The sequence below is a fragment of the Apodemus sylvaticus genome, chromosome 19, assembly GCF_947179515.1.
Source record: "Apodemus sylvaticus chromosome 19, mApoSyl1.1, whole genome shotgun sequence".
Lineage (NCBI taxonomy): Eukaryota > Metazoa > Chordata > Mammalia > Rodentia > Muridae > Apodemus > Apodemus sylvaticus.
Genome location: NC_067490.1, coordinates 63899209 through 64043387, shown reverse-complemented (window position 1 = coordinate 64043387; position 144179 = coordinate 63899209).

Sequence of the window (144179 nt, the reverse complement as noted above, 5' to 3'; positions counted from 1 at the left end):
AATAGAATGAACTTAGGTTCCCCAATGGAGCAGCTGGAGAAAGGATGAAAGGAGCTTAAGAGATTTGCAGCTCTGCAGGAGGAACAGTAATATGTGCCAACAAGTAATCCCAGAGTTCCCAGAGAATAAATCACCACCCAAAGAGTGCATGGAGGGACCCTTGGCTCCGGCTACCTATGTAGAAGAAGCCCATTTAAGACATCAGTGAGAGGAAAGGCTTCTGGTCCTGTGAAGGCTCAATTCCCCACAATAGGGGAATGCAAATCAGTTAATTGGTGGAGAGGTTTTATCAGGGGGAGGATGGTATAATAGGGGGTTTTCATAGGGGTAACTTATTCAGAAAAGGGATACTATTTGACATGCAAAGATTTAAAAAAAAAGAAAAAGTTGAGAGCAAATCCCATGGTGATTACCCAGCAGTCTTTTCTAGCACAGTGCTGGCTTATGCTAGAATCTCAGCAGACATATTTTGAATAGATGAAAATTTCACGAAAGTACTACTGGACTCAGAAACACACCACTCAGTTTCTCTCTGTCTGCAAGGTGACTTTAACATAACGTAATCGCAACAGGGCAATTCTTCTTAGGTAGTCACATATACTAGGTCAACTTAATTGCTCTTAAGGTGAGACTTGTATAAAAGTCTGTGTCTGCAGGAACAATGCAATCATACGACCCCATTCGAATCTTAGTTTGTGTTTTCATCAGCTCTATTGATCCACAGACTAATCAATTTGTATTCTATGTTATATATACATGACTTTAGGTTTTTGGTTTTTCCTAATATTTCAATGAAATAGAAAGGCACAGATTTTAAAAATATGTCATAAATTAATAGTTCAAAACTGCCTTTTAAACAGAGATGGTGGATTACTTCAAATAACTCTGACTGGTTTTAGTATTGACAACAGCCCTTTCCTCCCTATTTGTTGTGCAACAGGTATGTGGTTTGCTGAAGAAGGCTTTGCAAAAACGCCAAGCCTTATTATTCTGTGTATGAGTTACTCACATCCCTCACTCTAGAACAATTGGATCTTAAATAATGGAAGACATTGCTGGAGGCTTTGAGATGAATAGGATTAAGTTCTAGCTTCCATGTGACTGCATCTGTAGAAGGGGTTTGAGAGGTAGGAAGGCTAAAATAAAGGAAAAGAGGAAAAAGTCATGCCTATAGACCTATAGACCAATAGAAGAACACGACCAATAGACCAGTCAATGGACATCACTGAATAACATAAACAACACAGAGGTTGCCAAAAGAATGCAGTGTCTATTTTGGTTCATTTTCTCTGATGGTTGATTTGCTCTTTTAGAGAAACGCCTTGCTATTGAATATTTTATGTATTTACATTTCAAATGTTATGCCTCTTTCTAATTTCTCCTCAGAAACTCTGTATCCCACCCTTGCTCCTCTTTCAATGAGGGTGCATGCCCCTACACACCCACTTCTGCCACCTTGCCCTGGCATTCTCCTACACTGGGACATTGAGCTTTCATGGGACCAAGGTCCTCTTCTCCCATTGATGTCCAAGGACTTCCTCTGCTACATATAATGTCAGAGCCACCCTTAATGTGGTAAAGGTCTTGTGGGGGACATTTCCATTAGTGATTTTACTCAATGAAACACTTTCATTTCATAATGAAATTGTGTCTTTTTACATAAATTTACAGAGCACAACTGAACCCCTTTGGACCTTTCTTAAAATACTCCTTTCCTTTTAGGTTAATTGATATTCTTAAGAAATTTCTAGTACATTTTATTGCTACTCCAAAGTCCAGTGCTTCTATGCTGTCATATAAAACACTGTCCATGTGCTTCACACTCTGCTAAAATTTTCTCTTGTTTCTCTTTTCAAATAAGTGCATTTCAATGCTTCAGAAATCTATGATATCCCAAATTCTAACAGAGGCATTTTAACATTTAGGTGATATCTTTGATTCTGTTGCTCTAAGAAAAAAACAAAACAAAACAAAACAAAACAAAACAAAGCCAAAAAAACCACACAATGATTAAGAGAAACATTTGAGAAAACTGTTTAATTCTTATGTACCCTTGGTCACAGAATACTGAATGTAGCCAAGGCATGAAATTGGATGCAAGCACTCCATGAAATCATGTGGAATAATGTGACTTACTGACTTCATGTCTATGTTTTCTGCAGTCCTCTTTCATATAACTCCAAGAAAATCTCACCTAGTGTGGATACCATCCACTGTCACTATCATTACCTTATATTAATCATTTATTAAGTACATGGCTTACACACAAAACCAAAGGTCAACATGATGGTAGCCATTCTTCAATTGAGATTCCTTATCCTCAATTTCTTCAGAATTGTGTATTTATTTATGAACCCATTTTCCACCAAACTTTGTTCATTTGTATCACAATGAATAGTACTGTCCTATATGTAAGTTCTAATTTGTTTATCCCTTAATATTTTTCGATGATTAAGTACTACATTTGTTAAGACAAAGAAAAAATATGTTGAGTATCATCTAACATTTTCCTAATATGAAAGTTTCAGTGAAGCAATTTTTCTTTGCATGTTTGTACAAAATTTGAATCTGATCTAACTAAAATAACATAACACTTTGGGACAAAGATACACCCAAGCAACCCTGCACTAGAAGCCAAGATGGAGAAGACCTCCACAACCACCATGATCTTCCCCCTGGTGCTATGGTAGACAGGGAGGAAGGTGATCCAGACACTGCAGAACACCAGCATGCTGAAAGTTATAAACTTGGCTTCATTGAATTTGTGAGGAAGGTTCCTAGCCATAAAAGCCACAACGAAGCTCCCTAGAGCCAAGGAACCCAAGTATCCCAGGACAACATGGAAGGCAATGACTGAGCCTTTGTTGCAAATGATGACAGTCTTCCCATGTTCAGATTGTATATCTCTGTCAATAAAGGGAGGGGATGTTACCAACCAAATGCCTCAGAGAACAACTTGGATTAGGGTACAAATGGAAATGACCAAGTTAGGTGCCTCTGATGTCAGGATTCCTCTCATTCTTCTTTCTGGAGTAGTGAGCTTGAAAGCCATGACCACAGTTATTGTTTTGGCCAACACTGTAGAAACAGCCACTGTGAAAAATATTCCAAATGTGGTCTGCTGCAGGATCAGGATGCAGGTAGCCTGGTTGGGATGTCCAATGAAAAGGAAAGTGCAGAGAAAGCAGAAAACTAGAGAGATAAGCAGGGTGTAGCTGAGAATGAGATTATTGGCCTTTACAACAGGAGTATCCTTGTACTTCACAAAAGTGGCGAGTACTAGAATTGTGATAACTGAGAAGGACCCAGACATGAAGCCTAGAACTATCCCCAATGGATCTTCATAACCCAGAAATGACAAAGCTCTTTGGAGGCAGTGGGTTTGCTCCAAGTTGGCATACTTACTATCTGAACACCTCACACAGTGTTCCATATCTGCTGGCAAAAACAATAAACCCTTATAAGATCTCATAATTATGTAGTTAATAATTAGGTATTTGTGTTATTCACAGAATATATCAATAAATATTTTGGTATTGAATATCTAATCCATCCCTTGTTGTTGTAGGGACCACTGACTTAAGATTGATTTCTATTTACCTGTGTTTTGAGGTGAAACACAGCACCATGATAAGGAATGGAATGGAAAAACAAATGTATTATATAAAAAAAGAAAGAAAATATCATAAATAATAATATGCATGATCTCAGATTTTTTTAATTCGTCAAACCATAAAATCCCTATTCATAGACAAGAGTAGTGTGCATGTGTAGTTACTGATGTCAGTTGATGAAATGCATTATGTACTTTGTTTACTTTTTGGGTGGTGCAATTGATAGTATCTCCTATAGAATTCACAACATACAATTCCTCATGCAAATACTGTTTGCCTAAAGGAATATTTTCATTCTTGAAACTCTCTTTCTCATAGACATTTGCATGTTCCTCTCATTTGGTACAATTTCTTTATTACCCACTATTCATTCCAAGGTATATGGCATGAAGTTAATGAATAGTCATAATCATCTCTCTTGACTTAGGTGGGTAGTGACTGATGATAAGTACTATGCCATCTCTTCTTTCTTGAAATCTTCACTCTTGAAATCTTCACTCTTGTTCTTACTGTTTGACAGGAAATTCTCAATCCCTTAAGCCATCTACCTTTTATTGTTTTGAATTGTTTTGGTTTTTTGAGACAGGGTTTCTCTTTACAGTCCTGGCTTTCCTGGAACTCACTCTGTAGACCAGGCTGGCCTTGTAATCCAGAAAATCCACCTGCCTCTGCTCTCAATGACCTGGGATTAAAGGCATGTGCCACCACTTCCTGAAATTCATCTTACATCTTAAAATATATTTCATAAAAAAACAACTGTTACCCTGAGCATCTAGTCTTTGTCAGGAACTAAGATGGGTAATGGAGGGAAAGATTATGGACTGATCATCTAGTCGAGTTTATTTGGACAAAAAAAATCAAAGAAAAATATTTATGTTCGTAGATTATGCCTAAAATTCGTCCTTAACAATTGGTACAAATGTTTGTCCTTCTAAATGTTTTCTGCATAATATAAAATCAGAAACCAGCATACTGTGAGAGAAATATAATGTTTGTAAAGAGTCTGCAGGTTATTTTCTGGGTTCAAAAGAAACTGATATTATTTAAATGATTAAGTTCTGAAATGAGGAGATTTTAGGATTTCAGTTTCCATTTAGGTCACATAACATTTATCATTTGGAAGGAGAAGGTATTCAAATTCAGCAATATTTTTCTCCATGCAAGCATGTGCCTGTTTCATTGGAAACCTCATTTTCTGGACACTGAACACAATCAAAGCAGCAGTCTGCTGTTTCTTTCTGATGAATTTTCCTAAATCCAGGAGTACATGGCACACTACACAAGGAGGATGGAACCTGAGACAATACATAAATATTATATAATATGTGTGTGAGTGTGTGTGTGTGTATGTGTAGTTCATGTATATCATATGTATAATAACCGATACATTTATATATGGGACATTAACAGATAAGGCTGTAAATATTACTCTGTGAACCAGTATTTCTTAACAATTTGAGACACATTATTATTTTGTATTTCCCTGCAGTACACCGAATATCATATAATATTTTTTTACATCATGCAATATTATATATGTAACTTTTAGGTTGTAGCAATTTTGAAACCATTTATTTACTTCTTAAACTGATATATCCAAAAACAATGCTTATGTGGCATGTGTTTTTTTCCTCAGGATTTATAAATAAAAAAATCATAATACTGAGGTTTGTGGAGAAACAATGTTGGGTAAATCAAGAAAAAGTTATTTGATTGATATGAACATTTGATTTATATGAACAAAATATGTTATATAAGACTACCCTAAAATTAATGAAGTTTAAAACAATAACTTGAATTTCTTATCTCTTCCCTCCTTCCCCTGCTTTTATGAGATTCCTGCCTCATCACTCTAGCATACACCTATCCTGGGGCATTAAGCTTGCACAGGAGCAAGGGGTTCCCTTCCCACTGATGTCAGATAAGGCAATCCCCTACAGAAGAGGGTAGACTGGGAAGTAGGAAAACATGTGAAATTTAAGTAAATAAAATTACCAATAGCATATAAATAAATAAAAAAGTAAACCTTGAATCTGGAAAAAGAATTCTCTTAAAGAATATATGCTATATTTAATTAGGACAACACACACACACACACACACACATATATGTGTGTGTGTGTGTGTGTGTGTGTGTGTGTGTGTGTGTTGTTACAGAATTATAAAATCCCATGGTATACATATAATTTCAAATTTTTCATTATATATATATATATTAGTTTAATAAATATATTCCTGTAGTGTGTGGAGAATAGTCATATGGGAGTAACTGAACATGGAATACAGAGGCTTTTAATCTCTATGATGAGGTTTACATGGAGTTGAGAGGTACCAGATATTGGTGATGGTAACTGAACATGGTCTTTTGCAAGAGTAGCAATTGGAATTAACCATAGAGATATTATTTCAGTGCCTCGTATTTTAAAATGTAGATATCTTGAAAACAACTAAAATTTGTGGTGTACATACCGAAGTTCCTTCTGTGGCCCAAGGCACATCTTCAGATATGTGAAGTTGTTGTATCTGTGGGAAGCAAGGAAAATAGCTTCCTATTTTCACTTTTAATCCAAATCCTTTTGGAAAATTCCAAGTGATGAAAATGTCATAATCTGTACACTGATTTTCCCTATGATTCATGTTCACCCGTTCTCCAACAGAGTTCATAAATACCCTAGTCTTCAGCAAGGAAGACACCTAAATGAGATCCATCATTAGATACTTACATATATGTATCACTAAAGGGAAATCAAAATTGAGAATTTACTCTAATTTCCTAATGATTTTCACAAAAGACAGCAGCATTGAAATAATCCCGTGTAATAAAAAACAATATACCTCATTGATAAGTGAAAATTTATATACCTCATATTAATGTTCAATGGTAAAATGTGCAAAATGATTAGCATATAACAAGTAGCATGGTGTATGTGAATGTGTGTGAGTGTGTGTACTATGGTTTCAAAAATACATTTTTAATAACGTAACCATGTATGTGCAAATGAAGGGGAATTCTGAATGTGTGTGAAAATAAAGAATGGCTGCTGGTCTCTCATGTAAAGATAGTGAACATATATGAGGTAAACAGAAACTTAATAAAATGTACAACATTAATCATTTGTGGTTTTGTAAATCATTGTTAATTTAAATGAGTAACTATTAGTTACAGCATATGAACTGATTCTTGAGAAATTACTCTTTAGAAAAATATTCTAGTCTAGTCATCACTTAAGGCTTTTATTATAAAATCCTTGGCTCCTTTAACTTTTGAACTCATTTTATGAAATGTTGAGACATGTTTTCACAAAACTCGCTGATACCATAAAAATTATTGCTTTCTATTAAATGTTTTCCTTGTGCATGATATTCATCCTTGTGAAAAATAAATTAGCAAGTTTTTCAGTGTATAAATCTTTGCACTGACAGAATAATCTCTAACAAATATGCATGTTTTTCTCTGGGTCCATTTGAAAGATCATATTGATATATTAAAGCATAATGAAAAGTAAGAAACTTACCTGCTGACAGTCATTAAATATTCCTTTGTACTCTGCTGGAATCTGAGACTCTACTTGTCTAAGAATGAGTTCATGGTAGGTGTGGGCCACAGCGTAAACAGCATTATACAGATTTTAACATTCGTCATTCAGGTCCATGTAATATTTCTGCATTGCTGTCCATTCCAATGTGTTGTTGAACTTAAAATGTTCCATTTTACTTCTGTTTGTAGAGATTGAACAATTAAAATAATTCCACCCCAGTATAGAATCAGAAATGTTTACTGGGTATTTGTCAGTATCCATAATTTGCATAAAATTCCTAAATTGAGGCAAATCACCTCTGTGGTGTGCAAAAATGATAGTCCCATGGAACAAATCAAGACTGAAATCCTTTGTATTTGTGATAACATCCCATTGCTAAGTTGTGATCCAGATTCTCTGAGCTCCTAAATATCCCCATCTTCTAAAGTTAACTTCTAAAGTGGAGTTCATTTCACCATAAATGATAACAATCTTTGCTGAAGATGTCATAATTTGTTTATCATATATTGTATCCTTTGTCATGTGTATCTGCATGGTTTCTGGGATCACATTCACAAAAGCTAAACAGGTCCCACGCCTTTGCATTTCTTCTCTTAAATCTGAGAGAAACTGAATTCCCTGATCATTATCTGAGATGACCACTCCTATCCAAGTCCATCTAAAATGAAGCATCAAGGAGACCATGCCATGGGACAAATGTGTGTCCTTGGTGGCTATCTGATGGAGATAGGGAAACTGGTCATGGTCACATAGGTTAGGATTAAATGGTCCAAAGAAAACCTAAAGTGTTTAGAAGAGAGGATGAAACATCCACATGAGGACTATTTTTAATAGACTGTTTGGAATTATATCCAAATAATGTTGCTCATCTTTCAGAACTCCTAAAAAGGATAGTACGAATATACTCTAAATATCATGTATTATGGCTTTTAGATTCTTAACTATTTCTGACAAGTCTGAATTTCCTAGAACAGTCTTTCCTGTTTATACAGTACATATATGATCTGATTATTTAACTGCTTAACATATATATATATATATATATATATATAAACACATACGTATATACACACATATACATACATATATATTGATATGTCCATACAGTGATACAGTGATATAAAAGTACAGTGATATATATAGTCATACATATATAGTGATATATATATATATATATATATATATATATAGCTAAAGCAATATATACAGTGTATATGAGAGAGAGAGAGAGAGAGAGAGAGAGAGAGAGAGAGAGAGAGAGAGTAGTAGTAGTAGTAGTAGCACACTCCTAAATGTATGCTATCAATGTTTTCTTGGTGACACATGTAAATGGAATTTAATGTGGTTGATTCATTCAGAGTCACACATTCTTACCTGTGGTGACCCAGAATGAAATGCCAGTTTGGCAGATGTTTTCCATGATGGCCCAGTAAGGTCTACATCACAAAATTTATATTTTATACAGTTTTAATTAATAAAATACTTGCCATTGTTTTGTGGTGAATATAGTCTATCCAGAAGTCCCAATGTATCTTGAATTAGATCAACAGTGATGGTGAACATCAAAGACATATTGGGTAAAAGATAGGGATTCTCATTGATCTCATCAGTAGCAAAAAATATTACCAGAAAAAAACTTGTAAAAACTTGCTGGTATTCTAAAATAAGGCATAGTGATGATTAAGGGAGATATTTGAAACTTACGATTTCATTTGCAGTAAAGTTTGTACTGAGACATGCTAAGTTTCTAAATAAATCTCTTGAAATAAGCCTCATGAATCTTTAGAGCTGAATACAATTTAAGAATTCATAGAGTTAGCACACTATGACATGATATAAAATTGTGTATTTGTGTAACTTGATAAGTAGTTTTTCTATCTTTCAATGCCATCCTTTAACTACATTACTGTCCTATTAAATAAGACACTATAAAATAATCTTGGATATATAATTCAATGGATACATTTTAAAAAATATTTTTCTAAACCACATATAAAATATGAAACATATTCTCCTTATTTTTTATTAAAGATCATTTTATACATCAAACATCTTAATTACATTTTGTATTTTGAGAAGCAAATAATACTTCAAAAAAGAGTTCAACTTCTATATTTCTATAATTTCATACCATGAAAATAGCATTAATGTGTACTTAATAATAACTATCCCTAAGGATCCTTTATCTAATGTTGAGAATGAAATTATTCCAAAACGTTCATGATATTATTTGGAAATTAAGCACAGGAAAAGAGCATAAAATGTTAAAAATTGAACTAATAAGATCATTTGTCACCTTCTCAAAAATTGACCACATAGTTGCATAGTAGATACAAGGAAAATGAATTAATCCCACGTATCTAGGGAACTACTACCTCAGAGTAAGGTTGATATTAAATAACAACAAAAAGAACAGAAAGCTCACATGGACGTGGAAGATGAACAAACTATCTTCTCAATAATAAATTGATCAGAGAAAAGATAAAGAAATGAAAGATTTTTTTTAGAATTAAATGAAAATAAAGGCATAGCCTATCTAAATTATGGAACAAAATAAAAACAATGCTAAGATAAAATCTCATAGCTCTGAGTACCTCCATAAAGAAAGTAGAGAGATCATACACTATCAACTTTACATCGCATTTGAAATCTGTAGAGCAAAAAGAGGCAAATATAACTGAAAGGAGAAGACAGCAGGAAATAATCAAGTGCAGGGATGTAATCAACCAAGTAGAATAAAAAATAACTATACAAAGAATAAACAAAACTGTGATCTGGTTCTCTGAGAAAATCAACAAGATAAATAAATATTTAGTCATACTAACCACAGGGCACCAGGACTGTATCTCAATTTAAAAAATAAGGAATTAAAAGGTAGACATAAGAACAGAAAATAAGAAAATAAAAAAATCAGATTCTGCTACAAATGTCTATATTCAACAAAAATGGAAAAAGTGGATTAAATTAATTAATTTTATAGACAGATACCATGTACCAAGGTAAAACCAGCACCAGGTAAAACACCTAAAGTGTTCCACATACCCCAAGGAAATAGAAGCAGTCATTAGAATCCTCCCAATCACAAAAAGCCAAGGGCCAGATGGTTTTATTGCAGAACTCTATCAGACCTTCAAAGATGATCTATTACCAAAACTTTTCATACTATTCCATAAAATAGAAACAGAAGGAGCTAACCAGCACTTTTTATGAAACCACAATTACACTGATACCTAAACCACAAAATTATGTAACAAGGTAAGAGATCTAATGACAATTTTCCCTAATGAATACCTATGCAAAATTATGCAATTTTTTTTATTTCCCACAAACTGAATCTAATAATACTTCAAAACTATTATCCAAAAGGAACAAGTAGCCTTAATAACAGGGATACAGTGATGGATCAATATTTGCATCCATCAAAGTAATTCACAATATAAAAAACTCAAAAAAAAAAACCCAAAACAACTTGATCATCTTATTAGATGCTGAGAAATCATTTGACAAAATTTAATACCTCTTCATGGTAAAAGGCTTGGAAAAATGAAAAATTCAAGGCACTTGCCCAAACACAGTAAAAGCAATATACAGTAAATGAGTATCCAACCTCAAATGGAACTTGAAGCAACCCCACTAAAGTCAACGACTAAACAAGGCTGCCCACTCTCTACCTCTCTATTCAATATAGTACCTGAATTTCTCTCTAGAGCAACTAGACAACCAAAAGAGGTGAAAGGGATACATATTAGGAAAGTAGAAGTCAACCTATCACGATTTGTAGATTATATGATATATACTTAAGTGACCTCAAAAAGTCCACCAAAGAACACTTAAAGCTGATAAACAACTTCAGTGAAGTGTCTGGATATAAAATTTATTCAAACAAATCAGTAGCCTTCCTCTACACAGAGTATAAACAGTCTGAGAAAGAAATTAGGGAAATAACACCCTTCACAATAGTCACAAATAATATATAACAAAATCTTGGTGTGACTCTGACCAAGCAAGTGAATGATATGTATGACAAGAATTTCAAGTATCAAAAAAGAAATCAAAGAACACCTTAAAATGTAGAAAGTCTCCCATACTCATGGATTGACAGGATTAATATAATAAAATTGCCCATCATGGTGAAAGCAATGTAAAAATTTGATGTAATTGCCATCATAAATGCAACTCAATTCATCATAGTGTTAGAAAGAGTAATTTGTAGATTCCTCTGGAATAACAAAAAAATCAAGGTTTGAGAAAATTTTTCTTAACAATAAAAGAACATCTGGGGGGAATCACCATCTGTGACCTCACGTTGTTGTATTACTGAGCAATACTTATAAAATCGGTATGATATTAGTAAAGAGACAGGTATATAGATTAATGGAACAGTACTGAAGTCACAGAAATGAACACATACAACTATGGTCACTTGATCTTTGATAAAGGAGCTAAAATCATCCAGTGAAAAAATTCAGCATTTTCAAGATATGGTGCTTGTTCAATTGGCTGTCAGTATGTAAAATAATGCAAATCGATTTATTCTTATCTCCCTGTACAAAACCCAAGTCAAAGTGGATCAAAGACCTACACATAAAACCAGATGCATGGAATCTAATGGAAGAGATAATGAGGAAGAGCCTTGAACATGTAGGCACAGGGTCATTTTTTTTTTTTTTCTGGACAGAACATCAATAGCTTATGCTCTAAGATCACCAATAGACAAATGGGTCCTCATGAAACTGTAAATCTTCTGTAAGATAGAGGACACTGATAATAGAACAAAACAGCAGCCTACAGATTTGGAAAAGGTCTTTACCAATCCTACATGAGATAGAGGACTAATATCCAATACATACAAAGAACTCAGGAAGATAAACTCCAGAGAACCAAATAACCCTATTAAATTTGGATACAGGGCTAAATTAATAATTCTAAATGAAGGAATATCGAACAGCCAAGAAGCATCTAAAAAATTACAACACCTTAGTTATCAGTGAAATGCAAATCAAATCATCCATCAGATTTAACCTCACACCAGTTTGAATGTCTAACATCATAAATTCAGGTGACAGCAGATAGAGCGGAGGATGTGCAGAAAGAGGAACACCCCTCCATTGCTGGTGGGATTGCAACCTGGTACAACCATTCTAGAAATCACTCTGGTGGTTCCTCTGAAAATTGGACATAGTACTATCCGAGGACACAGCTATACCACTCCAAGGCATACACCTAAAAGAAGCTTCAACATATACCAAGGACACATGATCCACTAAGTTAATAGCAGCCTTATTTATAAAAGACAAAGCTATAGATAAATCAGATGACTCTCAACAGAGGAAAGGATACAGAAAATGATTGACATTGACACAATGGGGTACTACTCATGTATAAAAAACAATGACTTCATGAAATTCACAGGGAAATTGTTTGCACTAGAAAATTTCATCCTGAGTGAGGTGACCCAATCACAAAACTACACACATGATATTCTCTCCCTGATAAGTGAGCTCAATAACTCAGAATACCCAAGATACAATTTACAGACCCAGTGAAGCTCCAGGAAAAGGAAGACAAAAGTGTGGATGCTTCTTTAGTTCTTTCAAAAAGAGGAAATGAAATACTCATGAGAGATAAAGTGTAGAGCAGATACTGAAGGCCATTCAGAGTCTGCCCAAACTCGGGATCCATTCCACATAGGGTCATCAAACCGAGACACTATTTTGGATACCAAGAAGTGCTTGCTGACCAGAGCCCAATACAACTGTCTCCTGAGAGGCTCTGCCAGAGCCTGACAAACACAGAGATGAACGCTTAAATACAACTATTGGACTGAGCATTTGTTCCCAAACGGAAGAGTTAGAGAAAGGACTGAAGGAGTTGAAGGGTTACAACCCCACAGGAAGAACAACAACATCAATCAACTAACCCACCCAGAGCTCCCAGGGATGAAACAACCAAGGAGTACTCTTGGAAGGAACCACGGCTCTGATTGCATTGAAGGAGAGGATGGCCTTTTAGGGCATCAGTGGGAGAAGAGGGCCTTGGTCCTGTGAAATCTTAATACCCCAGTGTAGTGTCAATTTATTGACGTGGCTGTGGATGTTTGTCAGCAGGAATACTTTCATAAAACGGGGGTGGAGGAATGAGATAGGGAGTTTCTGGAAAGGAAATAGGAAAAGGGATAACATTTGAAATGCAAATAAAGAAAATATCCAATAAAAGAACAGAAAAAAATATATATATATTCAAATGCTTTTATGTCATAACACCTGAGATTGTGTATTTTTAAAATGCATATTATGCCTGTGTATGTTGCCTAACAATCATTATACCTAAAAATGGTTATCTGTGTAACAAGGAAAGAAATTATTTTATCAATAAGATTATGTTACAAATTTTTATACAATAAACTTGAGAAGGTAAATGTTATAAAACTTCTAAGTTCACGTACAATGAGAAAAACTATCAATAAGATTTCCATGATGTTTGTAGAACACTATTTTAATATTTTCAAAGATTAATATTCATCATATTGAATTATTATTTTAAAATATATTTCATTTAAATGTTTTATCCATTTCAAACTACACAAGATGATATAATAAATCAGATATCTAGGTTTTTAATTCTTTGGGCTCTTTTATGCACTAATTTAATGTTAATTTTTAGTGGTTTTACTATGTCAATTTCTTAAAAACCTATCAGATATCTCTTAAACCCTCAGCGTTCCTCATTCTTTGAGATCTTTTAAGTGATGTCTGAGCAAAGAGATCTTCTCTCCATAATAAATTTGCTCATCTGTCCCAACACATTAACAGTTCTTCTGTTATTATTAGTCACTACCTTTCTTCAGGAGTAAACACAGCAAACAAGCTCTTTTAATGAAATTTGCATTTTAATTGAGTGGAGCTAAGTTTCCATTTCCAAACCTGATATGTGTTTAGGCACAGTTCATATATTTGTTACTTTAAACCATATTATGGATTATAAAACTGTCACTAATGAAAATTTCCACTAGTTTTCCAATGAGATGTGGAAAAATTGAGAATATTTCAGAAATGAAATTCATACTAACCTAACACAGAAGAATAATAATGTGAAGCACACTCACTAACAAAGTGTACATTATACTGTGACTACAAATTGGAAAACATATCCTTTAAATCCCAAAGTCAAGAAATGTAAGAGTAAGAGATGTGATGAGCCTCAGAGACAGAAAATCACAGGAAATCTTGATTCATGACATAAAGAAGTACCAAGCACATTGATTAGGTAAAAGGTGAGTTATTTCAACACACATTCCCATATTATCTGCAGGCACAAATGGCAACATCTCATGCATTGAGAACAGCTTTTCTAAAGAAGAAGTACATTTATTTTCCTAGATTTTCTCTAATGCTATATTTATTCAATAGTTAACAGAAAAATTGACCATCTGATCCTCACAGTAAGCCTAATCTGTGTCTGGATATTTGTGTAATTGGACCCAAAGATTATTCCAGTAAGAGAATATGATACCTGTCAGTGGTTTCCCACATAGAGCTTCAAATCCAGAATTTCAGGAGGTGCTCATTTAAGGACGATTTTATAAATCAAATGATATGTATATTCACAAGTATTTATTTAATGTTATACTTGTACTCATTTATAGTAAACCAGCACATACACAAATACTTCAGTGGATGAATGTATGCCCAACTGTTGGAAACCCAAGTTAGATATCCATTTTATGAAGGCATTTAGATGCCTTGTCATATAGGAATCACTGTCAGGCAATTGAATATAGGCAGGGATGCAGTCTCTTCATATTGAACTCTTGATAAAGGTAGGAATTGTGAACTCATGGTAGATGAAGAGACATCATTCAATATATGATATTGACAAAAAGTCAAAAGAGAGAATCAATAATCATTTTCCAGCATTGTGAAATGGAGCCCAATATATTAAAGCTAAACAAAACAGAGACTCAATTGAAACTATTAAAATAGTGATTGGTGTAATAATTAATTTTCAGCAATTTTTAAAGTTACATGGGTTGGAACAGGACAGAACCCCACAGTTTGTGTACACAGCTAAATATTTCCAATTTATGACATTGATGAAGGAAATAAAGTTAATGACTTACCTAAAATAAATAATATCATTGTACAAATTGTCTTCAATATGTCCCTCATGTGTCCAAAGGTAGAAACCACAATAATTTCTCAAATCTACATCATCATCTTCACTATTCTTTATCCTCCAAAAGCAAGTAGGTTCTGTTAAACAGCACATGATGAGAGAAAATTTCAGGAGCAAAATTGAAATAGAGGAAGCACACAGCTTCTTCATGTCTCCTTGACTTTTAAATGGAGCAGTTGTGAAATCTGTTTCTTATGCAGACAAGCATCACACAGACATTTACAACTAAGTGTCTCTTTTAAGGCTACTGCTGTCTGGAGAGCCACTTACTTATATTCACTGTTTGTTTCCATTCATCCTATGTCATGCTCCCTGGATACACTGAGTAAAATCTGGCCTCAAGCTCTACATCTGAGGTCTGAAAATTTTGATCAAACATTTCTAAAAACATGTTTTGGAGATCACGTTCTCCATCCTCAGGTGCCATGATATCATTCATATTTCTGAAGCCATGTTTTGGAAATCATGTTCTCTATCCTCAGTTGCCATGATTTCATTCATATGCATAGCATAATTCCCAAGGACAATCTTCTCCTGGGCAGCTTGGGCCAGAATATGTGTCAACAGTCATATGTACGAACACAATGGATTTCAACAGAACTTCCATAGACAAAAGTTTAGGTCATAAAAGTTCCATATCATTCACATTTGAAAAGAATCACGGGACATTGTGTCTTCCATTGTTTAGTGTAGGAAAGCACAGTCTCACATGAAACATTGTTCCAGGAGTTGAACCTTCTGTTTTTCATATACTATTGTATGCTAGTCATGCTTAAAAAATGTCCTCAAATTTCCTGTGATTACTGTCATATGGACAATATGTCATTATACAAAATCCAAAAATCCTTGGATTTATAAAGATTCAATAAGCATTCTTTCCAATATTAGTACTTGTTCAGACGTTCACTGAGTTATAATGTTTATCAAATGCCTGATAATCAATCCCAGGCAGTCAGCGACATTTGAAGAAACCCTTCTTTGTTGATGTTTTTCCACACCTCATTAAGAAGTTTGAGAACAATTTCATACATTTTTCTCAAAGAAATGAAATAATTTACGTGCCATTTCTGAGAGAGAATTGTATTGTTAATGTTAGTGTATATCTTATATTTTTCATCCTTGGCTAGTTGGTGTTTGTTTTGAAACAGTCCTATCTTGGATTACATTGCAAAAACAAAAAATGTATGTCTGTTATACTAATTGATGTAACTTGGTTAGATTACTAAGAATGATACAGATGTACCATTGAATATGATTTATATTTTTTCAACTATATTATTTTTGGCCCATAATATCTATATCTATACTTATATCTATATTTATATCTATCTCTATCTCTATCTCTGTCTCTAGCTCTAGCTCTAGCTCTAGCTCTAGCTCTAGCTCTAGCTCTAGCTCTATCTCTATCTCTATCTCTATCTCTATCTCTATCTCTATCTCTATCTCTATCTCTATCTCTATCTCTATCTCTATCTCTATCTCTACCTGTACCTATACCTATACCTATACCTATACCTATACCTATATCTATATCTATATCTACATCTACATCTATATCTATATCTATAACTGTATCTGTATCTGTATCTATATATCTCTATCTCTATCTCTATCTCTATCTCTATCTCTATCTCTATCTCTATCTCTATCTCTATCTCTATCTCTATACCTATACCTATACCTATACCTATACCTATATCTATATCTATATCTATATTTATATTTCTATATATATATACTGAATTAAATGGAATCTTTAACAGCATTTTTGAAATGGTTGGTATGTCACTGGCTTATAATAAAATCTTGCTATGGGGTTTATTGTACCATCTCAGTTAATATGAATACATATTTGCTTCATACATTTTAAATGAATGTTTTTACACCATTTTTGAAATGGTTGTTATGTCACTGGCTTATAATAAAATCATGCTATGGAATTTATTGTACCATCTCAGTTAATATGAATAAAAATTTGCTTCTTGCGAATTAAATGGAATATTTAACACCAATTTTAAATGGTTTGTATGTCACTGGGTTATAATAAAATCTGGCTATCGAGTTTATTGTGCCATCTCAGTTAATATGAATAAAATTTTGCTTCATACTTTGGTTGAATTATGACTTTGCAAATTTGAATATTTTTCAGTATTTTACCAGACCTGTATATTGGGAAATGTGAGTGCCTTTATACTTTGATATTCTATACTTATTTTATCCTGGGTGGTAATGCCATGTCAAATGGATTGGGAACATGTGTGGAGGCTGATTCTTCACTCCATTGTGACTACTATGGAAATAACATCCTGGGCTGTGACATTCTTTTAGAAGTCATTTGCTGCACATGAGCTTTGGACATGGATCCATACTATCCTCATTATATCCAGACTACAGGTCAAGCATAAAGGTACTTCAATAAATTTGAATTTGGTTTCGCCAAGATTGAGAGATGAGAATCCATGTTGTTTTCTACAGAGACATCCTCTGTGTCCTTGGATCACAAATAGTTTTTCTTGAAATTTCTTTTCTTTCTACCTTAATCTCATGTTATTGACTTGACATTGAGGAAAGAAGTTACACCACACACCATTGTATTCTTCCTGATTATGAAGAGAATCTTTTTCTTTTTCCTTTAAGTTATAAGTTTGGATCGCAGTCTTAAGTCATTCCCTATAGTAATTTATGAGAATATAAAAGAAAATGTTCTTCCATGTCTCACAAATAATATTCCATAGCTACAGTTCAATCTGTGGTTCCTTCATTTTGTGTTTGAGTCAGATATCTGATTTCATGTTGTACTGTGTGGAATATGGGATAGAATCTGTCCCATTTGCATTTCATAGAATAATCTCCAAAGTATTGGTATTGTATTTTCCTTAAATGTTGGATATCATTTATTAGTAAAACCTTTCTGTCCTGTTTGCTTCCCATTATTCAGATACTGATTTTTGTTTCTTAAATCACTTATAACAAGGTTTTATATGGTGCAGAAATATGATTTATTTAAAGTATTGAAGCAGTTTTGAGTATTTGCACTCATCACTCTACATGGATGAAAAGACTTCCTCTTTCATGAACGAGATATGCAATAGCAAAGATCTTATTCATTAATCATAGATATTTGAAAGGCAATGTGATATCTATTGTACATCCATGCATGAATAAGCATAATTTCAGTTTCTTCATTACAGAGAACATCTCAGTCAATTATAATTTCCTTGACTTATGTGGAAACTTCAACTTATTCTAATGAAAATATATTTAGCTTAATTAGAACTATGATTTTTAACACATGAAATATTACTTCAGTAACACTTAAAATACATAGCTGGGCATGTTTACTGATGATGATTCTTCCAAGTTGTGCCCTTATAACCTTTAAATCATGAAACTCTGATTATAATTCAGTGTCTTATATTTCATTCCAAGCTTCATTGCCCCATAAAGCGAACCATGATAACATGGAATACCAAAACAAAAAAGAATTTCAATATTCTATATAAATTTTACACCTGAAGGACTTCTAGAGTCTAAACTTAGGAACGCAGGGTATACCTCCCATATCTAACGGGCTGCCTGTCTAACAGCTGGTCTTCCATATCTACAAATATAGATCTGACTTTGGCTGAATACACAAACCATTTTGGACCCCCCCCCAGACCAGCACCTGTGGTATCTATGAAGCTCTTCATGAGCCATGTTGACCTAACTGTCTGCACCTTCAAATGAAACTATGGCAGATCAAAATGTCTACCCCAGACCCCAAATCCATCCTGGCTTTTGAGAGGTCTATGCTTATCAGAGCCATCGGGATCCATGATGGTTGCACTAAGCATGGTTAAGGAAGGCCCGAACTAACAAGAGATAGCACCACCTGTCTCCAAAATGTCCTGGTTCAGTCTGTGGGCCCAGACAAGTTAATAATAGAAATGACCAGGAGATGAAAGAAAAAATGCAAGAACATAAACAACAGAAGACAAGGTAATTTGGCATTATCAGAACACAGTTCTCCTACCCTGAATATGCAAGCACACATGAAGAACAAGATTCCGACCTAAAATGTCACCTCATGAGGATGACAAATGTCTTTAATTAGGATAAAAATGATCCTTTTAATGAAATACAGAAAGCTACTGGCAAACAGGTGGAAGTACTTAGAGATGAAAAAACAAATCACTTGAAGAAATGGAAGAAAATACAATTTAAAAGGTGATGGAATGGAATAGAACAGAGTAAGACTTAAACTCAGAAGCCATAAATAAATCATAAATCTCTTCTGCACATTTGTCAGAATCAAGATGCATACAGGTAAGCTTCACTTGACCCACCCATCTTCCCTGATCTCTGAGTCCCCTGCATCAAGCCAAATTTCACTCAGAAGCCTGAGAGCCCAGGAAGATCTCCATTCTCCTGCCACCTCTCCAAACACTTTCATCTGAAACATAAAGAACTGCAGGTCTAAAAACAGATACAATAAGGATAAACATCACAATGCCTGACTGTCCAATTACAATGCCCCACTGTTCCATCACAGTGCCCCACTGTCCCATCACAGTGCCCCACTGTCCCATCACAGTGCCCCAGTGTCCCACCACAGTGCCCCACTATCCATCACAGTGCCCCACTGTCCCATCAGAGTGCCCCACTGTCCCATCACAGTGCCCCACTGTCCCATCACAGTGTCCCACTGTCCCATCACAGAGCCCCACTGTCCATCACAGTGCCCCACTGTCCCATCACAATGCCCCAATGTCCCATCACAGTGACCGAATGTCCCATCACAGTGACCCACTGTCACATCACAGTGCCCCACTGTCCCATCACAATACCCCACTGTCCCATCACAGTGCCCCATTGCCCCATCATATTGCCCCACTGTCCCATCACAGAGCCCCACTGTCCCATCACAGTGCCCCACTGTCCCATCATAATACCCCACTGTCCCATCACAGTGACCCACTTTCCCATCACAATGCCCCACTTTCCCATCACAATGCCCCACTGTCCCATCACAGTTCCCCACTGTCCCATCACAGTGCCCCACTGTCTGTTCATAGTGCCCCACTGTCCCATCACAGTGCCCCACTGTCCCATCACTATCGCTTATATTATTAAGGGATTTCCTGAGTCAGGATTTTCTCTTGGAAATTTATTTATGTATTATTAATTATTTATTTATTATAATTATTTAGTATTTATATTTATCACACATTGTTTATTATTATCATTATTTGTTATGTATTTACTATTTATTATCATTTATTGTTTATTGCTTACTGTTTATTATTAGTGTTGTTTATAATTTATTATTCATTATTCATCAGTTATTATTCATCATTCATTATTTATCATTTATTATTCATTATTTATTCTTATTCTTATTATTTCATTTGGACAGTCTCTATGTACTCAAGGAATTTCTTGATTATTGACAATTTGTTGTCCAACTCCCCAACCGTGGTCAGCAGCAGCTGTGGAAATATTACAGTTAAATGGTTGACATGAAAAACATTTTTTAAATAATTAAAAGGAATTATAAATATAATAGTTACTGATAAAATTGAAGAAATATATAGAAAAGTGTTAAAATAGAAGAATTCAAAGACAAATGATGTAATACAAATGCTAGTAGTAGTAAATGCATCAATACTAACTGACAAAATATGTAGAAAACATTTCTGATAGAATTCCAGATTTTTCTGAAAATCATTTCAGAGAGAATGGAAGAAATATAAAGAAAGACACGTCAAATTGAAGAATAGGATAGAAAATAATATAGATAAAATGGTAGCAATAGAAAATGTATCAATATTAACTGATAAGTCATGTAGAAAACTTTTCTGATAAAATCAAAGATTTCATGGAAAATATCTGATAAAATTTAGGAAGTACATAGGAAAAATTTTACAGTGAAGAATTCGATAAAATAATGTAAATTAAGGTGTATATATAGTTAGTATATCAAAACTATTGACACTACATGTAGTAAAATATTCAGATGAAATTGAAGATTTTCATGGAAAATTTTTTATAAAATTGTACAAATATATAGAAAAATAATTTAATATTGAAGCTTGGAATCCAAATTAAAACAAATGGAAGTAAAAAACATTCCTAAACTAAATGACTTCTCACACTGCAAATTTTGAAGAAATTGAAAATTTACACCGAAAAACATTTTTGAAAAAAATGGAAGAAATATATAGAAAAAAAGGGTTGAAATTAAAATATTGGATGGAAAATAATTTCCACATAAAATGGTCATAATAGCGTATGTTAATGAAAACTGACAAAGCTTGTAGAACAATTTTGAGATAAAATAGTAGATATCATGGAAAATATTTGATAAAATTGAAGAAATATATAGAAAAAAATTGTTAAAATTGAATATGTTGATGGAAATTGACACTTGTAAAATAGTAAGCAATGAAAATCTTTACAAATTGAATGCATAAGTAGAAAAATTTCTGAAAAAAATATCAAAGATTTTCATAGAAACATTTTTGATGAAATTGGAGAAATATATAAATACATGTGTTAAAATTGAAGAATTTGATGGAAAATAATATACATGAAATTGTACACACAGAAAACACATCAAAACTAACTGACATGACATATTAAAATAATTCTAATTGTATTGATTGCTTTCATGGAAAATATTTCTTATAAAATTGAGGAATATATAGAAAAATTATTTCAAATTGAGGTTAGGCATTGAAAAGGAAACACATTAAAAGGATGACAAAGAAAACTTATCTAAAATGAGTGAATAGGCAAATTCAAAATTTTAGGAATAAATTGAAGAATAATGTCTTAAAATTGAAGAATTGGTTGGAAAATCATAGTGGTCAAAAGATAAGCAGAAAATGTGTTTTACTAAATGATCAAGCACATAAAAAAGCTTTCAGATAAAATTGGTGATAGTCATGGAAAATATTTCTGATAAATTTTGATGAGATACAGAGAAGAAGGGTTAAGTTGAAAATTTTCATGGGAAATAATTCAGATAAAATTGTGTACATAAACATATAAAAGTGCATTCTGGGAGGCAGGGGCAGCGGATTTCTGAGTTCGAGGCCAGCCCGGTCTACAGAGTGAGTTCCAGGAAAGCCAGGGCTATATAGAGAAACCTGTCTCCAAAATAATCATATATATATATATATATATATATATATATATATATATATATATATATATATATATACACACATACATACATACATATACACATATACACATACATACTAACACACACACACACGTGTGTGTGTGTGTGTTAAAATTGAAGGATTCGTTTTAAAATCATAATGGTAAAAGAGTAAACATAGAAAATATACCTATACTATTTGACTAAGGACATAGAAAAATGTAGCTGCCAGCAGCCACATGTAAACCGGGTTACCTGTTGAGAGAATTTTGAGGTTACAGGGACAGAGGAGACGACAAGAGATTTGAGTCAAGGCGGGAATTCCGGTCAAGACTGGTTTTAATAATTTTAAGACAGGTTAAATAGTCTTTTGGGGGATCGACCAACCCCCCACAAGTCGGTGGCTTCAAAGGCGGTCCTGTGAATTCTCTGGCTCCAGGTCTCAGCGGGTCGTCTGCCTTCCGGCTGGCGACTCAGGTAAACACCGGCTTGGGGACGGTGTCAATAGCTGAGGTGCGGAGCCTATTGTTCACAGAATAAAGGCCGGAGGTAGCCATCGGAAGAGTTGGGCGGCTTGCCAGCCAGCTTAGTTGCGGGGGGGGGGGGGAGGAGACAATTCCCCCTTAATTATTAATTTTAAACAACTCAGTGGAAATAAATAAGTTCATCCAATGGATGACGGGCATTTATCAGTGAGTGAAAGCAGAGACCCTAGCCCCCTTAAGCGTTACGGACATCTTTTTCAGGGGGAGGGGGGGGCTAGACCGCCTTTTTTTTTCAGGACAGTCTTTCGATGTCAAACACCCATGCAGCTGGGCGTGCTTTTCATGGAAACTCAGAGCCAGGATTTTTTCCCTTTCCCTTGCAGTGCCTCGCCTCGCACCTCAACTGATGCCCATGTTTGTTGTAATAACAAACACGCATGATTCCGAGTACCATGCAGCCTCATCTCCGAGGAATTCCACTGGCAGAGTAAATTCTCTGCGGCTAAGCGCTGGCTGGCTGTAAAGGCTACCCATCCTCAACCTAGGGCCATCGTTGAAGGAATTTCGTCTTCTGAGTGTTATCTGCTTGAAATATAAAAGGAGATTAAGAGAATAACCTGTCTGGTTAGTCTTGGGAGCTCAAACCGGTTTTTGTTTAATTGAAATTCAGTGGCCTCAGGCAAGAGGCCTGGCTTGCAACTTAATTTGCAAGAACACAAATGAACTATACCTCCCCAAGTAACTGGGAGGTGGCTTGAAAACAGCCTTTTGAATTAATTATACTTACCAACAGTTTTGGGGGTGGAATCCACTTGTCTTACCAATCTCTCTGGCAACCAACACGCTCTGTCTTCCTCCTGGGAGAAAATGCAAACCGCACCTCTTCCCCATATTAAAACGGGGTCTGGGCCTTTCCATGAATTATTTAAAGGATCCCGCCACTTAACCATGGCGTAGGAATTGGAAGTAGCTGGATGCCAGTGTCTGTCTACAGCGGACTGACCTTTAGCATCCGTTTGGAGAAAATTTAAAACGAATAAAACAAAGGCAAGATGTGACTTTGGAGACCGAGGAGGATATAAATTTCCCTTCTTAGTTTTAATAAGCCAATTTTTAAGTGTGCGATGGGCACGCTCCACGATTCCTTGTCCCATTGGATTATAAGGAATTCCAGTTTTAAGTTTTATATTAAATTCCTTACAGAATGAGATAAAGTTCTTACCAGTGTAGGCTGGTCCATTGTCTGTCTTAATGACCTTGGGTAGCCCCATGGTATTAAAGGCTTGTAAACAATGATCAATTACATTTCTAGAGGCTTCTCCCATATGCAGGGAAGCAAAAATAAGTCCTGAGCACGTATCAATGCAAACATGTATAAATTTTAATTTCCCAAATTCTGCATAGTGAGTTACATCCATTTGCCAAATTTGATTGGGCACAAGGCCACGTGGGTTAACCCCTAAATGGGGCACTGGTGCTAAAGTGAGACAATTAGGGCATTGCTTTACGATCATTCTAGCTTGCTCCTTTGTGATCTTATGACGGAGTCTCAACTGAGACCGTCAATTCCTACGCCATGGTTAAGTGGCGGGATCCTAGTATGACTAGAAAGATGAAATTTATCATGATCACGTTTTGCCAATTCTATGGGTGTGAGTGCCAAGGCTTGACCAATTAGCGCCTTGTCAATGCACTCATTACCCTGAGCCAGAGGTCCAGGGAGACCCGAGTGGGATCTGATGTGACCTATATAAAAAGGATTTTTTCTAGCAAGAATGATACCTTGCAATTGTGAAAACAAGGATCCAGCTGGCGTATTAAAATTAAACGTGCCACAGGTTTCTAATTGCGGTATAGAAAATGCAACATAAGCACTGTCAGTAAAGAGATTAAACGTACTATTTACAGTTTGAAAAACACACAGCACTGCTGTAAGCTCTGATAACTGAGCGGATAACCCAGGCGTTTCTACGACCACCTGCTGATTGTTAACACGATATCCGGCTTTTCCTTTTGACGAACCATCTGTGAAAACTAGGAGTGCATTCTGCAACGGCCGTAGAGATGTCATTTTAGGAAATACAACCTCATGCATATTTAAAAACTTTATTAACTTGTCTTGAGGATAATGATTGTCTATACACCCTTTAAAACCAATCTGAGCTAGCAGCCAATCTGTGCTATGCTGTTTTAGCCATTCATCCTGATTTACACTGTAAGGTTGTATAATAAATTCCGGCTCCTTACCAAAATAAGTCAGCGCCTGCTTTCTACCAAGCATAATTACTTGGGCCACTGCCTCAAAATATGGCAAAATATTACGCCTAGAAGGCACCCTCAAATGAATCCACATCAGAGGAGCCTTTTGCCATAATAAACCTGTAGGCGAGTGAGTAGTATTAAAAATTAGCAGATGCAGAGGTAAAGAATAATCTATATAGGTAACAAATTGATTTTCAATAGCTTTCTCCACTGTCTGTAAAGCCAAAAGTCCTTCTGAAGTTAATACCCTAGGAGATGTCGGATCAGCATCCCCTTTAAGAATATCAAATAAAGGTTGCAATTCTCCTGTTGTAAGATTTAAATACGGCCGAAGCCAATTAATGTCACCCAATAACTTCTGAAAATCATTTAAAGTTTTCAAATTGTCCCTGCGGATAATTATCTTCTGGGGAAAAATTGACTGGTCTGTAAGTTTAAAACCCAGATAATTATATGGCTCCTGGATCTGAACCTTTTCTGGAGCTATCTGCAGCCCTTTAGCGACCAAGGCTTGCTGCAAATCTCTAAAACATAAAAGCAAGGTCTGAGGATTATTTCCTGCAATTAGAAAATCATCTGTGAAATGGATAAAGTAAATATCTGGCCATTTCTGTCTCACAGGTTGAATGGCCTGAGCTACGAATTTCTGGCATAAGGACGGGCTGTTAGCCATACCCTGGGGAAGCACTGTCCACTCATACCTGTGCATAGGCTCTGTAAAGTTAATAGAAGGAACACTGAAAGCGAACCTTTTGCAATCTTCAGGGTGCAAAGGAATGGTAAAGAAACAATCTTTTAAATCTATGACTATTTTATGAAACCCTTTTGGGATAGCCGCAGGGGATGGAAGACCCGCTTGTAAGGTTCCCATGGGCAACATTGTTTCATTTACCTTTCTTAAATCCTGTAACAATCTCCTTTTGCCGGACTTCTTTTTAATTACGAATATTGGCGTGTTCCATGGAGATAATGACTCTATTAAATGTCCCGCCTCTAACTGTTCCTGCACCAGCAGAGAGGCGGCCTCCAATTTCTCCTTAGATAAAGACCACTGATCAACCCACACAGGATTGTCACTAAGCCATTGAATTTTATCGGCGTGGGGTGCAGGCAAGATAGTGGCCATTACCGAAAATGCCCCAGACTTCTAGAGTTAGGGTTTGCCTGGGGGTTTTTAAACTTTCTATTGCCTTGTCCTTCATTTCCAAGCCCCTGAGCAGGTACGGATTCCTCCGACACTGTCTTTTGCTTAGAGGCGATTTCATTAGGATTACACAAAATTAAATTCATCTGAGATAGAAGGTCTCTACCCCAGAGGGTAGTCGGTAAGTTCTGCATCACAAAAGGCCGAATCTGTCCTGAATTTCCTTCTGCATCTTTCCAAGTTAAAAGTCTCGCGCTCTGTTTGGGGTTGTTTGCGTAACCGATACCCTGCAGATGCGTTAGGGTCTCTGTCAATGGCCAATTACACGGCCAATCCTGTCCCTTAATAATTGTAACATCAGCTCCCGTATCTATTAATCCTTCAAAACTCTTTCCTTCAATAGTCAATTTAAGGTTAGGTCTTTTATTTGTAATAGACTGAACCCAAAACACTCCGGAGGAGCCAAAGCCCCCCTCCCCTCTTTTATCTTTAATGAATTTGGAAGGCAGTGGATGTAAAGGAACCAAAACTAGCTGAGCAATTCTTTGATTAGCCGGTATAGTTATGACACCATGAGGGGAAGCAGCCATAATTTTAATTTCTCCCTCATAGTCACTGTCTATGACTCCTGGATAAATCTGCAGTCCCTTTACAGTAGAACTGCTTCGTCCTAACAGCAATCCCCAAGTGCCTTCGGGTAATGGTCCGAAGACTCCCGTGGGTAAAACCTGAACACCCATCTCTGGTGCTAGTACGGCCTGGCACACACAACAGAGGTCCAGTCCTGCACTTCCTGGTGTAGCTCTGGCGAGGTCAAAGATGGATTTCCTTGGCTCGGCAGCAGCTGTGCCCCACAGACAGTCTGTCTTAGATGCAACGGGGCCTGGGGCTGGCCCCTCCCCCCGTTTCCCGACACGGGTCTACCTTGGAAATTATTTTTTGACTTGCATCCCTTTACCCAATGATTTCCTTTTCTACACTTATGGCATGTTCCTGGTGGACCACCTGATTGCCCGTTTATACTAGGCTTATTATCAGGACAATCACTTTTAAAATGACCCACACTACCACATTTAAAACACCTTCTATTCCCTCGTCTCTGTGAAAGAATCCCCTGGGTCGTGGTTCCCTGCAGCGCTGCCGTCATAGCTAAACCCTGATTATAGGAGGGACCGATTTCAGAACAAAGACGGATGTAACCAGCTACGTCCGTCTTTCCGCTCTGGGGTCTAATGGCCTCCCGGCAGGCCGCATTAGCATTCTCATAGGCTAGTTGAGTAACCAGCGGATTCTCTGCCTGAGAATTTCCAAAAATTCTATTAGCCGTTTTTAGCAATCGGTCTACGAAATCTTGAAAGAGTTCGTCGGGAGCCTGTTTCACAGCTGTTAGATTTCCACTAAGATCTCCCTTACATCTCCTGGTAACAGATTCCATGCACGGCGGGCGGCCACCGCAATCTGCGCATACACTGCGATGGGAAACCCAATCTGGTTATTATTTCCTTCATATAGGCCTTCCCCCAGTAACATCTCCGCATTCCATTCTGGATGGCCTGCTTGAGTGTTAGTGGCGGCGGTTCTTTTGCTAGCCTCACGCCATTCAGAACTCCAAAGCAAGAAATCTCCCCCCGACAACGTGGCTTTACACAGCGTTTTCCAATCCTGTGGAGTTAGATTCGACTCTATCACAGTATCCAATAACGCCTGTGTAAAGGGAGCTGTCGGGCCGTACTGGGCTATGGCTAGCTTTAATTCTTTTATCACCTTAAATTCCAAGGTCTGATATTGTCTAATCACATTGTCCTGGTCTTCTATCTCAAGGACTGGAAAAACTAAGATTTCTGACGTATCCTGCCCCTCCCCGCGGGCCTGGTTTATAACTCTTTCTAATGGCGACTGGCGGGTCTCCGAGTTATTGTTCTCTCTAGTATTAGAGACCCTTTTTAGCTCCTGTAATTCATTAGTCAATTTCTGCAATTTAATTTCAAACTCTAACTTTTGTAATTGCATGTCCTTCTGGATCTCGGCCTCTGCCATCAAAGTCACAGGCAGAGCAGATGGCACTACAGGGGGCCAATTTTCTCCATGAACTTCAGTCGCTCCCTTCTCGGGATGAGCTATTTTTTTTTCTTACAATAGGCTCATCAGAACTGTCTCTGTGTTTACGAGACTTGGATTGTGGAGAATCTTCTATTACAGGGATCCTCTCTACAAGGCCTTTTACTTGAGAATCCTCACTTTCTTGAATAACACCTAATTCTTCCAAACCTCCTTCATCTATGATGTCTTTAATCAGAGTCCAGAGGCAGAGAGTGATATTGTCTGCCTTGGCTGCCTTTAGCGAATTACCAATTTTCAGCCAAGTTCTCTCATTTAACGTTCGTTTTTCTTGGAACCAAGAACCCCCCAGAGCTCCCAGGGACAAAACCATCAACCAAAGAGTACACAGGGAGTTAGTTACCCATGGCCCCAGAGACATCGACAACAGAGGATGAACTTGTTAGACACCAAATAGGGGGAGATGCCCCTGGTCCTGGAAAGACTTGATGCCTTAGTGTAGAGGAATGAAAGGTCAGGGAAGCAGGGGAGGGTTGACTGGGGAAGGAGAGATGGCTCATGGGATTTTTGGGGAGGTGTGAACCAGGAGTGTGGACAACATTTGAAATGTAATTTAAAATATATACCTAATTAAAAAACCCCAGCTCATTTCTGAGGCAGCCTTATCTAACAATTTAAACCTCAACACATGGGGTGTCGAGAAACATTCAACCCCTGAAGGTGATTCTAGAACACGCATACGAGGGAGAATGGTGGGACAAACATTGCCATCACTGTGTTCCCTACGTCACTCGCCTGCTCGGCAACCACAGCTTCAACTTTTATTCCAATCCCCTCATGGCTCTGACACAGTCTTATTTAAAAACCACAAATCATCTGCAGTGTCTGAAACAATGGCCGGACCTGTATACTAGCGGAGAAAAACACACGTGAGCTTTGTAATGGGTGATCATTGTGGGAGTCACTGACAGGGGAGGTGGGTGGGGCTCAGTGCAACTGGGAATCTTTGTGGGCATCACTGACACAGGAGGTGAGTTCAGGGGGCCTGGCAGTTATTGTGGGATTAATTATGTGGAAAAAAAGGCCTCTCATTCTTGTGTTCTCGGGTTCCTTTCCTTCTATGGGGTCGCACTGCCTAACTTGCATGGGATGGTTTCTATCTTAATGTATTTTATTTTAAGAATAAAATGTAAATATGTGAGGTGGTGGAGATGCATGCCTTCGACCCACACATTTAGGGAGCAGAAGCAAGTGTGTCTCCTAAGTGTGATGTCAGCCTGGACTACTGAATAAGTTCCAAGGCTCCAAGGCTACACTATGTACTGAAAAATGAAAACAAATCTTATATATATACACATTTCATATATATGATGTATGTATACATATATATAATTTCATATAATATATTATTATATATTATACTATATATTATTTCTAATTATATTACATATGTAATGTTGTATATATATGATATATATATATGCATATATATTATATATAAATTATATATAGTATTTATATACGCACACATATATATACAATTATATATATTTATTCATATCACTATATGAATAGTAATTTCATGTATATAAAAATGCATATATATATATATATGTGTGTGTGTGTGTGTGTGTGTGTATGTATGATATTACTAGTTACTTCTGACACTTCTAACACCCTCACATATACATGAAGGCAAAATACTAATGCACATAAAATAAAATTAAATTTAAAAGAAAAGTTGATTCACAATCTGAGTGTCCATCGTGCCCATTTTTTTTTATTAAAAGCATTTTTGTTCTTAATAAAAATATTTTCTCAAAAGAAAAGGAATGCTATTTTTTAGTTGGGGTTTTACTGCTGTGCACAGACATTGTGAACTAGGCAACCCTTATAAGGACAACATTTAATCAGGGCAGCTCACAGGTTAGTCCATTATCATCAAGGTGGGAGCATGGCAGCCTCCAGGCAGGCATGGAGTAGGAGGACCTGAGAGTTCTCCATCTTCACCTGAAGGCTAGTAATGGAGGAATGACTTCCAGGCAGCTAGGGGGAGGCATCACTTCCTCCTAAGTTTACCAGACACAAGACAGTATAGTACAGAATAGAGTTAAATCAGGGCATGGAGAGGGGAGTTAATAGGGTGGAAGAGGCAGAAAAAGGCAGAGAGAGGGAGAGAGTAGAGAAGCAGAGGCGGCCATAACCATGTGTAGAGGAAGGGGGAGGGGAGAGGAAGGGAGGGGAGAGGAAGGGAGGGGAGCCCAAAAGGGGGCAAGAGAGAAGCTGAGAGTGAGAGGGAGGAGGGGGCAGCAGCCCCTTTTATAGTGCACCAGACCTACCTGGCTGTTGCCAGGTAATGATGGGGAGGGGCATACTTGGCTGTTGCCAGGTAACTGTGGGGTGGAGCTTAGACAGAATCCTAACAAAGGGGAGGAGCCTCAGGGTGTGGCTGTTAGGGATGGCCTTGGGTATCTTAACTGGTGTGGGAAGCCCCACCCACTGTGGGCGGCACCATTCCCTGGCTAGGATCCCGGGCAGTGTGTGGAAAGGGGCTGAACAGCAGGAGGAGTTCATTGCTCTTGGCGTCCTGATTGTTTACCCACCTGATGTGTGTGAGCAGCTGCTTCACACTTCAGAGTGGCATTGCTCACCATGAGGGACTTTACTGTGAACCGTGAGCTGGAATAAACCTGTTCTCCTGACAGAGTATTTTATCAAAGCAACAGCAGTGATTAAGATACTTGTGAATTGACCTTTATCCATTCAACGCCACTATGAGAGGTAATGTTGTGATTTTTAAAGAAATTAATATTTTATTAGATATCTTTTTTATTTACATTTCAAGTGTTTTAATGTAATCCTCTTTCCTGGTTTCCCCCCTGAAAACCCTCTATCCCATCCCCCCTTCCCATGCTCACTCACGTACCCACTCCTGCTTCCCTGAGCCTGGGGCAATGAGCCTTCAGTGGTCTAAAGGCCTCTCCTCTCATGGATGTCCGACAAGGCCATCCTCTGCTACCCATGTGACTGGAGCCATGGGTCCCTCCATGTGTACTCTTTGGTTGATGGTTTAGTCCCTGGGAGCTCTGTGGGTACTGATTGGTTCATATTGTTGTTTCTTCTATGGGGCTACAAACCCTTTCAGTTCGTTGGGTCCTTTCTCTAGCTCCTCCATTGGGGACCCTGTGCTCAGTTCAATGGTTGGTTGCGAGTCAAACATCTCTGTTTGTCAGGCACTGGCAGAGACTCTCAGGAGACAGCTATGTCAGGCTCCTGTCAGCAAGCACTTGTTGGCATCCACAATGTTGTCTGGGTTTGGTGTATGAGCTGATTACTGGCCCCAATATGCTTGCTTTACCCTAACTCACCCACACTGGGATTGTAACAACACTGAAGGGAAGAGGAGGCCTTTTGTCCACCGTCCATCTCTGCTGGCAGGTCTCAAGGTGGCCACAAGATGGCTCATGATTTTGGCCAGAGTGTATAAGGCAGAGACAAAATAAAAACCCTACAGATTTCAAGCCTCATTTTCTTGTCTGTTTATGGCAGAATTTTGGTGGATATAGTAGTTGATAATGCAGTGGACTCGGTCAGTCCTGAGCCTTGAGCCCTGCTGCCCACATATGTCTGACTGTTAGAGGCATTGAGAAACCTGACGTAGTTCTGAATCTTTACGCTCCTTTGTGAGTGAGGCGGCATCTCTTAGGGAATAATAAAATAATAATAAAGATACAAAATCTACGGAACAAAGAAATAATAGCATAAAATAAAACACACGGTGTGATGGATCCGACGGGCAGCGTTAGACTGTTATTTCCAATGCATCTGGTGACAGGATTTCTGTTTGCTTTGTAAACAATAGTGTAGACCAACTTCTTTGTTTCCTTAAAATTGGAATATCTCCTTAACTGGTCACATTAAATTACTTTAGTTTTTCCTATGGTTTTTAATGTAAGTTGTTTCTATTGCAGTCTTACTTTTTTTTTTTTTTTTTACATTTTTCCTTTCATTATTATTATGATGGTGATTATTGTTATTATTATTATCATTATTATTATTTTCATTCATATACATGTCAAATGATATCCTACTTCCCAGTCGCCCCCACCAACAAACCCCCATCCCATGACATCTGACTTCCCAGTTACCCTTCTGCCCAGCACCCAACCTCCGTTGCTTCGCTTCTTATGGTAGTTCATGTAAGCTGTATTGATTGCACTTTTACATTGTTAAATTTTTCCTTTCAAAATCATCATTATTATTATTATTAATCATTCCATTCATTACATCTCAAAAATGATACCCGACTTCCCAGTTACCCTTCTACCAGCCCCCTGACCTACATCTACCCCCCTCCCTTTTGCCTGTATGTGGGGGCCACCTACCCACCCTCTCCCACCCCATGCTCCAGAGTCCCCCAACCCTTGGGCATCAAACCTCCCAGGGACCAAGTCCCTCCCCTCCTTTTGCTGTCAGGTGAGGCCCTGCTCTACTCAGTGTGCATCTGGAGCCACAGATCCCTCAGTTTCACCCTGTGGTTGATGGTCTAGCCTCGAGAAGAACTGTGTGGGCTGAACAACCTGTGTCCTTCTTCCCATTGGGCTGCAGTCGCCCTCTTTGTCCTGCAGTTGTGTTGCCAGGTTCCCACCAGGTTCTCTGAGTTCAGCCTGATGGTTGGCGCCAAGCACCCGCCTTGTGTTGTTGTCCCAGCCTCCCGAGGGAGTGCTGTGCTTGGTTCCCCTCCACAAGCGTTGTGTGACCACAGGGACAGATTTGCTGTCTGCAGATGTGGTGTGTACACAGGTCGGGCAGTCCTGGGTTTGCCCTCCCTTCAGTCTCTGTTCCATTTTTTGTCCCCTTTCTTCCATTGGACTGGAAAATTTCTGGGTAAAACAATAAGAAAAACAACAAAAAAAACCCACACACACATACACACACATATAGAAACACATATACACACACATATACATAGACATACACACACATGCACACCCATACACAGACAAACAAACACACACGCACACACATGCACACACACACACACATACACCCACACACGCGCATATACACACACACATACACAGACATATACACACACACACACACACACACACACACACACACACACGCGCGCACAGGCACACACACATACACTCACACACATAAACACACAAACACACACACACATACACCCACACACGCGCACATACACACACACATACACAGACACACACACAGACACATGCACGCACAGACACACACACATGCACACACACATACACTCACACACGCACACACAGACACACATACACACACATGCATATACACACACGGAATACACACACACACAGGCACACACACACATAGACACACACACACACACACACACACGCGCACAGGCACACACACATACACTCACACACATAAACACACAAACACACACACACATACACCCACACACGCGCACATACACACACACATACACAGACACACACACAGACACATGCACGCACAGACACACACACATGCACACACACATACACTCACACACGCACACGCAGACACACATACACACACATGCATATACACACACGGAATACACACACACACAGGCACACACACACATAGACACACACACACACACACACACACGCACAGACACACACACATGCCCACACATACACCCATGCACACACAGACACACATACACACACATGCATATACACACACGGAATACACACACAGAAGCACACACACACACATAGACACACACACACGCACAGACACACACACATGCACACACACATACACCCACACAGGCACACAGAGACATACATACACACACACACACATACACACACACACACGCATATACACAAATGGACACACACACACACATAGGCACACACACGCAAACAGACATACACACGCACACAGACACACACACAGACACACACACACACAGACATACACACACACGTGCGCGTGCATACACACACACACACACACAAACAACAATGAGATGGGTGGGTGGCTCCAACCCTCAAACACAGGCAGTGCCTATCTAATAGACTTGGTCCCCACAGGTTCTATCTCCCCCTCTCTGTCCATCACGGCTACAGCCAATCCCATTGGTTCCTGGGGCCTCAAGTGTCTCTGGTGTCTGGGACCCTGCAGTGCCTTTCCCCAGTTCCTCATACCCCCTGATTCCTATTTTATTCAATTTCCTGTCCCTCTGCACATCTCTCAGGTCTCTCGGGTCTCTTCCAGATTTTGATGCTGTCACCATTATTTCCTCCTCCTCCTCCTTTCTCACGGCCTTGTCCCAGTCCCCTTCCATTCCCCACAATTGTCCTGTACCCCCCCCCCAATACAGGACTGAAGCATCCATGGCCTGATCTTCCTTCCTTCCTCACTTCATATGCTCTCTAGGTTGTATCATATGTACCGGGAGATTTTAGGGTTAGTGTGCACTTATTAGTGAGTGCATACATTGTGTGTTCTTTTGTGACTGGGTTACCTCATTCAGGATGTTATGTTCTAGTTCCATCCAATTGCTTGCAATTCTCATGAATTCATGGTTTTTAATAACTGAGTAGTACTCCATTGTGTAAATGGACCACATTTTCTGTCTCCATTCCTCCTTTGAGGGACACCTGGGTCCTTTCCAACTCCTCGCTATTATAGATAAGGCTGCTATGAACATAGTGGAGCATGTGTCCTAGTTATTTGTTGGGGCATCTTTTTGGTATAACCTCCTGAGTGGTATAGCTTGCTCTTCAGGTAGTACTATATACAATTTTCTGAGGAAACACCAAACTAATTTCAAGAGTGGTTTCATGAACTTCCAATTCCACCAGCAGTAGAAGAGTGTTCCTCTTTCTCCACATCCTTGTCAACATCTGCTGTCACATGCATTTTTTATCTTAGCCATTCTGACTCGTGTGAGGTATGATCACATGGCCATTTTGATATGAATTTCCCACATGACTAAGGATGTTGAACATTTCATGTTTCTCAGCAATTCAAGATTTTTCACTTGAGAATTCTCTATTTAGCTTGGTCCCACACTTTTTTTATTTGCTTTTTTTTGTTGTTGTTTTTTCGAGACAGGGTTTCTCTGGGTAGACCTGGCTGTCCTGGAACTCACTCTGTAGAACAGGCTGGCCTCAAAATCAGAAATCCACCCACCTCTGGCTCTCAGAGTGCTGGGATTACAGGCATATGCCACCACCACACAGCTCTGTTCCCCAATTTTAATAGGGTTATTTGTTTCTCTGAAGTCTGCCTTCATGAGTTCTTTGTATATTTTGGATATTAACCTTCTATTGGATGAAAGATTGATAAAAAATCTTTTCCCACCTATTGACTGCCATTTCGTACTACTTACAGTACCCTTGCTTTACAGAAGCTTTTCAGTTTTGTGAGGTCCCATTTGTCGATTATTGCTCTTAAAGCATAAGCCTCTGGCATTCTTTTCAGGAAGATTTCCCCTGTTCCCAAGTATTCAAGGGTATTCCCCACTTTCTCTTCTTTTAGATTCAGTGTATCTGGTTTTATGTGGAGGTATTTGATTCACTTGGTCTTGAGCATTGTAGTGGGAGATAAGAATAGATCAATTTGCATTTTTCTACATGTGGCCTGCCAGTTGAACTAGCACCATCTGTTAAAAATGTCATTTCCCCGACACTAGATTGTTTTACCTCCTTTCTCGAAGATTAAGTGACCATAAGTGTGTGGTTTCATTTCTGGATCTTCAGTTTTATCCCATTGATATTCCATCCAGTCTCTGTACATATACAATGCAGTTTAATCACTATTACTCTGTAGTACAGATGGGAATGACCACTGAATATCAGAATAAATAATCTATCACCTTATATTACTTTGCTTTTTATGCTTGACGTATCTGGGGATATTAATAAGGTTTACTTGTGTCAATCACACAAATCAGAAGTAAAAAGAAATATTCAATTACTCATGGTATTTTACAATAATCCCTTTCAAATAAAGAACCCTGTAAATAAAAAAAAAAAAACAGCATCAGTGGCAAAGTGAAGAAAAATAACATTTGTATTAGTAGATTCTCAAGATAAACATATCTCAAATCATAGAGAGAATGTATCTCTCTATGGATATAGAACGGGTATGTTATAGAATATCTCACAGGCCATGGTCAACTGAGCCCAATAAAGGATGTTGACAAAGGGAAATTAAAAAAAAACAAGGACTGGTAGATTTCATGTTGCAGCATATTACAGATGATCTTCAGTATATACCAAATTTTGAAGAAATAAGTACATACCTATGACAGTTTAAAAACAAACAAACATACAAACAAACAAACAGATCACCTTTGTTTTAAAAAAAAGTATGGCAAGTACAAAAATACAAAAGATCTACCCAATTAAATGTTCTTTATATATGTAGGATGCTAAAAGGTCTACAGCCTAGATTAAAGGCGGATCTGAACAACTCAAAGGATCAATATTAAGAACGGGTTTCTTACTCCAAAAGGTATAATTAAAAAATATCCCAACAGTAAGAAGGATTAGAATTATGGTTGGGCAATTAAAGGTGTAATGATTAGGATAAGGGTTATAAGAGCTACCATAGTTTTAGAACTTTAGAGTATGCCCCAGAGTTAGGCTCGAGGTTCATCTTAAGGTGGCCACCATATTTTTGATGGTCTCATTGAATAGAAAATACCCCTATTACACCAAGAAGAAATATCAGGGTTGGGTTAGGCTCCAGATTAAGCAAATGATTTGTTGTGCAGTGTAAAAACAGCTTCTATCTTTTCACTCCTCTGACTTCCTTGTCTTCCTTTTCATAATACCATGATGCCAGTGGAAAGTAGGTTATCAAAGAATCTGGAATTTCCTAAAGTGAAACATGATTACAAAAACGGGGCCCAGGTCACATAGAACCGAAAACTAGTACTGCTTTTCTTGTGCTAAGTTTCACTTGCGGATCCACAAAAGATGGAAGCAATCGTGGGATACCACTGACCACTTCTTTGTCAATGATATCATAAATATAGTTTAGGGCATGTGTTTTCATCACAGATTTATTTTACATAACCACATGGTACAAAAAAATGCTAGCCAACATGATTCTTGATAGTACAACTGAGAAAATAGTATACCTATTACACAAAGATGAAATATCAGACCAACAAACTATTCACTTTTATAACTTAATATTTTGTTTTGTTTTTATTCTTATCAATTCTGCTTTACATATTTAATGGTTTCTCAAAAAAAAAACCTAAATGTTTTTCAAGGCATATGCCTCCAAAATGAGCATATTAACAAAGGAAGTTTAAACTTTGATATTCACAGAACCCAACTGATAATCAAAGAATAAGTTGCTTAGAGCCAGTCAGACTGCTGCCAGCAATGAACATTTGTGCTAAGATATGCTGAGTTTCACTGTCAGCTCTTCCCACAGCTAATTTTCTCTGAGATAAAATGCCCTTCAGTACTCTTCTTCTCTAGACATGTCTGGTTTAATTTTGGCCCTGACTAACTATATGTTAACTAAAGGACTTTATGTGAAATTTTCATTTGACAATAAATATGATAGAAATTGAATTCTAGCAAGCAATAAACACAAATTCATGATTTACTAAAATATGCCCTTGAATTACTTATGGATAGACTATAAACATGAGATCATGGTTTGTATTTAATATGATGTACATACTAGCAAATGGATTACAAGTAAATTAAACTTGCAAATCTTCCTTTCCATTGCATGTCAATCATTGAACATAAATAATAATTAAAGCCACCTTGTTGTGGAAAATAATATTTTTTACCATAATTGAATCATACAGGTACCAAATAAAAGACATAAAAGACTTCATATTTATACCAGATTTGGACAGACTATTTTGTATAATTACTGTTAATAACTGTGAGATATAACTCGTCATGTTCAACCTAGGCTGCTCATACACCCAAGCCAGTCCTCAGGCTTTTGGCCCATCCACTTACCCCATGGCACATTCTTCTTTCTTCCTCTTCTCTCTCCTTCATGGTCTCAACCCTAGACACCAAGCCTGGGAACTGAAGCACCATCTACCTTTATTCTGCCAGCATTAGGCTTTAGGCATCTTTATTTAGTAATCATGCAAGGCAGAAAAAAATGATGTAATCATAATGCCAATACTATCATAAAACGTACTGGGTTTTATGGCCCTGTGTCCAGAATCTAGGATCTTGTATTAGAGTACATAAATGTTGCTTATTTTTTTCCTCAGGCTAAACATTTTAAATCTAGAAAATAATTGTCCTTTTAGATAGGGCCAGATTTTCTCTTTTGGTTGAACTAGTGTAACTACAGTAATTTATTATAAAATAAGTTCAGTTTTTCATTCAGATTCTTGATTGCCTAGTGTGCACATCCAAGAAATGGCTAATGAGGACATACATTTATTGATCACCTAAAATTGATTAACTCTCTACTCCTTGCTAATACCAATCACAGACAAAGTAGGAAAGCTTTTACCCTTTTTTCCTAATCCTTTTGTACTGTGACTAACCATGCTTTATAGATGGTCTTAGAAACTGATTCTTGCATAGGCACCTCTGCATTTTTTTAATATTTTTATAGTCTATATTCTTTTTTATCATTCCAAATGATTTCCCATTTCCCGGATCCCCCCCCCCCCCCATATGTCCCATAAACCTTCTTCTCTCCATCCATTCTCCAATCACCTCCCTCCTTTTTCTCTGTCCTTATATTACCCTCCAATGCTAGATCAACCCTTTCCAGGATCAGGACCCTCTCCATACTTCTTCATGGGAGTCATTTGTTATGCGATTTGTGCCTTGGGTATTCAGAGCTCCTGGGTTAGTTAATATCCACTTATCAGAGATTGCATTCCATGTGTATTCTTTTGTGATTGGGTTACCTCATGTAGGATGATATTTTCCAGATCAAACCATTTGCCTAAAAATTTGTGAATTCATTGTTTCTAATTGCTGAGTAGTATTCCATTGTGTAAATATACCACATTTTCTGTATCCATTCCTCCTTTGAGGGACATCTGGCTGTGCTTTCCAGCTTCTGGCTATTATAAATAAGGCTGCTATGAACATAATGGAGCATGTGTCTTTATTGCTTGCCAGGGAAACCTTTGGGTATATGCCCAGGAGAGGTCATATGCCGGAAGTGTCATGTCCAGTTTTCTGAGGAACTACCAGACTGATTTCCAAAGTGGTTGTACCATCTTACAGCCACACCAGCAGTGGAGGAGTGTTCCTCTTTCTCCACATCCTCACCAACACCTGCTGTCTCCTGAGTTTTTGACCTTAGCCATTCTGACTGGTGTAAGGTGAAATCTCAGGGATGTTTTGATTTGCATTTCCCTAATGACTAATAATGTTGAGTACTTCTTAAGGTGCCTCTCAGCCATTTGAATTTCTTCAGGTGAAAATTCTTTGTTTAGCTCGGTACCCCACTTTTTAATGGGATTATTTGGTTCTCTGGGTTCTACCTTCTTGAGTTCTTTGTATATATTAGATATTAGCCCTCTGTCAGATTTAGGTTTGGTGAAGATCCTTTCCCAATCTGTTGGTTGACGTTTTGTCCTTTTGACAGTGTCCTTTGCCGTACAGAAACTTTGTAGTTTTATGAGGTCCCATTTGTCAATTCTTGATCTTAGAGCATAAACTATTGGTGTTCTATTAAGGAACTTTTCCCCTGTGCAGGGTAGTGAGTCTTAAACCTAGACTCACAAAGATTCTGGTGTGACCTATCTTTGTAAAGGTAAGCTCAAAAAGACAAGGTGAGTTAAGGCAGATCATTACAATATCTTCTGTCCAGATTCTCTGGATGTTGATCTTTGAAAAGCACCGGGTTTCCAGGAACTGTCTGGGGTCCATTATATCATTTCTTCCACATTTTTCTCTTCTGGCTTACATGCAGTCTCAGTAAGTCAGTGACACTCCATGTATCATAAATCAGTTGTCAAGGAATACTCTTAGCTTGGAGAGAGATTCTAAGGAAGAGGTGTCTGATAGTAGAAAAACAAATGACTAGAATTGTGGGTGCAAGCTTGTGGCCTATGTTCTGCTCAAGAAAGCTTTACCACCTGCTTTCTCTTTCTTCTTTTGTTTTTCCCTATGATCAGTTTTCTCTGGAGATCTCCAGGCTGCTCTTTCGCTCTATGTGCTGCCTGTGACAATTCTCCAAGCAGTTCTCTCTTCCTATTTTGAAAACTTTACCTTGATTGGTTTTTTTTTTTTTCTTGCAGGTCATAGGCCCAGTCACCTATTTTACATATAAATTCAGTTAATTACTTCTGATCTCTTTTTGATTATCCTATAAACCAGCATCCTGTGAACCGAGCCCCTTGCTTCTTAGGACAAAACAATCATATATTTCCCTTTAACTTAGCAAAATAATTTAGAGATCTGATTGCCTCTGTTAAGCACAAAAGATAAGCAAGCTGTGGGTTCCTTTTCTAGAAATTGCAAATTCTACAACCCCTGGGCTAGGGAGGAACTCTAGGGACTCTGCAAAGGCCAGCCATAGGGTCTTTCCTGGTGCATGGGTGCAGCTTGGGTTCTTATGCAGGACATGTTCACTGTGTTTTTTTCTTTTAAGAGAAAGATGGAGTAGATTAGGCTTCTCAGAATCATATATGTTCAATCTATCTAAGACCCCTGCCAATACCCCCACAAAGCCCCGCCCTCAGGTAACTAGTCCCCGCCTACCTCAGCAGAGCTGCACTCTCAGGGTAAGTATGTACCTATGTTGGCAGGGCCAGCGGCTGGGGCACCTGCCTGTGGGCGTGGACCTGTGGGGGTGTGGTCACGGGAAAGGGAGAGGACCAGAGTGTCACAGATGGAGTGGGCACAAGGAGTCACTGGGTCACAGGCCTACTCAGGCCCCTCCTGAACCTTCCAGTCACTCTCAACACCTCTGCGCCATTTAGCAGTTGTGGGTCCATGCCTCTCCCCTGTCACTATCACCCCTCAGCCCCACACCTTCCTGTCACTATCAATTCTTGGACCTGCCCCCTCCTGTCACTCTCACCCCAGTCCCACCCTGCAGCAGCTGTGGCTTAGTATCCAGCCCCGCCCCCAGGGAAGAGGTCCAGGCTTGAGCTTTTAGACCCTATCTGCAGCACCTGCTCTGGAGAGGGAGCACTTAGTGTGACCCTGCATGACCCCCTCAATCCACTTCTGGGTCACTCCAGGTGTGTTAGAGCTGCCTCAGCTGTCAGGAATTGCCTGCCCCTTTCCCCTCCCGTGATGTCACACAGACTGCTATGGCCCTGCTCCCTAATCTTCACCTCTCCGGTCCCCACTGGGAACACAGATTGCACCCGTGGGTTAAGGGGCCAGGTTGAGCCTCGGGGTGACATCAGGGGCGGGGCCAGCAGTCTCTGGATGATGGACAGGGACGCCAACATGTCGTTCACCCATGGTTGACATTGATGGACGCAGGGAGGGGCCGGGGCTCGGGTTGATGTCAGGTGTCAGGACCAAGGGTCGCTCGGTGGCTGACAGGGAGACAACATGGTGCCCTATGGGGGCTGAGATGAACTGACAAGTAGCAGGTCCAGGGTGATGTCAGGGGGCAGGGCCAGCAATCACAGGGTAATGGACAGGCATGACAACATGGTGCCCACTCAGGGCTGAGATGGATGGATGCCTGGATGTGCCTGGGTTCTGAGTAACACCGAGAGGGAGGGGCCATTGGTGAGGAGGGGTCCCCTATGTGCCCTTCCTAGGGCTGTGAGTGATGGGGCTGTGGTGCAGTGTCAGTGGCGTCTGGGGCAGGGCTGTGGTTTGGAGTGCACACTGAGAGTCGTGACTGACAGATGCAGAGCAGGCAGGGCCATGATCCACAGAGATGGGTGGGGCCGGGTGATGTCAGTGGGTCTGGCGGAGTTGGGGTAACTAGAGTTCCCAAGACTTATCATTCCTGATTTTCAAATAGGTCTGTGCAGGGAGTGAGGCCTGTGAGGCAGGAAGACCAGCAGTAAAGTGTGTGAGGCATGGGTGAGACCATCAGTGAAGTATGTGAGGCAAGGAGATGACCAGCAGTGAAGTATGTGAGGCAGGGGGATGATCAGGAGTAAATATCTTAGAGATTTATGGATAGTGGTAAAGAGAGTATTTCATGAAGGACAGACTGCAGAGGAAAAACAGATGAGAGGACAGAAGCAACAGACTGGAGACCTGGCAAAGATCCTGTTGGCAGCCAAGGCCACATCAGAAGACCATAAGTGATGCCTAAAGATGATAGCCCCAATAAAGGAGATAAGGGGGGACTAAGAATCAAAAGTGCCCCCGCCATAAGACCACAGTTACATTAAAAGTAAAATGGAAACCCACCGGCTTTTGTTGATAAAGTTCAACATCCTGTGCTAAGTTCTACAGATAGAGTCTCTTCATCAGTTTATGATGAATTCCCAGTGGCTACAGAAAATGCAGGACCACTTAGATGCCTTGAAAAATTCAGACTATTTAAGCCTCTGCTTAAAATAGCCTTTCTCTGCCAACTTCAGGTGACCTTTGTAGACTTGGGAAATGCATACTCAGATCAGGGGTCCTGGCATTAGACAATGGCCAATGGGCCACCAATCAATCAATCAACCTATTGTAAATCAGGAACCCACAGTTCACAACCAAACAATAATTAATCGAGTCAGGTTTTGATCCAGAAAGACCACAGTAATTTAATAATTGTCAGTTGTTTAATTATATTGATTGATTAATTATCGATTGATTATTCATGTGGAAGTCTGTTAACAGTCACCAATATAGTGACTGATAGTCTGCTGGACAAAGAGGCTCACGTGTGATGATTGATGGGTCCTTGACTGAATACTGAACAATTGACGATTGGTTCCAGATTGATTTGTTTTCATTTCTTATTATTGATCGATTATGGATGACCAATTGACCTCCTGGTTAAAGATGATGGCAGAATGATTCATTGCCAGCCTCTCTTCTTGAATGCCCCCAGATTCCTACCCAGCTGCACTGCTGCTTGTCCCTGACCTCACTGGATTTGCCACGTATGACTGCTTAGATAAATGCATGGCTAACAGGGTTCACTAATGCCAACAACCTCACTCAGGATGTACAGCTGTATGGTGGGGCAGTGGTGGTATTTAATACCAAAATCACATGGGCAGGACCACACCTGGCAGGAATATCAATGCAGAAAGCTGACCTGGTAGCTCTGAAAAAATCATGATAGCTGAGAAAAGACAAGACACAGATGGTTGGTGTACCATTGCAACCTCTCATATCCATGGTGCCATTTATAAGGAGAGGAGCCTTCTGATGGGAAAGACTAAACTCCATCCCAGAGAGCACCAAGACAGCCCAGTGGGTAGCCCCTAGAAATTGGGCTCTTCATGTCATTGATTGCAACAGATCCAGGAGACCCCACACTCTCTGATCAGAGAAAACATGTGATCTGGACCAAAAACCTGTTGATGTCTCAATGTTGTCAGAGATGACAGAGAATAGCTAAATGACTGCTAACTAACTGTGTGAGAGAAATTGCATCTACACAGAAATAAAGGAAGAAATTAAGAGACTTTCTAGAGTTCAATGGAAATGAATATCTAACATACACCATCTCTTGGAAAACAAAGAAAATGAAAGTGGAGCTAAAAAGAAAGTTTACAACACAAAATGCCTACATACAAAATTGGAGAGCTCTCATGCTGGCAGTTTAATAGCATGTTTTAAAGGCTACAACAGAGAGAAGTGAGGTGGCAAAAAAAAAAAAAAAACAAGGAGGAAACATCAAGAAATTTTCAATTTGGGAACTGAAATAAATAAAAGAGAAAGAGAACAATTCAAAGAATTAATGAAACATGGAGTTGGTCTTTTGAGCCTCTTATTAGACAAGATAAACAAAGCCTTATTAAAAGATAAATAATATAAAAATTAATGAAATCTAAAATGAAATTGGTGATTAAATAACAAACAATGAAGAAATCCAGAAAATGGTAAAGACTTAGTTTTAAAAAGAGTCTACTCCAAAAAATTGGAAACTATAAAAGAAATGGATAATTTCCTCAATTGAATCCACATACCAAAATTAAATTAAGAAAACCAACTTAACCAGACATAAACAGAAGGACAACAGAATTCATTAAAAATATACCACCAATATGAGTCTATGTCCATTAGTTTTAAGGTATAATCTTAAAAGATTTTCAAAGATGACTTAACAAGAATTCAGTGTGTTCAACAATATAGAAACAAAATAAATGTAAGGCAATTTATTTTCTGAACCCCTGATTACTCATATATCCGGTCAGGAAAGACTGAGCAATAAAAGAGAATTACAGACAAACTCTCCCTGAAACCACAAATGTAAAAATACTTAATAGACAAATCAAATAAAATAAAATATAAAATACATCAAAATATCATCCATCATGACCAATGAGGAAGGATTCATTCTTGAAATACAGTGATGGTTCAACATATTGGATTAGAGAGTAAGAAAAAAACAAGAATTGATCATCTCATGAGATGATGAAAAAATCTCTGACAATATCCAATACCATTTTCCGATAAAATTCTTGGAGAGATTAAGGATACAAAGGACATGCCCAAATATAAAAAAATGTCATTTTTACAGCAAGTCTAGAGCCAACATTAAATTAACTGGAGAAAAATTCAAATTAATTACACTAATTCCCAAACTAGAAAAGGTGTACCACTCTCTCTATAACTATCTATTCAATATATTATATAAATGTTTACCTAGAGCAATAAAACTGAAGGAGAAGGTAATATAAATTAGAAAGGAAGAAGTAAAATTATCTTTCTTTGCAGATGTTATGATAGTTTACATAAGTGAACCAACACTTCACAAAGGCAATTCCTAGAGCTGATGAACACTGTCAGCAAAGTTGTTGGATACATGATTAACTAAAACGAAATAAAAAAAAAAGTGCCCTTTGTAGGTAAAAATGAGTTTACAGTGCAAATAAATGTAGGTATGTCATAAAATTTAAACGGATTGTTGACACTTGTCACATTTTTTCTTCTACAAAATAAATAACATTGAGTTACTCAATAAAGGTATGTTGGCTAAGAACTTACTAAAATCTTTTTAGTCACAGATTTCTTTTGGTATTCTTGAAGGTTGTCAAAGACTACAGTGATATGCAAATTCTTTAATAGATTAATTACATGCTAAAGAGTATAAAGATACTAGAAAGTATTTTTTATAAAGATACTTTTTTTATATCTTGTATAAAGATACCAGAAAGTAAAAATTTTAACACATTGGCTATGTTTATGAGGTTTCTCTGCATTATGACTTTTTCTTATGGTTTCTAAGAGAACTGATACATGCAATGTCATTCTTTACCAAATGTCATATTCATAGCATTTCTCTACAGGATGTATTTTATGCATTCTTAGATAACTGTTGTGAAATATTTAATCACATTGGTAGTATTTATAAGAGTTCCCTTCAAAATGTGTTCTGTTATATATTCAAAGATGACTATGACATACAAAGATTGGGAACAAGAAAAAGAATCCTGCTCTAAGGACTGCCTTTTGGTTGCCAACCTCCACTTAATCATGAGTTCTAACTAAGTTCAATTCCCAGGTCATAGGGGACTGCATACTTAAAAATATTTGGTAAGCTTTCATCATGTGTTTTCTTCCCGAAAACATAATGACTGTCCTTAGCAATAATTTCTGTTATCCATGCTTTATTTCTCAAAATAAAATTCCTGTTCCTAACTACAAAAGAACCAGTGGGGGTGATAGGCTAAACCATAAAACTTACATTCTGTAACATTTTACATAGAGTAACAACAGAAGAAATTCCTGATTGGTAGGAAATGTACCTGTAACTTAGCATGGATGTTTGTGGTTTTCAGAATTGAATTTGATGTCAATTGATGGCTCAGGGGACAGGATGGTGTGATGCAGATAAGTTTCTAAATATATATTCTAGTCCAGTTAATCAGTTAATAATTAATAATTAATAACCAGTTAATAATTGGACTACAAAATATTCTTATCATTTGCATTGAACTGTTGTTGGAATTGCGTTGGACCAAAGTGGATCCCGTAACATAAATGCTTTAAAACATTGCTAACATTCAGAGAATTTCTGTCCAGTATGAATGTTTTCATAATGATGAAGACTATAGAGGGGTGCAAACACTTCATTATACTAAACTCATTCATGGGGTTTCTCTCTAGCACACAATCTTTCATGAAAATGACGAATACAAAATTGTGCAAAGTCTTGACAACATAAAATGTATTCACTGTGTTTCTGTCTTATCATTTCCATTGCTATGAAAAGTCATCATGAACAAAGCAACTCATATAAAAGCAACCATTTAATTGGGTTTGGCTTACAATTTCAGGGGTTTAGTCCATTTCCATCATAACAGGACAAATGACAGACATGCAGGCAGTCAGGATGCTGGAGAAGAAGCTGAAGTTCTGCATCTTTATCCAAAGGCAGCTAGGAAGAGACTGTCTTCGAGGGACTTAATGGGGGGGAGGACTCTTCAGCACTGTTAGTAATTTCAAAGCCCACGCACACAGTGGTGCATTTCTTCCAACAAGGCCACACCACCACATAATGTCACTCATTTAGCATGGTGTATTTAAATTACTACACTCCAAGGCCTCACCACCATATGATTGTTCAAACACATGAGTGTATGGGGATCATATGTGAACATGTAGAATGCATGAGCTCCTACTTCAAAAGTCCACATCATCTATAGCAGTATCAAAAATATTAAGATTCTGTAGGACAGACTCTTTTGAAATTAATCCTATTATGTAGTCATGTTCAAAAACAAAAAAATAGCACATCATATACCTTCACAATATTTACTTCACTGTTCCTAATGGCAGCATGAGGAAATAGTGGACCCAAATAAGACCAAATCCGGCTGAGCAATCTTCAAAGTCTATACCTCCATATCTGTTGTCAAAATGATCTTCAAATCTCCAACTCCTTTCAGCTTTGTTCAATGAAGCAGAATTTTTTAGCTTTAAGTGGTTTTATTCCCTGAAATCAGTTTTCCTGAACACGTAACACACAATTCTAACATCTCAAGATCTTGGGGTTTCCAAGATAACTTCAATATCACATTTTGTTTCAATATCTGGGATCCACACATGATCTTCATCGCTCCTCCAAAGACTCTGGGACACTTTTCCGTTTCTGCCCTTTGTATCACTTTAAGCTCTGATTAACTCTACTGCTCCTGCAGTTCTGGCTATTCATCCCATGGTACTGGAATCTTCAGGATGCTGGGTTCTTGTGCTCCAACTTGGCTTGACTGATATCCTCCCCTATGCTCATTCAATGGTGCCGAGTCTCAGCTGATCTGCATGACAATTTCTTGCGCTCAAAAGCAGTATCACCTGGGTGTATCTTACACATGACCAAGTCCAGTTACACCACTCTACAACACACCTTCTTTGTAACTCAGAAAACACTACCCAGAAGATTTTACTTCATTGATGCTGATTTTTTCTCCATCACATCTACAGCTATCCAGCATTAATTGGCTCACTAGTCCCTTGTATTATTGCCTCTAAATCCATAGCCACATCGACAAAGCTCCTAAGATCTGTTTCTTGATGTAGCTGAAACATGGCCCCTTCCATTACATTATCATCCACTTTTTTTTTTTATTTTTAAAAAAACTTCACTGCCTAAGCTTTGTGGTCATGGAAGTTGGTTAGTAGTTTATCCTTGAATTCAGGGATCTGCAGGGCTCTGTCTCCTGAATTCTGGGAGAAACATCATGTAACACCATGCCTGGACCTAAGTTTTTTTTTTTTTTTTTAGTTCTTAAATTGAAAACCCAGAAGCGCAATTAAAATCCATCCCTTTTAAGTTTGACACATTATTGTATCTCTGTATCTTCACATGAAAACTGTAACCAGGTAATAATAATTCTTAACATGATACAATTCTTTCATACAACTGCAGATCGCTAAGTTTAGTTGGATGGAGACTTGCCCTAATGAAACCATTCCTTTATTACCATTGAATATCCCTGATTACAGATTTAGATTCATTCAAATTCCAGATAATGCTTTGCTCTTTGAACTTTACATTTTGTAGTGTTTTTTCTTTCTAAGTTTGCTATGCTTGATCAAAACTGTCACTCCAAAGTCTAGGTGGATTGTTTTGACACTTCCCAATTGACTTAGTCAATGCAATCAATATAAATCTCTTCACCTTAATCAAAAGGAGACTATTCAGGCAAGGGTAATAGGCAGTAACATTCTTTGCCAAAACATCATAAGAACTGTCTCCAGAATTGAAGTAATCCTAAGAATGCTTGTCTAACATATCTGAAGGCCTCTTATCTCCCATTTAATTCATGATTATATTCAATAAGTTTCTCTCCAGTATGTGTTATTTTTATGTCTTTAGAGATTACTGTAAACTGCAAAGTCTTTACCACGTTCATAACATTCATAAGGTTTCTCTCCAGTATGTGATCTTTTATGATATTGGAAAGTACTCTTACCTGCAAAGGCTTTACCACATTGATTACATTAATAAGTTTTATCTCAAGTATGTATTCTATTATGATATTTGAGATAGATGTGTGTTGCAACGGCTTTACCACATTGATTACATTCACAAGGTTTCTCCCCAGTATTTGTTCTTTCATGATATTGAAGATGACTGGATACTGCAAAGGCTTTACCACATTGACTACATTGATAAGGTTTCTCTTCAGTATGTTTTCTTTTATATCTCTGTAGATGACTGTGATAAGAAAAGGCTTTGCCACATTCATTACATTGATATGGTTTCTCTCCAGTATGTGTTCTTTTGTGATACTGGAGATAACTGGATCTTGCAAAGGCTTTTCCACATTGATTACATTCATTAGGTTTCTCTCCAGTATGTGTTCTTTTAAGATATTGGAGATTACTGGTTTGGGCAAAAGCTTTACCACATTGATTACACTCACAGGGTTTCTCTCCAGTATGTACCATTTTATGATATTGAAGAAGACTGGGTTTTGTACAGGCTTTACCACATTGATTACATGTATATGGTTTCTCTACAGTATGAGTTATTTTATGATATTTGAGAACACAGGGTTTTGTAAAGTCTTTTCCACATTGATTACATTCATATGGTTTCACTCCACTATGACTTCTTACATGCCTGCAACAATAATTGGCACATTTGAAATCTTTCCCACATTCATTACCCTGATCAATCATTTTATCAGTATGAAATAAGTGTACAATTAGGTCCAATGATATAGAAGCATCAGATCTTAGTGTTTTATCACATTATATGTTATGGTGTTCTCCCACATTATGGGTTGCTGTGAGAGATACTGCATGGCTCATATTTATAACATCTGTATTTTATATGGGATTGCTATATGAAGATATATACTCCCTATTGCACTTCCTATCTAAAACAAGAGGAACAACTTAGAGCTTTATAACAATCTTTCATTCATAATTTTTCCTGTAGTATAAATAATACCAAGTCCAATGTGAACCAAGAGAAACGGAAGATTTTCCAAAATCTAGTACCAATAAAAATTTTCTACAGGGTGAGTTTGGGGAGGTTTGCAATAAAATTAGAAAAACAATTAATTGCAAACTTCTATCATATTCAGAATGTCTACTAAACCAAAATACTACATATACTCTCATTGTTTTAGGAATGAAAAAATTACAATGCTTATGTCAATATCCCTATGATCATGTGACTATAAATCATTGTGACACATGATATAACTTTTAAAAGAAGAACAAATGTAGGGTTTTTACACACATTGCCTTCACACTGCTTGATATGTTGTTCCTCATAGACATTTGATTTTTGGATTGAGGTTTCTCCATAACATCATTCTATACTCTCATAAACTGACCTCTCATTAAGCTTAGCAATGTCACTACATGAATATGAGTACAACCAAATTTACCATGGACTATTAATTTATTCAAAGGATGTAGATATACATTTATCACTATGTAATATGAAACATCTAAATATTGTAAGACTGTAGGGATTGGAGGATGCACTGCATAGCACTAATGGAGCAATAAATCAAATAAAGTTATCTCTAAAGGTATTGTTTCCTTGTCTTCTTTTTTAAGGGAATGCCTTGCATACATGAATCAAATAATCTACAATGATGTGCATGCATGGTTTTGAGAGAATATTTTAATCATAGCTCCACTGAAAAGACTGAAATTTAACACTCTTGCTTTTCTTTAGGGCATCCAGAAACTATTAATTTTGGCAGAGGCATATTTGCTTCAGTTTGCACATAAAAATTCCCTTTCATAACTTCCAGAAGTTTGATATTGTTCTTCAATATGATGGTCTTTCCAATGGGAACCGAAAGCACAGTTCCAGAAAAGGAATGATTTAGACTAGAAAGTAGATAAAATTCAAGTTACTGTGAATTTTCACCTCATTGAACCTGCTAGATTCAGCAGATTCTTCCTGATTCTCACCTGTAATAACAGGAGATCATCAGTAATCAAGAAACATCTGTCCCTTACTTTGAAATTCAAAAGAAAATTCACCGTCTTATGTATAATAGTGAGATTCCAGTAGGTCTCCAGCATCACATCTTTGTATAGATTCTTCTGGGAAGGATCAAGTAAATTCCATTCTTCTGAAATGAAGTTCACATGCACATCATCATCTGTCACTGCATCCTAAAATATCCGACAAATGTGTACAACACAATACATGATACTGATATCACTGGAAAGTAAAGAAATGCTTTCTTGACAATATTTTTATTTAATTCTTGAGCTTCCTCAACTTATTTCCTAATACAGAAGGTAAATATAATCACCATATCATTTTTGAAGGAAGTTGAATGGTCTGGAGATGCCCATGGCGCCCACAGCATCTACAAGGAAAAACACAGGTGATTGGGAGGAAGGAGTTTGTGAGTGCAAAGGACCTCGTGTGGAGACAGTGGTCAGGGAAATGAGAAATATATAAACTATTGAAGATAAATAATATAAGGGAGAATCAACATTTTTAAGTCTATATACACTGTCATCTCCCCCAATTGGTTTCTGGAAAAGACTCTCATACACAACCTTCGACAAAGTCCTCAAAGAAAGCCAGACAGGACAGACAAGTATTCAAAGACATCATCTAATCTAGATGGTTTATGATTCAATCAAGTGCATTGAAACACTGGTCATGATAGTTTCATGCTCATCCTTTCCTGAAAACGCATTCAGTCTCCAGTGAACCTAATAATCTTTAGGAGCTTTCACACCATTCAAAGTTCTAAAGTCTCCTCTGACACTCAATGCAATAGCTGGAAATCCACATATTGTATAATTAGAATACATGTTTTATCTTTCTAACACACAATGGCACAGAATATTCCTTCACATTACAATAAATAGGAATGTGCACATATGGAGAGAAGATGGGACCAATGCAAGAAACACACCAGGACAAACACCAAATGCTGTTGCTTTGTCTTAAAAATATCAGACTTCAGTTTCTAAAGGATTAAATGCTCCTATTCCTGTAACTTCTCATATATTTCTCAGTTTGGGTATTTCCTCTCCCTGTATGCCTCTCTTAGCAGATTTATCAATGCCTTAGGTATCTCTACACCTTCTGGGCCCAAAATGCAACTTAAGTATCATACCCACAATTTCAATTCAATTAACTCTCGGAGCCATTTCCGAAGCTCTGACTCTGGCAAAAATGGTTAGAATAGTGCAAAACTGAAACTGTAGAGGAAGAATCCATGATCTTGAATTTTTCATCTGTCAGTTTCCAGAACCAGCATAATATGGGCGATCCTATCACATGTGGCTTCTATGATGAGCCACAGTTGCAGCATGTTTTATTTAAAGTTCCTTTCTGAACCTATGAAATAATTTGCCCATTCTTTCCATTAATTTATGACTTAGCAGGAGGAAGTATTTCACTTCGGGTACCTCCTTAGGCATATACCCACCTGAGCATTTGCTCCACTAAGTTCTCATTTGTTTTACTTATAACAGCTAGACAATTGAAAATGTCCAGATGTCCCTCAAGTGAAATATGGATACAGAAAAGGTATTTCTTTTTCAAATATGAATACAATACTAATCAGCTATTAAAAACAAAGACATTATAAATTTTCCAGGCATATGGCTGCAACTAGAAACTATCATATTGATTGTGGTAACTCATACACATAAGGACAAGCATATATATCTCTGCATATATATGCAGAGTTATATATGAACACACACATATATGTATGTATACTCACTTGCAAATGATTAGTAACCATAAAGTCCAGGATATCCACACTACTCTCCATAGACCAAAAGAAGTGAAACAAGTAGGAAGACCCAGATGGGCAGTGGTGGCACATGCCTTTAATCCCAGCACTTGGGAGGCAGTTGGATCTCTTGGGTTCGAGGCCAGCCTGTTCTACAGACTTCTCCTTCTTTTATCCCCCAACAGAAAGCTTGCAGCTTTCTGGCTACTTGAGATGCTGGCTGTGGTAACAAATCCATTAAGGAGTGTGGTGTCTGCAGAGTTCTGATATGCACACTAACTGTTGTGTTTCTTTCTTTGTAGTGGGAGTGCCCAAGTGCAGTGACTTATTTTCCACTTTGGAATTAATGTCTCTTAACACCCTATGCCATTAGATTTCTAAGCATTTTACTAAATTAGAAGACTATTAAATTTTAGTCGGATTTATTTTCAGTGCTCTGATGCCCATATGGGTTACTAATGAGTACAAAATAAATGATACCTCATGCTCTCTAGGTAAATTCTGCATAATGTACACGTTAGATAACTAATATCATATTTATTGGAAGACATAAATGATCAATATCCCCTCTATCATAGTAATGACACAGGACTTCAAACATAATATATCCTCAAGGCAAAATTGTAAAGGTATACAACTGTCAATTCCAAATAAAGCAAATTGTTTCTGGTGATGTTAATGGCAACATAATGGCAAAAAGGCATCTACTAGATCAGTAATTGCACACCATGTACCAAGAGATGTGTTCATCTTCTGAAGTAAGAATGGCACTAAGTCACCTTCCTGGACCTAGGAAATAATTTCCCCACTCCTTCCAAAAATGTATAACTTATCAGGAGGAAGAATTTCACATAGGATACCTGCTCAGCCATATACCCACCAGAGCATTTGTTCCATTAAGTTAGTTTCTGTTTTATTTATAACAGCTAGAAACTTGATAATGTTCAAAAGTGCCTCAACTGAAATATGGATACATAAAATGTGTTTTATTTTCAAATTTGAATACAATTCAGCTATTAAAAACAAGGACATCACAATTTTACAGGCTAATTGAGTCAACTAGAAACTATCATTCAGTCTGAGATAACCCAGACAGAAATGGAAAAGCATGTATATACAAACTTACAAGTGAATATTAAATAAAAAGTACAGGACATCCACACTACTATCCATAGACCAAAAGAAGCAAAACAAGAAGTAAGACCCAAATGAACATGGTTCAATCTCAGAAGGGAGAATAAAAACAAGTCATAAGAGGCAGATGGAAGAAAGATAACTGGATAAGAGAGCAAATAAGAAAGGAGAAAAGGGAGAGAACAGGAACAGGTGTGGTGAGAGACAAGAGAGGACCAGAGGGCCAGGAAAATGAATTGGAATCTGCAGCAGATGGTGGTCGAAGGGTGGTGTATATTTAACATGTGCCAGAGATGACAAATTGGAGGGCACCAAGGAGTCTATGGGGGTAATCTTAGCTGAAATGCATTGAAATTAGATATGGACACAGAAGAGTGTCACAACCTGCAGACAGGCAGGACTGCAGTGGAGAGTTAAGGACACGACCTGAACCCAAACCATTCCCACCCAAAATCTGTCCTGTCTACAAGAAATTTAATCAAAATGATGGAGCAAAGACTGAAGGAATGCCCTAACGATAACCTGCCCAACATGAGACCAATCCCATGGACAAGCAACAAACCCTGACTACACTGAGGATACTATGCTATACTTGCAGGCAGTAGCTTAGCATTATTGGCCTCTGAGTGTCTGAATCCAGATCCAGATTATAAGAGATGCAAAGACCATAGCCTAACATTGGACAGGACTCAGGGTGTCTTTGGGGAGAGGGTTGAAGGCCTCTGAAGGAACAGGAATTCCATTCAAAGACCCTCAGAATTATCTAACCTGGACATTAGAAGACTGAGCCACCAACCAAAGAAAATACGCAGGAAGGACTCAGACTCACACCATATATGTAATATACATGCCACTCAGTCTTCACAAGGGTCTCCCAAAAACTGGAGAGGGAGATGTCCCTTATGCTGTTGCCTGTCTGCCCAAACTTTTCCCTTAACTTGGCTAGCTTCTTTGAACGCAGTAGGAGAGAATGTGCCTAATCATGAAATTCTATGCTTGGTGAATGCTAAAGTGGGCAGCACCCTCCTTGGAGAAGTAAGGGATGAGTAACTGTTAAAGGTGAATGGAGAGATTGTAGAAATTGGAATTTAAATTAAATACATAAATGATAAATAAGTGGAGAAATGAGCAAATACATATTGCTAGAATGAAAATATAGAAGTCAGCCCATTATTTTTAAATTTTACCACACTCAGTATTTCAAGGTGTCATCCAAGGGGAAAAGATTTTTGGTCAAAATATCACACAATGATCTCTCACTAAAGTTTTCCGTGTCTATTTTCATCTGAAATTCTATAATCTCAATTTCCTCTGGCTGCAAAATGTCAATACTCCTATCTCCCAAGTCCTATGAGAACAACAGACTAAGATCCAAGAACAGATTTCTATGACTTTTGTCTCCTCAACTTCTGATAATTTCCACATTCTTTCAAAAGAGAACCTAGATTCTGTCCAGCAGCAAAATCACTTGTTGATAATGATTTTGTGAATGTTTCTGTTGTTCTAAATTGTTACATTGCTACTATATTGGAATCCTCTGAACAAAAGAATCTGAGGAAATAAACGGTTGTTGTGAATGGCTCTGTCAGACCACAGTTCATCAATTTGGGAGCTTAGAGTAGAAACTGAAGCTAAAACCATGGACAAACATTTTGGAAAACCATGGACAAACATTTTGTCCTGGCTTGCTCTCCTGCTTGGTCAGTGTCCCATGCTCAGGTAACTTTCTCATCCAGACCAGGCCCACTTGTTTATGAATATTGTCACCCTCAGTTCAAGAGCCTTCCCACCTCCCTCATCAATACTATATCACACAGACTTAGCAAACATTCATTCTGATGAGGGCACACCCTCATCTGAGGCTCCTTCAGATGACTCTAGCTATGAAATGTTGATATGTTGGCAGCTTCACCTCTCTACTATGTGTTTTTGTGCATTGCTAAAATTATCTCTTCCTGCCCACCTGATCTACTAGCTTTCAACATTAGCCAGCATTCCCTCTTAAACATACCCACCAAACAGGTCAGTAAAAGAGGCAACACTCTGTTGTCTCTGATAATCTAGACAACAAAATATAAGCCAGGAATAATCTCCCACCCAAACAAGACAATCTGAGAATCCAGCACCTAGCCCTATAATCACCACAAAGGCAGATGCCTAGATACAAGCATAGGAAGAAAATTAATACCAGCCAGAAAAATCAATCACCATCCACAAGTTGTCAGTCCTCTCGCTTTCCTCATCCAACCTCTTATGCATCAGATCTCTTCCATGTTTAATTTAGTTTAGTTTCTCAGGATATGTTAGAGGAGGAGAAAGAGAAAGAGGAGGAGGAGAAGAGAAGGAGAAAGAGGAGGAGGAGGGGGAAGAGGAGAAGAGAAGGAGAAAGAGGAGGAGGAGGAGGAGAAGAAGGAAGAGGAGGAGAAGGAAGAGGAGGAGGAGGAAGAGGATGAGGAGGAGGAGAAGAAGAAGAAGAAGAAGAAGAAGAAGAAGAAGAAGAAGAAGAAGAAGAAGAAGAAGAAGAAGATCAATAAACATAAAGGTCTAGAAAATATTTCAAATGAAATCATAAATGGAATCTTTCATAAAATAAAGAAAGTGCCTGTTAATGAACAAGAAGCATCAAAAATACAAAACAGATTGGGAAATCGTACCTTTGCCACATAATAATCAAAACAGTAAACATATAAGTTAATGAAATACAAACAAACAAAAAAAACGACAACAAAAAAAATAACAAACTAAACGAAACAACATCTGGTAATGGTTGAAATCAGAACTATTAGATACATATCCATGTTCTTTTTTTTAAGGAATTCATTACTTATACAATGTTCTCCTTGCATGTATTCCTGCAAGCCAGAAGGAGGCACCAGATCATATTACATATGGTTGTGAGCCACCACGTGGTTGCTATGAATTGAACTCATGACCTGTGTAGAAACAGCCAGAGCTCTTAACCTATGAGCCATCTCTCCAGCCTTATTCCTGCATTCTTAATTTATATTATAAAAGAAAAAAAATGGTTTGACACAGGTGCTGCAGAGTCACAGAAACCACCCATGCTTCTAAAAGAAAGCAACTGGTTCAGATTTTTTCAACAGAATTACAATCAGCCATGATGCTGAAATTATTCAGAGGTCATGACCTGAACTGGCAGGTAAGAAGCACCACTAGAAACCTCACAGGAGTTCACATCTGGCTGATGCTTCTGATCCAACCCCATAGAGGACCCACTACCCCAGGTCCCACTGCTCAGCCTCATGTTCCTCTCCATTGTGGGCAGATATCCTGTGCTCACCATGTCTTGATTTCAGAGCTTCCCTTGGGTCCCCTCACAGCACACAACAGCAGAGCTCAGAGCAGGACACAGAGAACCATTCAAGCCTGCACAGCTCCATGAACACCTCAGAAATAAAGGAGTGGGTGAGGGCGAGTGTGAAGAAGATCAATCAACATAAATATCTAGAAAACATTTCCAATAAAATAATAAATGAGAAATTTCCTAAACTAAAGAAGGTGCCTGTTAATGTAAAAGAATCATCCAAACTACCAAACAGATTGGGAAAGAGACCTTTTGTCACATAATAATCAAAATACTAAATATATTAAAGAAATATAAACAAAATATTACACCAGGAAAAAATAACAAATTAAACAAAACAAAAACTAGTAATGTATGAAATCAGAATTATTAGAGATTCATATCCATCTTCTTTTTTTTTCCCTAAGGATTTAATCCACTACTTATACAAAGTCTACCTGCATGAATTCCTGCAGGCCAGAAGAGGGCACCAGATCCCATTACATAGTTATGAGTCACCATGTGGTCGGTAAGAATTAAACTCATGTCCTGTTTAGGAACAACCAGGACTCTCAATCTCTGAGCCATCTCTCCAGTCCTATTCCTGCCTTCTTAATGTATATTATAAAAGACAAAAAGGTTAGGCCACAGGTGCTGCATGGTCACAGAAACCGCCTGTGCTTCTACAAGAAAGCAACTGGTCCAGGTGTTTAGGATAGAATTATAATTAGCCATGATACTTGAGTTATTAAGAGGGCATGGCCTGCACTTATCAAGTAAGAAGCACCACTAGAAACCTCACAGGTTGTCACATCTGTCTGATAGTTACGATCCAACCCCATAGAGGACCCACCACCCCAGCACCCACTGCCATCTGGCTGATGCTTCCCATCTATTCCCAGAGAGGACCCACCACCCAGGTGCCCACTGCTCAGCTGCATGTTCCTCTTCAGTGTGGGCAGATATCCTGTGCTCAACATGTCTTGATTTCAGAGCGTCCCTGATGTGCCCTCACAGCCCACAAGAGCAGAACAAGAGCAGGACACAGACAATCATTCAAGCTGCACACCACAATGAACACAGAGAAAGGCACCCGGAAGATCCTGCCTCTTTGTCTGCTTGGCATGTCTGCCTGGCAGCTTTGATTGGCCAGTGAGGCTCAACCTCCCCCTCCCCAGATTTCAGGTGTGGTTTGCACTCCATTCACAATTGAAAGAAGATTCCAAGAGGAATCTCACCCCACCCAGTCCTGAGGGGGTACACAAGATTTCAGCTCTGGTCTGTCAGCTGCCAGTTCTTTCCCTCTGTAAACCAGGACATTAAGAGGTCCTCATTCTGAACTTGCCTGAGATTTTCTCAAAGCACTTGTCTTCTTCCAATAATCAAGATGAATAACTTGCATAGATTATTACCCAAGGTGAATAGCACGTACCTATCTTACCCAGGAATGGATGACTAGATACATGGCAGTGGATAATAATATTAAAGATAGATTTTCAATAACAAGAGCTTTAGCCAGGCAGTGGAGGTGCACGCCTGCAATCCTAGTATTTGGGAGGCAGAGGCAGGTGAATTTCTGAGTTCTGGGCCAGCCTGGTCTACAGAGTGAGTTCAGGAAAGCCAGGGCTATACAGAGAAAACCTGTCTCAAAAAAAAAAAAAACAAGAAAAATCAAACAAACAAACAAAAAACAAAACTATAGTTTTGTTTATGGCTAAATGCTGGGCTCAGGAAAAAAGAACCTCCCTTCTACAGATGAAAGATATTAAAAAAACCTAAGGAGAAAAGCCAGAAATAGAAGGGAATCACTGTTGAGCACTATTACTAGTCAGTACATTTTCATCAGTGACAAAGTAGAGAAAAAACACAGTTGAATTAGTACAGATTTTGTAGATAAGCATATCTTGAATCATAGAGAAAATGAATCTTTCTATGTATATAGAAAGGGTAGCTAATAGAATGTACCTATAAAGGCTGTCAGCCAGGAAAAAATAGAAATATCATGAATTTTTGATTTCATATTGCAGGATATTACAGCTGGTCTTCATTATATACCAGAATACTTAACAAATAAGTACTTCCTAATGCTAATTGTAAAGTAAAAATAAATAAATAAAGCAAATCACCTTTGTTTTGTAAAATAAATTAGTACAAATGCAAAAAACAAAAATGATCTTTTCATATGTAGGTTGCAAAAAGCATCTACGGCCTAGATCAAAGGTGGATCAGAACATCTAAAAACATTAAGATTAAAAAGGGTTTCTCACTTCTAAAAGTATAATTAAGAAATATCCCCCACAGTAACCAGGGCCAGAATTATGGTTAGTGAGGACCCATCCAGATCATCTTCCACAACAGTCTCATCTCACCCTGACAAGCAACAGCACTTTAATTCCCAGAAAGTTCACTGCTTGATGCCTTAAGAATGAGACTCAGCAGCCACACTTCTGCATTTGATTGCAAGGTAAATATTACTTCTAAATGTGATAAAAGAATAAGGTTTTAGTTTTCAAATCAAATCCTATTCATAGCATGTTTATTACGGAGGTCTTTAAGGGGAAAAAAGTCAAAACTTTTGTTTTTTGTTTTCAAAGATTTTCTTTTCAAAGATTTTGTTTTCAAAATCTTTGGTTTTTCTAGACATCTGGGGCATTCACTCATTATTATTTTATGTTAGTTTTCAAAGTTAAGAGGAAAAGTGGGCGAAATTCCTGTAAGAAATTTAATTTTAGGGTCTGTCTACATTTTAAATACACTGTTTTTTTTTAAATATATGCATGCATACTTGAATAAGGCTCAGACTAAGCTTTCCATATAACCATTCCCTGGGCAATTGATAACTTATTAGATACCAGTCTCCCTGCTTAACACATCAACTCCACTATCTCATTTAACATATAAACTCTCATCATCTCTGCCATGCCAAGCATAAGCAGCAGCCATGACAGTTATCAAAGTGATATGTGTACCGGATACTGGTGCTATATGGAACCCATAATGCCTAACACACGTGTTGTCCAACTCAGCCCATGTTGCTGTTGGCACAGTCTCCATCAGCAATGCTGGGGGAGCTGCAGTGTCTACCCTCTGTGGTAATACAACAGGGAAAGCCATTATTAAATGGTGTCAACTCACATCCCTTTCTACAGGTAAATGAACATTAGCTTAACCACCCAGAGACTTAATTCTCATCATAACTGTAAATTAAATTTTCCCAAACATGATGCTCAGCATGTCACCAAAGAAGTGAAATGCCTTTCTCCTGAACTCTTAAGCCTGGAGGTGGTGGCACAATCCTTTAGTCCCAGCACTCTCTAGGCAGAAGCAGGTGGTTCTCTTGTGAGTTCAAGGTGAGCCTAGTCTACAGAGCAAGTCCCAGAGCAACCAGGTCTAGACAGATAAACAAATCAACAACAGCAGCAGCAGCAACAACAACAACAACAACAACAACATCAACAAAAACCCAAAGAATACTGTCTTGAAAATGCAAAATAATAATATTAATAATGATGATGATGATGATAAAGTGCTGAAAGACATTTTTTTTCACTGTTTTGAATTCCACACTCAACAGATGGGCAATTCTAGTTTTGTTTTGCTTTTTAAAGAAAGAAGCGAAGCTCTTCAACAAGCTGCTAAGTTTTATCACCACCTTCCAATGGTAAAAATGTGTTTCCGAATTACTCCAAAAGCAGTGAGGAAGAATGGAAAGGAAGAATACACGCAGACATAAAGAATGGTAAATCTCCACAATAAGACAATAGAAAAAAAGAACCAGTAACTGGATTAGGACTACGTTGTCTTCCTCACACACACACACACACACACACACACACACACACACATACACACACACACACACTTCGCAAACTTTGGCTCAGTTTTATACCTAAGGCTTTCTGCTTCCCTAGATTCGCACATGGCACCCCGTAAGACAGAACCTTCCCATTGGCTGCGACTGGGCGGTCATGCTGAGAGTTGTGGTCATTATAGTGATCCATGCTGGGAATTGTAGTCTTTGACCTGTAATGGGAGGTGGGGGAGGGGGAAGATGTGGGAATGATTCTCTGAGCCCAAGTGGTTCTGGGAAGTATGGTTTTCAGCCTGCTTCCTATTTTACCAGCTACTGTGGCTCTGGGCTGTGGTGGCACTCCACTTTAATTCTTTAATCCCAGCACTTGGGAGGCAGAGACAGGCAGATTTCTGAGTTTGAGGCCAGCCTGGTCTACAGAGTGAGTTCCAGGGCAGGCTTCCGGGAGAAACCCTGTCTAAAAAATCCAAAATAATAATAATAATAATAATAATAATAATAATAATAACTGAAATAAAAATAATCAGTACTCACTGTTGCTTGATTTATTAAATGAGTAGACAAAGAGATTCAGTTAAAATATCACAAGCACATCATTGTGTTTAGTTAACACACTTATGTATTTAAGCTGCTGTTATATAACATCACTTGGCTCTGTGTCACCATCTCCTTCCTAGAGGCTGGAAGTGCTGGCTTCAGGCTACATTTGGATCGGCAATTTCTGAAGCCCTGGGAAAGACCTTGGGTTCGGTGATGTTCTTGTTATTCCTATGGTTTAACCAATTTGATTTTTTGTTTGCTTGTTTGTTTTCGTCATTTTTTTTTTAAGACTAAGTCTCACTATGGAAGTCTAGCTGCACTAGAACTCACTATGTAGACCAGACTGGCCTGATACTCACAGAGATCGACCTGCCTCAGACTCCCAACAGCTGAGTTAAAAGCGTGAGCCACCACACCTGGCCTGTGTTGTTCCTTAAGGCAGATTCTAAAACACTGTATGAGCTTTGGTCCCCACAAAATCTGAGTTATTGTCCAGTGTGCAACTTAACATAGATCTTTATATCTTGAATTCCCCATCCCTGGTACCCACACCTGCTCCAGTTTCTTTCCTTTTTCCCAAATGCCCCATATAACGGACCCACAAAACTGAACTGCCTGCCCACTGCTTCCAAGCTGTTGGTGAGTTTGACCTATGGGGGACCATGAGAATGAGAGAAAAAAGGAAAGTCAGCTAAAGAATGTGGTGTTTCTTCTCATTTCTTCCCAGCAAACAAGCATGCACGCACGTGCACACACACACACACACACACAAACACACACAAAAACACACAGACACAAACACAGACACAGAAACACACACACAAACACACACAAAAACACACACACACAAACACACACCCAGACACAAATGCACAAACACACACACACAGAGATACAAACGCACAAACACACACACACAGAGGAACACACACACACACACACACACACACACACACACGAGCAGGTAAGTCACTTAGCTAAAGGTCCCTTCAGATGGGCTTACCACATATATACCATGAGAGCATGCCATGATGATTGTGTTGTGAGTGCTGGATCTGGTAACTTAGTGACTGCCCCTGAGCCACGAGTTACTATTTCATCCTGTATGGCCCTGACCCCACACCTTTGTCAACAGCCTCACAGTGGTGGTTGGGGAACCCTAGTCAACAAATCTTCTCACAGCATCTGCTTTCTGTACATACCCCAATGGAATCACAGGTGCAAGGTGAGCTCTTGATGAATATTTGTCAGCAATGAGGCCTCAAGATTCACACATCTCATGAGAGTGAAGTCCCACAGCAAGACTCTGTTGTCATAATGCTTTGAGTGAAAGCCATTCTGGACACACAATGATCACACATACATGCACGGAATGGGACTTACTTGTTACACTGTGACCACGTTCCCCTCCTGCAGAAGAAATGTCCCTGCTGCCAAACTAGACCATTGGCTGACCCAAAAGCACAATTCAGTCAGCAACACTGCCTGGCCTGTTCCAAGGTGGGAATAGAATGCATTCCAGAACTCATGGCTCCAGCATGATCAGTTGGATGGCTCTCAGTCAAATGCTACTTTGCTGAGGCTGTGTTCTAAGGCCATCGCCAACACCTCCAACACCACACACATATGTTGAGAAGTCCTAGCAGACCAGAGAGTGGCGGGAGACCCATCGAAGCTGCCATCTTGGTGACAGCATGTCTGAAATACCACCAGTTCTGATGCAACTCCTGGGACATAGGGGACCTTCAGCACAGTCTAGGAATGGATGGGTTGTTCTGGATCAGGAATAGACAGGCTAGTGATCGATCCTGCTGAGTTTTTGAAATTAAGAACTGTGCTCTGGGTGGAAAGACTTGAGAGTATAATAAACCTCTATGGCCAGGCCTAGTGGCACTTGTCTTTAATGTCAGCATTCTTGAGACAGAGGCAGATTGATCCATGGTGTACAGAATGAGTTCCATGACAGCCAGAGCCACGTAGACTCGGTCTCAAAGAATTAACTTAACTTAACTTAAATTAAATTAAATTAAGTTAAATTAAATTAAATTAAATTAAACAAAAAAAGTTACCTCTATGGTCCTAACAAATATTTTTGAACATTGACTATGAACCAGGAGCTAAAGTGCTCACCTAAGATTCCCATTTAATTAATATTTAAGAAATCTCTACTGGTAGATAGTAATTATGTTTTTCCATACATTTTGATTTAGGCGATTCAAACTCTCTGAATCTGCTTTCGGATGTGTTTCTCAGGGATACTTTATACACAGCCTCAAAACACAGAGGCAATTCATTCCAGGAAACCCTTTCAGCTCGGTGATGGAGGTGTGGACAGAGCAGGGTCATAGGTCGTGAGATTCTTAGTTCAGAGGCCATCAAGGATCAAGCAGGTGACTCGCAGGAAGGTTTGGCAGCGTGAACCACAAGTTTTCAGAATGAAGACTAACTACAATTTGGTGTGTAGACTCTGCATTGACTACCACACAGCCAGGCCGCAGGATGCCCTTCTTCAGATCTCAGAGGCCCTGAATTCCTGACTGTTGGCATTTTGTCTAGGCTCTGCCCCACATTGACCTGGCAACAGCCTGGTATGGCAACTCATTCTAAAATGAACTGCTTGCTCCCCCTCACTCTCTTCTCTTCTCATGCTCTTGCTCCCTTACCCTTTCCCCACTCTCTCTTCATTCTCCTCCCCCCTATCTCCATGTTCTCATGACCAGCCTCCCACCTTTTCCTCCTCCTCCTCTTCTTCCTCTCTCTCTTGCTCTCTCTCTCTCTCTCTCTCTCTCTCTCTCTCTCTCTCTCTCTCTGACTTTCTGTCTCTACTCCCTCAACTCCCCTCCCCATACCGTAAATAAACTCTATTATATACTATACCATCCTGTGGCTGGTAACTCAGGGGGAAGGGGTGCATCAGCATGGTCCGCAGAGGCACCCCCTTCCCCCATACCACACTGCACCTCCAGAAAACACATCCCTGACTTGCTTTTACAAAACACAACACTGACAATCCTACGCAGAGATGGGATGAATTCAACAGTGGGAGTCATGTTGGGGGAAGGAGTAGAATTCTCCTGGTGGAAATGCCAGCTGGGAAATCCAAGTCACCCACAAAGTCCTTAGGGAGCCACGCTTCCCTGGCAGGCTGACACCAGGTGCTCCCTCCATCCACGAGTCAGTTTGTGAGTCTTTGCCCTTATTCTCATCTATGGAGTGGGAGGAGTTTTCCTAGGCTAACTAGCAATTTGCCTCTCGCAGACCAAGGGGAGAAAATGAGGTAAAGCTTATGAAGAGCTTTGATCTATGTAGAATGAAGCCACTGGACAGCCTTATTGATTACAGTCACAAAGGAAAATACTACCCCTGGTAAGGAGGGAAATGAGAGTAGAGCAAGGAGCAGAATATGTAGGAGTCTCTAGCCCTGGTTGGTATCCACCCAGACCCTTAACTTTTCAATGTCTATTTTGTCAGGCACAGTCCCCCAATACATTTAAGATCTGGTGGGAAAGCTAGTACAGGCACAAATTCCAATAAATAGATTTAAGAAATATGAAATATTAAATACGTTTAAATATAAAAATCTATTACTTTCTGAGAAAATAGTTTTATATATTCTTGCAAGGAAAGACAGAGGACCCCAGTGTCTAGATAAATAGACTGAGCTTCAAAGCCTCCATGATGGATAACATCAATTGTCTACTTGATAAGATCTAGAAGGTCCAGGTGTATTGGGATCATAAAAAGAGAAAAATGTGACAGAATATGTTCTAACAGCAGTGTGGAGGAAGTAGGTGCCTCAGCGCACCCATATCAAGGCATCCATTCCTCCTGAGGTTACCAGACACAAGACGGAATGGTACAGAATAGAGATTATTCAGGGCATGGAGAGGGGAATTAAGAGGGTAGTAGAGGCAGAGAAAGGTAGAGAGAGGAAGAGAGTAGAGAAGCAGAGGCCAGACATGGCCATGTGGAGGAGGGGAGGGGAGAGGATGGGAATTGAGCCCAGGAAGGGTCTAGAGGGAAGCTGAGAGTGAAAGAGTAAGAGAGGGAGGAGAGGCAAGTAGCCCCTTTTATAGTGCACCAGACCATCCTGACTGTTGCCAGGTAGTGGTGGGGAGGGGCATACCTGGCCAGGTAACTCTGGGGTGGAGCTTAGATAGAATCCTAACAAGGGGGAGGTGTCTCAGGGCATGGCTCTAAGGGACTGCCTTGCTTATCTTAACTGGTATGGAAAGACCCACCCACTGTGGGCAGCACCATTCCCTGGCTAGGATCCTGGGCAGTGTGTGAAAAGGGGCTGAGCAGCAGCAGATATTCATTGCTCGTGGTGTTCTGATTATTTACACACCTGAAGTGAGTGAGCAGCCGCTTCAAATTTCAGAGTGGCATTCCCCACCATGAGGGACTTTACTGTGAACTGTGAGCTGGAATAAACCTGTTCTCCTAACAGAGTATTGTATCAAAGCAACAGCAGTAATTAAGATACTTGTGAATTTACCTTTATCCATTCAAGTCCACTATGAGAGGTAATGTGCTTATTTTAAAGAAATCAATTTTATTAGATATTTTATTTATTTACATTTCAAATGCTATCCCCTTTCCTCATTTTCCCTCTGAAATCCCTCTATCCCCTCCCTCTCCCCGTGCTCAGTAACCCACCCACTCCTGCTTCCCTAACCTGGTATTCCCCTGCCTGGGGCAATGAGCCTTCATGGGTCCAAGGGACTCTCTTCTCATGGATGCCTGACCAGGACATCCTCTGCTACCCATGTGGCTGAAGCCATGGGTCCCTCCATGTGTACTCTATGGTAGGTGGTTAGGTCACTGGGAGCTCTGGAGGGGCTGGTTGCTTCATATTATTGTTCCTTCTATGGGGCTGCAAACTCCTTCATTTCCTTGGGTCCTTTCTCTAGCTCCTCCATTTGGGACCCTGTGATCAGTTCAATAGTTGACTGAGAGCATCCTCTTCTGTGTTTGTCAGGCACTGGCAGGGCCTCTCAGGAGACAGCTATATCAGGCTCCTGTCAGCAAACACTTGTTGGCATCCACAATAGTGTCTGGGTTTGGTATGTGAGCTGGTTACTGGCCACAATATGCTTGAATTACCCTAACTCAACCAGACTGGTATTGTAACACCATTGAACATAAGAGGAAGCCTTTTATCTACAGTCCAGCTCTGCTAGTAGGTCTCAAGGTGGCCACAAGATGGCTCACAAATTTCGCCAGAGTGTATAATTTTAGGCAGCGAGAAAATAAAACGCCTACAGCTTTTTCAGACAGGGTAATGGAGACATGTTTGACAATACACGCCCATGAACCCCAAATCACCAGAAGCAAAGGCAGCAGTGGCTTAAGCTTTCGTTAATCAGGGAACACCAGCTATGAAGACAAATTCCCAGAGGGTGGAGTAGTTAGGAAAGAGTTGTCTAAGAGATTTAAGGAGAGTGGCAAAGAGAGTGTTTAATGAAGGATAGACTGCCGAGAAGACTCAGATGAGAGGACAGAAGCAACAGCCTGGAGACCTGGGAAAGATCCTGTTGGCAGTCATGGCCAAATTAGAAGACCATAAGAAATGCCTCAAAAGTATAGCCTTAGTAAATGAGAGAAGGGAGCCCTAAGAATCAAAAGTGCCCCTAAAAGTAAAATGGTAACCCAGGGTTACCCTAAAAGTAAAATGGGAACCCATCAGCTTTTGTTGATAAAGTTCAACATTCTGTCTTGCTAAAACCTACAGATAGAGTCTCTCTATCAGTTTATAAATGACTCCCCAATGGTAACAGAAACAAAAAATGCAGGATTTCTTAGATGCCTTTAAAAATTCTGACTATTAAAGCCACTGGGGGGAAAAAGCCTTACTCTGCCAACTTCTGGTGACCTTTGTAGACATGGGAAACAAATACTCAGACCAGGGTTCCTGAAATTAGACAATGGCCAATGTGTCACCAATTAGCAGGAACTTGGCCCCTCCCTGTTTACACCTCAGTGCAGCAATGGCCTCCTAGTTAAAGATGATGGCAGAATAGCTCATTGTCAGTCTCTCTCCTTGAATGCCCCCAGGATAACTTCTCAGGTGACCTGATACATGACCTTGACCTCCCTGGATGGTTCTCTATATGACTGCTCAGATAGATGCAGGGGCAACAGCATTCACAAATGTCCACAGCCTCATTCCAGATGGACAGAGGTATGCTGGGGTAGTGGTGGTGTCAAATACCAAGATCACGTGGGCAGAATGACACCTGGCAGGAACGTCAGCCCAGAAAGCTGAAATAGAAGCTAGGAAACAGTCAATAGAACTGAGAAAAGACATGACACAGATGGCTGGTGTCATGCTACCTTTCATATCCATGGGGGCATTTATAAGGAGAGGAGCCTTCTGATGACAAAGGACTAATCTCCATCCCAGAGAGACAAAAAATCACCCCACTGGGTGGCCCCAATAAACTGGGCTTTACATGTCCTTGATTGCAACAGATCCAGGAGACCCCAAACTTTCTGATCAGAAAAAACATGTGATCTGGGCCAAAAAACCTGTTGATGTCTCAGTGTTGTAAGAGATGAGGGAAGACAGCTTACTGACTAATTGTATGAGATAAAATGGTTCTACACAGAAATAAAGGAAGAAATTAGAGACGTTCTAGAGTTCAATGGATATGAATATGCAACATGCACAATCTCATGGAACATAAAGAACATGAAAGTGGAGCTAAGAAGAAAGTTCACAGCACAAAATACCTACATGGAAAAAAACAAGCTTTCATGCTGGTAATTTAACAGCACGATTCAAAGGCTACAACAGAAAGAAGTGAGGAAGTGTATTAGATTGGGTTCTCTAGAATCACAGAATGTATGGATAGTCTAAATAGTTAGGGAATTTGTAGATGACTTACAGTCTATAGTCCAACTCCCCAACAATGGTCAGCAGCAGCTGTGGATGGAAGTCCAAGGATTTAGCAGTTTCTCAGTCCCACCAGGCAAGCAGGCAAGGAAGAGTGAGAGAGAATCTTCCTTTTTCCAATGTCCTTCTATATCTCCAGCAGAGGGTGTAGCCTAGATTAAAGGCTGTAGGTCTCCAACAGAGGGTGTGGCCCAGATTATTGGTGTGTGGGTCTCCAGCAGAGGGTGTGGCCCAGATTAAAGGTGTGTGCATCCATGCTTTTAATCCCAAATGATCTTGAACTCAGAGATCTTCTTGTCTTAGCCACTATGCTTCAAGTACTCCATGACAAGATACAGGTCAGAAACTTATATCTCTGAGCCTCCAAATTAGGATCATAGGTGAGTCTTCCAATTCTAGACTGTAGTTAATTACAGGTATAGTCAAGTTGACAACCAGGAATAGCCACTACAATCCACCCCTTGTCAACTTGACACAAATAATATCTCATGTCCACATGAAACAATAACAAGATTGTGAATACGCCTAACATGATATAACTATTCCTCTTACAATCGCAAACACATTTGTAAATTTACAATGAGGAAATATCCCTTGGGAGCATTCTTTTAGTGTTTCAATACCAATTGATGTTAAAGGGATTGGAAGAAAGACAAATGTATCTTCAACAAAATAAAATAGAAGCATTCATATTACTTATAATCCTCGTTTCTGCAACTGGTTATGTGGCCTTAGCTGGTATTTATAACTACCTTCCTCTACTACCCATTCTGTATTTCCTTCACTTTTGGCAAGCACCTCAGCAGCTCTTGGCTCTTTTCCTGGAGAATTGATCCATACCTTCATTCATGGTAGGTCTTTGTCCTTTGTCATCCTGCTTGGATTATGCTGTTGTAGTTTCCCATTGACTTTAATCACAGGACATGGTAGTACTAAGAGACGCCCTAGGGAATCTCCTGCACTCCAGACATAATCCTGCTTACCTCCATTGTGGAGAGACAATCCAATTTCCCCATGGTAATCTGGATCTTATCACCCCTCCTAACACTGTTATTCCATTCTTTGCCTGTTGGTTTAAGGGCATTAGAAGCCCAAAATGGCCAGGGGGAAGTGTGAGCTTCCAGTTCAAACGAATGTTTCTTGTGGCTCCTGGTAGGAGCACTCCCCCCTCTGGAACCAAAACTTCTAGGCCAGCAGAAGCTAAATTTGTGGGGACAGGAAGCAAAAATTTTACTAGAGGGTCACTAGGAGTGATAGTGAGTGGAACTATTCCCCTTTACATCCCTTGATTCCTGGACCCATGGATCCTGGCTATGGGAGAAACTGTACCATATATTGAACGCTGATTCAATGCATATACTGCCTTCTGAAGAACTGTGCCCCAGCCCTCCATGTTGTTGCCACCTAATTAGTGCCATAACTGTGTCTTCAAAAGTCCATTCCATCTTTCTATCAGGCCAAATGCTTCAGGATGATGGGGAACATGGTAAGACCAGTGAATTCCATAATCGTGGGCGCACTGTCGCACTTCTCTGGCTGTGAAATGAGTTCCTTGGTCAGAAGCAATACTGTGTGGAATACCATGACGATAGATAAAGCATTCTGTGAGTCCACAGATGGTGGTTTTGGCAGAAGCATTACGTGCAGGAAAGGCAAATCCATAACCAGAATAAGTATCTACTCCAATAAGAACAAAACACTGTCCTTTCCACAGGGGAAGTGGTCCAATGTAGTCAACCTGCCACCAGGTTGCTGGCTGGTCACCTCAAAGAATGATGCCATATCTGGGGCTCAGTGTTGGTTTCTGCTGTTGGCAGATCTGGCATTCAGCAGCAGCTGTAGCCAGGTCAGCCTTGGTGAGTGGAAGTCCGTGTTGCTGAGCCCAAGCATAACCTCCGTCTCGGCCACCATGGCCACTTTGTTCATGTGCCCACTGGGCAATAACTGGGATGGCTGGAGAAAGAGGCTGACTGTCCTCAGAACGTGCTATCTCATCCACTTGAGTATTGAACTCCTCCTCAGCTGAAGTCACCTTTTGGTGAGCATTTACGTGGGACGCAAATATCTTCACATCCTTTGCCCATTTGGAGAGATCTAGCCACATACTTCTTCCCCAGGTGTCTTTCTCACCAATTTTCCAATTGTGATCTTTCCACATCCCTGACCATCCAGCCAATCCATTGGCTACAGCCCATGAGTCAGTGAACAATCATACAACTGGCCATTTCCTCTTCTAAACAAACTGTAATATCATATGTACTGCCCGGAATTTCTGCCCACTATGAAGATTTTCCTTCACCTGTCTCTTTCAGGGTTGGTCCAGAAAGGGGTTATAATGCTGCAGCGGTCCACTTTTGGGTGTCACCTGCATAACGTATAGAGCCATCAGTAAACCAGGTCCTAGTCTTCTCTTCTTCAGTCAACTGGTCATAGTGAACACCCCATGAGGCTATAGGTGCATGCTTGGCAGCAGATGGCACTGTAACAGGTGTAGAAACCATAGGCATCTGAGCAACTTCTTCATGTAACTTGCTTGTGCCTTCAAGACCTGCTCTGGCCCGATCATGTATATACCACTTCCATTTGATAATAGACTGCTGTTGTTCATGCCCTACTTTATGACTTGGAGGGTCTGATAACACCCAGCTCATGATCGGCAGTTCAGATCGCATAGTAACTTGGTGTTCTATTGTCAGACATTCAGTTTCCACGAAGGCCCAATAGCAGGCCAAGAGCTGTTTTTCAAAGGGAGAGTAGTTGTTCGCAGATGACAGTAGAGCTTTGCTCTAAGATCCTAAAGGTCTCTTCTGTGATTCACTTACAGGGACCTGCCAGAGGCTCCAAACAGCATCTCTATCTGCCACTGATACCTCAAGTACCATTGGGTCTGTTGGATCATATGGTCCAAGTGGTAGTGCAGCCTGCACAGCAGCCTGGACCTGTTGAAGAGCCTTCTCCTGTTCTGGGCCCCACATAAAGTTAGCAGCTTTCTGAGTCACTCGGTAAATAGGCCTGAGTAACACAACTAAGTGAGGAATGTGCTGTCTCCAGAATCCAAATAGACCCACTAAATGTTGTGCTTCTTTCTTCGTGGTGGGAGGGGCCAGGTACAATAACTTATCTTTCACCATAGAAGTAATATCTCTGCATGCCCTACACCACTGTACTCCTAAGAATTTCACTGAAGTAGATAAACCTTGAATCTTGGTCAGTTTTATTTCCCATCCTCTGATATGCATATGTGTTACCAATGAATCCAAAGTGGTTGCTACTTCCTGCTCACTTGGTCCAATCAGCATAATATCATCAATATAGTGCACCAATGTGATATTTTGTGGAAGAGACAAACGATCAAGGTCCCTTCTAACTATGTTATGACACAGGGCAGGAGAGTTAATATATCCTTGAGGCAAAACTGTAAAGGTATGCTGCTGGCCTTGCCAACTGAAAGCAAATTGCTTCTGGTGGTACTTATGTACAGGTACTGAGAAGATGGCATTTACCAGGTCAATAGCTGCATAGCAGTTTCCAGGAAATATGTTAATTTGCTCAAGTAACAAAACTACATCTGGTACAGCAGTTGCAATTGGAGTTACTACCTGATTTAATTTTCAATAGTCAACTGTCATCATCCATGATCCATCCGTCTTCTGCGCTGGCCAGATGGGAGAGTTAAAGGGAGATGTGGTGTAAACCTCCACCCCTGCATCTTTCAAGTCCTTGATTGTGGCAGTTATTTCTGCAATTCCTCCAGGAATACGATATTGTTTTTGATTCGCTATTTTCTTTGGCAGAGGCAACTCTAAAGGCTTCCATTTTACCTTTCCAACCATAATAGCCTTCACTTCACAAGTCAGAGAATCAGATTGAGAATTCTGCCATTTTCTGAGTATATCTATTCCAATTATACATTCTGGAACTGGGGAAATCACCCCAGGATGTGTTCAGGGACCCACTGGACGTACTGTGAGTTGCACATCATTCAAAACTCCTTTAATAACCTGTCCTCCATAAGCCCCTATTCTAACTGGAGGGCCACAATGTTTCTTGGGATCTCCCGAAATCAGTGTCAATTCAGAACCAGTATCCAATAGCCCCCAGAAATTCTGATTATTTCCTTTCCCCCAGTGTACAGTTACTGTTGTAAAAGGCCATAGGTCCCTCTGGGGAAGAATTGGAGAAAGACTAACAGCAAAATTTTTAGGTGTCTTATCAAGATCCTTCCTCAGGGGAACCCGGCCACCCCTCCATTCAAGGGATTCTGGATCTGTAAACTGACTCAAGTCTGGAAATTGATTCACTGGCTGAGATTGCCTTTTGCCATGGTCCAATGCAGCCTTCCTATCATTTGTTTGATAATTTTTCTGCTTATACAGATCAAACAGATATGCAGTAGGTTTCCTATGTATTTCATCCCTGGAAACACCATGATTGATTAGCCAGCACCAAAGGTCCAAACGAGTCAAACCATTATAAATTCCACCTCTCTGCTCATTATGAGGTATGCCATTATAAACATTGTTTTGTCTATGCTGTCCATTATAATAACTATGACCACCTTGTCTCTGGCGATTCAATGCTGCCACCTGGCCCTTGTTAACTCGGGGCCCAATTAAACACATTGCATTTAATTCATCTAATTGAGCAGCAGCATCTCCAACCCTAAGATCTGGCACAAGGAAAAGGGCAAGAACCAAACTCTTTAAATGTGCTGGTGCCCCTCTCACCAGTTTGCGTCTTATAGGACTGATGAAGGGCACATATTCTGGACCTTCCCACTGTGGAGCATTAGGTTTTACACAACGTATCCACTCTATCATTGCAATTTCCCTAAGCCTTAAAATCCCTTCATCAACACTAAGCCAAGGGATATCAGGCATCTCCAACTCCTTTTCAGTAGGCCATCTTTTGAAAAATACATCAGTCAACCAATCAAACAAACTTTTGACACCTTTTTTAACTATGCGAGCTTCCATATTAAACCTAGAATCTCCACTCAGAGGGCCCATGCCAATAAACTCAGCCTGCTCTAGTTTTATGTTCCTTCCAACATTATCCCACACACTTAAAATCCATTCCCACACATATTCTCCAGACTTATACTTGAATGAATTAGCAAATTTATTAAGATCCTTATTAGTATAGTGTATTTCCTCATGGACTACACTTTCTACCTCCCCTCTAGGGGCCTTCTTTGCCTTTAGTCTGGTTATAAGTTTAGAAGAAACTATTGGTGGGCCTTGAGAAACATCAGTATTGTCAAAAAAGTCACTGCTGATTTATCAGGCTCTGAGGGATTAATTTCCTCAAGTGGAGAAGGCATTATTTCAAGGGGTGGGGCTGAGGGTACTACTTCTTCAGGTGGAGCAAATCCTTGAAAATCTGAAGATTCAAAATTCTCCATTTCAACAGGGTTGTCCCACACATCCCAATCCCAAGTTATAGGATTCAATTCTTTGCCAATTAATGCCCTTACTTTAACTGCTGACACCCTCTGAGGTTGAGACTTAAATTTTCGCTGTAATTCAGCCAACCTTATAATGAGGGATTCAGTTTGATTTTCTGCTACTTGAGCTCTATGGCTGCTAGTGAATAGATTCTCTTCCAGGGCACACTTAGCAACTTTTAGATTGTTTACTTGAGTCTGGAGTTCTTCAATTTTATCACACAACGCCTTCCTTTCCTGCGTTGTTTTTTTCCCGAGATGCTAAGAGCAACCAGCCAGAAAAATCATTTTCTGATTTTTTCCCCAACTTGGAGAAAGTATTGTAAACCACTGAATCACCTAATTCATCAAGATAATCAAAGGCATTAGCTTCTTTAAGTTTGAGATATAGTTTCATCCACCGGTCTTCAATATTCTTCGAGATTCCAGAAGGGAGAGAATCTGGAGAAGTTTCAGTAGCTGAAGGTGCTATTGGATCAAAAAACCAACTCCAAAATTTTGAAACATTCATCCTTATACTTCTGCTCCTCTAGAACAACTCCTGGTACAAACTTCTGAATTAGTTTGGGTTCTCTAGAGTCACTGAACGTATGAATAGTCTTTATATAGTTAGGGATTTGTCGATGACTTCCAGTCTATAGTCCAACTCTCCAACAATGGTCAGCAGCAGCTGTGGATGGAAGTCCAAGGATCTAGCAGTTTCTCAGTCCCATGAGGCAAGCATGCAAGGAAGATTGAGAGAGACTCTTCCTTCTTCCAATGTCCTTATATATCTCCAGCAGAGGGTGTAGCCTAGATTAAAGGCTGTAGGTCTCCAACAGAGGGTGTGGCCCAGATTATTGGTGTGTGGGTCTCCAGCAGAGGGTATGACCCAGATTAAAGGTGTGTGCATCCATGCTTTTAATCCCAAATGATCTTGAACTCGGAGATCTCCCTGTCTTAGCTACTATGCTTCAAGGTCTCCATGCCAAGATCCAGGTCAGAAACTTATATCTCTGTGCCTCCAAATTAGGATCATAGGTGAGCCTTCCGATTCTAGACTGTAGATCATTCCAGATTTAGTCAAGTTGACAACCAGGAATAGCCACTACAGGAAGCAATGAAAACAGGGAAGAGAAATCAAGAAATTATCACTTTGGGAGCTAAAACAAATAAAAGAGAAATAGAAGAAGAAAATCAATGAAACATGGAGTTGTATTTTGAGCCTTTTATTAGACAAGATTCGTGAAAGTTTATTAAAACATAAAGATATCTAAATTAATGAAACCTAAAATGAGAAATGGACAAAATAATATGCAATGAAGAAATCTAGAGAGTGGTAAAGACATAGATTTAAAAGGGTGCACTCCACCAAACTGGAAAATAAATAAGAAATGGATAATTTCCTTAATAGACTCTACTTACCAAATTAAAGGAAACTAAGAAAGCCAACTTGAACAGACATAAACACCTAGTAAAACTGAATTCGTTACAAATAAGCCAAAAGATGAGCCCATGTCCATGACTTTTAACGTACAATTCTACCAGTCTTTCAAAGAGGATTTAACAAGAATTTAGTGTATTCCACATATAGAAACAACAGAAATATTGGCCAATTTACTTTCTGAACCCATAATTACTCATATATCAAGTCAAGAAAGACTGAGCAATTAAAGAGAATTACAGACCAATTATCCATAAAGCCACAGATGCAAAAATACTTAATAGACAAAACAAAACAAATAAAATATAAAACACATCAAAAGATTATTATATGCTTATGTAAATACATTATGATAAAATTCTTCATGTAATTAAAGATAAAAGGGACATGCCTAAACATAAAAATGTCACTTTACACCAAGGCTATAGCCAACATTAAATTAACTGGAGTGAAACTAAAATTAATTCCACTAATTCCAAAACTAGACAAGGTGGTCCATTCTATCTATAGCTATTTATTCAATACATTATGTAAAAGTTTAGCTAGAGCAATAAAACTGAAGGAGAGGAAGGTAATACAAATTACAAAGGAGGAACTATAATTACTTTTCTTTGCAGAAGATATGATAGTTTGTATATGTGAATGAAAACTTCACAAAGGCAGTTCCTAGAGTGGATGAAAACTTTTGGCAAAATTGTTGGATTCATGATTAACTAAAAATGAAAATTAAGTGGCCTTTGTATACAAGAGCAAATAAAATAGAGAGATATCAGAAAATTTGAATTGATTGTTGACACTTGTCACATTTTTTCTACATAATAAATAACCCATAGTAACTAAATAAAGGTGTGTTGGCTAAGAACTTACCAAAATCTTTTTAATCAAAAATTATTTTTGGTACTGTTGAAGATTCTAAAATACTACTATGATATTCAAATGCTTTAAAAGATTAATTACATGCTAAAGAGTTTACTCTTGTACAAAGATACTAGAACTATGAATGACATTAGTCATGGACCATGCTCTTGAAGGTTAAGTACAACCAATATCCACTTGCAAAAGGAAATATTGTTTCCTTCAAGGAGTCTCACAGGGAAAATAAAACACTCTTAAGGGTAGGCAACAAGCCCTGCAATACGTATCTATCTCAGTGTAATATTCTGAGCTTCTTTCTCTCATATTTATGAATCACAATATTTTATAACCTTACATATCCATTGAGCTCTTATTATATTTGTGATGGCTTCTAGTTTTGGTTCTTTCTTTGCCCATGAACCTTTTGTGCTTTTTCAGTAGACAATTTTCGTCTGTTTTTGTTTGTCCTATTTTACTTTTTTCTTTTCATGTATTTTATTTTGTCTTATATCATTATTTTAGACGCCATTTAATTTGATGTAGGTCAAGCTAGATGTGTATAGAAGTCAGAAAGAATTGAGAAAATGGAAGAAAACAAAACTCTAATCAGATATATTGTGAAAAGGAAGATAATTTCAAATCAAAGAAGAAAAACAAGAATAAAATAAACAAATAAGTATGCCAAAAAACAACACCAAAGCACACTTATTTTTCACCAATGTGTATCCATGAAACACCCTTAGGTTTTCCATGCTATCATGGTCATTACTATGATTTATAGGCATCAGAGCTGAGCAGAACTGTCTTAATCCTTTCCAAGGTTTCACAGAGCTCTCTGCCACCATGATAGATAATCGTCAAATGGACACATTCAGGTCAGTTCCAACTCAAGAGTTTCACAGCTGAGTTTGAAGTGCATGTGTTTTCAGCAATATAGGCTTTTTGTTCAACTCTGGAGTTACACAGTGTCTTCTTTGAATTCACAGAATCACACAACAATAAAGCAACTCACAGGACATGTAAAAGCCATGGAGTGATGGAACAAAATGTAATGATCTTGACTTCACAAGAAATATGAAATTACAGATGTATGAGAATTGATCCATCCTTATCTCCTTGTACTAATCTCAACTCCAAATGGGTCACGGACCTCCACATAAAGCCAGACACTCTTAAGCTAATAGAAAAGAAATTGGGGAATACCCTTGAGGACATCGGTACAGGGGGGAACTTCCTGAACAGAACACCAATAGCATATGTTCTAAGATCAAGAATTGACAAATGGAACCTCAAAAAATTACAAACTTTCTGTAAGTCAAAGGACAGCATCAAAAGGACAAATTAGTAACCAACATTGGGAAAATATCTTCACCAACCTTACATCAGATAGAGGGCTAATATCCAATATATACAAAGAACTCAAGAAGTTAGACCCCAGAAAACCAAATAACCATATTAAAAATGGGGTACAGAGCTAAACAAAGAATTTTCACCTGAAGAATATCGAATGGCTGAGAAGCATCTTAAAAAATGCTCAACTTCATTAGTCATTAGGGAAATGCAAATCAAAACAACCCGGAGATTTCACCTCACACCAGTCAGAATGGCTAAGATTAAAAATTCAGGATACAGCAGGTGTTGACGAAGATGTGTAGAAATAGGAACACTCCTCTACTGCTCGTGGGGTTGCAAATTGGTACAACCACTTTGGAAATCAGTCTGGCGGTTCCTCAGAAAACTGGGCACGTCACTTCCAGAGGATCCTGCTATACCACTCTTGGGCATATACCCAGAGGATTCCCCAGCATGTAATAAGTATACGTGCTCCACTATGTTCATAGCAGCCCTATGTATACTAACCAGAAGCTGCAAAGTGCACAGGTATCCCTCAATGGAAGAATGGATGCAAAAAATGTGGTCTATATACACAATGGAGTACTACTCAGCCATGAGAAACAATGAATTCATGAAATTCCTAGACAAATGGATGGAGCTGGAGAACATCATACTAAGTGAGGTAACCCAGTCTCAAAGGATCAATCATGGTATGTACTCACTAATAAGTGGATATTAGCTTAGAAAATTGGAATACCCAAAACATAATCCATACATCAAATGAGGTACAAGAAGAATGGAGGAGTAGCCCCTTGTTCTGGAAAGACTCAGTGTAGCAGTATAGGGCAAAACCAGAACAGGGAAGTGGGAAGGGGTGGATAGGAGAACAGGGGGAGGGAAGGGGCTTATGTGACTTTCGGGGGTGGGGGGTGGGGGAAGAAGAAGCCTACCCTGACACTGCCTGCAGGGCCTATAGAAGTACTTTGTGCAATGTGTGTAAGCATTCACCTGTAAATAAAAAGCCTTTTGGCCTATTAAAAAAATAAATAAATTCCCTGGCACATTGGTAACAGAAGTTCAGGTTAGTCTTCATGAGGGTCCTCCATCAACTGGAGCAGGGGCTGTCCCTAAAGCTGTTGCCTATCTTTGGCATCTGTTCCTGTAACTGGACTCCAATGTCTGCCCTCAGTTGGAGGGGATGCACTTAACCCAGCAGAAACTTGAAGCCCCACAGTGTGGTGATATCCAGGAGACCCAATCAACTCCATTCAGACCCTGGATGCTAAAGGCTCATGTTTATCCTGTGATGAAAATGCATTCAGTCTACAGTGATCCTAATAGTCTGTAGAAGCTCCTACATGACTGAAATGTCTAAAGTGTCTTCTGACTCTCAAGGCAATATCTTGAAAGTCAAATCATTTAAAATCAGAAAGCAAGTCATACCTTTACGACATACAATGGTACAGAATAAACATTCCTCATCCATTAGACATGAATCTACACTCCTTTTTCAACTACATACCTTGCCTGCCAAGAGATAAAGTAGGATTTCCATGAGATCTACCACACTATTTGATATCCCACATGCAATTTACATAACTGTCCCTAACACTGTACAAACACCAGAGACAGCTTAACCTCTCTACTGACTATGTCTCCTGGTGGACTGCTAAGATCATATCTCCCGGCCTGCCACTTTTTCCAGCTTTCAATATTAGCAAGCATTCCCTCTTGATCATACCTACCAAATAGGTCAGTAAAAGGGGCAACACTAAGCCAATGTTCTCTGAAAATGCAAACAGCAGATAGTAATTCAGGAATAAAATTACCATCCTAACAAGACAAATCCAGAGACAAGTATCTAGACCTATTATCACGACAAACCCAGTCACCTAGCTATCAGCACAGGAATATAACAAAGATAAGCCAGGAAAATATGTCACCAAGAAATCCTCGATATCCTGTTACAGCAGGTTCTCAAAAATTAAAACATGCAAGAGATCTGACACAAAAGAGGTTGTTTTGTAGAAAGGACAGGAGTGAGAACCTGGTGAAGGGATAGAGGTACAGAAGAGGATCTGCAGACTGGAACACATATAGGGAGCAGAGAGAATGTGATCAGAGTAGAGAAAGACTTTAGAGGGGGCGTGTGTAGAGAACAGAAATAGGGAATAAATACAGAGAGCAGCTGAAGCTAGTGCTCCATGTATATAAAGCACACTTCGACAACAGCAGCACTTGATGGAGGCAGGTAATGATTTAAGCAGGTGCTAAGTCCCTGAGCGCAGGCCATTGAAATAACTTGCACATGGATAACTACAAAAACAAGGTTCACACACCAAACAGGGAAAAGAGATAAATAAAATAAATGGACTTATTGGTCAAAAAATATTTGGAGTCTAAAAGTTTCCTGGCACTAAATATCCAGGAACAGTGCAACATATCAAAAGCAAATACTACGAATGACTGTAATAGAAGAAGAATATAAGCACAAAGTCAAGAAAACAGTTGTAATGAAATCCTTAATGAATAATTTCTAAACTAAAGACAAAGATTCCTATTAGGGTACAAAAAGCATCCAAAATACCAAATAGATTGGAACAAAAAAAGTCCCCTTGTCACACAATATGTAAAACACTATACATGCAAAGAAATAGGAATAGTACAAACAAAACAAAAGAAAACAAAAACCATTCACATGTTAAAATAGACTTATTATATTCATATCAGTGTGTAGTGTTAAACACAAAATGTTTTGTAAACATGCTGCAGAATAATTTTTTTTTAAAAAGGCAGTCATGATATTTCTAAAAGCAAACTAATGTTCCAAATGATTTGGGAAGATTCATCCATGATAGTGAAGTCATTCGGAGGTCACCACCTGATATGGCAAGTAAGAAGCATCACTAGAAACTTCACATGTAATCACATATAGCTGACATTTCCCATCCAACCGGTGACAGGACCCTCCTCCTCAGAACCCACTGCTCAGCCACCTGTTCCTCCCCATTGTGGGCAGATACATTGTGCTTACCATGTCTCAATTTCAAAACTTCTCTGAGGTCCACTCACAGCACAGCATGTAAAAGCAGAGCTCAGAGCCTGAAACAGTGAACTATTCAGGCCTGCACAGCAACAGTGAACTTGCAGAGAGGTACCTGGAAGATCCAGCCTCTTTCTTTGAATGGTAGGTCTGCTTGGAGGATTGGCCAGTAAGCCTTACCACTCCTCAAGGTTAAAGTTGACTTCTAGTCCAGGGCCAAACGCTTTTCCAGATCTGAGGAGTGATTTGTACTCCCTTAGCATTTGTGCCTGCCTTGCAAGAGGGCTTTCACACCAACAAGTCCTATGTGAGGACCCACTATTCCAGCTCAGGCTATTCAGCTGCATGCTACTTCCGTTGTTAGCAACAACCCTGATCTTAACAGGACATAAATTTAGACCTTGCCTGACCTTTCCTCACAGCACTTGCTTTTCTCTTCCTGGAATCAAGGTGAATAGCTTGCATAGCCCATCCTCAGGTGAAGTGGATGTATCAATCTGACCTGCAAGGGGAAGGGTGCCCAGGTTATTAACTTTAAGGGGTGACATTAAGAAACAAGAGTTTTGTTTTCTGGCTTCATGCTGGGCTGAGGGAAATTGCAGCTCCCTTTCACCAGAAGATAAGTCCTAGATTTTGATGTTTCTCTTGGCAGACAGCCATTATTGAATGAAGAGGACAAATGTCTCTCAGATGTTATAATAAATCTTCTTCTACATACACAGAGAAATTCAGTCTCTATTTGAGATATGTTGATATAGAAAGCATGTGCTAACACAACTGTGGGCATTTTCCTCACATTGATAATGATGTGCTGACAAACAACAGTTTTCCAGTGTTTGTCATCTGTTTCCTGGTTCTCTCCCAGGTTTTATTCATTTGTATCATCTAGAATAAGGGAATTGTATAAAGCCACATAGCAAACATGTGTTTCCTAAAAATCCTTCTTTAATTTTAAGAGCCTAGACTCTTAACTGGGCACCTTCTACTGATGAGCTATCTTTATACCTCCACTGCAAGTCAAGTAATAGGATATCCACCTTGATTTTAGGAAGAAGAATGGGAATTTCTGTGAGGAATTTTCAACAAAGCTATGAAGTCGGGTCATGATGTCTGCAAGATCACTGCCCACAAAGGGGAGGAGAAAGCAGATGAACACTCCCAGTTGCAATGGTGTGTTCTCCTTCAGTCGTGGGTGCGAGTACAGATGGATGAGGTTCTTGAAGGACAGGTACAAATGCTATGAGAGTGCAAACCAACCTGAGATATATGTAAGGTCTGGCACAGGACTGGAAACACACTCTAACCTTGAGGAGGGGTAAGACTCACTGGCCAATCGAGGACCCCAGGCAGATCTGCCAATCAGACTAAGAGGAGGGATCTTCCTGGTGCCTTGTTGAAGTTTGTTTTTGGCTTAGAGCCTTGAATGGTTCTCTGGGTCCTGCTTTGAGTGCTGCTATTGGGTGCTGTTTGGTGACTTCAAGTAAGTTCTGTTTTTGAGACATGTTGAGCACATTCTCTCTGCCCATAATGAGGAGAATGTGGATGAGCAGTGAAGCTGGGGTGGTGGGTCTTCCCTGGGGCTGGATGGAAAGCATCAGTCACATGTAGCCAGATGTGGCCAAGTGAAAGGTCACTAGTGGTGCTCCTCATTTGGTGCATCAGGTGGTGACCTCTGAATAACTTCCCTACGAGGGATGAATCTGCTCAAAACATTGGACCAGGGACTTGCTTGTAGAAATGTCATGGGCATGATGCCAAGCATGGACAGCCCTAGTTTCTCTTGATTCTTATAAAAGTTATGCCCTCAGCATTTAACTAATATGTGTAAGATCCACCTGCAGTTAATTTTGTAGAGCAGTTAAAAGTCAACTCATATATGGATACAAGGAGACTATCATCCAGAATGAGACAATCCAGACACAAATGGAAAAGCATGTATGTACTCACTTACAAGTGAATTATCAACCATAAAGTACACGATATCCACACTACTCTCCATTGACCAAAAGAAGCTAAACAAGAAGGAAGAGCCAAATGAGCATGGTCCAGCTTCAAAAGGGGGAAAAACAGTCATAAGACACATATGGCAGAGTGAGAACTGGATAAGAGAATGGATTAGAATGGGGAAGGTGAAGCTGGGTGGTGGTGGCACATGCCTTTAATGTGCCTCCCAGCACTTGGGAGGCAGAGGCAGGTAGATTTCTGAGTTCAAGGCCAGATTGGTCTACAGAGTGAGTTCCAGGACAGTCAGGACTACACAGAGAAACCTGCTCTGGAATAAAAGGAAGGGATAGAGTACAGGAGCAGGTGTTGTGTGAGAAAAGAGAGGCCCAGAGGCCATGAAAATGAATTGAAATCTGCAGCAGGTGGGGGTAGAAGTGTGGGGTATCTTTTGAATGTGCCAGAGATGACACATTGGAGGGCACCAAGGAGTCTAGGAGGGTAATCTTAGCAGAAATGCATGGTAAAGAGATATAGATCCTGAAGAGGCCACATCCTGCTGGCAGAAAGGACACCAAGTGGGGAGCTAAGGACAATAACTGAAGCAAAAATTTTTCCACCCAAACTTTGCCCTATCTACTAGAAATGCAGTTGAAAAGATGGAGCAGAGAATGAGAGGAAGGCCTAACAATACCCTGCCCAACTTGAGAACCATTCCATGGGCAAGCACCAATCCGTAACATTACTGAGGATATATTTTCTTATACTTCCAGAGAGTAGCTTAGCATAATTGTCCCCTGAGATTCTCCACCCAGCACCTGACTGAAACAGATGCAGAGACCCACAGCCTAACATTGGACAGAACACAGGGCGTCTTTTGTCAGAGTTGGGGAAAGGATTGAGAGCCCCTTAAGTAACAGGAAGTTCATAAGAAAACCCTCAGTGTCAACTAACCTGGACACTAGGGGACTCTCAGGGACTGAATTACCAACTAAAGAGCATGCACAGAATGCACTGAGTCTCCTACCATGAATGTCTTACACAGTCTCCAAAATTTATATTTCTCTCTATATATATTTATGTATGCAAATAGAGACACATGATTAATAATTAATGGGATAAGGCCATGTGAAATTTAGGAGTGCATGGAGTCGTACAAAGGGTATTTTGGAGACAGGAAATATAAACAAAAAGCAATTGAATGACATCAAAAATACACTATCAAATAATATTTAAAAATAAAACAGCAAACCATTTATTGAGAGACAAATGACACTGACCTTCATCAACTGACGTATATCAATAATAATGTGTATGTGTTTATACATACATGTTTGTGTGTGTAATAGTAAAGTAAAATTATCTTTAGCACACATATATTGATAACCTTTATGAGACCTTTCATCTAGAGTAATTTATAAGTTCATCAAATTCACCAATCTAATTGTTGTAAAGGTTTTGTGTGTGACAGTACCACTAGTGATTTTACTTGATTAAAGAAAAACTTTCATTTTGTAATGAAAATGTCTTTTACATAAATTGACAGAGTCTTATATTTCAGGCACAATCTGAACCCCATTTACCTTTTCATAAAATGTTCCTTTCTTTGTATAATATCTGACATTCTAAAGAATTCCTAGTTTATTTGAAAGCTATTCCAAAGTTCAGCAATTCTGTTTTGTAATATGCAATACAATCACTGTGCTTCACACTCTGCTAATATTCACACTTGTTTTTAGTACCTTTAATTGCATGAGGAATCTATGATATTTCAAATCCACACAGAGGCAATTTAACACTAAGGTGGTGTCTTAGATTCTATTGCAGTAAAAAACACCATGATCAAAGGAAATGTGAGAAAATTTTTTATTTACTTATGTAACTTGGTCACAGTATATTCAATGTAGCCAAGGCATGAAACTGGATGCAGGCACTCTGTGAATGCATGTGGAATAATTTCTGTTACAGGCTTCAGGTCCACGCTGTTTGCAGTCCTCTTTTTATTACTCTAAGAACAACCTATCTCCAGGGGGTAGTGTCCACAGTAAGTACTGTCATCTTATATTAATCATTTATTAAGTACATAGCTTACACAATAAAACATGGCTCAAACAGATGGTAGGCTTCCTCAATAGAGATTGCCAGTTCTCAATATCGTCAGTACTGTGATCTTATGAATGAAACCATATTCCATCAAATTTGTTAACTGGTGTCACAATGGACAGTGCTGTCCTATTTGTAAGCTCAATTTTGTTTAGTATGTAAAAATATTCTATAACTAAATTATACTTTGGTTAAGACAATTAAAAACATGTTGAGTATCATCTAACATTTTCGTACTATGAAAGATTCAATGCAGCAATTTGTCTTTGTACTTCTGTATAATATTTGAATATGGTCTAACTAAAATAACATAACACTTTGGGACAAAGACACACCCTAGCAACCCTGCACTAGAAGCCAAGATAGAGAAGACCTCCACAACCACCATGATCTTCCCTCTGGTGCTATGGTAGACAGGTAGGAAGGTGATCCAGACACTGCAGCACACCAGCATGCTGAAAGTTAGGAACGTGGCTTCATTGAATCTGTCAGGAAGGTTCCTAGCCAGGAAAGCCACAGTGAAGCTCCCTAGAGCCAAGGAACCCAAGTATCCCAGGACAACATGGAAGGCAATGACTGAGCCTTTGTTGCAAATAATGACAGTCTCCCCATGTTCAGATTGTATATCTTTGTCAATAAAGGGCGGAGATGTTATCAACCAGATGCCACAGAGAACAATTTTGATCAGAGTACAAATGGGGATGTCCCAATTAGGTGCCCCGGATGTCAGCATCCCTCTCATTCTTCTTCTTGGAGTAGTGAGCTTGAAAGATATGACCACAATTAATGTTTTGGCCAACACTGTAGAAACAGTCACAGTGAAAAATACTCCAAATGTGGTCTGCTGGAGGATGCAGGTGACCTGGTTGGGATGTCCAATGAAGAATAATGAGCAAACAAAACACTAGAGAGATGAGCAGGATGTAACTGAGAATTTGATTTTTGGCCTTCACAATAGGAGTATCCATGTACTTTACAAATGGGAAAAGTACTACAATTGTGATAGCAGAGAAGGACAGAGAAGTGGAGCCTAGAGCAAGCCCCAGTGGATCTTCATAAGCCAGAAATGACACAGTTCTTAGTAGAAAGTGAGTTTGCTCCAAGTTTGCATACTTATCATCTGGACACCTCACACACTGTTCCATATCTGCTGGAGAAAACAGCAAACCCTTATAATATATGATAACTATATAGTTAATGATTGTGTATTTGTATTATTCAAAGGATATATCAATAAATAATTTGGTTTTGATCCTCTAATCCATTCCTTCTTACTGTAGGGACCACTGACTTATGATTGCTCTCTAGTTACCTATGTTTTCTGGTGAAATAAAACACCATCACAGGGAATGGAACAGAAAAAATATTATTCATTAAACAAAAAAGAAAGAATAATATGATATATAACAATATGCACAATCTCATATTTAATCATTCAAACTATAAATTCACTATTGAAAAACAAAGGTAGTGTGCAGATATAGTTATCGATGTCAGTTTTTGAAAAGCATTAAGTACTATTTTTGCTTTTTTGCGTTGTGTTATTTGCCTGTATCTCCTATAGGAACCAGAACATACAATTCCTTATGCAAGTACTGTTTGCCTAAAGGAATATTTTCGTTCTTGATGCTCTGTGCTGCATAGTTTGTCTTTAAAAATTGGGACACATGTATGCCCTCCTAAATTTTTTCTGCATAGTATAGCATCATAATGTGAGAGCAATGTATTGTTTGTAGAAGATACTGCAGGCTATTTGATAGGCCCAAAAGAAGTTGGCATTATTTATCTTATTCAGTTCTGAAACATGGAGATTTTAGAACTTCAGTTTCCATGTAGGCCTTATCATAGTTGTAGTTTGGAAAGAGAAGGATTCAAATACAGCATTTCTTTCTGCATGCAAGCATTTACGTGTATCATTGGAAACCTCATTTTCTGAGCACTGAACACAATCAAAGCAGCAGTCTGCTGTTTCTTTCTGATGAATTTTCCAAATCCAACAGAATATGGCACACTACACATGGAGGAGGGAACCTGAAACAATATGTAAATATTATATAATAAGGGAGTTAGATAGTGTGTGTTTGTGAGTGTGTGTGTATCTGTGTATGTAATTTATGTATACATAATATGTATAATGATGCATAGATTGATATATGTGATATTAACAGATATGGCTATAAATATTCCTCTGTTTACCAGTATTTCTTAGCAATTTCAGGCATATTATTATTTTGTATTTTTCTGCAGTGCACCAAATGTCACACAATATTATTTACATCATGTAATATTATATATGTAACTTTAAGGTTGTATCAATTTAAAACTTTTACTACCTAAACTGATTAATCCAAAATAATATTTATGTGGCATCATTTTTTTCTATCATTATTTATAAATAAAAAAATTCAGAATACTGAAGTATATGGAGAAAAAGTGTAGGGTATATCAAGAAAGAGTTGATTGATGAATATGAACAAAATATGTTATATAATACTATCCTAAAATTAATGAAGTTTAAAACAAAGCCTTGAATATCCTCTCCCTTCCCCCAATTCTGTTCTTTTATGAGACTCCTGCCTTATCACTCTAACATTCCCCTATACTTGGGCATCAAACCTCCACAGGACCAAGGGGCTTTCCTCCCACTGATGTGGGACAAGGCAATTCCCCCAGAGAAGAGGTGACACCAGAAAGTGGGATATCATGTGAAATATAAGTAAATAAAATAACATATAAAAATACATAAATAAAAAGAAAACCTTGAATCTGGAGACAGATTTCTATAAATGAATACATGCTCTACTTAATTAGGCTATAAATATGCTCTCAAAGAATAGGAAAATTCAATGCTATGCATATAGTTACACAATTACATATATATATATATATATATATATATATATATATATATATTCCTGTGTTGTGGTAAATAGGCATATGTGAACATGGAATGCAGAGGCCTTTGATTTCTAAGATTTACATGAAGTTGAAATTTATCAGAGTTTGGTGCTCATAACAGAGAATGGTCTTCTGCAAGAGGAGTCTTAACCACAGAGATATTACTTCAGTTCCTTATATTTAAAAATTTAGATAACTAGAAATTTAGATATCTAGAAAAAATAAAAATTGTAGTACACAACCGAATTTCCTCCTATGGACCACTCCTCATCTTCAGATATATGAAGATTTTGCATCTGTGGGATGCAAGGAAAATAGTTTCCTATTTTCACTTTTAATCCAAAGCCTTGTAGAAAATTCCAAATGATGAAAATGTCATACTCTGTACATTTATTTTTCCCTATGATTCATGTTCACCAGTTCTCCAACAAGGTTAGTAAATACCCTGGCCTTCACCAAGGAAGACATCTAAATGAACCCATCATTAGATGCGTATTATATGTGTACCAATAAAGAGAAAGCAAAATTTAGAATTTCCAATAATTTCTTAATTACTTTCACAAAATACAGCTGTATAGAAGTAATTTCATGTAGTAAAATAAAATATACCTGAACAAAACTGAAAACTTATATAATTCATATTAATGTTCAATTTTAAAATGTGCTAGGATAAATGATTATCATATAGTAAGTAACATGGTGTGTGTGAATGTGTGTGAACGTGGATGTGTGTTCATGTTTGTCAAAAATACATTTTTTTTAAATGTAGAGATTTATGTGCAAATGAATGGGAATTCTGAATGTGTATGAAAATAAAGAATGGCTGTTGGTCTTTCATGCATAGACAGTAGAAAATATTAGATAAACAGAAAGAAAATAACACATACAGTCATATTCATTTGAGGTTTTGTAAATCATTGTTAATTTAAAGGAGTAACTATTAGTAACAGCATATGTACTGAATCTTGAGAAATTACTCTTTAGTAAAATAGTCTAATCTAGTCCTCACTTAAGGATTTTATTATGAAACCCTTGGCTCCTATTCTAATTTTTGAACTTATTTGATGAAGTGTTGAGACATGTTTTCACAAAATTCACGGATATCATGAAAAATCATTGTTTCCTATTAAATGTTTTCCTTGTGCATGATATTCATCCATGTGAAAGATTAATTAGGGGGTTTTGCAGTATAGAAATCTGGCCATTGAGAGAATAATCTCTAACAAATGTACATGTGTTGCTCTGGGTCCATTTAAAAGTTCACATTGATATATCTAAACATACTGAAATATAAGAAACTTCCCATGCTGATAGTCAATGAATATTCCTTTGGCTTCTGTCATTTTCTGAGACTCTATTTGTTGAACAATTAGTTCATGGTAGGTGTGGGCCACAGCATAAACAGCATTATACAAATTGTAATCTTCTTCACTCAGGGCCATGTCATATTTGTGCAGAGCTGTCCATTCCAATGAGTTGTTGAATTTAAAATGTTCCATTTTATTGCTGTTCTTAGAGACTGAACAATTAAAATAATTCTACCCCAGTATAGACTCTGAAATGTTCACTGTATATTTGTCAGTGTTCATAGTTTGCATAAAATTCCTAAATTTAGCAATCTCACCTCTGTGGTTTGCAAACGTGACAGTCCCATGGAAGAAATCAAGGCTAAATTACTTTTTATTTGTGATAACATCCCATTGTGTGGTTGTGATCCAGATTCTCTGAATACCTAAATAATCCCATCTTCTAAAGCTGAGTTCTAAAGTAGAGTTCATCTCTCCATAAATTATAACAACCATTGCCGAAGATGTCATAATTTGTTTATCATATATATCTGAATGGATTCTGGGATCACATTCACAAAAGCTAAACCTATCCCATGCCTCTGTATTTCTTCTCTTAAATCTGAGAGAAACTGAATGCCCTGGTCATCATCTGAGATGACCAGTCCTATCCAAGTCCACCTAAAATGAAGCAGCAAGGAGACCATGCCATGGGACAAATGTGTGTCCTTGGTGGCTATCTGATGGACATATGGCAACTGGTCAAGGTCACTTAGGTTAGGATTAAATGGTAGAAAGAAAACCTAAAGAATGTAGAAGAGAGAATGAAACATCCACATGAGGAATATGATTATTGGAATGTTTCAGATTATATACAAATAATGTTGCTCACCTTTCCAAACTCCTATCATGGATAGTATGATTATACTCTAAGTATCATGTATTATTTATTTTAGATTCTAGACTATTTCTGACAAGTCTGAATTTTCTAGAACACAATTTTCCCAGCTTGTTCAATACATTAATCCTATCCAAGTCCATCTAAAATGAAGCAGCAAGGAGACCATGCTTATTTAATTCCTTAATTTATACATGAATATATATATATATATATATATATATATATATATATATATATATATATATATATATATATACATACATACATATACATATATATAGTATATGTGTGTGTGTGTCTCTGTGTGTCTGTGTGTCTGTATATGTGTGTGTGTGTGTGTGTGTGTGTGTGTGTGTGTGTAGCAGGACACTCATAAATTCATGCTGTCAAAGTTTTCTTGTTGGAACATTTAAATGGAATTTAATGTTGTTGACTCATCCATTGTCACACATTCTTACCTTTGGTATCCTAGGATGAATTGCCAGTTTTAAGGATGTTTTCCATGATGGGCCTGTAAGGTTTACAGCACAAATTTGATATTTTTCACAGATATAATTAATGAAATCCACTCTATTGTTTGGATGCAAATATACTCTTTCCAGAACTCCCAATATATCTTGACACAGGTCAACAACGATGGAGAACATCAAAGACATATTGGGTAAAAGATAAGGATTCTTGTTGATCTCATTAGTTGCAAAAAACATTATGAGAAAAAATTCGTACCTTGTTGCTAGTATTCTAAAACAAGGCATAGTGATGATTAAGGGAGATATTTGAAAGATAAACTTATAATTTCATTAAAGTTTATACTATGATACATGCTAAATTTCTAAATAAATGTCTTAAAACAAGGGTCAAAAACGAGGAAACTGTAGCGCTGAATGCAATTTAAGTATTTCTAGATATAGGGTACTATGATATTGTCCCGCACTTTCCGTCTCGCCAGCAAGAACACACGCAGGACACTAGGATCCTTCTGCAGCCAACCCTTTATTTAATGCTTTTCGTGGAGGGGACCCCGAGCCCAAGATGGACGTTGTTTATATACCCCTTGGTGTGGCGTGTACACACCTGATTGGCTGTTTACTCATGACCTCATCTGAATGCCCCGGGACAGGCAGAGATTTGGCGCGAAGATACTCTTGCACTTGTGCAGATAGCTTGTCCACTAAGAAAGCAGAGCTGGCACAGTGGAGGCTGGTGCCATCTCGTAATGGCGAATACAGCTGCGCTTTCCACATCTCTCCCTTTTAGTTTTATTAAAAAATGCAAGCCACTCTGTAATGGATGAAGGTAGAGGTCGAATCCCTAGTAAGGTGAGTGAGAGCACCATGTACAGAACAAGACCCTTAGGTTCCTTCTCCCAGGGTCATCCTGACCTGCACTCATGCCGTTTTTCCTAGGGGAGAGACACTTGGACACGCAACCCTCATGCAATTCGACTTATCTTCTAAGAGTGTCCAAAAGTCTGAACAACCCTTATGTGGTGCTTAGCCCGACAATCCATCAGAGTGAAAGACTTACTGACTTATCCCTGTGCAATGAGTCTAACCTCTAGGGGTGCAAGAGCCGATCAGTCCAGTGTTTGTAAGATTATTTTAACATGGATAACCAGGTCTCTGTGGAGGCACCTTGACTAATAGCCGCAAGTGCTTGAGCAATCACAACCTTGTCACGTCTTTGTTGAGTTCTGAGTTTGCAGACCAGTCAAAGCGTGAACACGCATCTACAGCTTAAGACTACGCCAAATAGACTCACCCCCACCCACTCCTTAAAGTAAGAAAAGGTTGAAGTGGTCCAGGAAGAGAGTCCTTCTGTCAGCAACAGGTCCACTCGAGTCGAAATGATAGCCTCATTTGCCCAGGGAGATAAGCAGCCGTATTCTCATAGACGAACACAGTGAGTTCTTCCTTAGCATGTAAGTGAGATAGGGAATGCAGCATACTGCGCATGTGTTCCAGTGATTTACTACCAGGGAGCAGCATGTGGCCAGCTCCATTTTGTAACCGAGAAGAACAAAGGGTGGCTCACTACATAGTTTGAATAGTACTATATGCTCAGTGTACCCTGGAGCGAAGGCTTCTAAGATTTTAGAGAGGCCAGGCACACAGAGACATCTTCCTGAGCATCCATAGCTGCAAGAGCCTGATAAACTATGGCTCTATGAGCTACATGATCTTGTCTAATACGGCAGAAGCACCAAAGGCAGATGAAGGCTGCTGGGCACATAAGGGCGGCTATAGCTAACAACCCAGCCCACTCTTTGACCCAAGAAAAGGCACTGGAGATCCACGAGGTCAGGTCCTCCACGGTGATTGGCTTCAGTCTTGTGGCATTAAGCGAAGCTATCTGAAATACAAGCTGTTTGGTTAATAATTCTCCCTCAAGAGACCAATTTCCTCTAAGGAATTCACTGATACTGTACTGACTTTCTTTTAGAGCTATCATATTTACCTGAAGGGGAGTAATACACGATCCTGTGGTATGTTTAACACAAGATACCTGCACCATTGTTACAAGTGCATCAGTTTCTTCTTGTAGAATATCTACTCTCTGATTCAAAAGTCGTATTCCAGTTTCTAAATGGGAATTATATTGATTTTGGGTCTGTAAGGTTCGTGTAGACTGCTCAACTATATTATTCACTGCCTCTGCAGTCTGCACTTGAAATGCTATGACAACTGCAGCAGTAGCAGTGGCTGCTGCAGATATAGTAATGGCTGTAATAATGGCAGCAGTAATACCAAAATCTCTTTTGACATGGAACAATTGTCCTACAGGGAAAGTGTCTGGGTCTTCTATAACTGGAATGGGCACAAACATGGGTAGATGAACTACCAAGGCAGTATCATTGCCGCCATCCCAACATTCTGATAGATAGCATTGTGTATGGGTACTGTTACAATCTAGGTGATCACTAGACACATCAGTACTAATAAGGAAGAAAAAGGGTGGTTTGAGGCAAACCGGGGCAGAGGAATAACTCACGTTTTGCAAAAGTGAGTTTATGGATATATTAAGAAGTCTGACTGCCCTTTTTTTAACGTTCCTAATAGCAGATATATTATAAAGGAAAAATTCTTCTCCCTTAAGGCAAGCAAGAGGAGTTAGTGAGGTAAAAGCATTTTGATAATTAGCCAAGATCCAATCATACCATGGGCATGTATTCTGGGCTCCCGTATGATTCCAAGTAAACCTATATTGTTCTACAGGTGGAGAGAAACTAAATCCTGGGATAATTGACCTATCTTTAGAGGAAGGTGATTGGCATTCTGTCGTCTGTGGAGGGAAATTCACAAAAGGCATGCAATTAGGCAGTAGTATCTTTTGAGGGAAGTACTGCTGAGTGTAAACAATTCCCAGTTCTCCTGGTCTAAAGCTATTATGTAGAAATAAAAGGGTAGTTACGTTAATATTAGAAGAACTGCGTCTGCCTCCATCTCCTTTAACAGCTCCTTGACTAATTTCTGAGAGTGCCGCTGCCAAGATGTCTGAGGATGCTTGATAATCCTTGAGAGGATCTATCCAATGGCCCAAGGTGCCATTGCCCATCCACATGCATGGCAAAGAGCTATTTTTAACCGTAAAACATAAGGTTCCTGAGAGCGAATAATTCGAGGCTGTATACAAAGACGCAGGTTCTCCAGTCGGCTTAATACATGGGAGACCATTGTCATAAGAAGTGGAAAACAATGTAGGCAGCAGGGTCGAGTTATAATGAACAGGGAGTGGTATGGGCCAAGCTTTTGCTATGTGAGCTTCTCTGTCAACTCTAGGGGGAGACAAAGTATCAGGGTCAGCATCCCTGAGTACTGGAATCTCAGCATTATCTCTGCTCTTTTGAAGTATCACTTTTCGAGTCAGTCATTCTGGCACTCAAATGGGATCGTTCCGGTCCTGTGGGAAAACACCAACAGTTCCCCTAGATCTCGTTATGACGGGATCTGGGCCAACCCATAAATTGGGCAATATATCTTTACATTTTATCATTTCTTTTGGCCTGGCAAGTTCTGAACAGTGTCGGTCAGCAGCAGTATGGCCCTGGTCATCAAGATTTAAAAAATTAAGAGTAAAGAGTGCCATGGAAACAGATACTCTTGGTACAGGGGGTAGAGCCTCCTAGATTCCCCCTTTTTGTTTTATATGTAAGATTTGAGCGTGTGGTGGGCATGCTCTATAATGCCTTGACCTTGGGGGTTGCAAAGAAGGCCATGAATTAACTGTACATTTATTTGTTTGTAGAAAAACTGGAATGACTGAGCAACATAAGCTGGACTGTTATCTGTTTTTAACTGACAAGGCTGCCCCCAGGCAGTGAATGTTTTAAGGCAATGTCTAATTACATTGCGAGCCTTCTCTCTACTCATAGTAGTAGCATGGATAATGCCAGAGCATGTATCCACAGAGACATGAACATACTTTAAAGTTCTAAACTTAGATATATGAGTCATATCTATCTGTCATAATTTTAGGGGCAATAGGCCCTTTGGATTAACTCTTAGACCCGGAGCATGGTGAAAAACTATACATTGTTGGCACTCCAGCACGATCTGTCGTGCATCTGCACGGGAAAGATGGAATTTTTGTTGTAATGTCCTAGCTGAAACATGAAATTGTTGATGAAATTTTTGTGCAGCTTCCAGGGATGAGGCCAGAAAGGAATATTCCATTCTGGTGCATCGATCAACAAGGTCATTGCCCTTATTTAGCGGGCCTGGCAGACCAGAATGGGCTCTAATATGTTGTATAAAAATTTTGAATCCCTGGACCAGATAATTTTCTGTAATTCCTTCATAAGATGACTTATCGTACTAATAGGTTTTATGGAGCCAACTACTTCTAATATCTTAAGAGCATTTACCACATAAGATGAATCCGAAAGTAAATTAAATGGAAAGGAACATTTTTTGAAAACTTTTAACACAATTTATAACTCAACCACCTGTGGAGATCCAGGCTGATATTGGCACAAAACAAGTTCATTGTGCTCAATCATATAAGCTCCACAGCCTGTTTTAGATCCGTCTGTGAATATATTGGGGGCACCCGGCAAGGGTGCTTGTGCAGTTACTATTAGAAACATCACAGGATGCTCCTTAAAAAATGAAAGCAAAGGATGTCTGGGAAAAATGATTATCTATTCAAAACAGCAGCGCAATATGACTCAATCATCAATCGTCCCACACAAAACCTGCACCTGAGAGGCAGTGTAGGGAACGGTCAGTGATGCATGATTTTTCCCAAAAAATTGTAGACATTGTTGTATCCCTAGAAGGGCCAATGTAGCAATTGCAGTAGAATAATGATCAATAGATTTTGTTGGTGAGGCTCTAGGATGCACCCACAACAGGGGACCTTCCTGCCGAAGCAGGCCTGTAGACTGCAGAAAGGTAGACAAAATGTATAAAACAGTTTTCTCTCTTTCTTTGTAGTGGAACAATACTGTGTCTTGTAACCCTTGTTCTATTCTTTTGAGGGCTACTCTAGCCTCCTGTGTTAATATTTGGGGTGAATCTAAGGCCAAATTTTAATGTCTTTATAATTTCTGTATAGCCGTATTAATGTTATATGGCTCTAAGTTTAAAACTTTATTCTGAACCACATCTGAGTGAATCTGTTAAAAATATTCTTTGGCCAGAACTCTCTATGTGAAGCCTGTAAAATAAGGCCAGACCTACACCCATCAATCTTGCAAGGAATAGCCTGTAACCAGACCCCATTGTATGAAGGTCAAATAACAAAAGGAACCTGTAATATTAAAGCATAACTACAATTTTTGAAAACAAAACCCAGTTTTAAGCAATCTTTTCTCCTTAAAATAATAGCAAACACATTATTTTCATATTGCAAAATTTGTCCATCAGCTTGTGTGTTTGATTTTACGACAGTGTAACTTATTGAAGAGACATTATTTTAAATCTTATTTTTTATAAGTCTGAGTTCTAGGATAAGAATCACATAAAACACTATATCAATTTAGAAATATCTTAGAAACCTGTATTTCTTGGCTTCTGTCATGCCACATGTTGCTTAAGATAGCTTTAACCCTAAATTATCAGTTTTAAATTTACCTTTTTGTTACCATTATATTTTCTTTTAAATCATATCCAATAACTTATGAGTCAATACTCTATAATCAAGGCATGTAAAACATTTGTACCTTTAAGACCAATTAAGAATAAGGATGAAGCGATTACACAAATCTCATTAATTTAAACCAAATATATATATTTTTCCAGCTATAATTTCAGGGGAATAAAACACCTTGAACCCAACCATCACCATGGTAGAAATTTTTTTTCAGGAGAATTAACCATTAAGTTTGAGACTGCTGGCCTCTTAAAAAGTAGCTTTTTTCTCCAGCTGTGTTTAACTCATAGTTAAGAATGTGAAGCTCCTTTAATCATCTTCTTCTGTGTAAATTGCAGACTGGCAGGACTGCCAGTAAATAACGCCCCTTTTTTACCATTTTATGTTTTCTTTTTAACACATAACATAAACACAACAATCATGCAGCCACTCAAACAATAGACAACATAAATTGACACACATATAGACAAGTTTGGTGCACCAAAGATACACAACAGACAGAAATGGAACTTGATGTCCCAAAAAGATCCAAATACTTTAACCAGAACTAAAAATATGTCCATTAGGATTCAGAGAGAAAATAGGACATCTCCCATTTTCTTCTGTTTCCTGGAGAGTTTTGAAATTTGCTTTTAACCATTATTATTATTATTATTACTATTATTAGTAGTATAATTACTATTATACTATTTGATACCATGTCCTGTACATGGAAAAACTGCTTCTCTTTGAAACCTGCTTTTTCTCTAGTTTAAGAGTTAACTCCTTGTCTTCTTTTCCTTCTGGGAGTTCTGCTAGAGAAGGAAGGAAAGAAATAAAGGCAACCATTGATAGTTATTGTATAGTGTCTTGCTTTTTTAACCCATATTAAGTTTACAAAAAGAGACAAAGGTTTAAAAAATGTGAGACAAGGTATCTTGGCCATTACGAAGTAGAGAGGTAGGAGGGTGAGGAGAGCCCAGGAATTTCTTTGTCCAGTCGTTTTAACTGCCTCTGACTTGTAAAGAATAAATTTTTCTCCAGAGAATTTAGCTCGGGTAGGCTGCATAAATTCCTCAGATGTGATCTAGGCTTCCGTGGAAGATTCAAAGTACTTTTTAAATTTTTCTTTTAAATCTCCTTTAAGAGGTCTATTAAAGCAAGCTCTTCCTCCCTGCGGGAGCTCTGAAATGGTTTCATCTGGCAAGAGGTTTCGCCTGGGCCGGCCCACCCTGGCCCCCAAACTTCTGGGCAAAAGTAACGCCCCTGAAGTGCGGGAGGGGAAGGGGGAAGGGTGCACTGAAGAAATGCCTTTCTGGTAAGGAGGCAGGGCTGGTGTAGGGGAGTGACACTCTGCTGCCTTGGCGGGAATTTGCCTTTGTCTTTGAATCTCCATTTTTCTTTTTAGTACCACCTCTTCTAACTTGCTCACTAGGGTCTGAATTTCGTCTTTGCTGTGGGAATCCTCGGATTCTGTTTGTCTCAAGCCCCTGAGGCTAGGATATAGTGACCCTCTCCTGTCTTTCTTTTCCAAATGGGCTTCACGCCCTAGTTTCAGGGATCCCTGTTCCCAAGCAAAATCTACCAGCAGGGTGCCTTAAGGTTCCCTGAGACTGCGAACCAAGGAGCCACTGTATCACATTCATTCAGGAATCTCTCTAGGGTGGATTTCTTAAGTTTTACGTTTTTAGAAGATCACGGCTCTTGCTAAGCCAGAAACATTGGATGAGACTGGGAAGCCCCGATCCTAAATAAATTTTTATTATTACTGCTACTGCATAATTAGAGGCAGAATCTAAACGGCTCTTAATTAACCAGGCAGAGTAATAAGGTGCCTGTCGCTTTAAAAACAGGCATGGGAACTTCTTATTTAAAATTCCCATGGTTCTTAACCGAAGAGAGTTCTCTCCTCGCTGATTACTATGCAAATCCTCTTTTCTTTTGTTCCACCTCGAACTTTTCCCCTGCAAAGCTAACTAGTCACAGTCTCCTCTGTCCTTGAGACTGCCTTGGATTCTATTATCGATTAATTTTTCTTTTACCTTTCTTTATTTCTGCTTCAAGTCTCTCTCCCAGGGCGTGCTTTCCCTTCCCTATCACTTCCGCAGATCTAGAGTCCTTGGAAGGGCCTTTTTCCTTGGGTGCACCTTTTTTACTTTGATCATTCTGGTCCTCTTACTCTGCTCTATTTCTGACAGACTGACCTAGCGGGCAACTGCAACTTCCATTTCAGACCTTCTTCCTTCTGTATAGCATAGGCTAGCCCTGAACTCAGATTCATGTTCCCTTGCCTCTCTATGAATTACCATTCATAGTGGCCTGTGTCACCGCTTCTGCACAGGTGAAACTTTCTATTTTTACCAATTTCCAGAGCACATTTCTGCATCAAATTTGTAGTTGGACCTAACACAGAAAACCGAGACACCTAGCTTTGAGATCGTGTCTTTTATATGCTTCCAGTCTTGGAAGTGCTTTTCATTTTATAAGCCTTATTTTGCCTCTTAGTCTTCCAAAAATTCAAGCCTCTCAGCAGAAAGTGGATATGAGGTAGGCATGTTCACTCAGGCAAATGGATCCCTGTGAGTTCCAGGTCAATGTGATTTGCACAGAGAATTCTAGGATAGACAGGGCTATATAATGAGATGAACAAATGAATGATGGATGGATCTGAATGACAGTCCTTGCTGCATTTGTGGAGTATAAAAGGAAGCAGCTATGTAAAACAGTGCTCAGGAACTGGGAGAGTCAGGTATGAACTTTCTCCTCGCATTTCACCTGCACAAGAAAATTCCTGGGAAGTTAGTAGCTCTCACTCTGAAGCCCACCCTTTCCCTCCAGTGCCAACTGACTTTTCTACACCATGCTGAGGATGTTGGTGCTTGTTCTCAGGCATGGTCAACATTCACTGTGATTCCAAGATAGCAGTTTTATACTTTCTTGGTCTGTGGTTTTAGTTTCATCTTTTCAGTATTCCCAGGAATTTTAAGGCATCTTTTGCCCCCGTCCACCCAGAAAGACCTAAGCTGTCAAGTAAGTCATGTCCCAGGCTAAAGAATGATCACACAGCTGCCAGCATGAGGAGGACACTTAAGTAGAATCCAGTTCCTTTCCAACTCAGGAGTACAGGAAGTATTTTACCGTTCAAAAAAAAAAAAAAGAATTCAGCATTCAGACTTCTTGTAGAAATATATCCATCAAGAAAACAGAGAAAAGTAGGCAGGACATTTATGGGCATTTGGATGGACAATCAGGGAAGCAAGCTGTTGCCCATTTAAAAGGTAGTTCTGGTCCCTGCCAGTAGATTTTATTCAGAAAAACTCTTATAGAGGAAATCAACCCGGACAATCAATGAGACACAGAAAAAAACACAAACACAAACAAAAACACAAACAAAAGAAAATGTACCTTACTATAAATCTCAGGTATGCAGATCTCAGCTGGACCTTAGATTTCCAGACCATTTATGTCTCAGTCAGGGTTTCTATTCCTGCACAAACATCATGGACAAGAAGCAAGTTGGGGAGGAAAGGGTTTATTCAGCTTACACTTCCAAATTGCTGTTTATCAACAAAGGAGGTCAGGACTGGAACTCAAGCAGGTCAGGAAGCAGGAGCTGATGCAGAGGCCATGGAGGGATGTTCCTTACTGACTCGCTTCCCCTGGCTTGCTAAGCTTGCTCTCTTATTGAACCTAAGAATACCAGCCCGGAGTTGGAACTATCCACAAGGTCCCCCCCTTGATCATCATTAATTTGCTCCACAGCTGAATGTCATGGAGGCACTTTCCCAGCTGAAGCTTCTTTATCTGTGATATCTCCAGCCTGTGTCATGTTGACACAAAAACCAGCCAGTACACCTTCTAAGTCAGGCATCTCTGAACTGTCAAACCCCAGAGGCTGCTGTTGTTGACAGATAAGTCATGTCTACATCCTATCTGACAACTACCCTAAGCTGTTTCACTCCTATGCATGTGGAATTCAGGGGCATTCTAGAGTGTAACAGGAAGATTAGCTGTCTCAGTTGCTGCTTTCCATTTTGTCTGATTCCTTCGCTGATCTGACCAGCTCAGAGACCTTTCCTGTAAGTCTATGAGCATAGGGATTTATTTCCTTGTCCTGACAGTTGCTACCTATCTTCAACATGTCTGTGCACACAGACTCCTCCACATTGCTGAGCAAGTGCTTGGACTGTTTTAAAAAAATGACTAGGAAAAAAAAAACAAACTAGAGACATGTTTACCTCTAGTGTGCTAAGATTAAATATGTGCACAACTGTGCCTGTCTCTGCAAATCCTTGTTATCTGATTACAAGCCTTAAAGGCCTTTGCTGTTCCTCGAACCCCATCCATGAGTCCCATTTGGTGGGTGTGACAGTCAACCTTACACATTAAAAATATGGATTAAAGGGAAGTGTTTTGTTCTTGCCTGGACCTGATCATCTGTCACCTCTTGGTTGCCAGTTTGGAAGAACTACAATCAGATTGGTCCTTTCTTGTCATTTTAAGCTTCAGGTCACTTACCACACTGCCCCCCCTACCCAATTTTATCCATACTTCCCCTCTGCTCTCTTCTGGAAAACAATATAAAAAATCCTAGTGGGTGGGCCACTCTTTTTTCCCAACCAAGCCTGTGTTTTTCATCCCAGCCCTAACCCTAATGAAACTCCACACAGAGAAATTTCTCTGAATCAATTAGTGAACACTTCCTACCATAGATTTGAATCCTGATTTTGACACTGAAATACAATTACACAGATGGATGAGAGAAAATATTTTAATTATGTACATTTTTCCATCACAATGCAATGATTCTACATAGATTTAAGGAAAAATTCCTCAACATATCAATTGAACTGTCAGAAGGACAAAATAAAGAAATTCAAGGCTTCTGCGCATGTGGGGTATAGCCCCCCCTCATAAATCCACAGAGGCAGCATGAGTCTATTGCTCAGTCTTGCTCTGGCTCCTCCCAGTGAATATATTGAAGGATTCAAGGTGTATGTTCTGTACAATGCTTAGGTGTCTTTCCTTTCGAGGTTCCTCTCTCACTAAGGCTCTGTTTTAGTCGTATCTGGGAGCCCCATTGGCTCCAGAATTCACCTGGGGAAAGCATGTCTCTAGCAGTGTTGGAGCTGTCATTTTCTGCCTGGTTCAGAGCCCATTGAACCCATCTCCTGAATGTGACTCCTACTTCTTGAGGACCCCAAAGTCTCTCTGAACTCTCAGCCATTGGTTCCTCTCCATGTGCCTCTCTACAGTGTTTCTGTCCCCTCTTTTCTCCAAATGCAGCTTTATCCAGCAGTGTGGCTATGCTGGGGTTGCCAGGTCCACAACACCAGGAGTGCTGGCAGGAGGGATGACTCAAAACCTCAAAATTATCCATTGCCCAGGCCCATGCCTGTTCTGGGGTCATGTCTGGAGGCATGTGGGACTCTGGGTGGTCCTTCCTTCCAGGTAGCACTTCCAAGCTTGATGGAGAAGCCATAGCTTTAGCTTCTCAACCAAGTAGCATAGTTTAGCAGGAGACTTTCTCCAGATTATAATCTGAGAAAATTGATAAAGATAATTAATATATATTTATCTGTTATATCCTGTATGTTTCGCCTTGTAATATGTATTTAATATATTTACCTCAGGAGTGGAGGCAGATTTAGCCTATATATTACTAGTATCAACAGGTGAGGCTGCTAAATCTGTAGAGATAAGTTTTTCAAATACATTCAACTGATATGGATTCCAGCATAGTATAGGGCAAAGCCCACAACATTATGTTCCAGAAGCCAGAAACCAGAGGCATTGGTGGGAGAGGAAGTCCCCGTGTAAGCAGGAGCCCTCGGCAAGGGGTGCCCAAACCTGGTGCTGCATATCTGGGGAGCCAGAGCTCTGACTGTGACGCCATGGAGGTGGGGAGAAGCATAATCACATACAAAATAATGAAACAAAATACAGTATGAGATTTGAAATCACCCTCAAATTTAAGCTCCACATTACTAAGAGCCAAGCAGAATATTCAGATACTAGGGAACGTGGTCCAGAGAACTTAAAGTTCCAGAGCTTACCATCATTAATCTCCACCAGTCCAAACGCCGGTGCTGCTGCGCCATCTGGTGTAAAGGAGTCGTCTGTGCCTAAGCTGCTATGAGGAATTGGCAGTCTGCAAATGAACCCTTTGTCCTTCTGGCTAGAATTCCATCCATGGTTCCTGCTCTGAACGAGCCTGCTACCAATGTGGAAAAGCAGACAGGCACACTAAGCACGGTCTTCTCCAGGACATGAAGGCTGGGCTCAAACCTGGACAGTGCCAGTGAGGAGTCATCAGGATGCCACTATCTTTGGCTGATTGCCCACTGGACAAGTACATGCAAATGGATAACAGGGAGACCACCTCAGAAAAGGTGTCTATGGAGAGGCCTACAGACGGGGCACAGCTTTAGTGCCTAGGACAAGACATTCCCTGAATCACCAAAGCCTCAAATTAGACCTGCCTTCCCGTTTGAGGTTGGCCTATATCAGGCCTTTCCATGAATCTTAAAATTAGTTGATCCCAGCTGCAATCAGTACCTTCGAAAATGGGTGAACACTACCCAGAACGTTCCCTTTGGAATAATTTATTAAAGGATTGATAAATGTCATGGAGCAAAAACGGCAAATCTTGTGTTTTATTTTGGAAGCAGGGGACTGCCCTGAAAATAGTTGGCTTCTGGGACTGGACAGGTTTAGGCACAGATTCTGTATGTCTCAGACCTTGCTCTAAATTGCCAGAAAGGTGCCTGCTGCTCTCTAAGGCTCCCTGCTGCCAAAGGCAAGAGGGCAGCAGCAACAGAGCAGGCAGCATAGCAAGCAGTTATTGCGCTCTAGGAGTCCAGAAAAATCCTGTATCTATCCTGGTCTCTGGTGGCCAGTAGCTGGAGCTCCCTGGGGAATTCCTGCCACAGGTCGCAGGATCCTGTGCGTCCACCCCATGGTGGGGCACTCTGGAACAGGACCTGGTCTACATCTCCCCTGGGAATCATTCTTCTGCAGCATACTCCCAGGTTCCCAGAGTTGCAGGTTTCTCTGGCTGTTCTTCTGGCAGTGAAATGGTTTGAACTACACTACCTTTCAGTTGGTACCTGACTGTGATTACATGGGACTGAAAGGTTAGCCATACCTAGCCAGGGGCCAAGCAAAGATACAGACTCTGCAGGGAATCTTACTAAGCAGAGCACCTGCTCCAGGGATCCTAAAAAAGGCATTCAGTAAGGCAGGGGATTAACCTGGCTCAGCAATTGTAGTTTGCTCCAAGGAAGCACTATTTTAAGTGATTGAATGTGTGTCTTCTCCACTGACAAAGGTGGCACGGAAGAGAACTTTATAACAGTTTGCTTTTGAGCCTGCTACCATTTCTATTAGACAGGCTCTGATGGGAGTAGCACTAAATGCCCACCCTGCTCCCTGCCAGCAGGATGATGGTCTGACAGCAAAGCATCCCTGATACAGGGTTAGATGTCAGGATTCACTCAGAGGTTCCCACAGAGTCTAGCAGGAGGATCCTGTCCTTCTACAGACTTGCACACATCAATGTGGCTTTGGTCTATTCTCTTCTCTCCCCTTAACTCCTTGTTTTATATACTCTAAAATCAACATTGGCCTATGTCACTTATTTTCTATATTGTGAATCTGTAAACACCAAGATTCAGGGTTCTTTGATTGCCTCCCATGCCTCTTTCAGCACTGTGAATACCACCAACAGACTGAGTGCAGAAGGCTCAGTGTCATCCATCCCAGGGATCACAGTGTTGATTGTTCTTGTGTGCCTGGACCTAGACCAGGAGAGCTGGCTTTTGGGTTCTAGTGTGTGAAGAATATGTCCTGGGATTCTGCACCAGTGGCTCCTGCACTCCTCCAGTCCTGCCATGAGCAGACTTAGAGCCAAGGCATTCTCCCTTGATATACCTGACGTAGAAGACCTGTGGTTTGACAGACTGCCTGGTCTGTACCAAGGTGGGAATATAATGCATGGCCCCGGCATGATCAGTCGGATGGCTCTCAGTCAAGTGCTACTTTGCTGAGGCTGTGTTCCAAGGCTGTTGCTAACACCTCCAACACCACCCACACGTGTTGAGAAATCCTAGCAGAGATTGGTGGGTGACCAGTCGAAGCTGCCATCATGTTGACAGCATGTCTGAAATGCCCCCAGTTCCAATGCAACTCCTGGGACATAGGAGACGTTAAGCACAGTCTAGGAGTGGATGGGCTGTTCTGGAACAGGAATAGACAGGTGCAAGGAGCCATTCTCACTTAGATCTCAAAACCCCCTCCTTTCAGCCATTTCAAGCCTGCTTTTAGAAGGGAAAATACTAGCTTTCAAGATTAGCCAAGTATCCAGATGGACAGAACATGCAGAGCTCACCTGAGTGGACTAGAACAAACAGAGCTCACCTGTGGACAGGTTACCACAGTAACTCCTTTTTCCTTCACCTGCTCATGATAAATTTATTGAGCCAAGTTCTTGCAGCCATAACCAGCCTTTCCATGAGGTTCTGAGAGACAATTCTGAGAAACTGTTCCCGAGAAACAATGCTTGCTCCCTGAGATTGTTCCCCCAAAACAATGTCTTGCCCCCTTTACCCCACCCTACAACTTGCTTGCTTTCCTTTATATTGCCATGTGTAAAAAAATAAAATTTTACAGCTTGATCTGAATATTGTCTCTTGTCCCTTTATTCTCTCCTAAATGGTCCAGGGACCCCGTTGACTGTCGTGAGGGTTGGGATACATGCCTACACCTCCTGGCCCATTTCTTGGGGGACCCAACAGCTATCCAAGGCTCACAAAGATGGAGTCTTCTTCAGTGAATATGAGTTGAAGGCAGAGGCCCAGTCAGGCTTACAAGGGATAGCTCAGGGACTCGGAGCTCGACAGCTTCACCTTTCTGGGGCCTATGCTGCTAAGCATCAAGGAAAGAGACCATGGTGAGGCACCAGATGCATGTGCCCCATAATGGAATCCCCACAGGCTGGCAGTAGGCAGACTGATATCTGCCCTCCCCTGATCTCCCAGCCAGACCAGGGCTGAGCATGAGGAAATGGTTGTGAGATATTGTTGGCCAGGGTCGTGGTGGGTGGCTCTCCTGGACAGACCTGAAATCACAACTCACTTCTTACTCACAGGGTTCCTGGCAGGCGACAGCTGCTATAGGCCACAGTGGACCTGGAACCCAGGCAGCGGGAGACATGGGTCCCTGCTAGGGTTGTATTTGGGGATAAGGCCTGGTCAAGCAGGGCCAGCTGCTCATGAGACTGAGCGAAGGGATGAGGGAAACTGAGCCCCGATGGACTCTACAGCATGATTCGAAGGGCTGAAGGCTTTCAGAAACCACAGCAACACTTTCTCCTCCTAGGAGTCTCCATTACTTCAGCTACTGGGAACCTTCATTACTGTGTGCCCATAGACACAGGGCCTGGTTCAGTACCATGGGGAAGGGGCTCAGAAACGTGTTATAGAGGACTCTAACCCTGTTTTCCCAAAGAGACATGGAACATGTTTAAATGGTGACGTAACGGTGAAAGTGTATGGGTAATTTCTGCCTTTTGATTTCATTCTCATAACTTGAGGATCAAAATGAAGGTACATTTTATTTGAACAATATAACTGAAAATGGAATTCTAAAGAACAGGAAAAAGAAGAGAAAAATATGCAAAAGCATTCAGCCAATACTAGCTACAATGTAAGATCCTTCCTTAATTTCAGCTATGAGCTTCCTGGCAGGTTGCGTAAAAATGGCAGTAAGATGAATTATGTACTGTTGGGAGCCTGGGTATGCTGTGACAGGCCAAGCTGTCAGCCATTTCCCCCCTTGTATAATGCAGACCTGGTGGAATGCATTTGTGCGCAAACACCTAGATGCATTCTGCTGAGTTCCTGATCCTTCTGCAGACGGCTTGGGTTGTGCAACACAGGTCCTTGTGTGATCTACTGCTAAGTGCCTCTCAGAGGGCCCACCAGTTGTGGAATGGTCATTTCTGCCTTTCTTTTTGGACTGTAGATTCTGTTGCACTTATTTTATGCCTCCAGCTTCTTCCCCATCTGATAACCTTGTGGCATTTGGACTGTTTTGCTAAACGTGAGATAGTTATCTCTTCCAGCATTGTCTTGTCATCTTCACAACCCTCAAGAATAAAAAAAATGTATGGTAGATTTTCTTCATTACTGTGTGCCCATAGACACAGGGCCGTGCTCAGGCACGGTTTACAGAACTGATTGATATGGAACAGGTATACAGAGAGTCCTCCCCTTGGGTCTCCTGTTCTATCCTGAGAATATTTATCCTCTATACAAACATTTGTGGTTTATGGGGTTTCTCTGTGTTATGAATTTTTTTATGGTCTCTAAGACTACTGCTACAGAAAAGTCTTTACCACACAGATTATTATAGCTTTTCTGTCTGGATGTGTTCTTTTATGTATTGTTAGATAACTGATAACTATGTACAGTAAAGTTTTTATCACATTGTTTACATTTTTAAGATTTAGCTACAATATGTGTTCTGTTCTATATTCAAAGATGACTATGCTATACAAAAGTGGGGAACAAGCTAAAGAAATTTGACCTAAGGATTACGTTTCTGTCTTCCAGGGATCTAATAGAAGGGTCTCTTCAGCACTGGTAAGAATTTCAAAGCCCACCCCCACAGTGATACACTTTGTCCAACAAGACCAAACCACCATATAATGTCACTCACTTAGCTTAGCATATTTAAATTACCATATTCCACTGCCTGGCCCCCATATGATTGTTCAAACACTGATTGTATAGGGACCATATTTAACATGCAGAACACATGAGCTCGATCTCCAAAAGTCCCCATCCTCTATAGCAGTCTCAAAAAATATTCCAAAGTTCAAAGCCTCTTCTGAGAATAATCTTAACATGGAAACCAATGTGTAATCCTATCACATATATTTACAAAATCAAAAAGTAAATCATATGTCTTCATATAAACAGGATACATTTCACCATTCCTAAAATTCACTGTGAGAAAATACTGTACCTAAAAAAGACCGAAAGCTAGCTGAACAATCTCCAAACTCGGCATTTCCAAGTCTGATGGCAAAGCATTCTTCTGATCTGTAACTCCTTTGTGCATTGTTCACTGAATCACAATTCTTTCACTTTGAGTGGTTTTATTACCTTATAGCAGTTTTTCTGAGCCGGTATCTTATAGTTCTAACATCTCAAAATTTTGGTATCTCCAAGGTAATTTCAATATTACAGCTTCTTGTTTCAATCTACAGGATCCACACATGTGCATCTCTGATCCTTCAAAAAGATTGGGTCACTTCTCTAGCTCTGCCCTATGTATCACTCTACGCTCTGGTTGACTCCACTCTACTGCTCCTGCTGTTCTTGCTGCTCACACCATGGTACCTGCATTTTCAGCATGCTGAGTTCTTTTGCTACAACGATGCTTGAAACATAGCCTCCGTTATGCTTGCTCTATGGTGACATGCTTCACCTGCTCTGCATGACAACTTCATGCATTGAAAATACCACAATACTACCCAGGTAATTCTTCCACATGACCAAGTCCACCTGCACCTTGGTGATCTCTGGAAGACACCTTCTTTGTCAGTCAGAAAACACTACCCAAATGATTTTATCTCAGTGATGATGATTTCTTCTCTGTCACCTCTAATTCTTGACATACAGCTTTCCAGCATTAATTGTCTCACTAGTCCCTTCTGTTTTTGCCTCTAAATCCATAGCCACATAGACAAAGCTGCTGAGATTTGCCCCTTGATGTGGCTGATACATGGACCTTCCATTGCATTTTAAACCACTTTATATTTTTCAAAAATGTCATGGTCTCAACTTGGTGGTCAGGAAATTGCTCCATAGATTGATCTTCAAATTAGAGATATACAGGGTACTGTCTCTTGAACTCTGGGATAAAAATCATGTAACACTATGCCTCAAAATAATATCTTAAATCAAAAATCCAGAATAGCAATCAAGATCAATCCTTTGTCAGTTTGGCACATACTTGTATCTTCATACATCCATTAGACAACAATAACCAGATAATAATAATTCCTAACATAATACTGTTCTTTCACACAACTGCAAATCATAAGTTTAGCAGCATGGAATCTTGCCCTAATATAACCAATCCTTTAATACCATCGAATATCCGGGATTACAGATTTAGCTTCATTCATCTTACTGATAATCCATTGCTCTTTGAACCTTACATTTTGTAGGTATTTTCATTCTAAGGTTGTTATACGTGATCAAATCTGTCATGCCCAAGGCTAGGTGAGGATATTTGAGACTCCCTTGTCAATACAATTAATGTAAACTTCTTTACGTTAATCACAAGGAGACTCTTCAGACAAGGGTAATAGGCAGCAACATTCTTTGCCAAAACATCATAAGAACCAACTGCAGAATTGAAATAATCCTAAGCACCCATGTCTATCATATTCTTAACCCAATGGGCTCTTAACTTCCACTTAATTCATGATTATATTCATTAGGTTTCTCTCTAGTATGTGTCCTTTTATGTCTTTGGAGATGCCTGGGTCATGCAAAGGCTTTACCACATTGATTACATTCATAAGGTTTCTCTCCAGAATGTGTCAATTTATATCTTTGGAAATGACTGTGTGCTGCAAAGGCTTTACCACATTGATTACATTCATAAGGTTTCCCTCTAGTATGTGTCATTTTATGTCTTTGGAGATCACTGGGTCTTGCAAAGGCTTTACCACATTGATTACATTCTTAAGGTTTCTCTCAAGTATGTGTTCTTGTATGATATTGGAGAGTACTGAGAGGTGCAAAATGTTTACCACATTGATTACATTCATAAGTTTTCTCTCCAGTATGTGTTCTTTTATGATATTGGAGATGACTGTGACTTGCAAATGTTTTACTACATTGATTATATTTATGAGGTTTGTCTTCAGTATGCATCCTTTTATGGTATTGGAGATGAATGGGTCTTGTAAAGGCTTTACCACATTGATTACACTCAGGGGTTTTCTCCACTATGACTTCTTACATGCCTGCAACAATAATTGGCACATGTGCAACCTTTACCACATCCATTACTCTGATCAGTCATGTAATCAATATGAATTAAGTCTACAATTTGGTCTAATGGTAAAGAAGCATCAGATCTTAAGGTTTTAGCACTTTGTATATTCATGGTGTTCTCCCTCATTATGCGTTGTTCAAGAGACCTGTGTTGTTTATTACATGCCTCATATTCATAACATCCTCTTTTTACATGGGGTTTTTATATGATGTATTTCAGCTATTTGAAGAAAGTATGAACAAGTCTCATCTTTGTAACACTAATTGCATTCATACATTTTCCTGTAGTGTAAATAAAACACATTTGACTGTTAACCCGGACACACAGAAGAATTTCCAAATTTGTAGTATTTGGGGATGGTACCCAAAAAATTAGAAAACCAATTAATTTCAAAGGTTTAACATATTCATAAGGTCTATCAAAGGCAGAATGTTACATATTTTCTCATTAGTATAGAACAAAACAATTATGTTGCATCTTTCAATATCCCTATGCTCACATGGTTTTTATCCATTGTGGTACATGATATACCTGATTCAAAAAAATGAAAAATGAAAGATTTATACGTTGAATTCACACTGCTTGAATTTCTGTTTCTCATAATATGTGGAATATAGATTGATGTTTCTCTGCAACAAAATACTTGGTTCTCATAAAATGCACTCTCACCAAACTTAACAATATCACTACAAGAACATGATTAACACGAATTTTACTATGGACTATTTGCTTATTAGAATGTTTAGGATATATTTTTTCACTACTTTGAGTGCAATATCTAAGTACTATGAGACTTTACAGATTGGAGGTCCACAACATAGCTCTAATGGAGCTATATATTTAATGGATACACTAATAAGATATCAAATCATGAGTTACATGTTTTTGTAGGAATATTATAATCATAACTACACTTAATGGACTGGTAGTTTACACTCTTGCTTTTCATTGGAGATTCCAGAAGATATTAAAATTTCCTTCCTCAGGGGCAAACTTGTATCAGCTTCACATGAAAATTACCTTTCATGTCTTCTACTACTTTGACAGGATCCTTGCATGTGATGGTCTTCCCAATTATAGCCTAAAACACAGTACCAGAATATGAATATATATAATTGGAAATTAGACAAAATTCAAGTTACTGTAAAATTTCACTTCACTGTGAAAGCTACAGTGAAAATTCAGTGAACCGGATTTATTCAGCAAACTCTTCATTATTCAGAATTTGAATAACAGAAGGTCACCAATAAAAAAGAAACATTTATTTACTTTAGAAAAAATAACAGTCGTACCTATAGCTTTGAGGTTCAAATAGGTTTCCAACATTACATCTTTGTAGAAATTCTTCTGGAAAGGATCCAGCAAATTCCACTCTTCCTCAGTGAAGTTCACATATACATCATTAAAAGTCACTGCATCCTAAATATCCGATACATGAACAAGACAAAGCATGATACTAACATTACTGTAAAATAAATTTATGATTCCTCAAATATGTTCACATAGATCTTGCACTTGCTCTGCTTATATTCTGATTCAGAAGTTATAATCACTGTGTCATTATAGAAGGAGCTTCAATTATAAGATTCACCTGTTTTGCTTTTTTTGCACTTTGAATAAGATGCAGCTTTGCTGCAGAAATGCCAATTGAGAGGGAGATGCAGGGGAAACAGATCCACAACATCCTAAGCAGACATCTGAAAAATTGTATGAACAATTACTAACTACAAACATGATGGGCAAGCTGGGTGTATTTGTTCATGTATTTAATCACAGAGGCACAGGGATGTGAATGTCATTTAGTTTGACCCCAGAATGCCCTATGTAATGTGTTCTATGAGACCAAAAGTTATATATTAAGACCCCCAGTCCCCTACAAAAATAAACGAAGGAAGCAAAAATGATAGAGAACACACAGTTCTTTATTAAAAGTTCCTCAAAAAAATTACACATTCTCTTCAGATCTAAAAGGACATGCATAGGTATATACTCATTTACAAATGAATAATAACCATAAATTGCAATAAATCGACACTACATTTCTTGACCTTGAAGAAGATAAACAAGAAGGAAGGATAAGGGGCAGATTTGATGGCTCAGTTTGTACGAGTATTGACTGCTTTTGCAAAATTCCGGACCTCAAATCCCAACAACCACAAGGAGTCTTATAATCATCCATGAGATCTGATACCCTCTTCTGGTGTGTCTGAAGACGGCTACAGTGTACTCATATTTAATAAATAAATACATCTTTAAAAAGAAGAAGGAAGGCTAAAATGAGCATCGTCAAATCTCACTCAGAAGTAGAAATAAAACAGTCATAGGAGGCAGATGAGAGGGAAAGAACTGGAAGGGTCAGTAGTTAAGAAAGGGGAAGGGGAGGTAAGGAACAGGTGTGCTGAGAGAAAAGGAAAGGCCATAGGGTCAGGAAAATGAATTGTAATATGCATCTGTCAGGGGTGAAAGGGTGCAAACATCTTTAGGATGCCACATACTATGAAAGCAACAAGGAGCTGAGATGTTTACCAGTGATATATGGACCCAAAAAAGGCTGCAGCCAGGCAGGACACCCAGTGGAGAGTTAAGGACACAATAACATTTCCTCTCAAAATTTGCCCTGTCTACAGGAAATACAGGCAAAAAGATGGAGTAGAGAATGATGGGATGGCTAAATTATACCCTGCCCAACTTGAGACCCATCCCATGGGCAAGCACCAATACCTGACATTACTGAGGATATACTGTGTTATAATTCCAGTGTATAGTTTAGTACAATTATCTGAGACTGTCCAACCTAATCCTGATTGAAACAGATGCAGAGATCCACAGCCTAACATTGGATAGTGCACAGCGGGTCTTTTGGAAAAGTTTGGGAAAGGATTGAGGGCCTGTGAAGGAACAGGAAGTTCATAAGAAGACCAGCAGTGTCAACTATCCTGGACATTAGGAGACTCAACTAACCTGGACATTAGGAGACTCTCAGGGACTGGGTCACCAATCAAAGAGCATAAACAGGATGGAATGAGTCCCCCATCATATATGTAGTATGAGCTACTCAGTCTTCATGTGGTTTCCCCAACAAATGGAGCAGATATCCCTTATGCTGTTGCCTGTCTTTCCAAACTGTTCCCTTAACTTGGATGCCTTGTCTGACCTCAGTCAGAGAGATATGCCTAACCATGCACACTTGAAAGGCCATGGGTGGTGGATACTCAAGTGGTCCCTAAAATCTTTGGAGAGATAAAATGAGTTAGGGATGAAGGACTATGTAAGATGGGATGGAGATATGGGAGAAAGTAGAGTTAAAATAAATAAATGATAAATAGATAAGTGGAGAAATTAGCATCTGTATATATATATAAATATATATATATATTTATATATATATATATATAAATATATATATATGTACAGACACATACATACATACATACATACATACATACATATACAGAGAGAGAGAGAGAGAGAGAGAGAGAGAGAGAGAGAGAGAGAGAGAGAGAGAGATTGAGAGAGAGAGAATTTAGAAATCAGTCCTCTGAGGAAAAACATCTCTGGTAATAAACAGTTGTTATTAATGGTTCTGTGAGATCACAATTCATCACTTTGGGAGCATAGAGTAGAAACTGAAGGTATAATCTGAAGGTTAAAACATGGGAAACATTGTCTCCTAGCTTAATTTCCTGCTTGGTCAGTGTCCCAAGATCAGGTAGCTTTCTCATCCATCCCAGGCCCACTTGCTTATGAATATTGTCACCCTCAATGGAAGAACATTCCCAAGTAAATCATCCATACTATCTCACACAGACATAGCAACCAGCCTTTCTGATGAGGCACACCCTAGACTGAGGCTCATTCAGATGACTGTAGCTCTGAAATGTTGAAATTTTGGCAGCTACACATCTCTCCTGACTATGTCTTCATGTGGGTTGCTATGAAATTCTTATCCTGCCCACCTCCTCTCCTAGCTTTCAACATCAGCCAGCATTCCATCTTGAATATGCCAACCAAAAAGGTCAGTAAAAGAGACAACACTCAGTCAATACTCTCTGAAAATCCAGACAGCAAAATATAACCCATGAATAAAACTCGCACACAAACAAGAAAAACCCAGAAACTAATACCTAGGCTTATTATCAACACAAACCCAGATGGCAAGACACGAACATAGGATTATAATGAATAACAGCCAGGAAAATATGTCACCAATCAAGCCATGTTATGCTTTCACAACAGGTACTGAGAAATTAAACATGCAAGAGATTTGATGGAAAAGAGGTTGTATGGGGGAAGGGAGAGGAGTGAGAACCTGAGCATGGGATAGAAGTATACAAGAGAACCTGAAGACACGTAGACAGACGGGGATCAGGGAAAGAGCAATGAAGGAAGAGAAAGAATAGAGAGAGTGCCTGTGAAGGGAAGCGAAACAGGGAACAAATAAATCATAATTTCCATACATGCATACATATATATATGCATATATATGCATATATATATGTATATCACAAACTGGAAACAACAGCACGTGATGGGGCAGGTAATGACTTAAGCATTTCCTAAAATCACTAAGAGCAGACCATTAAAATTGCTGGTAAACTGACAACTCTTAAGGCAAGGCTCACCCACAGAACAAGAATACAAGAGAGAATCACAAGATTTAAAAATTAATAAAAATGGGATGCATTGGTCAAAAAAGAACCACGAGTTCTGCAACATATGAGAAGGCAAAAACACAACTGACTGGAGAAGAAAAAGAAGGAGAAGGAGAAGGAGAGGGTGACGGTGAAGGTGAAGAAGATTAATCAACATAAAGGTCTAGAAAATATTTCCAATAAAACCATGAATGAAAAATTTCATAAACTAAATAAGGTGCCTGTTAATGTGAAAGAAGCATCCAAAATACCAAAGACATTGGGAAAGAGTCCCTTTGCCTGATAATAATCAAAACACTAAATATCTAAAGTAAAGCAATATAAAAAAAATACAACAGAAATAATTAATAAAACTAGAAAAAAACAAAAAAAGTAACATGCAAGCAGAGCTACTAAATTTATACCTGTTTTTTTGATGTATGTTTTAAAACACAAAAGGGTTTACACATGTGCTGCAGAGTCACAGAAATCACACATGTTCCTACAAGAAAGCCACTGGTCTAAATTTTTTTGGCAGATTCAGAATCAGCCATGATAGTGAAGTTACTCTGAGGCCACTGGCTTATTTGGCAAGTGAGGAGCAGCACAAGGGACCTCACAGGTGTTCACATCTGGCTGATGTTTCCCATCCAGACACAGAGAGGAATCACCACCCTAGCGCCCACTGCTCAGCTGCCTGTCTCTACCCCTGTGCTCACCATATCACGATTTCAGAGCTTCCCTGAAGTCCTCTCAATACAGCATAAAGCAGAGCTCAGAGCAGGACACGGAGAACCATTCAAGCTGCTCAGCAATGATGAATTTCCCCACCAGCAGGAAGGACCGGAAGTCTTGCATGAGGCGGCTTCTCCTTGTGCTGCTCAGCAGCTTCAGGAACTTCTTGGTGAATCAGGGCTCCGGGTGCTGGGCTGTGATGTCATCACTGTGAGACCACTCTCCTGCCCATCACCTGCCTGTCTCCTGCTGTGGCCATAGGGTGGAACCACAAGGTCTTCCTGTTCAGCGGGCTATTTCCTGTAAGGAATTTAATTTTAGGTTTTGTCAACATTTTAAACACACTGCTGTTATTTTTTGAATATATGCATGCATACTTGAATAAGGCTCAGTGTCAACTTTCCATATAACCATTCCCTGAGTACTCGATAACTTATTAGATGCCAGGCTCCCTGCTTAACACATCAACTCTAGTATCTCATTTGTTGAACGAATAATCTCTCATCATCTCTGTAACACCAGTCATAAGCAGCAGCCATGACATTTATCAAAGTGATAACTGTACTGGATGCTGGTGCTGTATGGAACCCCTAATGCCTAACACACACGTGTGATCCAACTCAGCCCATTTTGCTGTCAACACGGTCCCCATCAGCAATGCTGAGGGAGCTGCCGTGTCTGACATCTGTGGTAGCACAACAGGGAAAGCCATTATTAAGGGATGTTAACTCACATTCCTTTCTACAAGTAGATGAACATTATCTTAACCACCCAGAGACTTAATTCCCATCATAAATGTAAATTAAATTTCCCCAAACATGATGATCAGCATGTCACCAAAAAAGAGAAATGCCTTTCTCCTGAACTCTTAAGCCTGGTGGTGGTAGCACAAGCCTTTAGTCCCAGCACTCTGTAGGCAGAGGCAGGCGGATGTCTTGTGAGTACAAGGCCTGCCTCATCTACAGTGCAAGTTCCAGAACATCCAGGGCTATACAGAAAAAAAATTCTAGAAAATCCATACTACTACTACTACTACTACTAATAATAATAATAATAATAATAATGATGATGATGATGATGATGATGATGATAAAGCACTGATATACATTTTTTCACTCTTTTGAATTCCAGACTCAATAGGTGGACAATTCTAGTTTTGTTATGTTTTGTTTTTAAAGGAAAACAATGAAGCTCTTCAACAATTTACCATGGCCTTCCCAATGGCAAAATGTTGTTTCCAAGTTTCTCCAAAAACAATTAGGGGATGAGAAGGACAAATACATGCAGACGTAAAAATTGTGAACATCCATGATAGCAGTATAGGGCAAAACCAGAACGGGGAAGTGGGAAGGGGTGGGTAGGAGGATAGGGGGAGTGAAGGGGGCTTATGGGACTTTCAGCGAGTGGGGGCTAGAAAAGGGGAAATCATTTGAAAGGTAAATAAAAAATATATCGAATAAAAAAATAAATTAGAAAAGAAGTTCAATCACCTAAAAAAAAAAAAGACAATAGAAAACAAACAAAAAACGGGTAACCAAATCAGGACTAGCGTGTCCCCCCAACAGACACATACACACACACATACACACACACACACACACACACACACACACAGAGAGAGAGAGAGAGAGAGAGAGAGAGAGAGAGAGAGAGAGAGAGAGAGAGAGAGATGTCTGCAAGACCCAGCTTCATTTCAAAATCTCGTCATTCCTGATTTTTCAACTGCCTCTGAGTCTTCACCACTCCACTGTTCTTTCCTGGTCTCTAATACTGACAAGGCTCAATTGCTACTCATTTTCATTACCTCTTTTTCTTAGGCAAGGTTTCTATTCTTGCACAAACATCTTGAACAAGAAGCAATTTGGGGAGGAAAGGGTTTATTGAGCTTAAACTTCTGCATTGCTGTTCAGCACTAAAGGAAGTCAGGACTGGAACTCAAGGAGGTCAGAAAGCAGGAGCTGATGCAGAGGCCATGGAGGGATGTTCCTTACTTGCTTGTTTCCCCTAGCTTGTTCAGCCTGCTCTCTTATAGAAACCAGGACTACCAGCCCATGGATGGCACCTTCCACAAGGGGGCCTCCAATCATTATCACTATTTGAGAAAATACTCCGCAGCTGGATCTCATGGGGGCACTTCCACAAATGAAGCTCCTTTCTCTGTAATAAAGCCAGCCTGTGTCCAGTGGACACACAAAACCAGCTAGTACAATTGAACCCTTGTTAACTTGACACACACACATACATCACTATTAAGCCTCAACCCTTATTTTCTTATTCATCCCCAAGGTCTTACTAACTTTAAAAGTTCCACAGTCTTTACATATTAAAAATTCTATTCCTTTAAATGGTCCAAAATCTTATAAATTCAAAGTCTTTTAGAAATTCAAAGTCACTTAACTGTAGACTCCACTAAAATACTTTCTTCCTTTAAGTGGGAAAAATATCATGGCACAATCACAATCAAAAGCAAAACTCAAATGTAAAGGGTTCAATGTCTTAGATCCAACGGAAGAACTTCCAGGCTCCTCTGAGGGCTTGGGTCACTTCTCAATCTCTGCCCTTTGTAGCACACAACTTGTCTTCTGGGTTCCAGCTGCCTGTTTTCCACTGCTGCTGCTGTTCTTGGTGGTCATCTCATGGCACTGGCATCTTCAATTCACTGCTGTTTTCTGCCATAACTAGGATTCACCAATAGCCTCTCATAGGCTCTCTTCATGGTTTCAAGCCTCAACTCCTGTGCATGACCCCTTGATTCCTGGGCCATCAAGTGCAACTGAGATTGTACCTTTACCAATCGCCTTCGGCAGCCTCTCACAGTGTCAAGCCACAGCTGCTCTGCATGAGCCCTTCATGCCTTCGAAACCAGTACCATCAATGTAACACTTACACATTACCTATTCTAAACACAGCACAATGAACAACTGTGGTAATCTCTGGAACACATCCTCTGTGATCTCAGAAAACACTTCCCAGATGATTTCACCTCAGTGGTGCTGGTCTCTTCTTAATCAATTCTAATTTCTTAGCTCCAGCTAAGGAGCCATCAATAATCCTAGTAAAGCAAAAGGCTTTGCTTTAAGTTCTAGTGTCTGGTTAATCACAAGTGATTCTTCAGATCCAGCTAACCAAAAGCACAGAATTTTCCCAATCAAAACAGGAACAGCACTGAAAAGAGTCTTCAATTTTCCCTCTGAAATTTCAAAAGCCAGGCCATCATTTTCTGCACTGTTCTCAACTTTATCATACAAGCTCCTACAGAACATTCCACAGAGCTCTTAACAACCAATGGCTCTTCTAGCCCAAAGTTACAAAATCCTTCCACAGTTTTCCCCAAAACAATGGTCAGGTTTTCACTGGCATACCCCAATATGCTGGTACCAATTGCTCATAGTCAGGTTTTCTATTCCTGCACAAACATCATGAACAAGAAGCAAGTTGGGGAGGAAAGGGTTTATTGAGCTTATACATCCACAGAGCTGTTCATTATGAAAGGAGGTCTTGGTGGTCATCTCATGGCACTGGCATCTTCAATTCACTGCTGTTTTCTGTCATAACTAGGATTCACCAATAGCCTCTCATAGGCTCTCTTCATGGTTTCAAGCCATGGACTGTAACTCAAGCAGGTCAGAAAGCAGGAGCTGATGCAGAGGCCATGGAGGGATTTTTCTGACTGGCTTGCTTCCCCTGGCATTCTCTGCCTGCTCTCTTATATAACCTAAGACTACCAGTCTGGGGATGGTACCAATAAGGGGCCCTCACCTCTTGATCACTAATCGAGAAAACGCCCCACAGCTGGTTCTCATGGAGGCACTTCCCAAACTGATGTTCCTTTCTCTGTGATAACTCCAGCCTGTGTCAAATTGACATAAAAAAACATCCAGAACATGGTTCCTCTCACTTGGCTGCCTTGTCTATCTTCAGTAAGAGAGATATGCCTAACCATGCAGAGACTTGAAATGCCACAATTGGTTCATACTACAGGAGTCCCTGTGCTCCTTGGAGAGATAAAAGGAGTCAGGGATGTTGGACTTTGTAAGGTGGATGGAGAGATGGGAGAAAGTAGAATTTATATTAAATAAATAAATAAATAATTAAGTAAGTAAGTGTGAAAAGTGAACAAATACAAATAAATTGAATGAAAATTAAGAAATCAGCACATTATTTTTAAAATATACCCCACTCTATATTTCAGGTATAAGAGAAGAAGAAAAGATTTTTCGACAAAATATCACACAAATGACCTCCCACTAAAATTTGCACAGTATCTGTTTTCCTCTGAAATGCTATGATCACAATTTCCTCTGGCTGCATTTCTCTCAACACTTCAACCTTGCAAGTCCTATGTGAACAACTGATTAAGCCACTTTTATAGATTTTTATGACTTTTGTCATCTCAATTTTTGATATTTTCCACATTCCCTCAAAAAAAGAACATAGATTCTGTCCAACAGCAAAATCACCTATTGATACCAGACTTGTTGTTGTTGCAGTTGTTGTTGTTCTATCTTATTACTCTTCTGCTTGGAGGAATCCTCTGAGAAAGAGCCTCTCATGTAACAAATGATTATGGTGAATGGTTCTGTCAGATCACAATTCATCACTTTGGGAGCTTAGAGTAGAAACTGAAGCTACAAACTGAAGGCTAAAGAATGGGAAACATTGTCTAATGGCTTCCTTCCATGCTTGGTTAGTGTCCCATGCTCAGGTAGCTCTCTCACTGAGCCCATTCCCACTTTCTTATGAATATTGTCACCCCTACATCAATCATCAACACTATCTCATACACATAGCAACCAGCCATTCTGATGAGAGCACACCCTCCACTGAGACAATTTCAGATGACTGTAGCTCTGAAATGTTGGAAGTTTCACCTCTCTCCTGACTATGACTCCTAGTGGATTGCTAAGATTTTCTTATACTGCACACGTCCCCTCATTGCATTTAACATTAAATAGCAATTTATCTTGAATATAACAAATAGGTCAGTAAAAGAGACAACACTCAACCTACACTCTTAAAGTCAAGACAGAAAACTGTAACACATGAATAACACTCCCATACATAAAAGATAAACTGAGAAACTAGTGCCTAGACCAAAAATTACCACAAATGCAGATATTTAGACAGCAGCATATGAAGATAATAATACCAGCCAAGAAAATAAGTCACCATCCTCAAGTTCTCACTCCTCTTCTTTCCCACAAACAACCTCTTCTGTATCAGAGCTCAAGTGTGTTTTACTTTCTCAGTATATGTTAGAGAAATAGGAGGAGGAAGAGGAGGAGAAGGAGGAGCTGAAGAAGAAGAAGAAGAAGAAGAAGAAGAAGAAGAAGAAGAAGAAGAAGAAGAAGAAGAAGAAGAAGAAGAAAAAGAATCAGCATAAAGAAAATATTTCTGAGGAAATCACAAATGAAAGCTTTCCTTAACTGAAGAAGGTGCCTGTTAATGTACAAGAAGCATCAAAAATACCAACAGATTGGGAAAGAGACTTTTGCCTCATCATAATCAAAACACTAAACATATTAGTTCAAAAAATAACAACAACAAAAAACTAAAGCAGAAAAAATTTAAAAAAAAGCAAACAAAACAAAATGTAGTAATGTTTGAAATTAGAACTATTAGATTCATATCTATGTTATTTTTTAAGGAATAAATTCATTACTTATACTATATTCTCCCTGCATGTATTGCTGCAGGCCAGAAGAGGGCACCAGATCCCAGTATATATGGTCATGAGACACCATGTTGTTGCTTAGAATTGAACTCATGGCCTGTGTAAGAACAACCAGATCTCTGAACCTCTGAGCCATCACTGCAGGCCTAATCCTGCCTTCTTAATATATACTGTAAAAGACAAAAAGCTTTAGACAAAGGTGCTGCATAGTCACAGAAACCACCCATTCTTCTAAAAGAAAGCAACTGGTCCAGATATTTTGGACAGAATTACCATCAGCCATTATACTGAAGTTAATAAGAGGTCATGTCCTGAACTAGCAAGTAGAAGCACCACTAGAAACCTCACAAGAACTCACATCTGGCTGATGCATCCGATTCAATCCCATAAAGGACCCTCCGCCCCAGGTCCCACTGCACAGCCGCATGTTTCTCCACATTGTGGGCAGATATCTTGTGCTCACCATGTCTCGATTTCAGAGCATTCCTGAGGTCCCATTACAGCAAACAACAGCGTTGCTCAGAGCAGGACGCAGAGAACCATTCAAGCAGCACTGACATAATGAACACACAGAAATATTCCTGGAAGATCCCGCCTCTTTGTCTGACTGGCAGGTCTGCCTCTTGCCTTGATTGGCCAGTGACTCTTAGCCCTCCTCAGGTTAAAGTGTGCTTCCTATATGGGGGTCACACCTTTTCAACATCTCAGGAATGGTTTGTACTCTGTTAACATTTGAAATGAGTCCAAGAGGTATCTTACCCCACCCAGGCCTTTGGGAGGAAATAACATTCCAGCTAAGGCTGGTCAGCTGCCTGCTCCTCCCCTCTCTGAGCCAGGATCCCGCACTTACCAGGACCTGTGCCTGAGCTTTTCTCAAAGAACTTGCCTTCTTCCCATAATCATGGTGAATAGCTTGCCTAGACCTTTGCTGAAGGTGCATTGGCCATATCAGTCTGACCCAGGAATTGATGACCCAATGCATCACCCAGGTTACTAACATTAAATATTGATTTTTAGAAACAACAGTTTTAGGCAGGCAGTGGTGGTGCATGCCTGTAATCCTAGCACTTTGGTGGCAGGCAGGTGAACCTATGAGTTTGAGCCACCCTGGTCTACAGAGTGATTTCCAGGAGAGCCAGTGCTCTACAGAGAAATCCTGTCCCAAAAAGAGAGAAAAAAGAAAGAAAGAAAGAAAGAAAGAAAAGAAAGAAAGAAAGAAAGAAAGAAAGACAGAAAGAAAGACAGAAAGAAAGAAAGGAAAGAAAGAAAAGAAAGAAAGAAAGAAAGAAAGAAAGAGAGAGAGAGAAAGAAAGAAAGAGAAAGAAAGAAAGAAAGAAAGAAAGAAAGAAAGAAAGAAAGAAAGAAAGAAAGAAAGAAAGAAAGAAAGAAAGAAAGAAAGGAAGGAAGGAAGGAAGGAAGGAAGGAAGGAAGGAAGGAAGGAAGGAAGGAAGGAAGGAAGGAAGGAAGGAAGGAAGGAAGGAAGGAAGGAAGGAAGGAAGGAAGAAGGAAGGAAGGAAGGAAGGAAGGAAGGAAGGAAGGAAGGAAGGAAGGAAGGAAATAAAGAAAAAAAAGAAAGAAGCAACAAACAAAAACAAAACAAGAGCTTTCTTTATGGATAAATGCTTGGCTCTGGAAATTTGAATCTCCTTTCAACAGATGAAAGGTATCAAACAACCCCAGGAAGAAAGGCACAAACATAAGGGTTGAGCACTCTTACTAGTCAGCACATTTTTATCAGTGCAAAGTGGAGAAAAACCACATTTGGATTAGTACAGATTTTCTAGATTTGTACTTTTATAGATTTTTCATGAATCTTTCTATGTATATAGAAAGGGTAGTTAATAGAATGTCACAATAAAGGATATCCATCCAGGGAACTTAGAAAAATCAAGGACTGTTAATTTCATATTGCAGGATATTATAGCTGATCTTCAGTATACACCAGTATACTTAAGAAATAAGTGCTTCTTAATACCAGTGTTAAAAAAATTCACCTCTGTTCAGGAAATTTAAGTAGTACAAATACAAAAAACAAAGAACTACCTTTTTGTGACCTTTCTATATGTAGGCTGCAAAAAGCAACTATAGCCTAGGTCAAAGGTGGATCCGAACATCTCAACAGATCTCAATTAAGAAAGAGTTTCTTATTTCAAAAGATATAATTAAGAAGTATCTCCCATAGTAACCAAGGTTAGAGTTAGTATTAGGGGATTAGAGGGCTATGGTTAGGATCAAGATAAGGGTTTTTAGAATTAGGTTGCTTTGGAAATAAAGGGGTTAAGACAGGATTAGAGATTTAGGATTAGTCCCAGGATTGGGGTCAGTTTTAGGTGGCCATCATTATTCTTGATGGTCCCACTGAATCAATAGTATCCCTATTACACAAAGAAGAAATATCAGGGAATGTGTCAGTCTCAGGGTTAGGTCAAAGGACTTGTTTGTTGAGCGAAGTGAACTCAGCTTCTATCTTTTCACTCATCTCTCTTCCAAGTACTAGTGTTTATAATATTAAAATCTTTCCTGCCCCAATGAAAGTGGAAAGTGAGTTATCCAAGAACCTACAATTCCCAGATGGGAAATATCTTTACATTATTATGGGGTGCAGTTCACATACAACAGAAAATCAATACTGCTTTAGTTGTTCTAAGTTTCACCTGGGGATCCTCATAAGATCTTTTATAATGATGTCATAAATATTGCATGGGCAATGTGTCTTCACCACAGTTTTAATACATATAACCAGATGGTGCAAGATAGACTGGTGGCCATCAATATTCTTGATGGTATAAGTGAATCAACAATATCCTATTAAACAAAATATCAGGCTTATTCATTATTTATTTTACAACTTTTTTTTTGGTTGCTTTGATTTGATTTTTTTCCGAGACATGGTTTCTCTGTATAGCCCTGGCAATCCTGGAAGTCACTCTGTAGACCAGGATGGCCTTAATCTCAAAAATTCTCCTGCCTCTGCCTCCCAGAGTGCTGGGATTACAGGTGTGCACCACCACTGCCCGGCTACATTTTACATTTTTTTTAAGATATTTATTTATTTGTAGATTTATTTATCATATGTAAGTACAATGTAGCTTTCTTCAGACAGCAGAAGAGGACATTAGACCTATTTATGGATGGTTGTGAGCCACCATATGGGAGCTGGGATCTGAACTCATGACCTTTGGAAGAGCAGTCTGTGCTCTTACCCGCTGAGCCATCTCTCCAGCCCTACATTTTACATCTTAACATTTTGATTATTCTTATTCTAATAGCTTTTAACTTCCTTATTTAATGGCTACTCAAAAATTCCTAAAAGTTTATCCACACATGTATTTCCAAAACTATCATAGTTACATAGTTATGAAGACTTTGATATTCAAAAAACGCAACAGATAATCATGGGATAAGCTGCCAAGGGCAAGACAGACTTCTACTAGGATAGAATATTTGTGCTACCTTGTGTTAGGTCTCATTGTTCATTATTTATGCAGCTAATTTTCCTCGGAGAAACAATGCTCTTCAGTATTCTTCTGCTCTAGGCATGTCTGGTTTACTTTCTGCCCAGAGTAAAAATAAGTTTACTAACAGCTTTTATGTAAAATTTTTATTTGACAGTAAAAATTATGGCAATAGAATTCCAACAAGCAATAAACACAAACTCATGGCTTACTAAAATAGACCATTTTATTACTTAGGTATAGACTATTCACACGAGATCATGGTTTGTAGTTAATATCATGCACATAATAGCAAATGGATTACAATTAAATTAAACTTGCTAGCATGGCCTTATTTCATTTAGGTTCTTATGACATTAAAGTTAAATAATTTATATGAAAGTTTGCTCTCTCCCCAACCTTTCTGAGCAGGAGTTTCAAAACTCTTGAAATCCCACTGCTTCCCACTGAGGATGGAGTGAGTGCTCCCACTAAGGTGAAGCCCATTTTTATCCACAGACACTAGCCTCCACCTGATGCCCACCTCCTGTGGAACAAGAAGAATCAGTTCTGGAGACTTGTTTGCAGCTTTTGGGGGAGGGGTCTTGCCCCTCCTATATGTATTTGGAGACAGTCATTAAACTTTGAGCATTTAGCAGGAAACCTTTTCTTGCTTCCATGTTTCTCCTGTCACCCATTTCCCTTACCCAGCTTTCCATCCAGGTGACCCGGTAAACCAGTTGAACATAGCGATGAGCAGGTACATGAAAGCATGAAAATATTTATTCAATAAATCCAAACAGGTAAAAGAAATATAAAATAATAATATGGGTTTGAATCTTCCTTTGGAATACATAAGGACATATTTTAAATTTTAATGTCTACTTTTAAGGACATGATATATGTAAACATACAATTCTGGCCTAAATGGTATCTTACTGATGCCTATTGAAATTCTAGTACATAACACAGTTTGTATCCCTTAATGTTCTAAATTAATTTAAAAGGGTTTACAACTCCTAGATCAGGAGATGTTATTCATAATGGATATAGTCCTCACTCATACAAGAAAAAGTTATCTGTTCTTAAAATTATGACATATACATATTTGAATTATTATACAGACAAAACATGTAAATTTAAATTTATCTTTTAAAGTGTTTCATTCAGTGATCTCTTCTAGTGAAGATCCCTAGAAAGAATCTGATTCCTGAGACTGACAGTGAATCAGAATCAATGTATGGGACAAGAGAAGTTATGTGTCTCAAGAATGGTGCTGTAAAATTATGGATAACAGGAATCTACTGTCACCTGATTTCATGTGAGTCAAGTCTTGGTCTATAGAGGCTAAAACATCTGCTTTTCCATTCCTCACTGAGATGCCATAACTTTTCAAGTCAGACTCCATTTTAGAGAACCACACATAACTTTGAACTCAGGTAAACTCAGGCTGACACCTAGCACTAGTTTCTAAATTGCCCCCAATAAAGCCTGAGCCTAAATCCAGTCTCTAGGTTAATCCTCAATAACACCAGAGTTTTCAGGTTACATCCTCAGCAAGACTAGTGTCTCAGAGTATTCCCTCCAACAAACCTGCATCCCCAGGATACAAGCCCATCCCTAGTCTACTGACCATCAATGCCGATGGGAGCAGAAGTTTAGGTTTATGATATGACCTCCAGCAACAGTCAGTTATGTTAATGGACACAGTAGCTTTCCAATTAGATGCTTGCACATGTACTCCCTGCTTGATGCTTACCATAAAGCCTTCCCTTATAGACATTAGGGGCTCCCCAACCATCAAAAGCATCATGAATGATGGTGGTGTGTTGGGGGAGATGGCACGAGCTATCTCTATTAGAATAAAGATCCTGTTTTGAGTTGCATCTGATCAGCTCCTTCTGTGCTTTCTTTTGGGATCACTAACCTTCCCCTGACTCAACATGCACAATTTCCACTAACATAGAATATCAGGCCAAAGCCTGTAAAGGGAAATTAGTGGGATTGAGGTGATGAGGGTAGAGCATTGGTCCAATATTCAAATCCTATATTTCACAATAAGGGCCTGCCTAGTGGCTCTGAACAACACTCCCATCTGACCAAGAAACTACTAGTGCAGCCTGCACAGCAGCCTGGTCCAGAGCCTTCTCCTGTTTTTACTCACTACAGAAAGCATGCATCTTTCTGGGCTACCTGATATACTGACTGGGGTAGCAAATCCAAGTGAGAACAGGATCAGGTGAGGTGAGAGACAGGAGAGGACCCAAGGGTCAGGAAATTAAATTGAAATCTCAATAGGTGGTGGTCAAAGGATGGGGTAGAGTAAAGATGCGCCAGAGATGACAAATTGGAGGGTACCAAGGAGTCTATGTGGTAATCTTAGGTGAAATGCATGGAAATGAGATATGGACCCTAAAGAGGCCACATCCTGCAGCCAGGCAGGGCCCCCCCCCCCCATGGAGAGTTAATGACACCATCTGAACACAAACCATTTCCACCCCAAATTTGTCCTGTCTACAAGAAATTCAATCAAAATTATGGAGCAGAGAATGAGAGAATGACCTAAGGATATCCTGCCCAAAATGAGACCTTTCACATGGGCAAGAAACAAACCTTAACTTTACTGAGGATACTGTATATTATTTGCAGGCAGTACCTTAGCATCATTGGCATCTGAGAGTCTGAATCCAGAACCAGACTATAACAGAGTCAGAGACCTGCAGCCTAACAATTGACAGGGCTTAGGGTGTCTTTGGGGAGAGAGTAGAAGGCCACTGAAGGAACAGGAAGTTCATTCAAAGACACTCAGAATCATCTAACCTGGACATTAGAAGACTGAGCCACCAACCAATGAGAATACACAGGATGTGCTGAGACCCACACCATATATGCAATACATGTGCTATTCCATCTTCACATGGGTCCCACAAAAACTTAAGAGGGAGATGTCCCTTATGCAGTTGTCTGTCTGTCCAAACTGTTCCCCTAATTTGGTTACCTTCTCTGAACTCAGTAGCAGAGAATCTGCCTAACCATGCAGAGACTTGAAATTCTATGCTTGGTGAATGTGCAAGTGGACTGCACCCTCCTTGGAGGAGTGAGGGATGAATAACTGTTTAAGGTGAATGGAGAGATTGTAGAAAATGGAATTTAAATTAAATAAATAAATGATAAATACATGAGTGGGGAAAATGAACAAATACATATTACTAGAAAGAAAATATAGAAGTCAGCCCATTAATTTTAAATTTTACCTCACTCATTATTTCAAAGTGTCACCATGGAGAAAATGTTTTTGGTCAAAATATCACACAATGACCTCTCATTAAGTTTTCCACATCTATTTTCATCTGAAATTCTATGATCTCAATTTCCTCTGGCTGCATACGGTCAATGCTGCAATCTCCCAAGTCGTATGAGAACAACAGACTAAGATCCACGATCAGCTTTCTATGACTTTTGCATCCTCAATTTCTGATAATTTCCACATTCTTTCAAAAGAGAAACTAGATTCTGTCTAGCAGCAAAATATGTTGATAATGCTTCTGTGGTTGTTTTTGTTGTTCTAACTTGTTACTATGCTGCTGTATTGGAATCCTCTGAACAAAAGAAATGGAGGAAATAAATGGTTGTTGTTATTTGTTCTGTCAGATCACAGTTCATCAATTTGGGAGCTTAGAGTAAGAAATTGAAGCTAAAAACTGACGTTAAATCATAGACAAACATCGTGCCCTGACGTGCACTCCTGCTTGGTCAGTGCCCCATGCTCAGGTAACTCTCTCATCCAGACCAGTCCCACTTGTTTATGAATATTGTCACCCTCAGTTCTAGAGTCTTCCCACCTCTATCATCAACACTATCTCACACAGACTTAGCAACCAGTCATTCTGATGAGAGCACACCCTCAACTGATGCTCCTTCAGATGACCGTAGCTCTGAAATGTTGAAATGTTGGCAGCTTCACCTCTCTCCTGACTATGTATTCTTGTGCATTGCTAAGTTATCTCTTCCTGCCCACCTCCTCTGCCAACTTTAAACATTAGCCAGCATTCCCTCTTGATCATACCCACCAAACAGGTAAGTAAAAGAGTCAACACTCAGTCAATACTCTCCGATAATCTAGACAGCAAACTATAAGCCAGGATTAATCTCCCACCTAAACAAGACAAACTGAGATTCCAACACCTAGCCCTATAATAACCACAAATTCAGATGCCTAGACACCAGCATAGGAAGATAAGGAAAACCAACCAGGAAAATTAGTCAACAACCACAGATTGTCAGTCCTGTCCCTTTCATCATATAACCTCTTTTGCAGCAGAACTCTTCCATGTTTAATTAAGTTTAGTTTCTCAGGATATGTTAGAGGAGGAGGAGGAGGAGGAGGAGGAGCAGAGAAGGAGAAGGAGGAGGAGGAAGAGAAGAAGAAGAAGAAGAAGAAGAAGAAGAAGAAGAAGAAGAAGAAGAAGAAGAAGAAGAAGAAGAAGAAGAAGAAGAAGAAGATCTATCAACATAAAAACATAAAGTTCTAGAAAATATTTCAAATGAAATCATAAATGAAATCTTTCATAAAATAAAGAAGGTGCCTGTTAATGAAAAAGAAGCATCAAAAATACAAAAGAGATTGCGAAAACGTACCTTTGCCACATTCTGATCATAACAATCAACATATAAGTTAAAGAAATATAAACAAAAAAAACTACAGCAGAAAAAAATAACAAACTAAATAAAACAAAATCTGGTAATGGTTGAAGTCACGACTCTTAGATACATATCCATCTTCTTTTTTAAAGGAATTCATTACCTGTACAATGTTCTCCCTGCATGTATTCCTGTAGGCCAGAAGAAGGCACCAGATGCCATTACATATGGTTGTGAGCCACCATGTGGTTGCTAAGAATTGAACCCATGACCTTTGTAGGAACAACCAAAGCTCCTAACCTATGAAACATCTCTCCAGTCCTATTCATGCCTTCTGAATGTATATTATAAAAGAAAAAAATGGTTTCAACACAGGTGCTGCAGAGTCACAGAAACCACCCATGCTTCTAAAAGAAAGCAACTGGTTTAGACGTTTTCAACAGAATTACAATCAGCCACGATGCTGGATATATTAAGAGGTCATGTCCTGAACTAGCAAGTAAGTAGCACCACTAGAAACTTCACAGGAGTTCACAACTGACATATACTCCTGATCCAACCCCATAGAGGACCCACTACCCCCCACTGTTCAGCCGAATGTTCTTCCCATTGTGGGCAGATATCCTATCGTCACCATGTCTTAATTTCAGGGCTTCCCTTTGGTCCCCTCTCAGCATACAACAGCAGAGCTCAGAGCAGGACACAAATAACCATCCAAGCCTGCACATCTATAGGGAACACCTCAGAAGGAGAAGGAGAGGATGAGGTCGTGTGTGAAGATCAATCAGCATAAATATCTAGAAAACATTTCCAATAAAATAATAAATGAAAACTTTCCTAAACTAAAGAAGGTGCCTGTTAATGTAAAAGAAGCATCCAAACTACCAAACAGATTGGGAAAGAGACCCTTATCCACATAATAATCAAAATACTAAACATATAAGTTAAAGAAATATAAGCCAAAAAACTACACCAGAAAAAAATAATGAACTAAACAAAACAGAAACTAGTAATGTATGAAATCAGAATGATTATATTCATATCATCTTCTTTTTTTTAAGGATTTAATCCACTACTTATACAAAGTTCTCCCTGCAAGTTTCCTGCAGGCCAGAAAAGGGCACCAGATCCTATTACATAGTTATGATCACCATGTGGTTGGTAAGAAACTCATGTCCTGTTTAGGAACAGCCAGAGCTCTTAACCTCTGAGCCATCTCTCCAGTTCTATTCCTGCCTTTTTAATGTATATTATAAAAGACGAAAAGGTTAGGCCACAGGTGCTGCATAGTCACAGATACCACCCATGCATCTACAAGAAAGCAACTGGTCCAGATGTTTTGGATAGAATTATAATTAGCAATGACACTTAAGTTATTAATAGGACATGGCCTAAACTAGCAAATAAGAAGCACCACTAGAAACCTCACAGGAAGTCACATCTGGCTGATAGTTCTGATCCAACCAAATAGAGGATCCAATACCCCAGCCCCCACTACCATCTGGCTGATGTTTCCCATCCATTCCCAGAGAGGTCCCACCACCCAGGGGCCCACTGCTCAGCTGCGTTTTCCTCTACATTGTGGGCAGATATCCTGTGCTCACCATGTCTTGATTTCAGAGTTTCCCTGAGGTGCCCTCACAGCACCCAAGAGCAGAGCTCAGAGCAGGACGCAGAGTACCATTAAAGCCTGCACAGCCACAGCGAAAACACAGAAAGGCACCCGGAAGATCCCACCTCTTTGTCTGCCTGGCAGGACTGCCTAGCAGCTTTGATTGGCCAGAGATTCTTACATCCTCAGGTTAAAGTGTGCTTCATGTCTAGGCCCAACCGCTCCCCTCCACCATTTCAGGTGTGGTTTGCACTCCATTTGCAATTGAAAGAAGATTCCAAGAGGAGTCTCACCCCACCCACTCCTAAGGGAGGATACACCAGTACAGCTCTGGCATGTCTGCTGCCAGTTCTTTCCCTCTGTAAACCAGGACCCTAAGGACCTCACTTCTGATCTTGCCTGAGATTTTCTCAAAGCACTTGTCTTCTTCCCATAATCAAGATGAATAACTTGCATAGATTATTAACCAAGGTGAATAGGATGTACCTATCTTACCCAGGAATGGATGACCAAATGATGACACTGGCTATTAATATTAAAGATAGATATTCAATAACAAGAGTTTTAGCCAGGCTGTGGTGGTGCATGCCTGTAATCCTAGTACTTGGGAGGTAGTGGCAGGTGAATTTCTGAGTTCCAGGCCAGCCTAGTGTACAGAGTGAGCTCCAAGAATGCCACGGCTATACAGAGAAAACCTGCCTAAAAAACAAGAAAAATAAATCAAACAAACAGAAAAACAGAAACTCCCTTCTACAGATGATATATATCAAAAAATTAATAATTGTTATCCAAAAATAAGTTGTTGCAATTTACTTTATATTTCTATATGTACATCCCATAAATTATACATTAAATATGGAACTAAAGTTTATATAACTTCTATTCCTTTAAGTTTTCCTTGCTTCAGCACTTGGGTGCTATAGCAGCTATTTTTAAGGTGTTAAAAATCAATCTTTTAATAATAGTAAAAATATATAAAGCTCATGGTTTACAATTGCTTAAAATTGGTCTATTTTTAATACTGCTAATTCTTAATTTGTACTATTGTTTATACAAATATAATTCAAATTTCAAAGGATATGTTCTCTAAATTACTATCCTTTAAATATTTATATGCTAACCCAAAGGCTGGAGAGATAGACATGGGTGCTGAGAGCTAGACTCTTATATTTTAAGTTTATAAGCCTAGAGAGATAGCTTAGCTGCTAAAGGCTAGGCCCTCATTAATGAAGCATGAGAGTTCAAATCCCCGCGACCACATGGTGGCTTACAACCATCTGTGGTGGGATCTAATGTCCTCTTCTGGTGTGTCTGAAGACAACTATAATATACTTATTTATAATTTAATCTTTTAAAAGGTGCCTGGACACGACCCCTTGGGTCAGAGCACATAAAGTTTATATCCCAGACGACTATATAGAAACAGTCAAATATACAAGCGTATTGTTTATATCCATCAAAAAGATAATGGCTTAAAAATAATTTTATATTTTATATACATCAAATTATAAAGGTTTGTTCTTGATGTCCTCAATTTCTATTTCTACCACATAATGGTGTTGATTCTACAGAACTTAATTAACTTTTACAGATAATTGATTCTCATATTTCTAATTTAAAAAATCAAAATATGTGCATATAACTATGATTCATTTTAGGGCATTCTAGTTGCAACCACTCTAGCAATAGGTAACTGAGAATGCTATATTTGTTTTCTATAGTTACATAGGTATTACATATGTTATGGTATATGCTTGGTGTTCCAACTTAGATTGGAACAAACACTAAAACTGGCCATTTAATAAATAAAGGGTATTCATTTGAGATATCTTTGATAATTTTATCTTTATTATCCTCAAAAGATGAGGTAAAATATTTTTACAAAACAAAACAATATCTTCTTAAAAAAGAAAAATGGAGGGGAAATGGTATCCCCATGCATTCCATTTGAATTATGCATATATATTTTAAGGCATATATTTTTTAAGAAAATTTTAAAATTTGGATGCCAAGGAAACCTTGATAAATGTATATGGCATCCTATCACTAGGCATGCCAATGCCTAGATGAGATGGAAGAATTCACTTATTGGCATGGCTGTTTTCCTCAAGACAGATTAATAATGTTTCTTAGATATACATGAAGTTGTATTTCCTAATATGATCTTTATAGCCTCTGCATAAATATACTCTTGATTTTCATACATGGCTCTTCTGAAGGAAGAGCTAGATATCGTATTTGTAATCAAATATAAATAGCAGAGCTGACAATGATATTAAATGTTTTTCAACCTATAAATAATGCTTTTAATCTTTTTACAATTAGCTTGTATGTTGCAAAATTTGTCCTTTATTGGAAACCTATGGCATGTTTAATTTTAATATGCCATCAAGATCTTTGTTTTCACTATTGTAAAACAATGTCCTAACGCCTTTCCTTATCTCCAGCTCCCCATTTACGGGTTTATCTATGTGGCCTTTTACCCTATCATTTTTGACAAATGGATGTAATTCGCTATGCAAAAATTGGAAAAAAAGATTTCTTTTCACTTCTCTACATTTGAGAGAAGACTCTAAATGTAATCAATCATTATTCACAAGTTTTTATACAAAGGGATTGCCATGGTTAAATGGCGGGACTCGTTAACCAATACATGGAACGGTCCAGACCCTGTTTTATTATAGAAAAGATGTTCTATTTATATTTTCTTTCAAAAAGAAAATGGAGCACGATGGCTCCCATAAAGATTGATATGGTAGGTAAATAGAGACCCTAAATCAGTTGGTAAGTATGACTAATTCAATAATGTTCTTAAGGCTACTTCTCCCATATTGGGAAGGTAGGCTGCTTTTCCTCTAGCCATTAATTTGCAATCCAGGTTTTATTCCTGAGCTACTAATTTACAACCAAATTAAATAGCATAAACCCTCCAGAGAAACAGTCCAAGCAGTTTTTCCTTTTAATCTCTTATTTTGTGTTTCAAGCAGATATTTTTCAGATACAATTCTTGAAGGTGGGCTGCTACAGCAATGGCTTCCAGGACTTGAAGTTGAGAGCCAACCAACTCATATTCACAGGGCATTTACTTTACCCGTGGATCTCCACAAATGGAACTGCATAGAACTCAGATCTATGCATGTTTGTTAATTAAAACAAACATGGGCACCAATTATGAGGTGCGAGGTGAGGCACGGCAAGGGAAAAAGGAAATGTCCTGCTTCTGAGTTTCCCTGAAAGTAAGCCTGGCTGCATAGGGGTCGACGTTGAGAGACTGTCCTCTAAAATAATAAGGCAGTTTATTTCCCCTCCCCTGAAAAGGACATCAATTAATATTTAAGGGGGTTGACGTCTCTGCTTTCCCTTACTGGTCAACACCGATCGTCTTTTGATGAATATAGTTATCCACTGGTTTTTCTTAAAATTAAAAAAAAGGAGGAATTGTGACCTCCCCCTGCCCACTGCTCTCAAGAATAGCAGCCAGCAACCTGACCACCCAGCTCCTGAGCACAAGAAGAACCGGTTTCCAGCCTTCAGGGGAGGGGCTTGGTCTGCCTTTGTTTCTTGGGAGAGAGGGATTATCATTAAAGATGGAGACTTGCACCAAAAGCCATGTGTTTTGTGTTTCTCCATGTAATTTCTCTTGCAGCCTGTTCCTTTACCCATCTTTCCTTCCAGAGAACCCATGATTAAGATGTGTGAGCTGGACTCAACAGTTCCAGAACAGCCAGGGCTACACATAAAAAAAAATTCTAGAAAATTCTAATTAATGATGATGATGATGATGATGATGATGATGATGATGATAAAGTGCTGATATACATTTTTTCACTCTTTTGAATTCAGGACTCAACAGTTGGGCAATTCTAGTTTTGTTATGTTTTGTTTTTAAAGGAAAGCAATGACGCTCTTCAACAATCCGCTAAGATTCACCACGGCCTTCCCAATGGCAAAACTGTGTTTCCATTTGGTCCAAAAGCAATTAGGGGATGAAAAGGACAAATACATGCAGACATAAAAATGGTGAACATCCAGGATAAGACAATAGAAAACAAACAACAAAAAAAGGGTTATCAGATCAGGACTAGCATGTCCCCACAATACACACACACACACACACACACACACACACACACACACACACACACACAGAGAGAGAGAGAGAGAGAGAGAGAGAGAGAGAGAGAGAGAGAGAGAGAGAGAGAGAGAGAGAGAGAGAGCTCTGCAAGACCCAGATTCATTTCAAAATCTCTACAGTCCTGATTTTTCAACTGCCTCTGAGTCTTCACCTCTCCAATGACCTTTCCTGGCCTCTAATACTGACAAGGCTCAACTGCTACTCATTTTCATTACCCCTTGTCTTAATCAGGGTTTCTATTCCTGCACAAACATCTTGAACAAGAAGCAAGTTGGGTAGGAAAGAGTTTATTCAGCTTACACTTCCATTCTGCTGTTCATCATTAAAAAAGTCAGGTCTGTTGCAAGGTGTTGGTGGTGCACACCTCTAATCCCAGCACTCTGGGAGGTAGAGGCAGGCGGATTTCTGATTTCGAGATCAGCCTGGTCTACAGAGAGAGTTCCAGGACAGCCAGGGCTACACAGAGAAACCCTGTCTCGAAAAAACCAAAACCAAAAAAAAAAAAAAGTCAGGACTGGAACTCAAGGAGGTCAGGAAGCAGGAGCTGATGCAGAGGCCATGCAGGGATGTTCCTTACTGCCTTAGTTCCCCTGGCTTACTCAGCCTGCTCTCTTATAGAACCCAAGATTACCAGCCCATAGATGGCACCTCCCACAAGGGATCCTCCAATCTTGATCACTATTTGAGAAAATACTCCACAGCTGGATCTCATGGGGGCACTTCCACAAATGAAGCTCCTTCCTCTGTAATATAGCCAGCCTGTGTCCAGTGGACACACAAATCCAGCCAGTACAATTGACCCCTTGTTGGTTTGACACGCAGACCACATCACTATTAAACCTCAACCCTTATTTTCTTATTCATCCCCAAGATCTTAATAACTTTAAAAGTTCCACAATCTTTATATATTAAAAATTCAATTCCTTTAAATGGTCCAAAATCTTATAAATTCAAAGTCTTTTAGAAATTCAAAGTCACTTAACTGTAGACTCCACTAAAATACTTTCTTCCTTTAAGTGGGAAAAATATCAGGGCACAATCACAATCAAAAGCAAAACGCAAACTTAAATAGTTCAATGTCTTAGATCCAACTGAAGAACTTCCAGGCTCCTCTGAGGGCTTGGGTCATTTCTCCAGCTCTGCCCTTTGTAGCACACAACTTGTCTTCTGGGTTCCCTCTGCCTGTTTTCCACTGCAGCTGCTGTTCTTGGTGGTCATCTTATGGCACTGGCATCTCCGAAACACTGCTGTTTTCTGCCGTAACTAGGTTTCACCAATAGCCTTTCACGGGCTCTTTTCATGGTGCCAAGCCTCAACTCCTATGCATGACCCTTTAAGTCCTGGGCCATCAAGTGCAACTGAGATTGCACCTTCACCAATAGCCTTCATACCCATCCTATTTTTAAGGAATTAATTCATTACTTATACAATGTTCTCCCTGCATGTATTCCTGCAGAACAGAAGAGGGCACCAGATTCCATTATATATGATTGTGAGCCACCATATGGTTGCTAAGAATTGAATTCATGGCCTGTGTAAGAATACCCAGAGATCTTATCCTCTGAGCCATGTCTCTAAACCTGACCCTGCCTTCTTAATGTTTATTATAAAAAGAAAAAAATAGATTGGACACAGGTGCTGCATAGTCACAGAAACCACCCATGCTTCTACAAGAAAGCAACTGTTCCAGATGTTTTGGACAGAATTAGAATCATCCATGATACTGAAGTTATTAAGAGGTCATGGCCTGAAATACCAAGTAAGAAGCACCACTAGAAAACTCACAGGAGGTCACATCTGGCTGATGCATCCTATCCATTCCCAAAGAGGATCCACCACCCCAGTGCACACAGACTAGCCGCATGTTCCTCTCCATTGTGGGCAGATATCCTGTGCTCATCTTGTCTTTATTTCAGAGCTTTCCTGAGGTCCCCTCACAGCACCCAACAACAGAACTCAGAGCAGGACACAGAGAACCATTCAAGCTGCACAGTTACAGTGAACACTTCAGAAGGAGAAAGAAAGGGTGAGGGCGAAAGAGAAGATAAATCAGCATAAATGTCTAGAAAACATTTCCAATAAAATCATAAATGAAAACTTTCCTAAACTAAAGAAGGTGCCTGTTAGTGTAAAAGAAGCATCCAAAATGCCAAACAGATTGGAGAAAACTCCATTTGCTGCACAATAATCAAAACCCTAAACATCTGAAGTAGAGCAATATAAAAAACTACAACAGAAAAAATTGACAAAAAGAACACAAAAACAAGTTAGCCTGGGACCTAGCCACGCCCATCCCACAGCCCTTGACCCCAGCCAGCTCCAACTTGATCATTTATGTTCCTTGGGAAAGCGCCAGCCCAGACCTCTGTAAACTCTAACAGGTCTTTGTCATTTCACAGCCCAGCCTGTCACGTGAAGGAACCGGATTCAGTTTACTGTCCTGTGAATTCCCTTCCTGTCTCAGCAGCTCACACACAGAAGCAAGGGCCGGGCACACATCCCAGCGATCCATGGCGGTCAGGCTTGGCTTCCATTCCCACAGGAGGGTCGTGTAAGGGGGCCACTGTCCCCACCCAGAGCACAGAGAGGGTTTGCACTCCACCCTGCTGCAAACATTCCAGAACGGGAAGCCCGCGCCTTGCCCAGCCTCTCCAAACTCACAGACCTTGTCTGCAGAGACAACAGGAGGATGGTGCAGAGTGACTCCAGAGCTCACAGACACCTGCAGCATGAAGAACAATTTTCATCTGAATGCACATGCGAATGCAGTCCCATCCCACCATTCCCTGCCCAACAATTCCACGCCTGTCCAGGGAATCAAATTGATTGCCTGGACAGGCGTGGAATTATTTCTTATAAATTTCAAGAAATATACAAAAAATTATTTCAAAATGAGATTTGTCATTGAAAATGAATACACATAAGAAGTTGACAATGAAAACTAAATGTGTAGGCAAATTCAATTTTAGGAATAAATTAAAAAATAAAGTTAAAATGGAAGAATCTGTTTGAAAATAATAATGGTGAAAAAATAAATTATCTTTATTAAATCAAGTACCGACAAACATTTTCTGATAAAATTGATGATTTTCTTGGAAAATATTTCTGACAAAATTGAAGCAATATATAGAAAATTTAGTGTTAAATTTGAGATTTTCAAAGGAAATTATTCAGATAATATTATGTATGTAAAACATCTCTAAATAATTGAAAAATTGTATAGAAATATTTTCTGATAAAATAATGTTTCTCTTAACTAATACTTGTAGTAAATTGAAGAAATATACATATATGTGTCTTTGTTAAAATTGAAGAATTAGTTGGAAAATGATAAAAGTAAAGCAGTAAACATAGAAAATATACCTAGAACATTGTCCAAGAACCTAGTAAAATTTTTGATAAAATTGTAGATTTTGATGGAAAATATTTCTAGTACAATTGGAGTAATGTACAGGAAATGTATTAAAATTTAAGATATCAAAAAATAATACAGAAAAATTGTTAGACATATAAAATATTTCTAAACTAATTAATAAAGGTGATAAAAATATTTACTGAAAATATTTGTGAAAAACTTAAGTAGAACTTGAAATATTGAAGGTTATAATTGAAAAATAATACAGATAAATGGTAGACATTAACATGCCTAAAATGACTGAAAAATTAAATTGAAACATTTTCTGATAAAATTGAGAGTTTACATGTAAAACGTTTCTGATAAAATTGAAGAAATATATTAAAAAATGGATTAAAATTGAAATTTGTTGGAAAATAATGTTAAAAATAACATAGACAATTTTCTCTTTACTAAATGAGCAAGGACATAGAAAACATTGGGGATGAAAGGGATGCTTTTCATGGAATATATTCCTGATCAAATTGAAGAAATGCATAGAATAAAGTGTGAAAATTGAAGATTTACAAGTAAAGGGATACCTCTAAATGTATAGACTTAAAAATATTTCTAAATTAAATAAAGATAGAATTAGAATTTTTTTGATAAAATTGGAGATTTACATGGAAAATCATCCTAATAAAATTGAGATGCTGTGAGGGAACCTCAAGTAAGTTCCATTTTTGAGACCTGTTGAGCACAGAGTCGCTGCCCATAGTAAGGAGGAGCAGACATATGAGCAGTGGGAGCAGTGGTGGTTGGTCCTCCCTAGAGTTGCATGGGAAGTGTTGGCCAGGTGAATCCAGATGTTTGCACCTGTGAGGTTCCTTGTGGTGCTCCTCCCTTGCTAGATCAGGCTGTGACCTTTCAATAAGTTCCCTATCAGGGCTGACTCTGCTCAATATACTTGGACCAGGAGCTTACTTGAGGAAATGTCATGGGCAGGATGCCAAACTTAAATAGCCCTAGTTTCTCTGGAATCTTCTACAAGTTCTGCCCTTAGCATTCACCACTTAGAAGTAAGATCCACGTGCAATTAATTTTGCAGAGCTGTTAAAAGGCTTCTCTTATATTGGCACTGAGATGTAAAAGAGTAGAATTTGTGATGTAAAGGACTTACCAAGCATCGGAAATAGTGACAGTAAGTAGCATTTAGCGTATGGACGACTCCCTCACAAACACCTCACGGATAGTGTGCTAAGCAGGCAGTTTAGACACTAGGATGTTAAAATTCACCAGTTCCTTCATCAGGTTTGTTTAGAAATCTGTCTCCAAACTATAACAAAGGAGACAACTAGTGATGTACAACCAGCTACATGGCACATGCTCATAACCAAACACAGGTTTGTAACAAGCTGCTCAAAGTGTCAGCATTGAGTCACCACCAATATTAAGGTCTGATGGACCTGAAGCCCCCACGCTCTGATTGAGAAAAGCATAGCTCTGTATCATTGTAAAGACATAAGTACATGAGTACATGAATGCATGAATGCATGAATTATGAATATATGAATATATGAGTACATCAGTGTGTAAGTGCATAAGTACAAAAATGCATAAATGCATACATACATAAATGCATGCATACATAAATGCATGAATGCATAAATACACAAATACACAAATGCATAAATACATGGATGCATAAATACATAAATGCATAAATGCATAAATGCATACATTAAAAATATACACCTCACCAATGTTGTCTTGGAACCTTACCACATGATACTCTGAAGCACATATATACCACAGTACTTCACGCATGACACTCTTAAGCACATGGCTTCTTCCTTACACACACACATACAACATTTTTTGACTTGATATGTATCTCTAACTGTCCTGGTATTCACTTTGTAGATCAGGCTGGCATAGAACTCACTGTCTCTGTCTCCTGAATGCTGGTATTAATGGCATGTGCTACCACACCAAGCACAAATATTTTAAAGGAAAAAAAAAGAGTTAAACATGAGTTTTTGTTGTTGTTGTTGTTGTTTTTGACAAGACTTTCACTGTGTAGGCCGGGATAGACTCAAGAACATAGAAATCTGTCTGCCTCTAGCTGCAGGGCACTGAGATTAAGGAAATGCACCACCATTGAAGGCCTGACTGTGTCACCACCTGGAACTCCATGGGAGAGACTGCACCATAGTCACCTATACTCCCAGGTCTCAACACAGTCTATCATTCTGGAATCAGTCCAGAAGGACTTTGTGGTTAAATCCTCACAACATTCTGAGGTATACACTGTCATCTTCACTTCATAGATGGAAACATGCCTGAGCACATACAAAGGAGAGGCGGAGACAGATGAGAAATCTGGGATTTTATATGCACAGGCCAGAGAGAAGACATTTTCACAGTGCCTTCCTCCCATCTCTTTCCAGTCAGTTTTGCTGCTGTCAGCGCATGCTGAGTCTGCTCGGCCTATGGCCAGCACTGCCATTCAGACCTCAAGCTGTGGCTACTGCACTGCTTCAGCTAAACCCTCACAGTCCTTCCAAGTCCCTCCCTGGAGCGGCTCTTAAGCAGCTCACCTGCGGCATCCATTACCCTTGGCTTTATGACTTGGCACGTCAAGGCCACACCTTTGTTTCCTTTCCTGGGTTACAGAATGTGTTACCCAAGCTGACACTGTAGTGTGTACTCAGGACACAAACTAAGGCGAATGAGCAGAGACATGGTTAAGTTTCTCTGCAATTTTGCTCTCCACAAACAAACCAGAAGTGGATAATTGCTTAAATTTAGGACACTTGACTAAAGGAAATCTCAATCTATACAAGGAGAACCATTTCTTAAGACTGGAGAGGAGCACACAGCATCAGCCTAGTCTGTCACCAGTTCCACACAGATGCTCTGCAGAGTACTGTGTGAAATGACACACAAGCGTTCTCAGTTGACATGCCTCTTGGCATTTTGTGTTACCTCCTTCAGTCCATTCCACTGAAACACAGGATTTCTCCAAGTTCACTGTGCTTACATTGGCACTGTGAATTAAGCCTACATATGAAAAGGTCACAAGTTATCCATCCTAAGAAGTTAAGTTTTTAATAAAAGTTTTTGTTTTTCTTTTTGATTGGAGAATTTAATTTGTATACTCCACTTTGCCTTCAGGTCATATAGATTTCAAATGTAGAATTTACCTGGGAAGGGAAATTTTGCTTCTTTTTTAAAAAATACTAACAGCCAGGCAGTGGTGGTGTTTGTCTTTAATCCCAAAACTCAGGAGGCAGAGGTCTAATGATCTCTGTGATTGAGGCCAGCCTGGACTACAAAGTAAGTTCCAGGACAGCCAGGGCTACACAGAGAAACCCTGTTGTCAAAGTGTAGGTCCAATGTCAGAGGATCTGATCAAACACCAATGAACATAAAATAATAATAATAGAAATAATAATAATAATAATAATAATAATAATACCTTTTAAAAGCAACAAACCACCAAACCACCTAAGAACTAGGCCTGTGGTGGTGCATGCCTTTAATTCTAGCACTTTGAAAGTACAGCAGGGGATCTATGTGAGTTCGAGGTCAACCTGGACTACAAGGCAAGTCCAGGTCCTGCTGAGAGCTTCCCAGCCTAGAGGTAGTGACAGGGTCAGAGTAGGATTCTGGTGATAGCTTTAGAGTCTGGAGGTCTCTGGGCTTTCTAGCACCCTGACTGTACTGAAATGCCGATACAACCACTAAATCATCCTAAAAACTTTCTTGTTCTTTCTGAGGGTCAAAGTCTCCTATCTTAGGTGATTGACACCTGTAGTCTAACAGGCAAGGATTAAGCAATGTGATCTTTGTTTTATGTCAGCAGGAACTATGATAGTCTGCTAGTTGGATGTTACAGGAAGGAAAAGTGACACTTAGAAAATTTACTAAAGCATGTATTCCTAAGTTGTAAAATGTTTCCTGTATATGCTATCTTAGAGGAAAAGCAAAAAGATCCTAAGTGGATAAAGGGAAAACAATTCTACTCTAAGTGAGGAAAGACAAATATTTTTAGTCTAAGTGGAGTAGGAGAGAAATTCTATTCGGTTTCTCATCTCTTTGTTCTTAGTACTTATCTACATCTTTCAGAATACTTGATCATATGTTAAGAAGTTCCTCACAAGTTCACAAAAAAAAATCTCAAATTAAGAATTGAAATAGAAAAAAAATAATTGAAACAGTTTACAGCAGAGAATGTTTACATGCATATCCATTACAAGTAATAATTTAGCTAAACAGCTATCATCTGTGGAGGCTCCACAGATTCAATGAACATTTAAAAATCATAACTAAGTTTTAGTAAGGTTCTGTCGAGATAAACCTAGTCAATATTTTATCTTTTGTCTTAGCACCTATAACATACCCTTAGCTCCTTTTTTATGAACTTTGGTTAATGGTTTTACAACCTCTTCAAATGTGCTCTGAGTAGAAGAAAGTCTGGTTATCATCAAAAATCAATTAACTAGTGACACTTGAGAGACTGGCAGAGTTCTCATTTCAGTTTTGAGTATCAGAAAAGGACCTAATAGCACTCCCGCTATAAAAGAGCTTAATAACCACAAATAATCTTAGGAATTCTAGTAGAATCATTGTTAAGACTTAAGAAGTAACCAATTTGTCTATATAGCATCACTACATGACAGTAATTCTTCGTGGATCAGTAGAGATCTGCTCCAAAGGGGTGTGCTACTACTTAGTAATATATATTTATTTAAATTATATAAATAATATTTTATATATTATTAAATATTATATATATACATATATATATATATATATATATATATATATATATATATATATGAGGAAAAGCATATTAATAACAGGAATCTTTCCTAAAATGTATCCCTTAAATCCGAAGCAGGCCATTTCTGGATGATTACCTCGTAGTATTTATCTTGTCCTATTACGGCTCCTGACAAGGTCTAGAGCACCCAGGGCTCTGTTACACAGAGAACCTATCTCAATAAACAAAATGAAATTAGCATAAAACTAGTAATCCTGATGGGATTTACCCTTAGATCATCCCACAATGAAAGTGAATAGGGAATGAGCCTTAAACGCAGCTACATAAGATAAGATTTCATCACCACTCCAACAGAATGAAGGTTTATTTGTGCAAGTAAGTTACTACATTCCTTGGAGTCGCTTCTCCTGAACACACCTGTGAAGAGCTCGATTGCTTGGCTTTCCCTGATTCAGTTTTGAAAGAGGTTGTCTGGCAATTCCACAAATGATCCATTATTAGAGTTGTAGATATTGCTTAACAAAATCAGAAGTTTGTTTTACCACCTCGTTAAGAACAGGAATCCTGCCTGGCAATAGTGGCACACACCTACATAGTGAGACCGTACACCAACTAACCAACAAAACAAACAAAAGAAAAACAAATACGAGTGGTGGTGGCACATGCCAGTAACCCCAGAGGCAGAGACAGGGGGATTTCTGAGTTCGAGGCCACCCTGGTCTACAGAGTGAGACCCAGGACAGCCATGGCTAAACAGAGAAACCCTGTCTCAAAAACCCATCTCAAAAAAAAAAAAAAAAAAAAAAAAAACAGAAAAAATAGTAGGAATCCTGTTTGTTTACTTTGAGTCCCAGTGCCTGACACATTTCAACAGCACTATATCCAGCACAGACTAGGAGCTCAGAAGCCAAAGGCCTGACAAAGCAGAACAGATTCAGAGGAAGATTTTGGAAGGAAGTGCATCCATTCTCCATAACCTATCTAGGTACACCAATGACCTCAGAGGTGCTCCACCCACAAGCAAGGTAGCATTTTCGTCCTGTGTAGTGGACACCAACGATCAGTGTAGTGACACAGACCCTCAGTGTGTGATAAGGGAAAGTATTCCTTATGGGGATACTTGCCAAATGGAGATTTGGATGACCATCTTTGCAGTCTCACCCCTCTTGCGTCCCCTCAGTCTCAGGACACTGCCTGCTTGAAGTGACTCCATGGACTCAGGAACAGGAATGGGTACTACAATTTCAAGAAGCATAGCAACCTTGACTCTAATGATACTGAACTGCATTAACACTACCTAACCCACTATAGTTTAACCCTCCTCGCCCCTGCCAGCATCCCTATGATATCACCAGTGTGAAGTACTGCAGAGTATTGTGAGATATGTAGTCTTCACATCCAGGGCTATATCAAGAGTTGCTTGCACCTTCTTCTGCCTCCCTAATTCAACAGGGATGCACACTGCTCACCACATAAATCCTTTAACACAAAACAGTTCTCAGCTACGAAGCTAAAGGCATTGTTTGAAAATGACCAGCTTCTGAGAAGGCTGCTCTTGCTTTTCAGTCTCTTCTACACATAATTAAAATATTTGGACATTTATTGAAGGTCCCTGCTGCTGAGGCTGCTGCTCCCTATTTTCAATCTGCCCCCTACATACACACACACGCACACGCACACACACACACACACACACACACACACACACACACGACAGTAATCTCAAGAGACCGGAGCACCATCCAAAATCTCACTGATCATGGTCAGGAAACATTTAATAAATCAGGCTCAACTCACAAAAGTTTATTCCAGGAATCTCTGTCCTAAACTTGAGGGCGAGGATTCATTTAATTTCCTAACAAAAGCAGTATGAGCACCACACACAGGTAACATAGCAACATGTCACCTTTGTCCCTGAACACTTTTTAATTTCTTTTAGTTAGGAACTTTGTATGTCATTACTTTCATTTTCACAGAAAATTTTCATATTGCACTGTACTGTATTACTCTCTTTCTCTCTTTCTTTCTCCCCCCTCTGTCCCTTCTCTCCCCATTCTCCCCTCCACCACCTCTCTAAGTATTCATGGCCAGTCTCTGTTTCTCCTCTCCCTCTCCCTCTCCCTCTCCCTCTCCCTCTCCCTCTCCCTCTCCCTCTCCCTCTCCCTCTCCCTCTCCCTCTCCCTCTCCCTCTCTCTCTCTCTCTCTCTCTCTCTCTCTCTCTCTCTCTCTCTCTCTCTCTCTCTTCTCTCTCTGTCTTCCTACCTTTCTCTTTCATTACTGCCCACTCAACTCCACTCTCCATGCCCTAAATAAAATATTCTGTCCTATAAAAAAGATTGAGAGGACACAAATATTGCTAATCATAGATGGAAATATGTCTGTGAGAATAAGAATCCCATAGAA